At 41.2% G+C, this 144179-nt stretch overlaps 3 protein-coding genes and 3 non-coding genes across 8 annotated transcripts in view; 1 reads left to right on the top strand and 5 right to left on the bottom strand.

Annotated features, from left to right (window-relative positions):
- WDR43 (WD repeat domain 43) overlaps positions 1-50370 on the bottom strand; it is a 55816-nt gene extending 5446 nt beyond the window's left edge. Inside the window, exons 1-16 of the mRNA XM_003908458.3 lie at positions 50095-50370; positions 42721-42858; positions 37359-37480; positions 31570-31690; positions 30388-30527; positions 26579-26681; positions 21654-21718; positions 19493-19664; positions 18110-18196; positions 16734-16865; positions 14114-14245; positions 7174-7260; positions 5835-5866; positions 4163-4226; positions 1161-1274; positions 355-424 (exon numbers count right to left, since the gene is read on the bottom strand). Coding sequence (XP_003908507.1) covers positions 355-424; positions 1161-1274; positions 4163-4226; positions 5835-5866; positions 7174-7260; positions 14114-14245; positions 16734-16865; positions 18110-18196; positions 19493-19664; positions 21654-21718; positions 26579-26681; positions 30388-30527; positions 31570-31690; positions 37359-37480; positions 42721-42858; positions 50095-50319 — 1804 coding nt within the window. The 5' untranslated portion in view covers positions 50320-50370. The remainder of the gene's footprint in view (positions 1-354; positions 425-1160; positions 1275-4162; positions 4227-5834; positions 5867-7173; positions 7261-14113; positions 14246-16733; positions 16866-18109; positions 18197-19492; positions 19665-21653; positions 21719-26578; positions 26682-30387; positions 30528-31569; positions 31691-37358; positions 37481-42720; positions 42859-50094) is intronic.
- Positions 16034-16111, bottom strand: LOC116270421. Its single transcript, XR_004178458.1, has one exon. It is a non-coding gene; the product is annotated as a small nucleolar RNA SNORD53/SNORD92 (small nucleolar RNA).
- On the bottom strand, positions 17295-17372 carry LOC116270420. Its single transcript, XR_004178457.1, has one exon. It is a non-coding gene; the product is annotated as a small nucleolar RNA SNORD53/SNORD92 (small nucleolar RNA).
- Positions 30851-30935, bottom strand: LOC116270422. Its single transcript, XR_004178459.1, has one exon. It is a non-coding gene; the product is annotated as a small nucleolar RNA SNORD53/SNORD92 (small nucleolar RNA).
- Positions 50371-75524: 25154 nt separating the features above from the next.
- Positions 75525-97624, top strand: TRMT61B (tRNA methyltransferase 61B). 2 transcript variants are annotated; one of them, XM_021924704.2, is made up of 7 exons: positions 75534-76463; positions 81281-81383; positions 85552-85742; positions 94639-94730; positions 96143-96369; positions 97042-97119; positions 97205-97624. In XM_021924704.2, the coding sequence occupies exons 1-7, from the start codon at positions 75690-75692 to the stop codon at positions 97264-97266; spliced, it is 1527 nt and encodes a 508-aa protein (XP_021780396.1). In that variant the 5' UTR covers positions 75534-75689; the 3' UTR covers positions 97267-97624. The 2 variants fall into 2 exon arrangements, with proteins under 2 accessions (XP_003908511.3, XP_021780396.1); XM_003908462.5 differs by lacking the exons at positions 81281-81383; positions 85552-85742 and having other exon boundaries at positions 75525-76463.
- On the bottom strand, positions 96849-136063 carry SPDYA (speedy/RINGO cell cycle regulator family member A). 2 transcript variants are annotated; one of them, XM_003908456.3, is made up of 7 exons: positions 135950-136063; positions 130663-130915; positions 127789-127847; positions 124221-124306; positions 117169-117340; positions 107094-107391; positions 96849-97596 (listed from the first exon to the last, which is right to left on the bottom strand). In XM_003908456.3, exons 2-7 carry the CDS (start codon positions 130895-130897, stop codon positions 97505-97507), a joined length of 942 nt encoding a protein of 313 aa, XP_003908505.1. In that variant the 5' UTR covers positions 130898-130915; positions 135950-136063; the 3' UTR covers positions 96849-97504. The 2 variants fall into 2 exon arrangements, with proteins under 2 accessions (XP_003908505.1, XP_017802893.1); XM_017947404.3 differs by having other exon boundaries at positions 96849-97593.
- Positions 136064-144179: the final 8116 nt, after the last annotated feature.

Below are 144179 nucleotides of genomic sequence, written 5' to 3'. Positions count from 1 at the left end.
GGAGGCTGAGGCAGGAAGACTGCACTGAGCCCAGGAGATCGAGGCTGCAGCGAGCTGTGAGCACGCCATTGCACTACAACCTGGGCAACAGCCTGAGACCCTGTCTTAAAAAAAAAAAAAAAAAGAAAAAATCTCTTCCATACCTAATGCCCTTTTTGTCATTGTATTATACTTGTGCCTTTTCTTTTCTTATCTGATCAACCACAGACTTTTGCCATGGACTTGCCTATTTTAATTAGAGGAGGCTTGCCAAAGGAAGATCTTACACTGATGTTTCCACAAAGATAACAGAACTCAGTCACTGAAAACTGAATGTTGTAATTCTAGACTCCATCCCATACCCCCCATCTTTACCTTCTTCATACACCAACTTTGCCTTCTGTCCAGGGGAAGGTGCTCCCTTTGTTTTCTCTGATGCTGTTACCTGGAAGAAGATGAAGTACTGTTCTGAAGTAGAGTGTAAGCATATCCCAAGTATCACAACCACCAGCATTCCCAACCTTCCCACTGCTGCTAACTCACCCTCCACCACCGTAATGGAGGACTTTCACACAATACAGAGCAAAAAAAAAATCCTTCAGATACAAGAGAGAAAGAATTACTCTGTAAAGCTGAAAAACTCTGAGGTGATTAGAATATCTTTCTGTGCCAGAATTTTAACTGTATAAATACCCTGTAACTTACTAACTGTATAACAATTGAAACACAACAGTGAGAAAAAAATTTGAGTAAAAGTTGAAATAGGCACAACTAAGCTTTCTTACTGTCAAATTGATAAGCTTTCCAAGTTAAAGACTAGATCCTGATTTACCAATTTCTTATTGAAACAGGGAGCTCTCAGCCAGGCGTGGTGGGTCACGCCTGTAATTCCAGCAATTTGGGACGTCAAGGTGGGAGGATCCCTTGAGCCTAGGAGTTCAAAACCAGCCTGGGCAACGCCATCTCTACAAAAAATTTAAAAATTAGCCAGGCATAGTGGTGCATCCCTGTAGTCCCAGCTACTTGGGAGGCACCTGAGCAAGGCTGCAGTGAGCTATGATCACGCTACTGCAGTGCAGCCTGAGCAACAGAGCAAGACCCTGTCTCAAAATGATCCCTATTCCTCTCTCCATTCCTACCATATCCAAAAGTTTTAGCCCAGAACAATACAATTTACTCACTTGTGTAATCAGAAGAATAAGCTTTCCATGAAGGTGTGAAAGTTTCTGAAAAGTTTTGACTCTGCTTTCCATTAACTGGTAGAGCGTCCCCAGCTGGGGTACCAGGTCAGGCAACTAGAGAAAAAAATGATCATTTGGCCCTATTAACATATTAGAGATGACAAACATGCAAATCATGCTCAGCTATGCCTCAGTATTTAGCCACTGCACCACACACATCTGCTTACAAGTACTTCCAGTGGCAGTGGCTACTTGCAACACAGCCTAACAACATCACGAATTTTCACAGAAGACCCTCAATGTCCTAAGAGGAAAAAATAATAGTCTTATAAAAAAACAATGATACAAGTGCAAGAGAGTGAAACTGCAAGGTGAGACTTTTCTGTATTGATCGAATTATTTCAGATAAGGCCAATATCCAGTATAAAGTAGACAGGAAATTAAAAATGCCTCTACCACATACCTCCAGGCTAAAGAGGCTTTCCTCTGAATCTTATCCTCTGATGCTAACATATTATCTACCCTTACCATAAGGCCCAAAGAGGTAGAGAAACCTTTTCCCAGCTCCCAGAGACCAGCAGAACACAGTACAAAGCAGACCTTTTGCATTTTAAATATACTTCCTGTTAATGAGTCCTCTGAAGCATGCTTACAAAATGAAAGTAGGACACTCTTTTTTGCTCCCATGTTGCTCTCGTCGGAGTCTTTTGTATTGAGAATATTGCTGTTACATTTGGAACACAACACGACTGATAAAGGCCTGGCTCCTCCAGGTTCGTTGAGGAATAAAACAATGGTAATTTGCCTTTCTCATAAAATCTTAAAGGCCCCTTGCTCTCTCTGCTTTCACACAGATGATCATTTTTAACATTATGAAAGGAAACCATCATGGCCATAATTTTTCTATCCTAGATCAACTATAAAAAGCAACTGGAAAAATATAAATGCCTCTTTTTAAAGGAAGCCATTTGGAAGTCCAGAACAAAGGTCTTCCTGTCCCACTGCCTTCAAACACCTGCATCTGGTTAATTTTCCTCCCATCTCTGGGCTCTAAGAACAATGCTGGCGGCTGGGTGCAGTGGCTCACCCGTAATCCCAGCACTTTGGGAGGCTGAGGCAGGAAGATCACCTGAGGTCAGGAGTTCGAGACCAGCCTGACCAACATGGAGAAACCCCATCTCTACTAAAAATACAAAAATTAGCCGGGCGTGGTGGTACATGCCTGTAATCCCAGCTACTTGGGAGGCTGGGGCAGGAGAATCATTTGAACCCAGGAGGCAGAGGTTGCGGTAAACCAAGATCGTGCCATTGCATTCCAGCCTGGGCAAAAAGAGCGAAACTCCGTCTCAAGAAAAAAACAAAAAAAGAACAATGCTGGCTTCCCCAACTCACCCCCTACCCCCAGGACATGCTTTCATCTGTCCCTGTAGCACTACAGAAAAAGGGACCCCACTCTTTACCCCTGATTAGCCTTTCCCTGCACTGCTGTTTCTGATGCTTTAGTAAATAAGTGTTTCATTCAAATGTTAACTTTAAACAGCAGACAGACATGAAAATTAGTAAAGCAAGGTTTAAGGTGACTGCATTCCAATTTATCACCTCCCTTTTGTGTCCCTGGTCAGACTATGAGCTCCAAGAAGATGGGGACCAGAGTGTTTTGTACAGTGCTGAATTCCCATGCCTGGCATAGCCCTTGGCTTAGAGAAAGCACTTAAAAATATCTGCAAAGGAAGGAAGAAATGAAGGAAAAGAGCGAGGAAAAACATGGTTTCCTCGATAACTGCTACGGGCTGAGGGGCCCTCCCTACACCATTCTTTGGTCTGTTCTGCCATGACCTTGAATGTTACACCACGACTATTCTGATAGTTATACCTCAGGAGTTGATTCCAGAAAAGATTTCACTACAAGGCCTCCTGGTCTCTCCTCACTTCTAAGCAAGTAACTGAGGCCACATTAGTGTTGCCCCATTTGCCATCCAGATTCCTAAGATCCGACATCTGCTGGGATCGTTCATGCAACTGTAATACCCCTCGGCCACCCTCTTACCAGAGCTCCCAGGTCACCTCCTAAGAATCCTACAGGTTGGGAGACCCAGTATCAATCCTTACTGTTGTCTCCACGCCATTCCAGCATCTTACCGAGTTCTCCCCAGACACACAAAGAACAAACTACTGACCTCAAAGCAGATTAACCAAGTTTTCCCTAATTCAAGCCACTGAAGGCAAACGAGCCAGTGACAGAGAACAAGGGACTGCGACAAGGCAAGAGCTGGGTGCGACTGTGTTAAGAAGAGCTACAGTTTAAAGAACAATTCAGGATTTTTTTACAACTATCCACTAAAAACTTAAAACTTAATGTAAAACACTAGATAAAGAAAAAGAATTGAATACTTTCATTTCCAGCTTAAAATATAACAGATGTAATGATGTGGCAAAGAACCCAACTTATATTATGAATACAAATTTTTTTTTTCTGATGTTGCTTTCCCTCTTCTATTTGCATAGGCAATCAAGAGCTGACAGAAGCACCAGCAAATTGTCAGGTAGTAAATATTTATTTATGTTACTGTTACCATTAACTACAGTTTATCCTCCTGGGGCAAGGCAGGACAGACATGTTAGCATGTATAAAAACATTTAAAACTTGCCGTGTGTGTGTGTGTGTGTGTGTGTGTGTGTATAGAAAAACATCTAAATCCTAGTACGCCATTATAAAACTTTTCTCCTTTCTGTATTTGTAAAGATCTCTATAGAATACATGCTAATTTTTAAATCGGGCGGGGGAGCAGGGAGAGGCCAATTTATAAAAGGCCACAGCAGTGACATCATGAAAGGGCTCATGTCATTGCACCTGGAGTAAAACAAAATCTCTAAAGGAAGCATCTAACGGCTGAAGGACAGATGGGGAAAGGATGGTTTTGTTCAGCCATACTTGTCAAAGTTTACTATCCTTATCAAAGCCAAACTATTCATACTCGGCAACTGAAGCTGAAAAGACTCACCGTGGACAGGTATGATGCATGAACTGTTAACACACATTTTAGCCACTGAACCATTAGCACAGCACTGGGGAAAAACAAAACAAAACCCAAGTAAACTGATGTTCACAAATTCAAAAGTAAATTCAACTGAGCTATTACAAAAACCCAGACAGACAAGTGAAGATCTATAAATGTTGCTCTGTGAAGATGACTATAATAAATATTATCACTGTGTATATATCACTTTCCGTTTTCTCTTGCAGATTATCTGAGATCTGTGTCATAGATCTTGGGCAGGGATTGGGGGCCACATCAGAGAACAGGACAAAAACCCCTTCCTCTATAACAGTTCAAGAATAAGGTCGGGCGCGGTGGCTCATGCCTGTAATCCCAGCACTTTGGGAAGCCAAGGTGGGCGGATCACAAGGTCAGGAGATCAAGACCATCCTGGCTAACATGATGAAACCCGTCTCTACTAAAAACACAAAAAAATTAGCCGGGCATGGTGGCAGGTGCCTGTAGTCCCAGCTACTCGGGAGGCTGAGGCAGGAGAATGGCGTGAACCTAGCAGGCAGAGCTTGCAGTGAGCCGAGATCGCGCCACTGCACTCTAGGCTAGGTGACAGAGTGAGACTCTGTCTCAAAAAATAAACAAATAAATAAATAAATAAATAAAACCCATGCTTTGCTTCATAATTAACTGATATGAGGGCAGTAATCTTCATCCAAATTGAGTTCAACTGGTTTTGCATTTTATGTTAACGATAAACATAAAAACCTATTCTGTCAAGAACAGCAGTCCTCTATTAACATTAAAAGGCAAATACAGACCAAAAGTGTGCAAAAAACAGTCACAATTAATGAATTATTTAGTTTTCCTCCTTTGTGAGCTCGGAAGGGTTATGCAGCCCATGAGAAAAAAATTTTTTATAAGAAAACCTACATATTTTACTATCTAGATACTGATAATAATATACTATAAGCTTAGGATCTTTAAGATGTCATCTTATTTAAATGTTTGATCAGATTATCAAGAAAAAAGACACAGTATTTAGTCTTTTAGCTAAAATATATTTTTACAGAGTCTTAAGCAGCTATCAGAGGTTCGGCAGGTACTATAAGCAGCTATTTTGTGACATCAACACTAAGTTATTAAATAAAATAAGACTAATCATTTAAATGACCTGCTAATAAAGCTAAAATATCTATTTAGGCATTCTCCAAAAGAAAACTATAATAAAACGCTAAGAATAAGAATCATTCAACTTAAAATAAGGGAGGTGATAAGGGGTTAATATGTGACATTTAAAGAGTTTTACTGGCCAGGCGCGGTGGCTCACACCTGTAATCCCAGCACTTGTGAGGCCGAGGCGGGCGGATCACGAGGTCAGGAGATCGAGACCATCCTGGCTAACACAGTGAAACCCTGTCTCTACTAAAAATACAAAAAATTAGCCGGGAGCCTCCCAGCTACTCGGGAGGCTGAGGCAGAAGAACTGCATGAACCCGGGAGGCAGAGCTTGCAGTGAGCCGAGATCACACCACTGCACTCCAGCCTGGGCGACAGAGCGAGACTCCATCTCAAAAAAAAAAAAGAAAAAAAAAATGTTTTATTAGTTAGAAATCAGAACCACCTAATATTTAATTTCATGCTGTCAGACAACACTGTTTTTAAGTCACCTGTTTAATCTTACCTATTAGGATGTCCTTGTAACCTCTTTGTAAGCTAAGGGAGAAAAAAACACTATTAACAACAGCACTTCAGACGCAACCAATGCTGTCAATTCCTATGACACAATGACAATACTGTGAAATTATTATTCTAATAAGTAATCTATTTTAAACCAGCATAATATAGTCTACGAAGACATTCCCAAAATCAGAGTAATTAGCTGATAAAAGTCTAGGATAGGACTTATATGAAGGAATGTCCAGAACTGGCAAATCCACAGGCAGAAAATAGCTTAGTGATTGCCAGGAACTGGGAGAAGGAAGAATGGAGAGTGACTGCTAATAGATACAGGATTTCTTTTTGGGGTGACAATTGCATAACTTGCAAACATACTGAAAAACACTAAAATGTATACTTTAAAAGAGTTAAATTTTATGCTATGTGAATTATATCTCAATTTTTAAAATACAAAGAAAAAAATCAAGGTTAGGCAAATTTTTATAGTAGGTAGTATTACAAAAACATATGATCACCCTTTTCTATACGAGACACTGCTTTTTTAGGTACACAGTTTTCCCCACCAATAACAGTACACCAGTCCACATGTTAATACTATAACTATACTTGCAAAATACTTCAGCAGCATGTTAGACAAATGGAATCCAAGTATAATTTCTAATTACAAAGAATACACTCTATTTTTAGGCCTAATTTTTAAAAATTTATACCCACTCTTGTAGGGCAAGTTTCAGTGAAATTATGCATACTTTAAAAAAAAAAAAAAAGTGAGGGGGTCTTGCTATGTTGCCCAGGCTAGAGTGTAGTGGCTATTCAGAGGTACAATTATAGCGCATTACAGTCTTAAACTCCTGGGCTCAAGCAGTCCTCCCACCTCCAATTCCATATTGCCAGTCACAGAGATTAACAACCCATCTGTGATTAAGAAAATCAACACATATAAAAACGGTTTCGGTGTTAGGTTAAGGTACCTCACAGGACATAATGGGAAAAACCAAAATGAGAATTTGGGAGCTTTATGTTGGGGTGTTTACAACAATTATTCCCATGTAGATAATATCCCGTACAAACAGCATTCTGTGCCACAAGTTCCAAGTGCCTCCAGGTAAACAGACACACAACAGCCATTAGCAGAATAAAGGTAAAACTGCCAATGACATTTCCTTTCACTGCCCCAGGAATTAATCATTTCACTTTTTTTTTGTCTAAAGTACTTTATTTCATCCATTATTCACTCTAAATGCCATCTGTCCTGACGTATTACAAATCCATTTCTCTAACTACTGAATTTTCCATTTAACTCATGGCATTAGGATGCTAAAATGAAAAAAGCAGTCAGTTACCTCTTGTAACAATGGAATAACAGTATGCAGGGGCATCCTTAATACAGTCTTCTTTATAAGGTTTACATTCCTAGTTTGAAGTACTTTCTGTGAGAAAATAAAAGGATTATTAAGATGAGCATACTCACAAACCAAGGACACTACAGGAAAAAAAAAAAAAAATCTGTAAAAATGAATTCTTTACATCATTTAAGACCAAGGCAATAAACTACAAACAGAATTCAGCAAAAATAAAGGTTGGAGGGACTGAATGGAGTATGTTATATTATGTCCTGTGGTTAACAGACAAGCACGGTCTTTGGGTATCAGTAAATTTACTTCATTACTGAAGTAATTTTACTTCTTTGTGTTTTATTAAAACATCTCTAGACATTTGAATACAGACATACGCCACTTTAGAGATGTTCCCAAACCTCCATTTTATGAAATTTGAGCTGTAACCCCCCTAGAGTGAGCAAAACAGTAAAATTACTCAGAAAGCAAGAAATCCTTTTAAATTAGGTGTCAAATTTTTGGTAAAATTTTACGCCAATCAAAAGATGACATAATGAGAGCTTGAATCAAAATCCTTTAAGGGTACGTCTATGGTAGAGACCCAGTCTCCACACTGGGTTACAGCAAAGGACACAGAGCAGATCAGTTCTGGTCCTGCCCCTTAGAAGCACATCTTCTGGGGCAGGTTGTTCACCTTCTTCAAGCCCCACATGCTTTATAGAAGTAGAAGGTGAAAATTAGGGTCCTTTTGAAAGAGTTTAGTCCCAGAGAGTCTTTCTAATGGTGTATGTATTTTTTGGTGATGGTTGTTGCTATAAATGTGCTCAGAATACAAACAGCAGTGGCACCGAAAGGCAAAAATAGAGAAAGTTAGTTTCCAACCTATTAATGTATTTATTTGAAACAGGGTCCTCATTCTGCTGTCTGGGCTGGAGTGCACTGACATGATCACAGCTCACTGCAGCTTCGACCTCCCAGGCTCAAGGGATCCTCCTGCCTCGGCCTCTTGAGTAGCTAGGCACACCACTATGCCTAGCTAGTTTTTAAATTTTTATTTTGTAGGGCTGGGGTTTCATTATGTTGCCCAGGCTGGTCTCAAACTCCTGGGCTCAAGCAAAGCTCCTGCCTCAGACTCCCAAAATATAAGGATTACAGGCATGAGCCACCATGCCTGGTTTCCAACCTACTTTAACAGTTCCTAAAATATTTTTTCAGAATTCCCTATGGATTTAATTTGCTTGTAAAGCTATCTTTACACTAAGCCCTTCTAAAACCATCAAGTACTATTTAAAAACTATCACTGACACAATTATATAGTTTGTTTCTTATGCAAAAGAAATAAAACATTTTATACATCATTACTGAAGAACTGAGGGATAGACTATACTGATTTAATCATCTTAACCTAAATTTTCATTTTCAAATAACCAGAATTACAAGATTCAAAACAAACTATGCTGATATTAACTTTAACAATTCAAGAGGTGCTTGATGACACTAAATACTCCTCAAACCATCTCTTCATTATAAATAACAGCACAAAGTTCCAATGATCTAGAGGCTATAGGAAACATTCTGCATGAACTAGTCTACAAATTATCTTTTGATATACAACATGCTCTTGTAAAGGTCTCCAATTTTCACAAGATGGTTACCCAGACCACCAGGCTTCATTGTCTTAAATGGCCAAATAGAGTGGCAGCGCATCAGGTCAATGAATACAACCCTAAAGAACCCTGAACTTGTTCTCCATTATGTATACCGAGAAACCAGAAAGGACTGAAACATAATGGAAGGTTCAAAGACAGGAGGTTTGTGAAAACCACAAGTGCTCTAAATAGAGAATGATCATATAATTTCTTGTCCAAACTGGGACACTTCTGTGAATGGAAGGAGTCACTATTAATTATACCAAGATGAGAGGTATAAACCAGAATGGTGCAGACAAAAAAGTATGGCCTAGCTATTTAGAAGTTATCCCAAACTGTAGGGCACAAGAATTTTTAACAAGCTCTTAGATACTTCCATGCCCACTAAAGACAAAGGCTCTACAGTAATGATTTTCTAATTTAAAATAAGCAAATAAAAATACGTTATCCCAAACTAAGTGAAATGATAATAAACAGAGAAGTCAGCCTCATTCATTTCTGCAAGGATATATGTAAAGAAACAAACCTACAAGCCATAGTTACAACTACTAAAAAGGTGGTGTTGAAGACAAGATTTTTCTTTTACAACTTTACTGCAGTACACATGAAGCATAATAAACACCACATATTTAAAGTGTACTACTTGATCAGTTTGACATACTCTTTACCCATGAAACAAATACTATGATAAAAATAAACACTGTTATCACCCTCAGGTCTCCTTGGGTCCCTTTAAATGTATCCCTCCTTCCACGCCCATTCCAGGTAGCTAATGAACTATATATTGGTCTGCTTTTCCAGAATTTTTATATAAATAGGAATTCATATTACTTTTTGCCTGGCTTCTTTCTCACAGCCTTAGTTTGAGATTCATGCATACTACTGGTCTATTAATAACACAGTACTTATATTGCTAGATAAACAATTTGTTTCTCCATTCACCTGTTAAAGGACATATGTGTTCTTTCCAGTTTGGGGCCATTACAAAGAACATTCACGAGCAAGTCTTTGTATGAACGTATGTGTGTTACTCTCTTGGTAAATATCTAGCAGCAGAATGGCTGCATCATATGGTGGATATATCCTCAATTTTTAATAAACTAATTGTTTTCCAAAGTAGTTATACCATTTACATTTCCACCAGCAACGCAACATATTTGAACTTCAGCTGCTCTACATCCTCACCAACAGATGGTATTATTATCTGTCTGTCTCATTTTTATCAACCTACAAGGGGTGTATGCAAGCTTTATTTCATTGTGGTTTTAATTGCCTTTCTGTGATAATTAATAATGCATAATACCTTTACACGTGCTTATTGGCCATTTGAATTCTATTGTGAAGTGTCTGTTCAAACCCTTACCAATTGCTTTTGAGTTCAGATTCAAATCCTTTGTCTAACTTGAGTTGCTAATATTTTGTTACCAGCCCTCAGCTTGTTTTGTTATACTCCTAACGCTGTTTTTCCAAGAACAGAAGTTTCTAATTTTGATAAGGTTCAAATGACCAATTTTTTTTCTTTAACATTTCATGCACTTTGTGCTGTATCTAAGAAATCTTTCTCCACTCCTGTTCACAAAGATGTTCTCCTGTTTTTTCCTAGAAGTTTTGTAGTTTTAGGTTTTATAGTCAAGTCTATGGTCTATTTTGCATTGATTTTGTGAAGGTGAGATAAAACTGAGATCCATTTTTTCCAATTGTATGTGGTCTATTTCTGGACTCTGTTTTGGCCCCTTAATCTATATTTATTTTTTCACCAATATTAAACTATCTTGACTACTATAGCTTTATTTTGAAATCAACTGGGTGATTCCTCCAACTTGTTCTTTATTTTACCATTTCTTTGGTTATTCCATGTCCTTTGCATTTCCACATAAATTTTAGGATAGGTTTGTCAATTTCTATGAAGGTGGCTGACAAGGACTGCTGGAATTTTAATTGAGAATGGATTAAATATATAGACAAATTTGGGGAGAATTCTTGACCCTTAAAATACAGAATATTCTAACCCATGAACAGGGCTTAGACCTCTATTTACTTAAGTCTTCATTAACTTCTCTCAACTGTTATAATTTTCAGTGTAGAGACAGTTATCTGTTTTAGATATACCCTAGGTATTTTTTGGTACTACTATAAATGAAACTTTTAAAAAATATTTAACTTAAATGCTTTTTAAAATATTTAAAAATATCTCCTACGGGTGCCATGAATTACATAAATACGCTTCTCTTTTTGCATAAGCTACAGACTAATTCATTGAGTTACAATTCCACTTTCCAAATGCCATTAATGTTAATGCCAGGTTTTCTATGACAGACAGTATTAACCTCTTGGAAGCACCCATGTTGTACCCCTATCACTGCTCACATTCTTCTTTTGTTCTTATTTTTAATATCCTCATAACTATGTATCCTCATAAGGCAGCTTTTGAGAAGGGGGAAAACTTTTTTAGAAGGAAAAATGTTACTTCCCTCTTTCTTTATTAGAGTACAGAATGTACAAATGCATAATCTCCTAGGTAATACATTATAAGAACATCCATTCTTTTCTTTTTTAAAATAGGGTTTACTTGGCTGGGAGCGGTGGCTCACGCCTGTAATCCCAGCATTCTGGGAGGCCAAGAGGGGCAGGTGACCTGAGATCAGGAGTTTGAGACCATCCTGGCAAATGTGGTGAAGCCTCGTCTCTACTAAAAATACAAAATTAGCCGGGTGTGGTGGCGCACACCCATAATCTCAGCTACTTAGGAGGCTGAGGCAGGAGAATCACTTGAACCTGGGAGGTAGAGGTTGCAGTGAGCTAAAATTGCACCACTGCACTCCAGCCTGGGTGACAATCCATCAATCAATCAACAGAATAAAAATTTTCTGAAAGGGTTATTTTATGCCAGCACTTTGTGAGGCTAAGGCAGGAGGATTACTTGAGAACAAGACTTTGAAACCAACCTAAGCAACACAGCAGACCCTGTCTCTATCAAAAAAATGTTAAAAATTAACTAGCTATGGTAGTGCGTGCCTGCAGTCCCAGATACTCGGGAGGCTGAGGTGGGAGGATCACTTGAGCCCAGGATTTCATGTAGTGAGCTACAATTGCACCACTGCCCTTCCAGCCTAGGTGACAGAGTGAGACCCTTGTCTCATTAAAAAAAAAAAAAGCAGAGGGGCATGTGTATTTTATGCTCTATACTTTTCAAGCACACAATTTTTCATCATTCAACCACTTCTCTATTATTTCTACCTAAGTAACCTATACAATTTAAGAAGTGTTTTCATAAACAGCATTTTACTTTTCCTTTCAACAACCTATAACACTTAATGAAAGTTACACATTAACATCTTTGAAATGTTCTTGCCAAAAATGATTTTAAACTGAATCTCTTCTAGCTTCTAGATCTAACCAGATCTAGATCTAGATCGCCAAGCTTCTAGATCTAACCTATATAGAGAATAAGATAGACAAAGCAATGTGTTAAATGATACCACAATGATGCAGTATGCAAAATACTGAACATGGAACTCTCTACTGCGCAAATAACCTAACTTCTCCAAAAAAATAAATTGCAAGACACAGAAGGGGCATACCAACTAAACACTGTGTAGACTCTGTTGAAATCTTGTTTTACAGAAAGCAAAAATAGGCTGGCACAGTGGCTCATGCCTGTAACCCCAGCACTTTGAGAGGCCAAGGCGGGTGGATCACGAGGTCAGGAGTTCAAGACCAGCCTGGCCAACATGGTAAAACCCCGTCTCTACTAAAAATACAAAAATTAGCTGGGCATGGTGTCATGCACCTATAATCCTAGCAACTTGGGAAGCTGAGGCAGGAGAATTGCTCGAACCAGGACCCGGGATGCAGAGATAGCAGTGAGCTGAGATCGTGCCATTGCACTCCAGCCTGGGCTACAGAGCAAGACTGTCTCAAAAATAAATAAATAAAGCAAAACTTAAAAAAAAAACTTTGAGACAATCAGGAAAATATAAACACTAATATTTGACAATTTTTAAAGAATTACTTTTTTGAGGTGCAACAATGGATTATGGTTATTTTTTAAAAGGATGTTTTAAGTTGAATGGGGCATATTTATGGATAAAATGTATGTAATCATTTGAGACTTGCTTCACCATAACTTGGGGAGACAAGTGAGACTATCAACAAATCAACAGTTGATTGGCTAGTATTGATAATTTTTGAAACTAGGTAATGAGTTCGTGATGGTCCACTGTACTATTCTAAATGTTTTGAACTGTTTCTTAATAAGAAAAAGCAAAAATTTGTACTCGATTCATTTGCACCTACTGAGGAAGGTTTCAAAGCATAATTAGTAGGCAATGAGGGCAGTTAAGTTATATTCCGTTTCAAAAACACTGTCAATTGTTTTCTACAGATTTTTCACCAAATCTTCACCCAGGTTTCTATGCCATGGTAAACTAAAGTCTACCTCCACAATACATTCACAAACTATTTTAAAAGTAATTTTAGGATCAATGTACCCTAAAAAAACAGATCAAGTAAAATCAGACACACTACTCATAGGTTATGGATTAAAGTCACATTGACATTCAGTGAAATCATAACACTGCTCTGAGTCATTAAGAATAAACGCATTAGCAAATGTAAACTGCTTTAATCTGATCAGGCAGTACTTGAATCCAACCAGTTTTCACTTAAATGTTCTAGATAGAATGCTGTCAAACTGTAGAATTTACGAGAATCAAACTGAGTAACTTCATACAAGCAGTCACCAACTTACACAGAAATCAAAAATGCCTCCCTTTATACAAAGTTTCTAGTAATTTTACCTCTACATATTTTACAACATAACCCCCAACCCTCTTGAATTTTCCCCCAAACCTCCTACCCATTGCCAAGGTTCCACCTCACTGCCCCCTCTCACGGCCAGGGGGAAATAAGTTTCTGGAATCCAGAGTAAAAACTCAGGAACGCATTTTCCTACAGAAAAAAATATAAATTGTGATCTAGAATGCTGAGTATTATCATTCAGCTACACTATGTTTATAAAGGCTTTTATGAACTAAAGCCTAATAACCTAATAATTCAGAACAGTATTTCTATGAGAAAATGCATTCCAAGTTCAAAATAACTCAATGCAATCCCTTTGTAGGTTGGTGACTGTCTGTATAATGCCACCAAGTGATACATGTTTGACTAAACTCATAAAACATTACATTCCAAATGGCTCTGTAATATGATGGCTCACAGCTGTGAATGTGCTATGTCAATCATTTTCTAAGAAATATTAACCACGTTAATTTAGTTAAAAATTGCTACATACTTACATTTAGCATTTCAAAATCGTTACTTTCTAAGCCCTGGGTAAGAAGAACTGGAAAGCTATTCGTCTGGAGGTCATCCTTTCCTTTTTTGGGTGTGTCTATATCCATTGCTCCCAGGCGTTCTTCAATGCTAACCTACAGAACAGAAAGGATTGTTAATGTGTTACCAGAGGAGACTTAAAGAAGTTTGGAGACAAAAAAGAAAACAGGATTTACACCTCAACCCTGGAAAACACTAATATGCTCATTCTTATTCCAAGAGAACCTCACTACCATAATGCCAATGTTGGAGACAGGTGAAACATCTGCAATCCAAGCTTCCAGATTCTAGTGAAAAAAACAACGGCCCAAGAAGCACATGGTTTGAAAATGTTCATTCATAAAAATCCTTCAGAAGAGGCAAGGACCTGGCATCTGATTCTAAAACCCAAGACTTAAGACCTATTCTCAGAGAAGCTTGCCCCACTACAACTACCCCTTGGTGTCACCCTCAGATCTGCAGGAGGAAACAAAATATTATTACAAGGGCATAAAGACCGTTATGTTTCCAAAACAATTTGTAAAAAATGTCTTCCTATTTTTTTTTTTTTTTTTTGAGACGGAGTCTCGCTCTGTCGCCCAGGCTGGAGTGCAGTGGCCAAATCTCAGCTCACTGCAAGCTCCGCCTCCCAGGTTCACGCCATTCTCCTGCCTCAGCCTCCAGAGTAGCTGGGACTACAGGCGCCCGCCACCTCGCCCGGCTAGTTTTTTGTATTTTTTAGTGGAGACGGGGTTTCACCATGTTAGCCCATGTTGGGATGGTCTCGATCTCCTGACCTCGTGATCCGCCCGTCTCGGCCTCCCAAAGTGCTGGGATTACAGGCTTGAGCCACCGCGCCCGGCCAATGTCTTCCTATTTTTAACGGTGAGCTACAAATGATTTATTAGCTAGAATATGCTATACTACAACTAAGTGTCCTTGATAAATACTTAACAGTTATGTGTAAATAAACATGATGCAATTTGCTATACAAAAACTCAACTGTGGTCTCGGTGTGGTGGCTCTCACCTATAATCCCAGCACTCTGGGAGACTGAGGCAGGCGGAACACTTGAGCCCAGGTGTTCAAGACCAGCCTGGGCAACATGGCAAAACCCTGTCTCTACAAAACAATAAGCCATGCACCTATGGTCCCAGCCACTTGAGAGGCTGAGGTGGGAGGATTACTTGAGCCCAGGAGGCAGAGGTTGCAGTGAGCTGAGATCAAACCACTGCACCCCAGTCTGGGTGACAGAACGAGACCCCATCTCCAAAAAACAAACAAAAACAACAACAAACACCCTCAATTGTATAGAACTGATTCCTGACCAAATCAAGTCTTACATGTTCTGTCAGCCTCTTGGTAACTAAGTCAAAAAGAAATGTGTTCTATGACTAACAGAGCAAAACAGATGTGCTTGGTTTATCCTAACACAAAAAATATTAAAAAGGACATGGGGAAATTAAGAAGTTGAAACTAGGCCAGGCCAAAGAAAGTTGGTACTTTATTTTTAAAGTCAGCTATCACGTAACTGAGGAATAACTTTTATGAACACATTATGAACATGTTTTATGAAGCTATGTTATCCCCACCGCACCACCCAATAAACACATTTAAAATCAGTTAAATTATCCTTCGAAGTGGACAAAGAAAAACAAAAGAATAAAAATTAAAGTAAAATCAGCTAAACAAACACAGTATTTCTGTAAGAATAAAAGTTAGAATTCCAGATTCCTTATGTAAGAGGGAAGAATGTGAATGGAAGATAAAAAACAACTCTGCACAGACATGTACAGTAACCACAAAGGATTTTGGGAACTGAGAAAAAAATGAAAATCATACACACTTACGTAGTTATAATGACTATTACTTTTAGAGACCAACTGGTACTAAGTTAGCCAGGATTGCTCAGACAGCCAAGAGAAAAGAGGCATCACTGAAACTCAGCAACATGCGAAACCCAATGATAGTCATCACAGCAAGTCCTGGCTTGACTTATTCCATTTATGTTACCTAGCTAAATACTAACTAATGGTCAAAACAGCACCCTCTCTAGTTACTAAAGGTTCCATCTTCTCTGTTAAACAAAGATGACAATCTAGAATTTTGAAACCTATGATGGTGAAGATAAAAGAGAGCATAAAGAGCATAACAGCAGAAATCTCAGTAAATTTCTACAGATTTAACTTTGGCTCTATCCAACACACTTATTAGAATTTGCCAGTAATTTTTTTTCCTTTTTTTTTTTTTTTTTTTTTTTTTGAGGCGGAGTCTCGCTCTGTCCCCCAGGCTGGAGTGCAGTGGCGCCATCTCAGCTCACTGCAAGCTCCACCTCCCGGGTTGACGCCATTCTCCTGCCTCAGCCTCCTGAGTAGCTGGGACTGCAGGCACCAGTCACCATGCTCGGCTAATTTTTTGTATTTTTTAGTAGAGACAGGGTTTCGCCGTGTCAGCCAGGATGGTCTTGATCTCCTGACCTCGTGATCCGCCCGCCTCGGCCTCCCAAAGTGCTGGGATTACAGGCGTAAGCCACCACGCCCGGCCATAATTTCCCAGTAATTTTAAATCACAAACTCAAATATATGGTCAAAGTGGTTGCATTACCTCATTTCCCCCTGATTTCCTCTTGCTCTCTACTTGCTCCGTTTGTGGAGGAGCGGGCTTGATAGCTGCATGATGACCAGGAATCCCAGGCACCAGAACTTTTGCTTCAGAATTCATCACTGGTGTCCTCACCTGTTCAACAGGAATAGCCAAAATGTGAAAAAGGAAATCATACCTTAGTCCTTACGTATCCTCAATGAGAAAACAGCTTTTAAAAGGGCTCCTCTCTTGGAAAAATGCAATATAATTAATTTAATATGATATTAATTTAAGATATATTTTAAATTGAATGTTGACAAACTTTTTAGGTGACAATCTGAAAGACTGTGAATTTAAAGCTTACAATACCACATAAGAGTAAAATCCGACTGGCCCAATGGTAGTAGGTTATCAGAACTTATTAATATTTAGTGTCACTAACATTGGTATACAAGCCCCCACTACTAAATTCGACTGGCTTTAAAAAACTACAGATTACGTAAGGACACAATGACTTTTTAAAATTTAAAAAGTGAAGTTACACATTTTACAACTACCTCCGGAATTCAATCTCTGCCAGAAATGCTCAGACAGCCAAGAGAAAGGTGTCATCTCTGAAACTCAGCCAGCAGCGAAACCATATGGATGTCATCATAGCATGTCTTGGCTTTCCCTTTCTCATTAAACCATGAAACACGACCCCTACATGTAGACACCAAGTTATATGCAAAATAGAGCACCATGATGATGTTCACATGCTTTTGTAGTGTTAAATTCTAACCCCATGATGGTTTTACTACACCCTGAAATACAGCATTCCTCTCAGCAAAGTAATGTTTTTTTGTTTTGTTTTGTTTTGTTTTTGAGATGCGGTCTTGCTCTGTCGCCCAGGCTGGAGTGCAATGGCATGGTCTCGGTTCACTGCAACCTCCAGCTCCCAGGTTCAAGTGATTCTCCCACCTCAGCCTCCCCAGAAGGTGGGACTACAGGCGCCCGCCACCACGCCCAGCTAATTTTTTGTATTTTTAGCAGAGATGGGGAGTAATGCTCTTTTAGGCACTCAGACTGATAAAAACCATCTTTGGTAAATCTGATATTGATATTTATCCCTACATTCTTCCTGGCCCAGACGATTATGCATGGTGGGCAGGGAAGAACCACATCCAAGGTCTTCAACTGCTAGTCTTCTATTCACTCATTCACTCAACAAATCAGGAGTACAATCTTGACATCTAAAAGCATAATCCCACAAAATTTATAAGACAAGAGAATAAAGATATTAAAGAATAAAAAGATAAACTCAGTTTAATCATAATACTAAGTAACAGTTCCATTCACCCAAATTCACCCAAAGAAATATCCTTTTTCTTAAAACTTCGAATTTGTAATGTGCTCACCTTTGTTATAGCTGTTTCTACTTTGGGGGCCCAGCAGTTTGAAATATCTCTTACTAAACACATATGAGGTTCTCTGGAGTTTAAAGCCTGAAAACGTATTTTTTTTAAAGGGGGAGATGAGAGGAAAGAAAAAAAAAGACAGTGTCAAACAAAGCAAATGGAAACAAGAACAAAATGAAAAATAAATGACTACTTGTGCGTTTTCATAAAATATTAAAAAGTATAGAAGGCTTCCATACTCAATTGTTAACCATGATCACCACTCAGACTGATGGCAGTTAAGACAAATGGTGGGTACCAAGGTTTACTTTCCTCAGCCATGAACTGCTTGAATTTTTCACATTTATTGTTTTTAAAGGTCAACAGAATTTTGAAATGTAACAGGTTTTAAAGAAAACATATCAGTTCATCATCCTTTTAAGAATAGTCTGTGCTCAAAATAGTAAATGGTTCTACTCTTAACTCTCCTATTGTCCTTTCCATAAGCAAGTCAGAGATAGCACTGATGATTAACAAAATGCATCTGTATGTTCTGACATATTAAATAGGATTGGGGGAGTCAGATGCAGCAAACCAATAAAGATTTAAAGTAATACATAATTCTATACGCCCACGTAATTTATCAATATCGGGAAAGACACAAAACAAATAGTCAACAATGGCTGCAACCAGAGAGGGATGGAATTCACATACAGAAAGGAGCCATGTTTACAGCTTAACACTTTTCTCCCTTTTTTTTTTTTTTTAAATTAAACCGTATGTATGTATGCTTGTGTGGGCATATAATATTCCACTCATAGTCTTGCTAAGGACCATACTAAGTAAAAGTATTTTAAATGCAAGCTTAAGAAATAACGTACTGTACATGCTTAGGATAACTCACAAGTCTTCACAGAAATGTCTGCAGTAAACAATGTTAAATCATTGCACTGCCCATTACATTTCCACTTAAAAAATGAGTGTTAACACTAAGAGACCCTATTATTAAGATTTATATCTTCGTAACTAGGCAAAATTCAACATAAGTCATACCTGTACTGCCCAACTAGTAAGACACTAGGAACATGTGGCACTGAGCACTTGAAATGTGGCTAGTCCAAACTGAGATATGCCAGAAGTGCAAAATACACACCAGATTTTTAAAACATAGTACCAAGGGAGAGGGCTGATACAAATAACTCAAACAATGGATTATATTGACCAGGTGTTAAAATATGTTGGATATAGAGCTCTCAAAATTAAAATAAACCATTCCATGAAGAAATCCTTTAATTAAAAAAGAATATATTATTTATCTTAAAGACCAATGTTATTTTTAAAATCACTCTCTTCCATGGACATAGGGATGCTATATTGCTTTACTCCAGAGTAGCAGCTACGTACCACTCGCTCAATAGTAGGCTGAAACCAACTGCCATATACAAGCAACAATGACATTTTGTCTGAGCAAAAACCAGCAGCTAGAATAGGGATGGGTTTTGGTGTTGATTTCTTGCCTTTCCCAGGTGTTGCTATCTGAATTGTGCAGTTTGAAGTCAAAGGCTTTTTGCAGTACCTGGAAATGGAGGGGGAAATGAGATTAGAGAATCTGAAAAAACGTCTCACACTAACTCTCTGGAACTGACATCAAGTCATGAAATGTGACCCTCCTCTAGCCTCTATACTGCCATCAGGAATCACCTGGGTCTCTGGAACATGAGTGCTCCTTTCAAGATCTCACCTACCTCTACCCATGCTCAAAACCTCACCACCAAAATCAGCCTGGAGACCTACTTCCCCTTCTCTCTCATTTTCTCAGGCCCCACCAAGAACTCCAAACTGCCAAACATTCTCTCGCCACCCTGTACTTCAGGTTCTGTATGGTTCTGTCCATGCCCTGTTCCAGTCAGTCCCGTCTCCAGTTTCTCCCAACCCCCAAAAGCCTCAGCAAGCCTCTGGAATGTAGTTCCAGCAGCAAAATTATGTCCTCAATGGCTTCTCTAGGGGTTCTCTTCACATTCTTCCTCTACCGTGGCTTGTCCCTGCAGCACTCCCAACTTGTACCTGTTTTCTCTCCCATACCCTTTGTGCCAGTGGCCTTGGACATGATGCAAGTGAGTTCCTTGTTCTTCACTAACACTTTAAAACAAAAGTCTATCCCTTTTTTGCCCCTAAAATCTTTTCAATTCTTGTCACCAGATACCAGCTACCGCTCCCTCTTGCCATCATCCAATGATCTCTGCCGCCATCCACATTTCTTAAAGATTTCAATGGCTTGAGGTCATTACTTCTAATATTACTCTAAATGAATTCCTTTCTTAGTGGTTTCCACACCCAGAGTCCAGGTTGACGGACACTTCTGACACTCATATCTGTCAACTCCTTTCTCAAACGAACATGCTCCTCACTATTTCAGCCACAAACTCCTCACACCCTACATATCTTATTACCACTTATTCTCCACAAGTGTATATCCTGCATAATATTCCAGGTGTAAGAATCTCATGATCCCTATCTTTCCAACTTACTCCTCCTATCATCCTGCCTCCACAATTATCTCTAGACCCAGGATTTGGGATCTCTGCTTTAGCCTTTCGCCCTCTATAGTCTATTCTCAACGAACGACTGTCTTAAAACTTAGGTCAAAGCTCATCGAATCCTCTGCTTGTAATCCTTCACTGGCTTGCCACTGCCCAGGGAATCCTCACTGTGGCCAGCCACCAAAGGCCCCACTTCTTCTGAGTCTCAAGTACACATTCCAGGTACACACATCCTTCTATAAATAAAAGCTTCAAGAGTTACACACTAAAAGGTTAACAGTCACTGAGAGGAACAGAACTCAATGGAGGGAGACTCAGGTTTTAAAATCAAGTGTTTGGGCATCCTGGGTGTTTTGAAATGAGTATACACTTTTTTCATAATGTTTATATTTAAATAAATTCCTATACTGGTATTTTAAAAGAAGGGTGCCAACTGACAAGAGGTTAAAACCATTTTAAAGCTTAACAAACTGTGTGCAAAACTGAGTCTCAGACCATGTTTACAGTATAATGACAAGGTTTGGCAAGTTTTCTGAAAAGGGCAAAATAATAAAAATTTCAGGTTCTCCAGACCCCAAATGGTCTCCATTGAATGTGGCCTGCAAGCCAGTTTGCTCACTCCTGGTCTATGATTGCTACACAACCTAACAACAATCCTCCCCTCTGTCCATGAAAACAGCAGCACTGGCAAGGGGAAGTAAAGCACGCTCAAAGATCAAGAAAACATCATCAAGGCTCACAAGTGAATCTCTCCAACTGAGCCACTTTCTTCTGAAATGTATCATTAGAATTATCCAACATTTACTAAGGATGCATCATAAAAAGCCACTCTCCTCATCACAAATATATAAATTTGACACCCAGCTTTAACTGGCAATGTATATAGTCATGTGGACAAAGAAAATTGTTTTCAAAATAATCTAGCTGAATAGTAATATGATGCAAAGAATAACCTGGTGAGAGTATGACCAAGTAACAAGTCAGGGAAAGAAACAAATTTCTTACTTGGAAAATTTCTTACTTACCCATTTAATATGTGTTCAAAAAGATGGACTTGACCATCTCTGCAAACAACAGCCAACTTGACAGGCTGAAAGAAAAATGTAACCAGCATATTATAATGGATAACATACTCCAGTCCCCAATCTAACTTATGAAAACTCAGCTCGCCTTCCCACCCCATTACATAACCAGAAAAAAATAAAATAAAATAAAAACAGCAAGAATCCATTTAAAAATAATTACCTCTGTCAAAATAACCACTAGTGGTGGTGGTGTCAAGATTCTAGATAAATATTTAAGCCAAGAAGGTAACAATCAAGGAGAATGGGCCCTCGAAGTTAGATGAACAAAGTTACCACCAAGTGCAAAGGCTGACAACGTGGAGCTGACATGCCCTCATGCCGGGAATACAGAAAAAGCCATTTTGCATGTATGGCTAGGAAGGGGTGTTGTAAGCCCTCATCACCTCTCTTCCTCCATCCCGTCAACGTAAGTGGCCTAAGCTGTCTGGAGACGCCCCTATCCACCTAGAAAGGGGTGTTATAAGCCCTCACTGCCTCTCTCCCTCCGTCCACTATCAGTGAGTGGCCTAGGCTCCCTGCATGCTTCCACCTAACAGACTCTTGCTGTCAGCCTCTCTAAAGCTCATTTTTTAAAATTCTGGAACTTTCTTAAGGAAAGCTTAAATGAAAGTACTTTCAAAACACTGCTATCCCTACTCTAGTTACAAAGGTAAGGAGAGAATTCAGGGAGTAGCCAATATATTGAGAGAAAATGAAATATATAAAACATTTTAAGACTAACTTTGCACAACTGTAATGTATCAATTAAAAACTAGAAAAAAGAGACTAACTTCCATTGTGAAAACAACTTTGACAATGTTTAAAATTCTTTACTGGTGTATTTAAAAATAAGAAATTTCAGAAAGGAGACATTTTATTAGAGAAAATTTCAGTCTTTCTGAGGTTTAGTGCTACATGGCAGTTGTCAGGGAGGGCCAGACATGGTGGCTCAGGCCTGTAATCCCAGCACTTTGGGAGGCCAAGGCGGGAAGATAGCTAGAGCCTAGAAGTTCGAGACCAGACTAGGAAATACAGTGAAACCCCATTTGCACAAAAAATACAACAAAAATTAGCAGGGTATGGTAGGCACACGCCTGTAGTCCCAGCATGAGACTGGGGTGGGATCACTTGAGCCCGGGGAGGTCAAGGCTACAGTAAGCCTTGATGGCACCACTGCACTCCAGCCTGGGCAACAGGGTGAAACCCCATCTCGGAAAAAAAAAAAGAAAAACAAAGTTTAGGGGAAGAGATCATTTCCCCGTCATCAAATTTTCTAGTTCTCCGTTCTGCAACTTCAACTGACAGGCATCCAAATCTAATCTCCAACTGTCTATAGAGAGGCTGGCAATTTTTGAAGATAAAATAAGCAGATTATTCTGCAATACCATAATCAGTTTTGTTTCGGAATGTTAATTCTAACTTATTGCTGTTAACTACAATCTTATATGAAGTGCCGGAACTAGATCTTGGCTTCCTGATCCATCACTCCTAGTTTAATATGTTAAAAAATTATTTAAAAGGCTGGGCACAGAGGCTTACGCCTGTAAACCCGGCACTCTGGGAGGCCGAGGCAGGCCGATCACAAGGTCAAGAGATCAAGACCATCCTGGCCAACATGGTGAAACCCCCGTCTCTACTAAAAATACAAAAATTAGCTGGACATGGTGGCATGTGCCTGTAGTTCCAGCTACTCATGAGGCTGAGGCAGGAGAACCACTTGAACCCGGGAGGCAGAGGTTACAGTGGGCTGAGATTGTGCCACTGCACTCCAGCCTGGTGACAAAGCAAGACTCCATCTCAAAAACAAAGCAAAATAAACAAAAAAAACCCAGTTGTGCTCCCTCTTTTATTATTGATCATTTTAAATATAATGCCAACAGTATTCCAAGATAAACTCTGAATCAAACCTAAAATTAAATCTAAAAGTAGCAACAGAATTCACTCAGAAAAAGAGAAAGTAAAAACTCAGTCTTGCCCAGGCGCAATGGCTTACGCCTATAATCCCAGCACTTTGGGAGGCCAATGTGGGCAGAACACCTGAGGTCAGGAGTTCGAGACCAGCCTGGCCAACATGGTGAAACCCCATCTCTGCTAAAAATACAAAGATTAGCTGGGTGTGATGGTGTGTGCCTGTAGTACCAGCTACCCAGGAGGCTGAGGCAGGAGAATTGCTCGAACCTAGGAGGCACAGGTTGCCGTGAGCTGAGATCGCACCACTGCACTCCAGCCTGACCAACAGAGGGAGACTCTGTCTCAAAAACAAAAAAACAAACCAAAAACACCCCTCAGTCTATTCTCTACATAGACTAGTAGCAAGTTTTGCTACTCCAAGGAAAGTGATTTTTCTTCCATAAATTACTTGTATTTACACTTAAAGAACCTACCTCTAAAAATCACACACACACAAATAAAGGTTTAAAACTTTTGGCCAGGCAGGGTGGCTTATGCCTGTAATCCTAGCACTTTGGGAGGCCAGGGGGGCAGATCACTTGAGGTCAGGAGTTAAGACCAGTCTGCCGAACATGGCAAAACCCCATCTCTACTAGAAAAATACAAAAATTAGCCAGGCGTGGTGGTATGCACCTATAGTCCCAGCTACTTGGGATACTGAGGCAGAAGGATCACTTGAACCTGAGAAGCAGAGGCTGCAGTGAGCTGAGATCGTACCAGTACACTCCAGCCTGGGTGACAGAGCAAGATTTTGTCCAAAAAAAATTACAGGTTATACCTGTAATTCCAGCACTTTGGGGGGCCGAGACAGGCAGATCACTCAAGGCCAGGAATTCGAAACCAGCCTGGCCAACATGGCAAAACCCTGTCTCTACTAAAGTACACAAATTAGCCAGGCGTGGTAGTGCAGGCTGTAATTTCAGCTACTAGGGAGGCTGAGGCAAGAGAACTGCTTGAACCCGGGGGCGGAGATTGCAGTGAGCCAAGATCATGCCACTGCACTCCAGCCTGGGCGACAAAGAGAGACTCTGTCTCAAAAAAAAAAAAAAAAGTTATAGGGGAAAATACCAAAATGTTTCTCATGAGTTCCCTATGACCAGAACGCCCAATCATCAGAATAGTGAGTGCACTGATCACACTGAATATGCACAAGTGTGTCCAACAACTTTATAATAACATTAAATCATTATTGTAATTAAGTGTAGGATTCCTACTAGTTTTCTTTTTTTTTTTTTGAGATGGAGTCTTGCTCTGTTGCCCAGGTTGGAGTGCAGGGGTGCTATCTTGGCTCACTGCAAACGCCGCCTCCCGGGTTCACAGCATTCTCCTGCCTCAGCCTCCCAAGTAGCTGGGACTACAGGCATCTGCCACCATGTCCGGCTAATTTTTTGTATTTTTAGTAGAGACGGGGTTTCACCGTGTTAGCCAGGAAGGTCTCAATCGCCTGACCTCATGATTCGCCCACCTCGGCCTCCCAAAGTGCTGAGATTACAGGTGTGAGCCACTGCGCCTGGCCCCTACTAGTTTTCTTAAAGACAAAAATCTTTATAGGGAATCACTGATCTGATCATCAATGGCCCCCACTTCATATTAGAAAGCCAAGTTTATTAGCAACAGAAGCTGTATATATTTATTTATTTACTTATTTACTGAGACGGGGTCTCACTGTCACCTAGGCTGGAATGCAGTGGCAGGATCACAGCTCACTACAGCTTCAACCTCCCAGGCTCAAGCAATCTTCCCACCACAGCCTCCCAAGTATCTCGGACCACCGGTGCATGCCACCATGCCCAGGTAATTTTTTTATTTTTTGTAGAGACAGGGTCTCGCTATGTTGCCCAGGCTGGTCATGAACTCCTGGGCTCAAGTTATCCACCACACCCAGCCAGAAACAACATTAAACCAAATTTTTTTTAGTTTTAAACCAATGCTTTTTCCCCAAAACACTTTTTCAAAGTATTAAAACATGATGAAAAATGTCTAAATCATCTCTAAATCCTAGAGGTTAATGCAAAATATGCATTTCAAAACTAAACTGAGTTAAAAGTGAAATATCCTTAACTTGCATTAAAAACATGAGATTCTGCGCAGATCAAAATCCTGCAAAGCTTTAGTCAAACAGAAACATCAAGTACTTGAGTGACAACAGGTTTAATCCTTTAATCATTGAATCCCTAATTTTTACATGAAAAATTCTTTTTTTATAGGCAGCAAACAAGAGGACATCATTCTTATAAAATATATACATATATAGGCTGAGTGCAGTGGCTCACACCTGTAATCCCAGCTCTTTGGGAGGCTGAGGCGGGTGGATCACCTGAGATAGGGAGTTCGAGACCAGCCTGACCAACATGGAGAAACCCCATCTCTACTAAAAAATACAAAATTAGCCGGGCATGGTGGCGCATGCCTGTAATCCCAGCTACTCGGGAGGCTGAGGCAGGAGAATCGCTTGAACCCAGGAGGTAGAGGTCGTGGTAAGCCATTGCACTCCAGCCTAGGCAACAAGAGCGAAACTCCATCTCAAAAAAATGTTTTAAAAAAGAGATTATTTATATGTATATATACATAAATACACACACACACACACACACACACACACACACACACCCCTTAGTTAGGACCTATCACCAACAATTTCATCTGATTAAAGAATAGTATATACATACTCCTAGCAACAAAATCCATCTCAACAACTTTTCTTAATTCACATAACGAGTTCCTGAATTTACTACCGTCCTGTACAAAATTTTCCCTTCCCCCATAAGAGATTATCACAGTGATTTAAGTTCCTTTGAACAGTCTAAATTTTGTTAGTTTGTTGTTACTCCCTCAGGTCCTCTCTATTTTTCAAGTCATTAAATCATTAAAACCTTGACTGTAAAAATAACATCTGTGAAACCCAAAAACAAATTCTCAAAAATCGAGCCATTTACCTCTTCTTTGTTTTCTGACAAAGTTAAGTCAATATAGACAGGTTCATCGGTAACTGTAAATGACATCACTGCACTCTTTTCTTTGTTTTCTGATCGGACCTGCCTAGATAACAAAACCAGCAATTAGATCGCAAGACAGATTTAATTTTTTTTTTTCTAAAAAGGCATACACCTAAGGGGGCAGGGAGATCGGCACATGAGATTCCCAATAGCTTTGTCATCTTTTGAAAACTGGTAAAGTGACTAAAGATCAAAACAAGGGAAACATCCATGTCACTACCATATAACATGGTTGCTTGAGAAAAGAGAAAGCAATAATGCATTTGTAGCAGATTTAAACAAGAGTAACATTCTGTTCTTTTCTATTGATCTGTTTGTCTACCTTGATACTAACACCACACTGTCATGATTAATGCCACTTGATAACAGGTCTTGAAATCAATCTTAGTCCTCCAATGTTTTTCTTCTTTTTCAAAATGATTTTGCCTATTGTCATTTGTATTTCCATTTGAATTTTAGAATCAGTTTGTCAATTTCTCAAACAAAAAAGCCTGCTAAGATTTTGAATGGGTCTGCATTGAATCTGTAGGTCAATTTGGGGAGAATTAACATGATAATGGTATTAAGTAAAGAGCACAGAAACAGACCTATATATACACACGTATACAATTGATTGTCACTATTCATGGATTCCTTATTTGCAAACTCATCTTTTGCAAAATTTTATTTGTAACCTCAAAATCACTGTGACAATTTTATGCTCCTTCAGTCATGTAGACTAGTGAAAATCTGAGTTGCCTAACACATTCAACGTCTTCAGCTAAGGTAGCTACCTTCTGCCTTCCCATTGCCGTTTTCATACTATCAACAAGTAGTTCAGCTAGTACCATGTTTTTTGCATTTCTGTGCTTTCTTGGAGATTTCACTATTTAAAATGGCCCCCAAGCATACTTCTGAAGTGTTCTATGGTGTTCCTAAGCACAAGAAGGCTGTGATGTGCCTTACAGTGAAAATATGTGTTACATAAGCTTCACTCAGACATGAGTTGTAGTGCTCTGAATTCCAAGTTAATCAATCAAAAACATATGCATTAAATATCTTTAAATAGAAACAAACATAAAACAAGGTTTTATATATTAATGACAAAAATGTTACAAGTTGGCTATCTTTACAATATAAATAATATAAACAAAAAATAAATAGATGACAAAAATGTTATAACTGGAGGCTCACGGGAACCTAATCTTCTATTTCCCAAAGGAGTAATGTTATTGCCTAAATCAGTGTTCATGGGGACTTTATAGGACTTAACAACTATAAATGAGAACTGATATAGGGATAAGAGTGTGGGTGCAGGGATGTGTGGGTGTGTGTAGATGTTCGGGGTTACAGGGGGAGGGGTATATGCAAAACCAAGTCAGCAGAGATAATCTTTTCAACAAATGATACTGGGATTCCTGGATATCCATAACGCAAAAACATGACTCTTAACATCATAAGCCATTAGAGAGAGCCAATTTAACAGCACAAAATACCACTACCCACCTATTAGAATGGCTAAAAGTAAATGCTATACCAAGTGTTGATGAGGATGTGAAGGAATTCCCATTTTCATACACTGCTGGTAAAAATGCAAAATGATACAACCATTTTGAAAAAAAATCTGGTGATGCCTTGAAAAGCTAAATGTACACCTATCATATGATCCAGCCACTGCACTCCTAGGTATTTACCCAAAAGAAATGAAATCACATGTCCATATAAAGACTTGTACACAAAAAAATGTCCATAGCAACTTTATTTGTAATGGCCCAAAACCTGTCAACAAGTCTGGAAACTGAGAGGTTACAAGAAGACATGAAGACACGCATTCAACATCTTGTTTGTGGTGAGAGTTTCACAATGTATATGTATGTTACAATTCATCAGTTTGTACATTCTGGTATGTACAGTTCATTACATGTCAACTATACTTCAATATAGCTGTTTTTAAAATTTAGGTACACATTTTAAAAAATAATATATAACAAACATGATTTACAAACATGACTCAAATCAGCTTCTTTGGAGTCCAGAAGAAAATTAAGAGTTGATTTGATGAATTCTAAATGTTTTCATGCAAAAATTCTGAGTAAGATGCACTCTACCATGAAGTCATTCATGTATGTTCAAAATCTCTGCCATCAGACCACTATACACAGTATCTTAACTAATCAATAGAAGATAGTACTGGGGTTGATCTTTTAATCTTCGCTCAGCAAGAAGCCTTTGCATGTTATGTCCTCACAGAAATGTGTCTTTCAAAGGAAATTATCAGGGAACTTTAGGCCTGCTCTACCTATCCCCACGCAAATTTACAGAGCTCGTTGGGCAGCTTTTCAATATGGTTTTTAATATTTTTCTTTTGTGTGTATGGTTAATTTTAAGTTTATTTCCTTTATACCAAGATACTATTCAGGTTCTTAAGATTAACATAAAGCAACTTTTATTTTATATTATGAAATTTTGTAGCTGGAGACTCCTACGTATGAGGCAGCCTAAGTGGTAAAACATTTGAGATTGAAGCAACTCAGTAATGCCAGGGAATGCTGGTAGTAGATTTTAATTTTTTAGTACTACTAATTTCTTATGTAATTGTCAGACCCTCTAAAACTAAAAGAATTTATCTCCATTGGCTCTTCTCAAAAATCAAACACGAAACAGAAAACCAAATCTGTTTAATTGTAAGAGTCATAATTAGGAATTATGGCTTTGCTGGTGGTTTTGAAGGTAAACAGAGGCCCACATTTTGACTCATGACCCCCACACAACTACCTTTTTAAGGAATACATATTGGATGAGTCCCACTTCTAATGAGTATTATCTTGTATAAATTCATAGTAATTCTACATGGTGAAGAGCATGCTCAATTAATTATTACTAAGATGAGAAAAGTAGAGATCTAAAAAGATCTCTAATCTCTACTTATTTTGTCTATGAACAGCAGGATGGTTTTTTTTCAAGCCAACTTCACCATCAGATGCTGTAATAAAATCCAGGAAATTTCTAAAAAATTTTTTTGATGACTTTGTATCACCGATTTTTTTTTTTTTTTTTTGAGACCGAGTCTCTTTCTGTCGCTAGAGTGCAGTGGCGCGATCTCGGCTCACTGCAACCTCTACCTCCTGAGTTAAGCAATTCTCCTGCCTCAGCCTTCCGAGTAGCTGGGACTACAGGTGCGTGCCACCACGCCCAGCTAATTTTTGTATTTTTAGTACAGACAGGGTTTCGCCATGTTGGCCAGGATGGTCTTGATCTCTTGACCTCGTGATCTGCCCGCCTCATCCTCCCAATGTGCTGGGATGACAGGCGTGAGCCATGGCGCCCGGCCTGATTTTAACTTTTAAAAGTGGTTTCAAAGGGAACTAGTTAATAGCAGCTACTGCAAAAAGGGGTTACTGGAAATTCTCAGACAGCCAAGGAATTTGTATGCCCTCCATAAACAGACATTACTGCATTAACCCAGTGGTGCCACATATTTCAAAATTAAAGGTCTTTCTAAATTTTTTAAAAGTTATTTCTAAATTGCCCAACCACAAAACTATTCAGTCCACTGTATCACTAAGCAAGCACAGGAGGCTTTATTACATAATGCACTTAATTTTTTTCTCAGAAAGATCTGTTTTGTAGACAGGCTCAATTCTTTATTATGACTCAATGTAAATCCAATATTAGATACAACAAAGTCCCACAGTCATAATTTACATTAACTACATAAGCTCTGACAGATTCTTTCAATGCTACCTCCCAAATCCAAAAGAACTACATACCAGACATTAAGCAACCGGTCATGTACTGCTCCAGATAAGAAATAAAGACCTGTAATTCCATCAAAGGGCTGGCTCTCATTAGGAGGTCTGATGGTAGTGAACATCAGTGACGAAACTGGCGTTGCATGTCCTGTGAAATGCTAGAGAAAGTTAAATCCCAGTTAGGAGAGCAGATTCAAAGCAGGGACAAAAATTAATAGTATATATGTATCATAAACAAGCCATATGTGATACATATCTGAAAGGAGAGCTTCACAATGAAGTAACTATTAAATTCAATTCTAAGCAAATAAGGTTATTTGTGCTACAATACTCCCACTTCTTAAAAAAATGCATCTGAAAATACTGAAAATTTAGATGTTCCTTCTAACTCCCATGACCCTACCACTCTGCACCTTTATTTCTTACATTCTTGAATTAAAGATTCACTTAATTCTATCCATTTTAAAAGGCGTACACTTGGGTGCTCAGACACAGCCAAGGAATTGTAGGTCCTCATTTTACTCTCAGTGAGTCGAAACCACAATATTAAGGCATCATCACAGCACCAAATGTTCAGTAAGCCCTGAGTGAAAGCTTTTTCCTCCTCCAAAAATGTAATACTAAATCTCCGCAGTCAAATACAGTAAGTGGACTAAATGCTGAATGTAGGCTAGAAATCAAAATTACCATAATCATCACATAGTAAAAATTTTTTTATTAAGAAAATCTTTTTTGACCTAGGCATGGTGGCAAGCGCCTATATTCCCAGCTGCTCAGGAGGCTGAGGTGGGATGATCGCTTGAGCCTGGGAGGTCAAGGCTGCAGTGAGCTGTGATGGCGTTACTGCACTCCAGCCTGGGCGACAGAGAGAGATCCTGTCTCAAAATCTATTTTGTTTTTTATAAGGTAACTTTTTCTTTTTTGTGGATACACAGTTGGTATATATATTTAAATTTCTTTTAAAATCTTGTTTCTTGAATATTGGTTCTATTCATTCTTCCAATACATTTGAAGTAGACATGTGTAGTCTTTTTAACATCAACAAATCAGATTAGGAGGCTAACTTTTGTCCACTAAACTATTTGATGTACCTGACAATGAAGAATTTGTATTCTTAAAATAATATTTTATGGCTCAAACTTCTGCCTTTCTCTATGTTTACTGTAATTTTTATGCTTACAAATAATTTGATTCACTCACTCTGTAGACTTCTTTGGTCTCCAAAACCCATAGTTTGATTGTTCGACCAGCTGAAAGCAACATCTTTCCATCTGGGCTGATACATAGGGAACTGACACTGCTATTGTCGCCTTTCCATTTGCTATATTGTGAAGAGAAACAAAAGCATCTCAATACATAAGAGAAAACTTTACTCAGAGCAGAAAATAACAAAAAAACAAACTGAGCAATCATTAAAAATATCACCTCAGGTCCTATGACAATTACATTCCCTAAAAGCTTGTGTCAGGTAACTAACCCTGGATATACCACTGTGATAAAACCTCACTGATTGGGTTCCTTAACACGGCACAATCTCCCTTTGTCAGGCATGCGATAAAGATTCTCAACATATCAGAAAATGGGTGAGTGAGAGTGGCAAGAATGTAAAATGGGTAGTTATACACTCTGTGACCCAGGAGATGAACTTTGTGAATGTCCAGGAAAGTTCCATACTGGCTAGACCTCCCCAAGCCCATCCTAACCCTATCTCAACTCTCGCTTTCTCTGGAAGGCTGGCCTTCAATTAATTCCCTTAATAACACAAATGATTTCTCAAAAGCTGCAACCCAAAAAGGTTATTTCTACCCCAGATTCACACGAATACACCCCAGTCTGACAGGTAAAAATTAATTAGATACAAATGATTCCTTTTCATTACCTCAAATATGATTAGAAGCTCAAGTCTTTGCTGTTCGTTACTCATATTAATGCTGTCATAGGCAACAGGGAACTTGGCTATTCACTTATACAATCAAAAAGTAACAGCAGGGGCTGGGCATGGCGGCTCATGCCTGTAATCCCAGCACTTTGGGAGATCAAGGTGGGCAGATGGCCTGAGTCCAGGAGTTCGAGACCTCCAGCCTGGACAATATAGCGAGACCCTGACTCTACAAAAACTACAAAAATTAGCCAGGCATGCTGTAGTAGTCCCAGCTACCCAGGAAGCTGAGATGGTAGGATCGCTTGAGTCCGGGAGGCAGAGACTGCAATGAGCCGAGATCGCAACACTGCACTCCAGCCTGGGTGACAGACCAAGACTCTGTCTCCAAGAAAAAACAAGGAAGTAACAGTAGGAACCTTAATAATAAAAGAGGTTATTAAGTGGAAGAAAATGTATGGTTCTGCCAGTCAATACTGGAGTAAGTCAAATTAGTCATTGGAAAAACAAAATTAGGTACCTACATTATGCCACACATGCAAAAAAAATTAATTTATTAAATTTAAGAGTATTTAAACAGGGTATGAAAATGTTTTTATAATCCTGGGGTTAGGAAAGGTATTCCACAACAATTATAAACCAGAAATTATAAAGAAAAAAAGGCCTGATTTAATTACATAAAACTTCTGTTCCACAAATAAGTCATAAAATTAAAACGTAATTTTATGTGACCAGACACAGTGGCTCACATCTGTAAACCCAGCCCTTTGGGAGCCGAAGGCAGGTGTATTACCTGAGGCCAGGAGTTCAAGACCAGCCTGGACAACATGGTGAAACCCTGTCTCTACTAAAAATACAAAAATTAGACAGGGCTGGTGGCAAACACTTGCAATCCCAGGTACGCAGGAGGCTGAGACAGGAGGATCGCTTGAACCCCGGAGGCAGAGTTTACAGTGAGCTGAGATACCACCGCTGCACTCCACCTGGGTGACGGAGTGAGACCTTGTCTCAAAAATAATAATAATAATAATAATAATATATGTAAAAAGCTAGAAAAAAGTATCAAAAATATATATTACAAAGGAGTAACATAATACACAAATAGCTTCTTCATATCAATAAGAAAAAGAACTCAAAATAAAAATAGACAAAGGATATAAACAGGCAAACAGGCAACTCATAGGAAAAATACAAATTGTTGATAAACACAAAACATTCGACCTCACTGATAATCAAAGAAATGCAGCTATAATGTACGAGAGAACTCTTCCTTTACCTTTACCAGCTTCTAAAATTTTTGCCAATTTATCATCGATTCCTACAGCTTCAATTCTCATTTACATTCAATATTCAACATATATTCACTATGTTGATACATACATAAGACACAATCGCCATCCTGCCTAGAGGAGGCTGATAAGCTTCCTGAAACTTCCCCACTCAGTATTGAAAATGCTAGTTAGGCTAATAATACCTTCTGTCTATCCTCCCCACACCCCAATCCCTCAGGAGCTTTGCAACTCAAAGCATAAATCAGCATCATCTGGGAACTTGTGAGAATTATGCCTTCTCAAGCTCTAACCTAGATACACCTACTAAATCAGATCTGTATGCACAAGTAAGATGTATGTACATTTAAGGCTTAAGAAGCACTAGATGAAAAAATTCCTCTCTGGGAAATGTAACTGGTTCCAGTGGAATGACCTACACATATTGATATTTGAAGCCTTCCCAATCACTCTATAAATGAAGCGCAACAATTGAAAAGTCACACACTCATAACTAAGCCTTCCAATCAGTATTTTTCCCCCCAAACAGGGTCTCACTCTGTTGCCCAGGCAGAGTGCAGTAGCAAGGTTAACAGCTCACTACAGCCTTGATCTCCTGAGCTAAAGCGACCCTCTTAGGTGGTTGGGACTACAGGTACACACCACCACGCCTGGCTAATTTTTTTCATTTTTGTAGAGAGGGGGTTCTCACTATGTTGCCCAGGACGGTCTCGAAACTCCTAAGCTCAAGCAATCCTTCCACCTCAGCCTTCCAAAGTCCTGAGATTTTAGGCATAAGCCACCACACCCAGCTACCAATCAGTTTTTTAATGCTTTATTTCCAAATAGCAACAGGCAGCCCAGGATCTCCAGTGATTTGAAAGATGCCTTAAACATAAGAGGCCAAATCAAACAAATCAAAAGACACCCACAATAGAGAGGATGTAAGGAACAAAAGAAAATAATTCATGGTCAGGCATGGTAGCTCACACCTGTAATCTCAGCACTTTGGGAGGCCAAGGCAGGTGGATCACCTGAGGTCAGGAGTTCAAGACCAGCCTGACCAACATGCTGAAACCTCATCTCTACTAAAAATAAAAAATGAGCCAGGCATGGTGGCAGGTGCCTATAATCCCAGCTACTCGGGAGGCTGAGGCAGAATAATCACTTGAATCCGGGAGGCAGAGGTTGCAGTGAGCTGAGATCGCGCCATTGCACTCCAGCCTGGGCAACAAGAGCGAAACTCCATCTAAAGAAAAAAAAGAGAGAGAGAAAGGAAAACCTGAGGATAATCATCATTCAGCAGAACTTACAAGACAAAGAAGTCTTCCAAGAAATGAATAAAACTGACTGAGTGATGTGTCTAGAAACAACTGAGAAGATTTATACCACTAATAGAAAATGACCTAGTAACTAATAAAATGAAATTAAACCAATTATAAACCCCAAGAAAAGCAAAATTTTGTACAAAAAATATTAAACATAGGAAAGTCTAAGGCTCAGCTGTAACAATATTTAACTAGTCCATAACGTAAACAAATACTGCTTATCAAACACTATGATACGACAATATTGAGAGAATTGAGAGGGGGAAAAGAAGGTAAGAGCTAAATCCTCATCTTCTACAACAGAAAATCAATACATAGCGTCTAGAACAGAAAACAAAATCAAGTAACAGCAGCATAAGAATGCTAAGGATGAAGCTGGAAACATAATGAAATTATGAGACAACACAGTTTAGTGTATGAGAGGCCAGGCTCTTGTTTAACCTACTTCAAAACAGCAAAGTGGGGCTAGAGTCCACCTCACAGGCTTATGATTACGTACAATAAAGCACACAATGTGTTGAACGGCTCCTTGAACATTACTAGTCCCTATGTGAAGGACCTATCTTTGTGACCTCTCATCCAGAATACAGTAACACAGGCCCTATCCCAGACCTACTGGATCAGAATCTCTGCAGGCATTTCTAACAGGTTACTAACATAGAAATTACTATGTCTGCTACAAGTAAATGAAAATGAAGCACAAATACTCACTGAGCCATCAGGGAGATGATTTACTCACCTGCATCTCCAATCCCAAACTCCCACTTAAATTCTAAGCCTCTATCACCACCCTGTCTGCTGGGTCTTATCTTTCACAAAGTGTTATTTCAAAGCCAACTTGTCTAAAAACCCCCAAACCATTTATCTCTTCTAACCATAATTTCTATCCTCTACCATGCATTACCCCCCAGTACGTCCTCCCTCTAAACTGGTTTACTTGCCTAGTTAGCAAAGTTGAAAACTAAACTCAGTATCCCTCCTCCACATCAACTCAATGATTGCGATCATTCCCATTTTAACTTCCCACACTTACCATCCTATAACCGGATTACAGTAACAATCTATCCGCCTTCTCTGACTTTAACTAGCTCCTTTCCCTAAATTGTACACATTGCTGACAGATTACTTTTTCCTAAAGCATTACTCTGAATACTATCCCACAGACACTGACCAGCAGTGGCTTTTTTTTTTTTTTTTTGAGATGGAGTCTAGCTGTGTCGCCCAGGCTGGAGTGCAGTGGCGCGATCTCGGCTCACTGCAACCTCCGCCTCCCGGGTTCACGCCATTCTCCTGCCTCAGGCTCCTGAGTAGCTGGGACTGCAGATGCCCGCCACCATGCCCAGCTAATTTTGTCTTTTTAGTAGAGACGGGGTTTCACTGTGTTAGCCAGGATGGTCTTGATTTCCTGACCTCGTGATCTGCCCGCCTCGGTCCCCCAAAGTGCTGGGATCACAGGCGTGAGCCACCAAGCCCACCCTTTTTTTTTTTGAGACAGCGTCTTGCTCTGTTACCCAGGCTGGAGTGCAGTGGCACAATCATGGCTCACTACAGACTCAACCTCCCAGGCTCAAGCAATCCTCCCACCTCAGACTCCATCGTATCTGGGGTCACAGGCCATGTATACCGCCACACCCAACTGGTTTGTTGTTGTTTTTTTTTTTGTAAAGAGGTGGTTCTATGTTGTTCAGTCTTGTCTCAAGAAATCCTCCCACTTTGGCCTCCCAAAGTGCTGGGATTACAGGTGTGAGCCACTGCACTCGGCCAGTGGCTCTCTCTTGCATACCAGACAGAATCTAAAACCCCAACTATACCAGAACTCAAAAGAGCAGGATCTTCTCTGGCAGCTGCAGGACCATGGGCATCATTTTCCTCATGAGGGTCCTCAACTACACAGTAGGTGGAACTGTATTCAACAGCCCACATTTACTAAGCATCTCCTACGCAGCCAACCTCAGGATCAGGTGGTTGAACTATAATCAATTGTCTATGACCTTTATCTACGACACAAAGCCAGGCTCTTAGGATACTTTCACCCATACCATCTACCATCCATTATCCCCTAGTATGTCCCTCCTCTGAATTACTTTGCTCTGTGCCAATTCAATCTTTTACATTCCTGTCTCCCTGCATTTGCTCTTGCCATCTCCTCAACTTCCGTTCTCCACCCTTGAAAGGATTATCCCATCCTCCTCTATCTAAATCTTACCTATCCTAGAAGGTTCAACTGAAATCCCTTCTCCTCCTCCAGGCCTTCCCATCACTACTGTACTCATCTGACAAACAGTCACATGCTACCTTGTGACATCTCTCATACAGTTGCTTTACTTTTGTACCATTTTTAGCTTTTACGTATTTTATGTATTTTAGTATTTTATGTATTAAAATCTTGCATGCTCGATTTGATTAAAGGTTCTTTGAAAATGGAACCTATAACCTTATTAATGTCTGCATTCCCCATAAGTCCAGCATTTATCCACCTCTACTGCATCTCCTGATACCATGAATGTTACTCACCACTTTACTTTGCATGCCTGTACGTTCCATTCCACAATATGCTTATCATCTGAACAACTATATAAACAGCCACTGTCTTGATGCCACTGTATGCAGTTGACTCTGTTGTCATGTCCACCACTCTGTAGATTAAAAACAAAAATTTAAGGCTGGTCTCAAACTCCTGGACTCAAGTGATCCTCCTTCCTCACCCTCCCAAGATGCTGGGATTACAGGCATAAGCCAGTGCTCCTGGCCCATACGTGGATATTTTAGATCAGTAGAACTAGATAGAGCCAATCGTGTATTTTTTTAAAAGGTTCCACTGGTGATCTGAGGCCAGTCACTGGCAGAGGATGTGAAAGGCAAATAGAGGCAACCATGTTAGAGATGCAGTTAATAATCTGTAGAGGTAGGAGTCAACTCTTTTTTTTTTTTTTTGAGACGGAGTCTCGCTCTGTCCCCCAGGCTGGAGTGCAGTGGCGCGATCTCCACTCACTGCAAGCTCCGCCTCCCAGGTTCACGCCATTCTCCTGCCTCAGCCTCCTGAGTAGCTGGGACTACAGGCGCCCGCCACCGCACCCTGCTAATTTTTTGTATTTTTAGTAGAGACGGGGTTTCACCATGGTCTCGATCTCCTGACCTTGTGATCCGCCTGCCTCAGCCTCCCAAAGTGCTGGGATTACAGGCGTGAGCCACTGCGCCCGGCTCTTTTTTTTAACTGACAAATAAAAATGAAGATATTTATGGTATACAAAAAAAAAAAAATTCAAGAAGAAAATAAAACTTGTCTTATATGTTATGATAATATGAACCCTAGAGTCATTACCAAATAATTAACTAAAATGTTAGGCCTTAACTAAAAGCTTTAACCTTTATCCATTTTAGTTTTCCAATATCAAAAATGAGATAAACAGTTCGGGTGTGGTGGGGCTCACACTTGTAATCCCAGCACTTTGGGAGGCTGAAGCAGGTGGATCACCTGAGGTCAGGAGTTCAAGACCAGCCTGACCAACATGGTGAAACTCCCGTCTCTACTAAAAAAAAAAAAAAAAAAAAAAAATAGCTGGGTGTGGTAGCGCATGCCTGTAATCCCAGCTACTTGAGAGGCTGAGGCAGGAGAATCACTTGAACCCGGGAGGCAGAGGTTGCAGTGAGCCAAGATCGCGCCATTGCCTCCAGCCTGGGTGACAACAGCGAAACTCCATATCCAAAAAAAAAAAGAAGATACACAGCTAGAACTCCAAAATGTTAACTTTCCTTCTCCTCTGTTTAAAAATAAATAAACTGGCCGGGCGTGGTGGCTCAAGCCTGTAATCCCAGCACTTTGGGAGGCGGATCATGAGGCAGATTTGGGAGGCGGGCAGATCATGAGGTCAGGAGATCGAGACCATCCTGGCTAACATGGTGAAACCCCGTCTCTACTAAAAAATACAAAAAACTAGCCGGGCGAGGTGGCGGGCGCCTGTAGTCCCAGCTACTCGGGAGGCTGAGGCAGGAGAATGGCGTGAACCCGGGAGGCGGAGCTTGCAGTGAGCTGAGATCCGGCCACTGCACTCCAGCCTGGGTGACAGAGCGAGACTCCGTCTCAAAAAATAAATAAATAAATAAATAAATAAACAAACAAACAAACAAACTACTTTCACACCCCAAGTCCACATTTAAGGTAAAAATCAAGGGTACTCAAAAATATTCTTTAAAAATCTCCTATAAAAAATGTACCAAAGCTATGTCTCAAAACAAAAGTCACTGTTACTTCAGGTAAACACTAAATGCTTACTTGTACTATGGGGCCATAGCATAGAAACAATACTTACACATTTACAGCACAGCAAGATGCCCACTCACTAAGAGGCACGTAGGAATAGAAACTAACTGAGAAGAGCTCATTCATGTTTCTCATCTCACAAACATTCCAGGACTAACTCGCTTAGCAGAATGAGGTACTATATCACCCACACTGCAAGCATTTCATTCTTTCTACCTAAAGTCACATTTATCCATTATCCATTACCCCCTAGTATGCCTCTCCTCTAAATTAGTTTACTCTGTGCCAAGTCAATCTTTTACATTCCGGTCTCCCTGCATTCGCTCTTGCCATCTCCCCAACTTCCTTTCTCCACCCTTCTCTATCCAAATCTTACCTATCCCAGAAGGTCCAAATGAAAACCCTTCTCCTCCAGGCCTTCCCAAGACTGCTGTAACTCATCTGACAAATAGTCACATGCTACCTTGTGACATCTCTCCTACAGTTACTTTACTTTTTTTTTTTTTTTTTTTGAGACGGAGTCTCGCTCTGTCTCCCGGGCTGGAGTGCAGTGGCCGGATCTCAGCTCACTGCAAGCTCCGCCTCCCAGGTTCCCGCCATTCTCCTGCCTCAGCCTCCCGAGTAGCTGGGACTACAGGCGCCCGCCACCTCGCCCGGCTAGTTTTTTGTAGTTTTTAGTAGAGACGGGGTTTCACCGTGTTAGCCGGGATGGTCTCGATCTCCTGACCTCGTGATCCGCCCGTCTCGGCCTCCCAAAGTGCTGGGATTACAGGTGTGAGCCACCGCGCCCGGCCTACTTTACTTTTATACCATTTTTAGCTTTATGTATTAAAATCTTGCAGGAATAAAGTAAATACATATACAATGAAACATCACTATGTACATAGCTAAGAATAAAAGTGATTACTCAAAATTACTAAAGCTACTTCCAAATAACATTGTTACCACTTCAAAAGAAAAACATTTTAAAATGTTACATTCAGTTACTTTCCTTCCTATCAGCTGTGTACTCAAAGAACTAATTCTTATACACACGCAAATAACTAAAAGACATGAACAGATACGTTCCATAGAAAGAATTCAGTTAGAAAATATACCAAAGTATTCAACCTTGTTAGTAATCAAAGAAATACAAACCAAAACAAAGTGGCATTTTTAGTCTGTTCCTGTAGCAATGTGTTTAGCCTTATGATGCCCATGCTGGTGAGGTTACATAATACTATTGCCAGCGGCAGTGTCAACTAGCATACCCTTTTGGAAAGCAATTTAGCAATGTGTTCACTCACTTGTTCACTTACTCATTCAACAAATATTTACTAAATACCACTTACAAGCCAGACACTTTCAATATATTATTACATCTAAGTCTTCATAAAATCATGCAAGGTAGGTTGTTAATACCCACTTAAGGAATGGGTATTAAGTGGAATGAGAAGTTAAATTATTCACACATGAACACACAACGAGTAGGATTCAACCTCAGGACAGGCTAGCTCCAAAGCCTGGTCCCTTTCCACTTTACCATACCATCCCAGCACCCCTCACCCTGACCCTCTTGACTCCTTTTTGATAAATTCATCCCTGTCAAAGATGTATGTACAATCTTGTAAAGTACTGAAATGATATAAAAAGGAGTTCTAGGCTGGGTACAGAGGCTCATGCCTGTAACCCCAGCACTTTGGGAGGCCAAGGCAGGCAGATCACATGAGGCCAGGAGTTCGAGACCAGCACGGCCAACATGACAAAACCCCATCTCTACTAAAAACACAAAAATTAGCCAGCAGTGGTGGTACACATCTGTAATCCCACCTACTCAGGAGGCTGAGGCATGAAAATCGCTTGAACCCAGGAGGCAGAGGTTGCAGTGAGCTGAGATCGCACCACTGTACTCTAGCCTGGGCGACAGAGTAAGACTCTGTCTTTAACAAATAAGTCTTCTAAGCTCCAGCAGCCACAGCAGCTGAGCGGCTACCACACTGCACAAGATGCTAGGTACCTGCTGACCACAAAAAACCTATCAAATTAAAGGACAGCCTCCTACCTATAGTAGATGTACGAGCTCACCTGAGGACTACACTCAACTTGGAGTGGGGAAGAATATAGGGAAGGATGCCTTCTTGAGATGGATCTCTGAATGCTTTAAAATTCATTTATAGTTGAGTATTATTTTTGTAATATTCAATAAAAAAACAATACATTCCTAAATGCAAACTTAAAATCAGATTAAAATGTTCATCTACCAAATTATCTGTTTCTTTGTTGTCATGGTTGCTGTTTTAATGGGCTATTCAGTATGAATAATGATACTGCTGAGATAAAGTACTTATCTCCTATCACTGATATTGAGCATAAATTAGTAAAAATTATTCCAGAAAGTATTTTTATACTACATATATAGCATCCCTTTGGCTCACTAATTTTCGGTTAGTAATTCTGTGAATCCATGTAAGAAAAAAAAAATTCATTGTTTTACAACAATTTAAAAATTTGGAAACCCCTAAATGGTCAACAAGTTAAGTAACATAATGGACTATTCCACTTAATGGGATTTTAGGCTGGCATTAAAAATCTCTACAACCAGTTCTTGACAAATATAAAAGATAGTTATGTTGTAACCTAATGAAAAAAATCAGGATACAAACTAGATGAACAGATGGCCAACCATATTTTTTTTAATGTATGTATAAAGCAAAGAAATACACAAATTATTAAGAAGATCTCTCAGTGAGAGACTTAGGTATAAATTTTTTCCTTTTCAACTTTATGTAGTTAAAAATTTTCTATAGATAAATGTTACTTAAAACAAAAAACTTAAAACACTCCTATATACAGAAGTCCAGCGAACAAAAACACACTGCAATAGATATTGTCTGAACCAACTAGACCAGTTCAGTTACTGTCTTCCAATGCCAAACCCGCCCTTTATATTCTGCTGTGATGCTGGGACTCAGCAAACCTGATTTCTGATTTCCCAGCTGGATCCATAGGCTCTGCCAATAGGAACTGCTAGAGGGAGACAAGGATGGAGACAAAAGGGACTTGTCCTTCCTGTCTCTTTATTTGCATCACCCCAACAGTGGTAATGCCCAACAGCAGCAGCTGAACCCAATATGCAATTTTTCCAACCCTAGGAGAACCAGTCTCATCACCTCCGTCAGAGACACTAGCACCAGGCACCTGGAGCCTCCTTCTCAGTTTGAGGTCTGGATCCCATGCCCGTGGGGCCACTCCTCAAGAGACAGCAACAGCAGCACAACACCTGCCCCTAAAAGATCTCAGTGTCAGCAGTAACTCCAACTGCCTCCTTTATTCCCCTAGGTCAAGAGTTGGGGAGCTGCTTCCCACAGTTGCTATCTATGATTCCTTAGAGTTCCTATAACCCTTCCTTATTTTAAACCTAGTCAAGAAGTCTTCATCCTCTGACCCATAATTAAGGACTGCTGTTAACTATTACAGCTTTTATCAAATATTACTATTCAGCTACTTAAACGTAGATGAGACTGAAAACTGTCCCTACAGCACAGATCCATCACATACCTTGAAGTGTTTTTTAATAATCTCTAGTAATCAGCTTCCCTGTCACATCACTTTTAAATAAAATATATACACACTTACTATTAATTTACTGTGTAATTCTCCTTTTACTGTGCTGTATAATAAAATGCTACCAACTGCTGTGCCAAGAGCCAATAAGTCAGTCTGGTTACTCGTTCCTACAGCTTCTGATTTCCTTTTTTTCCTCTGGGGACTTTCCTGGAAAACAAGAAAAACAATGTTTTTATTTAGTATTTCAAACACTAAAACATCATTAATGAACAAATACAAATGCCCACCAGCCAACAAAAGACATTTTAAAAAGCAGGAAGAGAGAAGCTATTGGGTGATTTACTTCTCACTACTTTAAAAAGAAATCCCTCCAATGGGAAGAGAAATCCATCATTCTCTGTCCCCTGTCTCCCACCCCTACAGAAAAAAGACAGCAAATAGGAAAACCTGGTGTGTTCTGGGTACTCTCCTAACAGGTCCAAGAAGCCTCAATGGTGCTTCCACGTCTCAGAAACAGACCCCTCCTGACAGGTCCAATCTAAGCGAAGCCTTCACTCCCCAACCAAAGAGATTCATACCCAAAACTCTCTGAATCTGTAAGTCCATACCTCAGCAGCCAACTCTCCTTTTCCCCTCCTAATTTTTCCACAAATTCTAGCTTAGTTGTCGAGAAAAGGGACTCAAAAGTTTTTACCTTTATAAACATGCATTAACTTCAATTTGAGTCAACAAATAGCTTTAACTAGCAGGGCAGCTCAGAGCACACACAAAAGAGGCTGCCCCAGTGACTGGTCAAGGGCTGGCTCGGTGATTCAATGACTTCAGAGACATAAGTCTCACTCAAGTGGCAAATGCCACAAGACTTCTTTTATTTCAAAAGTGATGCTAACAGCTCATGTCTACCCAACAAAAAGACAATGACTCTAACTTAAAAGCACTACATCAGTTTATAATGCTGAATATTTATTATGATTTCAGAAGTTCTCTTCCGTGTTTTTTTTAATTACAGCTCACCAGCCTATATGTTTTTAGCATAAAGTTCTGAGAAATTCATTCTTTCACTGTAAAACAAGCCAATGCCATAGAAAAGAGAACATCTTCTTCTTAATAGTGTAGGATCTTAGCTCTACAGCACGCATGGGCACGCACACAGCCCAAGACACGTAAAAATCTGTCTTAATTCAAAAACAACCAATGACAACCACAACGTTACTAGTGCATAAAGAGCATCAGGGAACAGAGTTAAAAAGCACTTCCCAGCCGGGAACGGTGGCTCATGTCTGTAATCCCAGCACTTTGGAAGGCCGAGGCGAGCAGATCATGAGGTCAGGAGATGGAGACCATCCTGGCTAACACAGTGAAACCCTGTCTCTACTAAAAATACAAAAAATTAGCTGGGCGTGGTGGCGGGCGCCTGTAGTCCCAGCTACTCGGGAGGCTGAGGCAGGAGAATGGCATGAACCCAGGAGGCGGAGCTTGCAGTGAGCCAAGATTGCACCACTGCACTCCAGCCTGGGAGACAGAGCAAGACTCGGTCTCAAAAAAAAATAAAAATAAAAATAAAAAAAAAAAGCACTTCCCATTTTTTTCTTTTAGTTATCCTAGGGGGATGTTACATTTAAAGAATTTGACTCATTGGACACACTTAGATTAACAAAACGCAGTCTAACAAAAAAAGATAACCTTCTACTTACAGGAAAAATAATATACATCTTGCAAGTCCTTAGAAATGTATTAATAAACACAAAAGAGAAGTTACAATTAAAAGCCAAAGAACAAGAAGTCTGATGGTCTCATTTAATTTGTTGAAACATTGAAACCTCAGCTTTAGCAGTGTTCTAGGTACCCGCTTCAGTTACATGAATTTCTAAAACTACCTTTCAATGATTTCAGGGGCAAATATAATTTCTGTATAAGGTTATAAATACAAACACCTATTTCAGGCAAGGAAAGTGGGTGGAAGTACATCAACCTAGTACCATCTCAGCAGGAAAAGATTCATCTTTTTTAAAAGACTTCAAGAAGGCTGAGCGCGGTGGCTCACTCCTTTGGGAGGCTGAGGCAAGTGGATCACGAAGTCAGGAGTTCAAGACCAGCCTGGCCAAAATGGTGAAACCCCGTCTCCACTAAAAATACTAAAAAAATTAGCTGGGAGTGGTGGTGGGCGCCAGTAATCCCAGCTACTTGGGAGGCAGAGAATTGCTTGAACCCGGGAGGCAGAGGTTGCAGTGAGCCAAGATCCTGCCACTGCACTCCAGCCTGAGCAACAAGAGACTCTATCTCAAACAAAACAAAACAAAAAAAGATTCCAGGAAATCTTTCTTCTACTCTTGGTTTTTCCAAATCAAAACTATCTAAATGGAAGTTTCTCAATGTGTGAAACAAAGATAATCCCAAATATGCATATGCTTTATAGACAATTTGAATTTCCATTAAAAAGCACAAAAAAATTTTAGAAATTTACATAGCCTATGTCAAACATAACATAGTCAAAGCCTTAATTTCTGCATCTGCAAATCTCTGTATTTTTTGGTACAAGCAAGCAGGGGCAGGCAGAAAGAATATCTACAAGATTTATGACCAACTTTGAGGATCACTGGTCTCAACCTAAATAATACTCCAGTTTATTAAACTCAAAGAACTCATGACTCATTTATTTTTCAGGTTGGATAGTCTTTATTCAGCAGGATGAGCATACCTAAAAAGGTAACACATCAATCAGACCAGAAGTGTATATAACCAATGTACATTTTAATGAAAACTAATACTCCAAGTATTACCCATACTAAACATTTTTGAAACCAAGAGTTTAGTGCTGATTATAGATCACAAACTTCTGTTCGCATTTACTATCTAAACATGTTATTCCTGTAATCAAAAAACTTCAATGACTCTCCAGAGAATAAATCAATATGAACAGTTCTATGGCATTCAAAAGCATCCACAATTTGCCTTCAACCCACCTTCTCCAGTCTTATCTCCAATTCCGCCCTTACATTAACACTCCCTATACACACATTTTCCCATTTTGCTTTTGCTTTTCCCTTCACTTGGGAGGAGACCTTTCCTACTCACGTCAATTTTCATTAGTTAAAAATCCTATCCATGTTTTAAGGTGCACCTCAAATACCACCTCCTCCATGGAAATTTCTTTCCCTTAAGACACACGTCATATCCTGCATTAGACAAGGCAAATATGAAACGTATTTCTTCTTTTACACCTTAGTCAGTCAGTTGTGCTTCCTCTTAAGTGCCCAGCACAGATTATACAGATAAATATGTAAAGTAATAAAAAGGTAAGATAAAAAATTTAGTTCATATATTTGTAACTGGAAAATCTCAATTCCTGAAGGCACCAGGAGTGAATATCCCAAGGATGTGATTTCTCAGACTAAGGCGTCTTTTCCACCATGAAGAGACTGAGTTAAGCAATGAATAATACTGAAACCTGTCTTACAAGAAAAGCTTATCAGCATTTGATCCATTATCAGCATTTGATCCAGAAACAATAAGGCTGAGGGAGAATCTGAATGGCACATGTGCATGATTTATAAAAGCAAGGAGTTGTACAGATGGGATGAAGACAGAAAAAAAGCACATTCAGGTTATGAGAAGTCTGAATTTGTACAGTAATTAAAGTAATGACTTTTTAGACTGAGATCCCAGAGAAAGGAGTTTTACATGCAGAGTCACTACACTCTCATAAAAATACATGTATAGAAACAAGTTTCACAGAGAAGTTTCCCATGGCTAGCAGTACTGATACTTTCAATTCTTTTTTTTTTTTAATGTTACAATCCACTAAATGTATTACACACTTCACTAATGGATCAAAATCTGCTCTGAAAAATACTGAACTCTAGACACCAAAAAGTATGCCAAGTTTCAAGTTTCATTCTGCAATTAGTCTCCTAATCCATTTCTTCGTCTACCTCACTGCCACTGCATGTGAGTTTCTTGATCTACCTCACTGCCACTGTATGTGTGTAAGTTTTTACATAAAATCACATACAGCATTTATAACAAATCAATTAAGTCCTAATACATAGAAACTTCTATTTCTGCCAATCAGATCTATCTGCAACCCTTACTTCTTAGGAAGTTTAACTGTTAGCAAGACCTCAAGACAGACATGTGAACTGTCTTACATCTCTAAGGGATGGTAATGCAGACACCCAGCTCAGCTATCCTGTCCAATGTCTGAAATGCCATGTGCTTCATTCAACAAGTACTAAGCTGTACAGGCTCATCCTAATTGCAGTGACAGCAAAGCAGTATAAACACATTTACTACGATAGCCAATAGCAGACAGGTCTGTTAGAGAAGGAAAAGCAGAAAAGTTGGAAGACTTTCAAAAGTTTGAAGACAAACAGCAGCATCGGTTCCTAGGTGGCCGAGCCACTGTACTGTGTGGCTTTGGTAGAGAATATAATTAACATTTCTGCCTCAGTTTACACACATAAACTTGAGGAACTCTTAAAAATAGTATCCATCTAGATAGAGTCCATCCACTTGTATTTTTGCACTTTCCTATTTTCTTGTCCTCATTAAAGGTCCTCTTACCCCTGGCTCCAAAGACCAAATGGAGTGCTCAGCTACATAACATATGAAAACCCTCTAAAAACTATTGTGGCATGAATGTAAAGTACTGTAATCATTCTGTGACCAACAAGAGGTGAGAATCTAATTGTTCTAAACACTCGTGAAGCACAAACTTAACCCGTTACCCAAGAAACCCAACACTATCTATCTTTCTCCATTGATGAGTTATCATCACCACACTTTGTCTTTGGGTAGCAAACTGACAATTACTAAACCAAAGGTAGACTACTTTTCTTACAAACTGATTTACCATATTAAATGCCATATTAAATGGTAAAATGAGTCCAGATTCATTCAACAATAACATTAAGCCACTTATTACATGCTAGGCCATGCTACACCAGTCACATACACTGCCTAATTTGATCCTGAGGATCCTAAAAGGTGGATGATGTTACTTCTATTTCAAATTTGAGAGTACTATATGCCATCATATACCAGGACCTTAACAAAATGCTGGAAAGTGGGTTCAGAGTATACCCTTTTCATGCCTCATACACTAAGCCTCAAAGATGTAAAATAAAAGAAAGGGTTTAGTAAGATGAGAGCACCTTAACATGTGCCTTTTTTTCTAAGATAAGACATACGACTTTTTAATTTTATACCATAATATATGTGCAAGTTTATTTTAATACAAGAAAACTGCCTCTCCTTGGTTTTTAAGTCAAACTGATGCTCCAAGAGGACACACCCTCAAAGTAGGGAATGTCTCTACATTCCTTCCAGCTCTCTCAGTTCTGTGACTCAAGACCGAAGAGTAACAAAATTAGGGCACTGGACCAGGAGTTCGGGGCACCTTGACTCTAGAGGCCACACTCCTTTATTGGTTATTAAGGCTTGGGTCAAGTCATTCGACGCTGAAATCTAAAAAAAAAAATTTCTTTAATGTAGCTCAACTCTCATTTGTCAATGAGGTCCTCAAAATTAAAACAACTTGCTCAAAACGACAAAACAAGTTTTGAGTCTTGGTTATGAACTCAAATCCAGTTATTTTTCTAATTTACCACAGTGTTGCACATATTCCAAAATTATGACTTTTAATATGAGGTTAGGAAACTTCTCTTGGGCATACAATGCAACTGAAAGTCAAGAAAAAAGCAAAGTGGGTGACATTTTTTCCAACCTAATATTAACTATTTTTTGCAGATAACCAAGAACTGGGCTCTCAAGGACCTGAGTTTTAATCCTGGTTCCATTTTTTACTTTATTCAAGTTGCTTAGTTTCCCAGAGTTTGTTTCTTCCCCCCAAACAAGGCAGAAAGTTCCTTCCTTATCAACATTTCAGGACTAACCATACAAATATCAGACATTAATAATACTTAACACTTAAAGCACTTACCTGTCAAGAACTATTCTAAGTGTTCTCTGCATTATTAAATATATTAATCTTCACAACCACTCTATAAAGTAGGTATTATTATCCTCATTTTATAAATGAGGAACCAGAGGCGCAATTACCACTATGAAGCAGAGGCTGGAATCAAATGTAGACAGTATAGCTAGCTCGGGTCCATGCACCTACCTAACCACTGCTCCGTATTTCTCTCAGCGTTAGTATTACTATCATTTTGCAGGACTGTTAAAATTCAAACACAGAAAACTTTGAAAATAAAAGATAAGCAGAGCACTGTAATTTTAACAATAAAAACTGATTTTTTTAAGTTTTGTGTTTGACTTATAAGCCCTAATAGGTTTACTTTATGAATCAACAGAATAAACTATGAAAACGTAGTGTAAAATTTGAAAAATATCTGAACATATCCAAAGTATAGCAACTTACATGTATCCCTTCTCCCAACCCAAAAATTTAGCAGGTTTCCCAGGTCGTCAAAGAGAGTAAGATCTATCCTAAATACGAGCTTTTGCAGTTCTCCATACTGAAACAGCTCACACCACACACCTCAGGATACCTGATGCTTCCAAATCAATTTGCAGTGATTCGGTTTGGCTACTCTATGAATGCAATAACCACGTGCGTGCTGAGTTAGAGAGATGGAGCTGAGTGACTCAACTGTGAATGGCATTTACCTGACACGGGTCCCTAACAATGAAAAGCTTTGCCTAACTCGGCAGTTTTCCATCTAAGGGTAACCTCATCTGGCCTCATGAAACATTCACTAAATCAAGCTACTACTTCACTTTACCTCCACATCCTAACACAGACTTCAGATTGGGGTGGGTGGGGAGTGGTGTGATGGGCTTGAAAGCGGGGCGGGAGGGGCGAGCAGATGTTAAAATAAAAAAGCAGCGAGTTCAAAAGGCTGAGAATCCAGAGGTGCCTGGGAAAGGCAAAAGTTAAGAGTTGAGAGTCCCACGACCTGGATGTGGACAAGAACACGTGGTGAGCCGGCACCCAAAGGGGGGGGGCAGGAGGGGGAAGGTCCGGAAGCAAGTACAGACTAGTCCACACCAACTGCCCAGAGCAAAACCGATGAGCTGGATCAGAGAAAGAGGAAAGTTAGATAGTCCCAAGATGGGGCTCTATCAAAAACCAGGACTCTGATGAGCAAGGTCCGGCAGAAGAAAACCGCCCCAGCGGGACCAGGGGACTCGGCGAACATGGCTGCCCGTCAAGAGTGGGGCCCAGGCCGCATAGAGCCAGCCGGCAGGGCTCGGATACGCGACTGGCCGAGTCGAGCTGCGCCCTCCCTCACTGCCCTCACGGCAGGCCGCACGCGGGGCTGGCGGCTTGGGCCCACTGCGCGCCGACGCCGCGCTCCGTGCCTTCTCGCCCCGGGCCGCCGAGAGCCACGCGCGATGCCCGGCCACGCGCCACCCGGCCCGGAGGCCCGAAGCCGAGCCCGGGGAGGCGCCCGCCCCGCGCTGTCCCGCTCGCTTTACCTTGGCCTGCAGCCGCGCTGGCGCCCAGGCCAGACAGGTGCAGGTACCACTGAGGTGCGCGGAAGGCACGTACTCCTGGTGCAGCCGGTTGTTGGCCGTCTCCCATACTCGTAGGTGACCGTCGGTAGAGGCCAAAGCGAAGTAGGCCTGGCTGTGCGGGGAGAAGGCGCAAGGGACCCCAGCCGGGGCCAGGGGGTCGCCGCTACCGCCGCCGCCCGCCGCCATTGCTGCTCTGGCCCCACTGCAGCCACGTGTTCGTCCGTGCGCAGGCGCACCGGCGCGGGGCGGGGCCTGGAGGAGGAAGTGAGGCGGAGGGAGCGCCGGGGGCTGAGGGAGCGCGGGGGGCTGAGGGGGTGGCTTTTCGCGTCGCAGGAGAGCTTTGGACGGATCCACCCTGTGGACGGTGGCCCGTTAGGGCCTGCTGCTAACTTGTTCTGGGGCGGGCGTGGGAGTATGGGAGAAAGTAATTGTAGAATCAAGATCAAGTCCCGTTCCTTTTAAAAAAAAAAAAAAGAAAGAAAGAAAGACGGTCGGGCGCGGTGGCTCACGCCTGTAATCACAACACTTTGGGAGGCCGAGGCGGGCGGAGCCCCTGAGATCGGGAGTTCGAGACCAGCCTGACCAACATGGAGAAACCCCCGTCTCTACTAAAACTTAAAAAATTAGCCGGGCGTGGTGGCGCATGTCTGTAATCCCAGCTACTCGGGAGGCTGAGGCAGGAGAATCGCTTGAACTCGGGAGGTGGAGGTTGCAGTGAGCCGAGATCGCGCCGTTGCACTCCAGCTCTGGGCAACAAGAAGGAAACTCCGTCTCAAAAATAAATAAATAATAATTTTAAAAACTTTTTTAAAAATGATAAGGTAGAACGAAAGGTTTAAAGGAAATCTTCAGCCGAGCGCGGTGGCTTACGCCTGTTACCGCAGCACTCTGGGAGGCCCAAGGCGGGCAGATCGTCCAAGGTGAGACCAACCTAGGCAAAATGGCGAAACCTCATCTCTACTTAAAATACAAAAATTAACCGGGAGTGGTGGCGCGCTCCTGTAGTCCCAGCTACTCGGGAGACTGAGGCAGGAGAATCCTTGAACCCGGGAGGTGGAGGTTGCAGTGAGCTGAGATCGTCACGCCACTGCACTCCAGTCTAGGTAACAGAGCGAGACTCTGTCCCAAAATAAATAAATAAATAAATAAAAAAGAAGAAATCTTCACTTTCCAATTCATGATGATTGTAACAACTGCTTCCGTTTTCCCCTATTCAATTCCAGGCTGTAATCATTTACAACACAACAATTTATTCAATTATAATAATGTAAAAGTAATGATTGAAACGGCTATTCACTCCTGTTTCTCCAGATTTATTTCATGTTGCTATATCAAATAGACATTTTTAGGCACGCGCCCATAGTCTGGAGGCTGAGGGAGGAGGATGGCTTGAGCCCACGAGGTCGAGGCCACAGTGAGGTATGACTGCTCCACTGCACTCTAGCCTGGGTGACAGAGTGAGATCCTGTATCCAAAAAAAAAAGGGGGGGCGGGGTAGATTTTTATGTTTCTCTTAAATATTTCACCAAATCAATGCATTCTAATTAAAGGAATGCCAGGTACTGTTCTGCCCACACAGAGCTTATTGCCTGCCAGGAAAGATAAAAACCACTCTCAGGGCCATTGAAAGGCTCAAGCTTTTACAGCTATGGAATGGCATGGTGAGATTTGCATTTTATTGTATTGTTTTGTTTTGTTTTCTTGTTTGTTTTTATTTTTTGAGGCAGAGTCTCACTGTGCCCAGGCTGGAGTGCAATGGCACAATCTCAGCTCACTGCAACCTCCACCTTCTGGTTCAAGCCATTCTCCTGCCTCAGCCTCACGAGTAGCTGGGATTACAGGCGTGCGCCACCACACTCAGCTAATTTTTGTATTTTTGTAGAGACAGGGTTTCACCGTGTTGGCCAGGCTGGTCTCGAACTCCTGACCTCAAGTAATCCACCCGCCTCAGCTTCCCAAAGTTCTGGGATTATAGGCACCAGCCACTGCGCCTGGCCAAGATTTGCATTTTAGAAAGATTACATGGAGACAGTGTAATGAATGTGTTAGGAGGAAGCTAGGTTGGAGGCTTGAAAACCCAGGTGGAGATGATGGTGAGTGGCTTCGAGAAATGGCGATGCAAGGAAGTTTCAAGAGATGTTTATTATGTACAATGAGCCAGATTTCAAGTGGCCAAGGGAGAGAGAGAGAAAGGGCCAAGGATTACTTACTGACCTTTTACTGGGAGAGACTGGTTGGTGACCCAATTCACTTAGGACAGTGAATCCTGGAAGATTTTTGTGCAAGAAGATGATAGTGTCTTTAGTCTGGGAATGCTAAATTTGAGACATCTAATTTGGCACTTGGATTCATTCAGTCACTCAAACAAACTGAATGCCTGCTATGTGCCAGGCACTGTTTTAGGGTACCAGGAATCCACCAGTGATCATGAGAGACAAGATTCCTGCTTTCATGAAGCTTACATTCTAGTCAGGGAAGCACATAATAAACAAACAAATAAAACTGTATTTCAGCTAGTGCAAGCTGCTATAAAGAGAAATAAAGAGGGAAAATAGAGTTTAAGTATTGGAAGGAATTAGGGACAGCCTCACTCAGACCATGCAAGATCAGAAGGAAGAGCAGTCAATGTGGAAAGAATAGCAAGTGCAAAGACTGAGGCAACAAAGACCTTGACTAATTGAAAGAAAAAGCTTTGGAGAAACTTAGGGTAGATAGTGACAACTAGAAAAATCAAAGGTAGTAGCTGAGTTCAGAGGGAGCCAGATTATTTAGTACCTTGTTAATTAAAGTATTTGGATTTTATTCTAAGTATGATAGAAATAAGCCACTGGAGAGTTGTTTTTTTTTTTTAATTTTTTTTTTAAGAGATGGGGGTCTTTCTGTGTTGCCCAGGCTAGTCTCGAACTCCTGCGCTCAAGGGATCCTCCTGCCTTGACCTCCCAAAGTGCTGGAATTACAGGTGTGAGCCACCGCATCCCGCCCCACTGCAGTTTTGAGCAATGAAATAACATGATCTGATTTATATTATTGAAAGACCTCCTGGCTGCTAGATGAAGTCTGTAGGCAAGAATGAAAGCAGAAAGACAAGGTAGAAGGCTGTGGAGTAGTAGTCGGAACAAGGGCAATGATTGGTAGGACTCTGATGAAAGCAATGAAGGTAGCGAAAAATGATCGGATTCCAAGTATAATCTGAAGTTAGAGCCAACAGGAATTGCTACATGAATTGATTGTGAAGGGTGAGGAAAACAGATGGATGAAGAGTGACTCTGATGCCTGGGCAAATAAGTGAATAGTGATACCATTAGCTCAATTGGGGAAAGAGTTTTGAGTGGAATGGAGATCAATGTTCACACTTGCTGTTCTCTGCACACTGACTGCCGTTCCTTCTGACCTGGCAGGGCCTGAGTGAGGCTTTTCCTAATTCCTTCGAATACTTAAGCTCTCATTTCCTTTCTCTGCTTTATTTCTCCTTGTAGCACTTTGCACTAGCTGAAATAAAGATTCTTTTTTTTTTGAAATGGAGTCTTGCTCAGCCACCCAGACTGGAGTGCAGTGGCGCAATCTCCACTCACTGAAACCACCATCTCCTGGGTTCAAGTGATTCTCCCATTTCAGCCTCCCGAGTAGCTGGGATTACAGGCATCCGCCATCATGCCCAGCTAATTTTTGTATTTTAGTAGAGACAGGATTTCATGGTGTTGGCCAGGCTGGTCTCGAACTCCTGACCTCAGGTGATCTGCCGACCTCAGCCTCCCAAAGTGCTAGGATTACAGGTGTGAGCCACTGCACCTAGCCTAGAGATTCATTTTTAAATGTGTTTATTATCTGCTTCCCTGACTAGAATGTAATCAGTTTTGGATAGTTAAGTTTGCGATACCTACTATACATTCAAGTAGGGTTGTTCAATAAGAAGTTAAGATATAGGCCGGACGCGGTCGCTCAAGCCTGTAATCCCAGCACTTTGGGAGGCCGAGACAGACGTATCACGAGGTCAGGAGATCGAGACTATCCTGGCTAACATGGTGAAACCCCGTCTCTACTACAAAAACCCAAAAAAACTAGCCGGGCGAGGTGGCGGGCGCCTGTAGTCCCAGCTACTCGGGAGGCTGAGGCAGGAGAATGGCGTGAACCCGGGAGGCGGAGCTTGCAGTGAGCCGAGATCCAGCCACTGCACTCCAGCCTGGGTGACAGAGCGGGACTCTGTCTCAAGAAAAAAAAAAACAAACAAAAAGTTAAGATATATGAGTTGGGACTTGGAGAAAATATCACAGTTAGAGATATGAGTTTGGGAAGCATTAGCATACAGATGCTGTATGAAACCGTGGGACTGGAATGATCATGTTGAGTGTTAGTATAGATAGAAAAGAATTTAGCCCCAGGCTGTGCCAATCTTTAGAGGTCAGGGAGAGGAAGAGGATCTTGCAGAGGAGATTGCGAAGAGAAAACAGCAAGGCAGGATGAAAACCCAGGAGAAGGAGGTGACCCAGAAACCAAATTTTTATAATTTCAGAAGCAAAACACGATAAAGCCATGTCAAATGCAGCAAAGATGAAAACTAAGAATTAACTAGTAGACTTGGGAAGATCAGGGTCATTGATGCCTTCAAAAGCATTTTTAGGCCAGGTGCAGCAGCTCACTCCTGTAATCCTAGCACTCTGGGAGGCCAAGGCAAGAGGATCACTTAAGCCCAGGAGTTCGAGACCAGCCCAAGCAACATGGAGAAACCCCATCTCTACAAAAAAATTGAAAATTAGCCAGGTGTGGTGGAGTTTGCCTGTGGTCCCAGCTACTTGGGAGGCTGAGGTGGGAGGATCACCTGAGCCGGGGAGGTAACGGCTGCAGTGAGCGGTGATCTTGCTACTGCACTCCAGCCTGGGCAACCGAGTGAGGTCTTGTCTCAAAACAACAACAACAAAACATTCTTAGTAGAGAGGTAGGGGGAAATTTTTATTGTGAAGGGTAGAGGAGAAAAAGGGAGGTGAAAAACTGAAGATAAGTATAGACAACTACTTCAAGGATTTTTGTTATAAAAGAGCAGATATGAGTTTGCATGAAGAAAGTTCTGAGCTAAAATTATCAGATTTGTTAGTCATAAATATGCAAATAAAAATAAAAGCTTATTGTGCACTTACTATATGTCACTCTCTATTCTAAGTGTTTTATGTGTATTAATTCATTTAGTCCTCACAATAGCCCTGCAATGTAGAAACTATTAATATCTTCATTTTTCACATAAGAAAACTAAGAAGAGCTAGGAAGTAGAAAAGGAGCTAGATTTCTAACCCAAGTTATCTTTGGGTTCTGACAATCTTACCCAATGAGTACATGTAGGGTTCACATGTATGACCCTCCCATATCCAAGCATATCAATTCCTTAACTTGCTCCTCTTCAATAATCTTGGCCTCTACCCTACATCAGCCAATCCCTCCCATGGTCATGTCCCATACCTTGTCATTGCAATAATGGCACCAACTCCATAATCTCAATTTCCACACCCCTCTCTTACCACCAACTCCTATCTTTCCAGTTTGCTCCCTCTAGTTCTCAGTCTCCAGCCCATCTTTCTACCATTGAGTCCACATTCTTTTCACCATCTTTCATTTCTTCTCTCTGATGGCTGCACTTCCCTCTCTATGTAACTTAAACTATATAATTATAACCCTCAATTCCCCTGCCTCTTTCTCATATCATGTTCCTGCCTTGGTAAAACCACAAGCCTGAGAAAGACTAACTATCCAACTGCAAACACCTGAAGGTCACTAAAGAGAAGCCGTAGCCACTCTATTACGACTTGTTTTCTTTTCTGGTTTTGTTTTTTTGTTTGTTTTTTTTTTTTTTTTTTTTTTTTTTTTTTTTGAGACGGAGTCTCTCTCTGTCGCCCAGGCTGGAGTTCAGTGGCACAATCTCGGCTCACTGCAACCTCCACCTCCTGGGTTCAAGCAATTCTCCTGCCTCAGCCTCCTGAGTAACTGGGACTACAGGTGCGTGCCACCATGCCTGGCTAAGTTTTTTTTTGTATTTTTAGTAGAGACGGGGTTTCACCGTGTTAGCCAGGATGGTCTCGATCTCCTGATCTCAGGTGATCCACCCGCCTCGGCCTCCCAAAGTGCTGAGATTACAGGCGTGAGCCACCGCATCTGGCCTGTTTCTGTTTTGATACAGGGTCTCGCTCTGTCACCCATGCTGGAGTGCAATGGTGTGACCTTGGCTCACTGCAACCTCTGCCTCCCAGGCTCAAGCTGTTCTCCCGCCTCGGCCTCCCAGGTAGCTGAGACTACAGGCACGCACCACCGCACCCGGCTCCATTTTTTGTTTTTTTTTGTTTTTTTTGTTTTTTTTGTTTTTTTTTTGTTTTTTTTTTGTTTTTTTTGTTTTTCAGAGACAGGGTTTTGCCATGTTGCCTGAACTGGTTTCAAACTCCTGAGCTCAAGCGGTCCACCCATCTCAGCCTCCCAAAGTGCTGGGATTCTGACTCTTATCCACTTGAAATTCACGTGGGAAGTAAATGTTGCCCAGTTATCAAACAACTGTTACTCTAGTCCATTCATTTCCACTAGTTCGTATCATCTGTCGCCTCAAACCTACTCCTCCATCCTCACTCCCAGCAAATGACTTTGCTTCTTATTTCCTGAGAAAATAGAGGCAATCACAAGAGGACTTCCACAAGCTTCCAGTCCCACAGAATCCACCCACCTGTGCCCCATCTCTCTTGCTACTCTGAGTGAACAGCCTATGCTCCTGGCAAAGGCTGCCCCGCACTTCAGGTCTAGGTTCCATTCCCTCTTGCCTAGTCAAGAATATGACTCTAAAAAGCCTTCCCTCTCTGCCAGCATCCATTTTTACCTCTCAACTTCATCCTTCTCATCAAGATATCAACATGCTATTATTTATCCTTTCTAAAAAAAAAAAAAAAAAATTCCTTTGACTCCACTTCCCCCCCAGTTACTGTCCCAATCTTTCCTTTAAAATGAAACTCAGGTCAGGCACGGTGGCTCATGCCTGTTATCCCAGCACTTTGGGACACCAAGGCGGGAATATCACCTGAGGTCAAGAGTTCAAGACCAGCCTGACCAACATGGTGAAACCCCCGCCTCTACTAAAAATACAAACATTAGCCAGGCGTGGTGGTAGGCACCTACAATCCCAGCTATTTGGGAGGCTGAGGCAGGAGAATTGCTTGAACCCAGGAGGCGGAGGTTGCAGTGAGCCAGGTGCCACTGCACTCCAACCTGGGCAACAGAGCGAGACTCCATCTCAAAAAATAAAGAGTACTTGTGGTAAGTGCTAACAAAGGAAAGTACAGGGCATAAGAGAAAGTAGGCTGGCATGGAGGGACGGGGTCAGGGAAGAGCTCTCTAAGGAAACACATCGAAGACATTTAGAAAGGCAGTATTTCACCCTTGTCCAAAGCACATTGTTTCCTCACATAGAAAATCTCGTGTAGATCTTTCAGCCACTTTGAGGGACAAATAACAAAGCCAAAGGCAATGCAATTCACCAATGTTTGCTGAGTGCTTTTTTTTTTCTTTTTGAGACAGAGTCTCACTCTATCGCATAGACTGGAGTGCAGTGGCGCGATCTCGGCTTACTCCAACCTCCACCTCCCGGGTTCAAGCAGTTCTCCTGCCTCAGCCTCCTGAATCACTGGGACTACAAGATGTGCACCACCACGCCCGGCTAATTTTTAGGATAGACGGGGTTTTTCACCACGTTGATCAGGCTGGTCTTGAATTCCTGACCTCAGGTGATCCACCTGCCTCAGCCTCCCAAAGCACTAGGATTACAGGTGTAAGCCACTGCACCAGGCCCTGTTGAGTGCTTTTTAGGTACAAAGCAGAAGATGATAAGCACAGAAGTGTAGGCAAATTTTTAGAGGAATTTAGAAGATGGTAACATCTGATTCAGTTTTTGAGGATCCAATGAGGTAGACTTATTAGGTGTGAACAAGAGTTCTCGAAAGGGCATTCCAGGCAGAAGGTACTAGATGAGCAAAGGCATGCAAACAAAAAAGGATGGGGCACATTCAAAGAATAGGGGGTGGTTTTGTCAGCTAGTGCCTTGAAAGGAAGTGTAGCCTGGTGCTGAATGCCAGCATAAGGAGTAAAAAGTCATTGAAAGTTTGGGGCAGACAAGTGAATTTATGAGAATCGCACTTTAGGAAAAGGAGTCACGTATCCAACTGTCTGCAAGGCATTTGCACATGGACAATTCACCATGAGTGGCTTAAGCTCAATGAGTCCTAATGGAAGTCCCCGTAATTCCCTCTAAAACATCTTGTTGCAGAGGCTACTAATTGTACCCTAAATTCCATTTATCCCTAAATTTCTCTACTACATTAAGGAACCTTCCATTTTCACCTGGGCATAAACCTTTCCATAACAAAGACTACATTGTCCAGCATTTTTTTTTTTTTTTTTTTTTTGAGACAGTTTTGCTCTCTTGCCTAGGCTGGAGTGCAATGGCACGATCTCGGCTCACTGCAACCTCCTCCTCCTGGGTTCAAGCAATTCTCCTGCCTCAGCCTCCTGAGTAGCTGGAATTACAGGTACATGCCACCATGCCCGGCTAATGTTTGTATTTTTTGTAGAGATGGGGTCTCACCATGTTGGCCAGGCTGGTCTCGAACTCCTGACCTCAAGTCATCCGCCCTCCTCGGCCTCCCAATGTGCTGGGATTGCAGGTGTGAGCCACCGCACCCAGCCTGTCCAGCCTTCTTTGAAATAAGGTGAGCCCATGTGAGATGGGACTATAGAACAATATTCTTAAAATGAGACTGTATGCTTTTCTTCACTGTTTTTTCATTATTAATCCCTGGAACTAAATGTGATAGCCAGGACTGGAACATCCACATGGGCTTTGAAGAGAAAATAACATGCTGAGAATGGCAGAGCCACAAGACTGAAGGATCTAGAAATCCAGAAGCATTACACGTGCCCTGGACCAAGTCCTTTGGACTTTTTTTGGTTTTGTTTTTTGTTTTTGAGATAGGATCCCACTCTATTGCCCAGGTTGTAGTGTAGTGGCATGGTCATGGCTCACTTAGTCTCAACCTCCCGGACTCAAGCAATCCACCTTCCTCAGCCTCCTGAGTAGCTGAAACTACAGGTGTGCACCACCACACCTGGCTAATTGTTTATTTTTTTAGGGATGGTGTGTGTGGGGAGAGGGGGTCTCACTATTATGCCCAGAATGGTCTCAAAATCCCGGGCTTAAGCAATCCTCTGCTTTGGCCTCCCAAAATGCTGGAATTACAGGTATGAGCCACCGTGGCTGCACTTCATTTAGATGAGAGAAAATGAACTTTCTTCTCCAAGTACTATATGTTAGGTTGTGCAGCTAGACCTAATTCTACTCATTCTTTTGTATTCTTTGAGTCAGTTGGTGCTACCACCAGCTGTCCAGTTAGCACTGTAGAAAGCCAGGAGTCAGACCTCTTTATTCCCCAGCCCCACATCTCACTTCTACCCAAACACATACACACATCAGGTAAATCATCAGATTCTATTTTATCTTTTAAATAACTCCTCATTCAATCCCCTTACCTCCATCCAATTCTATCACCTCTGTTCTTATTTGAGCCTTTACATCTCTCACCTAAGCTGCCACTACTGCTTTTAATTGGACTCTCTTCCTCCAGGCTGGTACCTAAGTATGATCTTTGCAAATCGTAAGTGTAACCATGCCATCTCTCTCTACTTTAAGCCCTTCCTTCCCAATCTTGCTGGCATGTACAGGAAAAAATCTACACCGCTTAATACATATGGATTATAAAACTATTTATAACCTGGTCCCTGCCAACCTCCCCAGCATCACTCCCTACGGATTGCCTCAAACATCATATTCCAGATCCTGACCTGACCTGCTGCTGCTGCTGCTGCTTTTTTTTTTTTTTTTTTTTTTTTTTTTTTTTGAAACAGAGTCTTACTCTGCTACCCAGGCTGGAGTGCAATGGTACAATCTCAGCTCACTGCAATCTTTGCCTCCTGGGTTTAAGCGATTCTCCTGCCTCAGCTTCTCAAGCAGCTGGGGTTACAGGCATGCCCCACCACACCCAGCTAAATTTTTGTATTTTTAGTAGAGACGGGGTTTCACCATGTTGGCCAGGCTGGTCTCGAACTCCTGACTTCAGGTGATTCACCCACCTCGGCCCCCCAAAGTGCTGGGATTACAGGCATGAGCCACCACGCCCAGCCAAGAATAGTCTTTTTAATAAATGGTACTGGGCCAACTGATATCCGCATGCAAAAGATATATAAATAAACAAGAAAGTAAACAACCAGTTTAAAAATCAGCAAAAAACTCGAATAGACATTTCACCACAGACATATGAATAGTTAATAAGCACATGAAAAATGCTCAACATAGTTAGCCGTTGAGGAAATGCAAGTGAAAACATTAATGAGATGCAATTCCATGCCCACTAATATGGCTACAATAAAAAAGATGATGACAACAACAAGTGTTGGTGAGGATGTAAAGAAACCGGAACCGTTGTTCATTGCTTGGGGAAATGTGAAAAGGTACAGCCTCTTTGGAGAATACTTTGGTAGTTTCTTTTTAAAAATTAAACATGAACTTCCCATACAACCCAGCAATTCTGCTTCTAAGTATCTACCCAAGAAAAATGAAAACATATGTCCATACAAAAACTTGTACATAAATGTTCACAGGAGTATTATTTCTGTAGTAAAAAGCCATCAACAATCCAAATGTCTATCAACTAGTGAATGAATAAACAAAATATGATATATCCAAACAATAAAATATCATTCAGCAATAAGCTGGGCATGGTGGCTCAAGCCTGTAATCCCAGCACTTTGGGAGGCCAAGGCGTGCAGATCACCTGAGGTCAGGAGTTCGAGACCAGACTGGCCAACATGGTGAAACCCATTTCTACTAAAAATACAAAAATTAGCTGGGTGTGGTGGTGCATGCCTGTAATCCCAGCTGCTAGGGAGACTGAGGCATGAAAATAGCTTGAACCCAAGAGGCAGAGGCTGCACTAACTGAGATGGTGCCACTGCACTCCAGCCTAGGCAACAGAGCAAGACTCTGTCTCAAAAAAAAAATATATATATATATATATATATTATTCAGCAATAAAAATGAAGTATTGATATATGCTACAACATGAATATAGCTCAAGAATCTTATGCTAAGTAAAAGAAGTCAGATACAAAACAACTACATATTGTACAATGCTATTTATATGAAATGTTCAGAAAGGGCATATTTCTAGAGGTAGAAAACAGGTGAATAATTGCCTTAGGCTGGGTGGGAATGGAGATGAAGTGTAAACAGGCATGAGGGCGCTTTTTACGATGATAGAAATGTTCTTTTTTTTTTTTTTTGAGACGGAGTCTTGCTCTGTCTCTCAGGCTGGAGTGCAATGGCGCGATCTCAGCTCACTGCAACCTCCACCTCCCAGGTTCAAGCAATTCTCCTGCCTCAGCCTCCTGAGTAGCTGGGATTACAGGCGCCCACCGCCATACCCAGCTAATTTTTGTATTTTTGGTAGAGATGGGGTTTCACCACGTTGGCCAGGCTGGTCTCAAACTCCTGACCTCAGGTGATCTGCCTGCCTCGGCCTCCCAAAGTGCTGGGATTACAGGCGTTAGCCACCACGCACGGCCAATAGAAATGTTCTAAAACTGGACTGTGGCCAGCTGGGGTGGCTCAGGCCTGTAATCCCAATACTTTAAGAGGCCAAGGCAGGAGGATCACTTGAGTCCAAGAATTTGAGATCAGCCTGGGGAATGTAGTGAGACCCTATCTCTACAAAAAATAAAAAATTAGCCATGTGTGGTGGCACACTCCTGTAGTCTGAGCTGCTCAAGAGGCTGAGGCAGAAGGATCCCTTGAGCCCAGGAGCTCGAGGCTGCAGCGAGTTACAATCATGCCATGCACTGCAGCCTGGGGGACAGAGGGAGACTCTGTCTCAAAAAAAATTAAGAATAATAACATAAAGTTGGTTTGTGGTAATGACTGCACAATTTTATTAAATTACTAAAAATCACTGGATTGTTTGCTTACTAAATATTTCTAAATTTTATTAAAATTTAGCTTACAATTGTTAAATTTTATTGTATATAAATTAACCTCAATGAAGTTTAACAAAAAAAGGAAAACTTTTCCTAAAATGTTTTTTTTTTATAGTAGAGTGCTAATAATAAATACAGAAAAAGTCATCAGTGACTGTAAAACTAATCTCAATGTAGCTTCCCATAAATTACTTACTAATTTACAAAGTCAAAATAGTAACTTTACAGTGGAGATATTATAATTAATCTGACTTAACTAAGCAATCAAAGTTAACATCACCAATATAGGTACAAAGCAGCAACATATGACTCCTGATATGATGTCTTATGAAGGAAAACTTCAATTCAGTAGTAACTTTTTGTTTATTTATTTATTTATTAAGACAGGGTCTCACTCTGTCATCCAGGCTGGAGCATAGCCTCAAACTCCCCGGCTCAAGTGGTCCTCCCACCTCAGCTTCCCAAATAGCTGGAGCTACAGGCACACACCACCAAACCTGGCTAATTTTTGTATTTCTAGTAGAGATAGGGTTTCACTATGTTGCTCAGGCTGGTCTCAAACTCCTGAGCTCAAGTGATCCACCCACCTTAGCCTCCCAAAGTCCTGGGATTACAGGCGTGAGTCACCACACTGAGGCTTCAGTGGTATTTCTACTAAAAATGCATAATCCAAATCTAATCAGGAAGAAACGTCAGTCAACCCAAAGCAAGGAGAATCATATGGAACAACTGACCTGTGCTCTTCAAAACTGTCAAGGTCAAGAAAATAAAGCAAGGCTGAGGAGCTGTTTTTTTTTCCAGATAAAAGAAGACTAAAGAGACATGACAACTAAATGAAATGTGTGAATCTGGATTGGATTCTGGGCTGGAAAAAACTGTGGAAGATATTATTGGGCAAAATGACAAAATTTGAATGTGGTCTATATCAGATAATAGTATGATAACAACGTTAAACGTCCTTAATGTGATAATCTGTACTGTGGTTAGGTGGGAACATGTTCTTGTTCTTAGGATGTACCTGCTGAAGTATTTAGGGATAAAGGGATGCCATATCTCTAATCTACTTTCAAATGGTTCAGTAAGAAAAGTGTTCATGTGTGTGTTATGTGCATAGAGAAAGACGGGGAGGAAAGGAAGACAGAGTGGGAGAGGGAGAGGGAGAAGGAAAGCGAGAGAGAAAGAATGAAAAAGCAAACAGGGCCGGGCGCAGTGGCTTACGCCTGTAATCCCAGCACTTTGGGAGGCCGAGGCAGGTGGGTCACCTGAGGTCAGGAGTTCGAGATCAGCCTGATCAACTTAGAGAAACCCTGTCTCTACTAAAAATACAAAAAGTTATCTGGGTGTGGTGCCACATTCCTGTAATCCCAGCTACTCGGGAGGCTGAGGCAGGAGAATCACTTGAACCCAGGAGGTGGAGGTTGCGGTGACCTGAGACCATGCCATTGCACTCCAGCCTGGGCAACAAGAGCGAAACTCTGTAAAAAAATAATAATAATAATTTAAAAAAAAAGAAAAGAAAAAAGAAAAGAAAAGAAAGAGCAAAGGGATGAAAAAAATGTAAAAGTTGGGGAATGTGGAGAACAGGTATGGGAGACCTTTGTGCACCTTTTTAAATTATATCAACATAAAAATTACAAGAAAGTCTTTCTTGATCCCCCACCTCAAGCCCCACCTGCTTAGGGAATCCTTGTCTGAGTCCGCACTTTGTAGGATTGCTATCATTTCATTCCCCACACTGCATTAAAAGAGCCTGTTCCAGAGCCAATCATTCCAGTGGTAGCTAGCACACCCAACACCTGAGTGGATCATCTTTTTAAAATCATCCTCCTCTACAAAACAAAAATATGTTTAGTAATAATCATAACATGAAACAAATAATAATAAAGATCATGAAAGAAACACGCTGGTAATTTTCTTTTATTGAATTTTACATAGGAAGCCCTGCCAGTTAAAAAAGATAAATAAATTAATAATAGATACCATAGCACAAAAAAAGGGGGAAAAAAAGTGAGTTAATATTGTTAATTACATTAACTAAATTAAAACATTTTTACAACATAGACCTTGTCTCTACAAGAAAAATAAATAAATAAAAGTTAGCCAGGGCTAGTTGCGATGGCTTATGCGTGCAATCCCAGCACTTTGGGAGACTGAGGTGAGAGAATCACTTGATCCCAGGAGTTCAAGACCAGTCTGAGTGACATAGTGAGATGCCATCTCTAAAAAAACTTTTTTTGAGGCCAGGCTTGGTGGCTCATGCCTGTAATCCCAGCACTTTGGGAGGCAGAGGCGGGAAGATCACTTGAGGTCAGGAGTTTGAGACTAGCCTGGCCAACATAGTGAAATCCCGTCTCCACTGAAAATACAAAAAGTAACTGGGTGTGATGGTGGGTGCCTGCAATCCCAGCAATTCAGGTGGCTGAGGCTGGAGAATCACTTGAACCCGAGAGGCAGAGGTTGCAGTGAAACGAGATCGTGCCATTGCACTCCAGCCTGGGTGACACAGTGAGATTACGTGTTAATGTTTTTAATTTGCCAGGCATAGTGTTGTGTACCTGTAGTCCCAGCTACCGGTGAGGCCGAGGTTGGAGAATTGCCAAGAGTTCGAGGCTACCGTGAGCTAGGATCACCTCTCTACAATTCAGCCTGGGCAACAGAGGGGAACACAGAGTCTAAATCATAAAATTAAGAACAAATTTTTTTTTTTTTTTTTTTTTTCCGAGACGAAGTCTGGCTCTGTTGCCCAGGCGGAGCACAGTGGCCGGATCTCAGCTCACTGCAAGCTCCGCCTCTCGGGTTTACGCCATTCTCCTGCCTCAGCCTCCCCAGTAGCTGGGACTACAGGCGCCCACCACCTTGCCCGGCTAGTTTTTTGTATTTTTTAGTAGAGACGGGGTTTCACCGTGTTAGCCAGGCTGGTCTTGATCTCCTGACCTCGTGATCCGCCCGTCTTGGCCTCCCAAAGTGCTGGGATTACAGGCTTGAGCCACCGCGCCCGGCCTAAAAACAAATTTTTTTTAAAGAGGGAGAGATTATATCTACATATTTGGTCTGTTGCAGTGATGAATAATAACATTAGTTTTGTTTTCAAGCCTCTAACTTTTGCAGATTTGTGATTTCAACAAAATTGATCTTCACATATTCCCATTCCATAGTCAGTGCCGCTAGATTTCTTAATCTGTATTTTCTCACAGTTGATAGACAGCACTTTGTATTCTTTCTATTCACTTTAATTTTGTTTTGTTTTGTTTTATTTGTTGAGACAGAGTCTCGCTCTGTCACCCAGGCTGGAGTGCAGTGGTCCGATCTCAGCTCACTGCAACTTCTGCCTTCTGGGTTCAAGTGATTATCCTGCCTTGGCCTCCCAAATAACTGGGATTAGAGACACCCACTACCATGCCAGCTATTTTTGTATTTTTTTTAGTAGAGATGGGGTTTTACCATATTGGGTAGGCTGGCCATGAACTCCTGACCTCAAGTGATCCGCACGCCTTGGCCTCCCAAAGTGCTGTGATTATAGGCGTGAGCCATCGCACCTGGCATTTTTGAACAATTTCTTTTTCTTTTTTTTTTTTCTTTTTTTTGAGACGGAGTTTCACTCTTGTTGCCCAGGCTGGAGGGCAATGGTGTGATCTTGGCTCACTGCAACCTCCGCCTCCCGAATTCAAGAAATTCTCCTGCCTCAACCTCCTGAGTAGCTGGATTACAGGCATGCACCACCACACCTGGCTAATTTAGGTTTCTCCATGTTGGTGAGGCTGATCTTGAACTCTCAACCTCACATAATTCGCCCGCCTCAGCCTCCCAAAGTGCTGGGATTACAGGCATGAACCACCACGCCCGGCCAACAATTTCTTTTACATTAAACAACATATATACAAATAGTTAAGAAAAGTTTTAAAGATAAATTTGTTAGATTCATACAAATCCTGTTTCTCAATAAATTTTAGTAATTGTTATACTCTCCATGCCTTTGTGTCTTTCAGTAACTTTCAGATGTCTAGTAACTTTCAGATGTCTCTATGGTTAAAATATTTTAAACACAAAAACATCAGTCACAGTATGACAGGATGAAAGCACTTCAAATTCTGCTGCTTCTTCTTTATAATTGATGCGTTATTATTGCTTATTTGGAATCTCCTGTTGTAACACAGGCATATATAGTACCATGGGGGTACTATGAAGTGTGCCCATAGCAAGCTCAAATGATTCTGAAACTTTAAGAACCTAAAAAGAACTCTTGGAACTGCATCCACAGTGTCAGGGCCAATTATATAATTACAAATTCTTGGAATTAACTTTCTTTTCTTTTCTTTTTTTTTTTTTTGAGATGGAGTCTTGCTCTGTCACTAGGCTGGAATGCAGTGGCACGATCTCAGCTCACTGCAACCTCTGCCTCCTGGGTTCAAGTGATTCCCCTTCCTCAGCCTCCCAAGTAGCTGGGACTACAGGCGTGTGCCACCATGCCCGGCTAATTTTTTGTGTTTTAGTTTGACTATGTTGGCCTGGATGGTCTCGATCTCCTGACCTCGTAATTCACCTGCCTTGGCCTCCCAAAGTGCTGGGATTACAGGTGTGAGCCACCGCGCCCAGCCAGAATTAACTTTCTTATAGAATACAGTATTTACCAAAGGATAATTAAGATATGCTCATTTGAAGCATAAGTTACATATGCATATACATACATATGTACTTCAAACTCTATAGTAGTAAGCAAAGTGCAGTGTTTAAAACTTAAGCCAATACTAAAAGTTTTGGAGGAGAGTATTTTACCACTGACATTGTTTATAATTGGTGGCACACCGTGATTATAAGAAGCAGACTAACTTGTAGTTGGCTCTAGTGTTGTTTTCTAATTCTTCACAGACAGTGTACCTCTTTATGGCCTGAATGCTGGGCAGGCAGCTCCCACCACTCTGACCATGGTATACCATTGTATCTTCCCTAATGGATTGTGAGTTCTTTGGGGGAAAGACCTATTCCCTGCCCCTCACTCCAATCTCTGTATCCCCAGCCTAGCACAATGCATAGGACACAGTAGATTCTCAGCACATGTGCCAAAGTACTCAAACTTTGTGACTATGGAATAGTCTATGAGGAAGATGATTGTGCTTATAGAGGATCTGGGAAGGAAATCCATAGGAGCTGGTCACTGATCACAGGGTATGACAGTATGTCTATCTGTCTAGGTTGGAAGAGAGGTGGAAAGAAAAGAATCACAGGTGATTTGAAACTTTTTAGCCTGAAAATGATAGAAAATCATATGATTTTAACTGATATAGGGGCTATCCGGGGATAAGGGTTCCAGATAACTGGAAGAAGGGGAAAATGAAGGAGAGGTAAAAATGATGAGTTAGTCCAGTTTGATCCATGCTGAATGATGGTGGTGGTGTCCAGCAGACAGTTGAAAAAAATGGAATTTTTTTACTTCTTATAGAGATGAGGTCTTGCTATGTTGCCTAGGCTGGTCTTGGATGCCTGGCCTCAAGTAATCCTCCCATCTAGGCCTCCCAAAGTTCTGGAATTACAAGTGTGAGCCATTGTGCCCAGACTCGAAAATATGGATTTTATATTTAATTTTTGCTTAAAAGATTCAAGTGTCTTTTTAATAGTTTTCTATTGGCTTTTTCAAAAATGAACACTGTTTCAGCTACTTTATCCCTAAATAGGTTTTTGAACAGACCTGGGAATGTACCCACTATTTACACCAGATTGCAAAGATCCTATTTATAACTAAGTTTTAGGAATACAACATATTTGTTCAATGGAGATTACCTAAACTAGCTAGCATGCACCCATAAGATAAAATGCTAATTGCCCCAAATCCATTCCCCGCTTCTTCAATAATAATAGAAGTTCAGTTCTAGCTGGTTTATATCCAGCTGTAATAAAATTTTGCAGCTTCACTTGCGGCTGGATGTGGCCATGCGATTAAGTTCTGGTCAGTGAAATGTAAGCAGAAGTAACATGAGCATTTTTAGAGACAATTTCAAAGACGGTATGACTTTATTCCTTTTCTCCTTCTTACTGACTGGGATGTAGTATAGCATGAGTACAGGATCACTACAGAATGACCATAGCATAGGATGAAGTGTAGAATGATACTTTAGAGTGTCGCTTTAGCCCAGAATGTCCTACTTCACTTACAGCTAAACTGTATCTTAACTAATACACAATCTTACCAAACTGCTTGACTTTACAGAACACAAACAAGAGCCACTTAATTAGGCAAGACTTCTTGTAGTAGGAGAGCTCACCATGGTGATACTTGTATGTGGTCTTGCTAAGGTGTGAGCCAAAGCATTTACTGTTGTTTATGCTCAATCATAATCTATAATACAAAGAATGAGAACGAGAAAAGAGTAAAGAATGAGAAGAAGAGAAAAAGGGCGTGACTACAATTTTGCAAAAACTAAACAAAACAAAAAACAGCAATGCACAGAAGAAAGATTAGAACAGAATTTTCCTGGCTATCCAGATAAATCCTCTGGTTGTAAGATATGTAGGATTAGGAGCCAATTATGCAAAGTGAGTGAATGAATGACGAATGAATCTGCCAAGGTTTTAAGACTTAAAGTTTAGAGGAGCTGACTTTTTTGTTTGTTTGTTTTTTCAGATGGAGTCTCACTCTGTCGCTGGGCTGGAGTGCAGTGGCGCAATCTCGGCTCACTGCAACATGCACCTCCCAGGTTCAAGCGATTCTCCTGCCTCAGCCTCCCAAGTAGCTGGGTCTACAGGTGCATGCCACCATGCCCAGCTAATTTTTGTATTTTCAATAGAGATAGGGTTTCATCATGTTGGCCAGGATGGTCTTGATCTCTTGACCTCGTGATTCACCCGCTTTGGCCTCCCAAAGTGCTGGGATGACAGGCGTGAGCCACCGCAACTGGCAGTGGAGTTGATTATTTTGTGTGCATTCATTATAAGCTTGGTGAACAAAGAGAGTGAACATAAACACAAAGCTTAAATGTCTCACAACTAACTTTAAAATCCAGAGGACTTATTGACGGTGAGTTGGTGCACCTGAGAAAGAGATGGAGGGTGGAAAGGAGAAACTCAGTGTGGAGGTTCTCTGAAGCCTAGACAGGAGCAGGACCCTGACTAGGTAGGGGTGGGGCAGATGGAGGTGAGGAGTCAGTCCATTCTCCAAAAGAAGGACCCTGATGAGAAGGAAAGAGGATCTAAGATCTTCCCCGGGAGGAGGAAGGATTGATCAATTCTTGAAACTCTAAAATGATGGCTTACAATGTGCTAACAAACTGGTTTTCATTCATCCTGTATAATATCCTCTAATTTAGGAACAAAAAAGGGGTTTAGTGAGTGCTGGTAGTGGGTGGTGATAAGAAGACCCTCCAGTTCTCAATATCATCAATTTTTCCTGGATGCCTGTACACATGTTTGAGAAGGTTTTAAAGTTCTCTGAATTTGGATTTGCAGTTTCTAGTAACACAATAGTAAATCCTAGAGGAGAAGTTCTACAGAATCCAGATTCAAGTTTAGCAGCAACTGGGGAGAAAGTGAAAAAGCAGGAGAAAAGCAGGTATAGTCTTAGATGTAGATATTTTCTATTTTGCTAAAATACAGTAAGAAAAAATATGTGAACTTCAACAGTTCTAATAAAAACTAAATGAATGTACAGACACAGAACAAAATACATGATAACTATTAAATATAATTGCACCATGTTTATACATTGAGTTATTTAGTACAGGGGTCTAGGTATCAGTGCTGTTAATTTTCTTATTTTCCACTTTCTTCATTCATTTATTCAACAAATGTTTATTGAGGGATGTTGTGTGCCAGGCACTGGAATTATAATGATGAACAAGACATAGTCTTCTCCCCAACAATTCTATCCTCTATCCTGGGAAATGATAAATAGCGATTTCCATATAGTATGACATGTGCCGTGATAGATTTAAAGACAGGACCCTGGCTGGATGTGGTGACTCTCGCCTATAATTCCAGCACTTTGGTAGGCTGACAAGGGAGGATTGCTTGAGGCTAGGAATTGAGACTGCCCTGGTCAACATAGTAAGACCCTGCGTCTATAAAATTTTTTTTTTAAATTATGGCCAACCGAGGTGGCTCACACCTGTAATCCCAGCACTTTGGGAGGCCAAGGCAGGTGGATCACTTGAGGTCAGGAGTTTGAGACCAGCCTGGCCAACACAGTGAAACCCGTCTCTACTAAAAATACAAAAATCAGATGGGCATGGTGGCGTGTGCCTGTAATCCCAGTTACTCGGGAGGCTGAGGCAGGAGGATCACTTGAGCCCAGGAGGCAGACCTTGTAGTGAGTCAAGAAAATGCTACTACACTCCAGCCTGGGTGATGGGAGCTAAACCCTGTCTCAAACAAACAAATGGAAAACATTGGCCGAGCGCGGTGGCTTACGCATGTATTCCCAGTACTTTGGGAGGCCAAGGCGGGTGGATCACCTGAGGTCAGGAGTTTGAGACCTGCCTGGCCAACGTGGTGAAACCCCATCTCTACTAAAAATACAAAAATTAGCTGGGCATGGTGGTGCATGCCTGTAATCCCAGCTACTCGGGAGGCTGAGGCAGGAGAATCGCTTGAATCCAGGATCGGGAGGTTGTAGGGAGATGAGATTGCGCCATTGCACTCCTGCCTGGGCAACAAGAGCAAGACCCTGTCTTAAAAAAAAAAAAAAAAAATTAGTCAGGTGTCGGTGACACACGCTTGTAGACCCAGCTACGCAGCAAGCTGAAGCAGGACAATTGCTTGAGCTCAGGAGTTTGAGGTTGCAGTAAGCTATGATGGCACCACTGCACTCCACCCTGGGTGACAAAGCAAGACCCTATTTCTAAAAGAAAAACAAAAACAGGCAGAAGCCACTGGGAGCACAAGTGAAAGGAACTACTCTAGGTCTTTTGGGATCAGTACAAAGCCACCATTCCAGTGGCAATGTGAGGTTGATAGCTGGAGGACAAGGGAAAGCTATACAAAATAGAGGGAAGAAGCATGTGCAAAAAGCTAGAGGAGATCACCTATGGAACTCGAACTGGTGGCCTGTTTGGAGATTTTAAAACGCCAGCCATCAGCCATGATATTTATTGAGAGCTATTCAGATTTTAAAGTAATTGCTTGACTAAATGTCACTAGGCAACAGTATCTTTCTTAGCCTTATAATGTAAACATGGGCCAGGTGGAGTAACTCACTCCTGTAATTCCAGCACTTTGGGAGGCTGAGGCAGGCAGATCACCTGAGGTCAAGAGTTCAAGACCATTCTGGCCAACAAGGAACACCATCTCTACTAAAAATACAAAAAATTAGCCGGGCATGCTGGCACAGGCCTGTAGCACAGGCCTGTAATCCTAGCTACTCAGAAGCTGAGGCAGGAGAATCGCCTGAACCCAGGAGGCAGAGGTTGCAGTGAGCTGGGATCACGCTATTGCACTCCAGACTGGGCGACAAGAGCAAAGCTCCATTTCAATTAATTAATTAATTAAGTAAGTAAGTAAACATGATAAGTTGATGATGTATCACAAATTCACCATCAAGATAATAGTTTCAGGCCGGGCGCGGTGGCTCAAGCCTGTAATCCCAGCACTTTGGGAGGCCGACACGGGCGGATCACGAGGTCAGGAGATCGAGACCATCCTGGCTAAGCCGGTGAAACCCCGTCTCTACTAAAAAATAAAAAAAAATTAGCCGGGCGAGGTGGCGGGCGCCTGTAGTCCCAGCTACTCGGGAGGCTGAGGCAGGAGAATGGCGGGAACCCGGGAGGCGGAGCTTGCAGTGAGCTGAGATCCGGCCACTGCACTCCAGCCCGGGCGACAGAGCGAGACTCCGTCTCAAAAAAAAAAAAAAAAAAAAAAAAAGATAATAGTTTCAGAGTGCAGGTTGACAATTTCATAGGGAAAACAGAAGTAAAGAAGAATAGCCAGAAATAGAAAGGCACACGTAGTGACTTCTTTTTCGAGAGTTTTAATGCTGTGAAAGATCATGAATAAATAATATTACTTTCCAAACTGTACTAATGTATTTCATTAGATGTATATAAAACAAAATACTTATAACATTGTGGCTGTTATTCAAACAATGGAAAGAAAGTGATGCCATTTTCCATTTAGTTTGTTTTAAAAATCAAAGATATGTAAATTTACTTCCCATATCTTGTTAGTGTACCTTCTTTTTTTCCAATTCCTGCTTCTTCTGAAATAACAGCCAAGTATCATTTGATAATACTTAAGAAATAATAAAGTAGGTATGATACTTTTTTTTGAGACAGTCTCGCTCGTCGCCCAGGCTGGAGTGCAGTGGTGCCATCTCGGCTCACTGCAAACTCTGCCTCCTGGGTTCACGCCATTCTCCTGCCTCAGCCTCCCGAGTAGCTGGGACTACAGACGCCCGCCACCATGCCTGGCTAATTTTTTGTATTTTTATAGAGACGGGGTTTCACCATGTTAGCCAGTATGGTCTCTATTTCCTGATCTGGTGATCAGCCCGCCTCGGCCTCCCAAAGTGCTGAGATTACAGGCGTAAGCCACCACGCCTGGCCGGTATGATAAATTTTAAAACCACCACAGGGCTTAGAGTTTGGGAGGTTCCGGCTCAGACCCATGTTAATCTCCTTAATTTCAAGAATTCTGTAATCAAAAATGAGTTTCTGTCTTAGAAAGCCTATCACAAGAAACAGTAGTGAGAAAAGCCTACAATTCCAGAAAATATTGGTCATAAGAACTTTTCCTAAAAAAACTACACAAAGTGAGACATGCAGTTGGGGTGTGGAGAGAGCAGTTTCTTTATTCATTTTTAGAATTGGAAGGGAGAAATCTGGCCAGGTGTGGTGGCTCATGGCTGTTAATTCCAGCACTTTGGGAGGCTGAGGTGGGTGGATCACCTGAGGTCAAGAGTTCGAGACCAGCCTGGCCAACATGGTGAAACCCTGTCTACTAAAAATACAAAAATTAGCTGGGTATGATGGTGCATGCCTGTAATCCCAGCTATTTGGGAGGCTGAGGCAGCAGAATTGCTTGAACCTGGGAGGGTGACATTGCAGTGAGCCGAAATCATGCCACTGCACTCCAGCCTGGGCAAGAATGAGACTCTGTCTGAAAAAGAAAAAAAAGGAAAAAAAGAAGGGAGAAATCCTGTTAATAGAGTTTATGATGGCTGATGTCCTAGAAAGTACCGATTAGAAAGTATTAATGTATGTCTTAGAAAGTAATAACGGCCTGGCGCGGTGGCTCACGCCTGTAATCCCAGCACATTGGGAGGCTGAGGTGGGGGGATCACAAGGTCAGGAGTTCAAGACCAGCCTGGCAACATGGTGAAACCCTATCTCTACTAAAAACACAAAAATGAGGCCAGCCTGGTGGCAGGTACCTGTAATCCCAGCTACTCAGGAGGCTGAGGCAGGAGAATCACTTGAACCCGGGAGGCAGAGGTTGCAGTGAGCCAAGATGGTGTCATTGCACTCCAGCCTGGGCAACAAGAGCAAGACTCCGTCTCCAAAAAAAAAGAAATAACAAGACTCCATCTCCAAAAAAAAAGGAATAACAAGATTTATTTCACCAAATTTAAACAGAATTCACATTGACTTCACAGCCCTTTGAATATACTTGAACTTTAAGTTCAACTGTACTGTTAACCAGTCTTTCCAAACAGTGTTACAGTACAAAGAGCGTGGGCTGCTGAACCGGACTGACCAAATGGGAAACTCTGCCATGCCACATGTCAGCTATGCTTCTTGACCAACTTATTATGTTGCACAGGTGGGTCTTGAACTCCTGTGCTCAAGCAATCCTCCAGCCTGGGCCTCTCAAAGTGTTGGGGTTACAGGTGTGAGCCAACATGCCTGGTTTCCCTAAATTACTTAATCTCCCTGGGCCAGTTCTTTTACTCATAAAATGGATTTGTTTCTAACACAGAATTGTTGTAAACTTAAATGAGTGTCTAACGTGCCTCTTATTGCCAGACTCTCAGTAAACTTTTGCCCAGTCAACTAATGTCCAGCAACGAGGCTAGTGACTTTTCCTTTTTTTTTCTTTTTTTTTTTTGAGACAGTTTTGCTGTGTCGTGTGGGCTGGAATGCAGTGGTAGTTCGATCTTGGCTCACTATAACCTCCACTTCCCGGGTTCAAGCTATTCTCGTGTCTCCGCCTCCTGAGTAGCTGGGATTACAGGTACCTGCCACCAGGCCGGCCTAATTTTTGTGTTTTTAGTAGAGATGGGGTTTCGCCATGTTGCTAGGCTGGTTTTGAACTCCTGACCTTGTGATCCCCCCGCCTCAGCCTCCCAATGTGCTGGTATTACAGGCGTGCACCATCGCGCCCGACTAATTTTTTTTTCCGAGAGGAGTTTTGCTCTGTCGCCCAGGCTGGAGTGCATTGCAGGGATCTAAGCTCACCGCAACCTCTGCCTCCCGAGTTCAAGAGATTCTCCTGCCTCAGCCTCCCGAGTAGCTGGGATTACAGGTGCGTGCCACCACGCCCAGCCAATTTTTGTATTTTTAGTAGAGACGGGGTTTCACCGTGTTGACCAGGCTGGTCCCGAACTCCTGACTTCAAATGAGCCGCTTGCCTCGGCTTCCCAAAATGCAGAGAGGCTAGTGATATTTAACGTTAAATAACTTTGGCCTCCAAAGATACCTGTTTCCATTTTAAGACACTTCTATTTAGTTTTGGGAGGGTAAACTAGTTATATTTTAATAATGAAAACATCTGTTACATAAGCACATAGTGAGTACTCTAATGGACCTTCTCGGACTCTCCGGGTGTGAGGGGTGGGTGAGGGGACCGGCAGGCTGTCACAGCCCCTTCAAAAGGGACTTGGGGCTGGGAGATGTCGCAGTCAACTGGGAAAGGAGAGCCAATCAGCAAGTGGAGCGTCCCACGCCGTTTGTCAAATGCATCTCCGGATTAGCTCTACTCATACGTATATCTTGGGGGTGACTAGGTGATGTCCGTGTTCAAGACACTAGCGTGCTAAGCCTGGCATTTCAGTTTGCACAGCGCTGTAAGTTTTGTCTCAATCTTCCTGTCCGCCAGCGAACCTGGAGGACGTCTGTTAGCGGTAAATTTATTTATTTATTTATTTATTTGAGACGGAGTTTCCCTCTTGTTGCCCGGGCTGGAGTCCAACTGCGCGATCTCGGCTCACCGCAACCTCCGCCTCCCAGGTTCACGCGATTCTCCTGCCTCGGCCTCTCTAGTAGCTGGGATTACAGGCATGTGCCACCACGCCTGCCTAATTTTGTATTTTTAGTAGAGACGTGGTTTCTCCAGTTGGTCAGACTGGTCTCGAACTCCCGACCTCAGGTGATCCGCCCGCCTTGGCCTCCCAAAGTGCTGGGATTACAGGCTTGAGCCACCGCGCCCGGCCAGCGGTAAATTATTTACCCACATTCCGAAAAGGAAAACGGCCGCCCGCGCGCAAGGACATACTCCTTGATGGTCACTCAACCAGAACGCCGCTGCTCCGGCGCTACTGCTTGACCTAGCGCACCGCCCCCTCCCCTACGCGGGCGCCGTCGGGCTGCTGCGCCATGCGCGCGACAGGGAAAGGAGGGGGTCGCGCTAGGTTGCGTCACTCGTCTGCGACGGCGCCTGCGCGAAACACCATGCTGTTGGCAAGGTGCAGCGGTCCTGTCTTGCTCTGCCTGCGGCAGGGACTCGGAACCAATTCATTCCTGCGCGGCCTAGGGCAAGAGCCCTTCGAAGGAGCTCGGTCACTGTGTTGCAGGTCCTCGCCTAGAGACCTGCGAGACGGAGAAAGAGAGCACGAGGCGGCACAAAGGAAAGCCCCAGGAGCAGAGTCTTGCCCATCTCTCCCTCTGAGCATCTCGGACATTGGGCCTGGATGTCTTTCGTCACTGGAAAACCTCAGACTGCCTACTCCGAGGGAAGAGTCATCCCCTCGAGAGCGCGAGGACTCAAGTGGAGACCAGGGCCAGTGCGGTCCGGCACACCAGATATCCGAGGACCCTTCGATGCTCTCGCAGGCCCAGTCTGCTACCGAGATCGAAGAGCCTCACGTCTCCCCTTCTTGTTCAACTTCAAGACAGAGACCCTTTCAGGTTGGGGAACTGATTTTAGCTGAGACTGAGAAGAGAGAAACACAATTTAAGAAATTATTTAGATTGAACAAAGTTGGATTCTTAAATAGTAGCTGGGGGGCAGTCCCGTTCAGCAAGATCGTGGGCAAGTTCCCCGGCCAGATACTGAGGAGTTCCTTGGGTAAGCAGTTCACGCTGAGGAGGCCAGCACTGGAAGACTATGTATTATTGATGAAAAGAGGGACTGCCATAACAGTCCCAAAGGTAATGTGATGGAGATAAGGTGTATATTGTTTCCAGGAGGAGCAAAGACAGATGCAGTACTCAGTCCTGATTAATGTACTCAAAGCATATCTCAGAGCGTTTGGATTTTTTATTGTACTCAGGCTTTTAAGATAAAACAATGGATATAACTTTTACATATCATGATGAAAATTAGCATTAGGAAACGCCCAGATTTTAATTTTAACTTGAGAGTCTCGATTCCCTTATTTGTAAAATGTGGATAATATTTCAACTTTCTGTTAGGGTGATGTGAACTCATTAGGTACATAGTAAGTACTAATTTTGTTCCCCATTACTCTTAAGTTTACAACTTCAGGACTCAAGAGAATGTTGAACTCTTAGGGAACAATTTTTTAGTACTACTATGATGATATTTTAATAATATTTAATAATCATGTTACAAGAGTATATTTTATCAACAGTAGATACATTACGGTGCTTTTTCCTTTAGGGAAGAAATAGAGTTTTATCTTAAAATAGCTAACATTCAACACCAAACATAAAATGACGTCTTTATTAAAAAGTTAACTGCTTAAAGCCTAGTTTCAGTTTTTTTTTTTTTTTTTTTTTTTTGAGACAGGTTCTCACCATGTCATCCAGGCTGGAGTGAAATGTTGCGATCTTGGCTCACTGCAACCTCTGCCTCCCAGGTTCCAGCGATTCTCCCACCACAGCCCCCTGAGTACCTGGGACTACAGGCATGCGCCACCACCCCGGGCTAATTTTTGTAGAGACGGGGGCGAGGCGGGGGGCGGCGGGGGTTTCGCCTTTTTGCCCAGGCTGGTCTTCAACTCCTGGCCTCAAGTGATCCGCCCACTTCTGCCTCCCAGTGCTGGGATTACAGGCGGGAGCCACCGCGCCCAGCCCTAGTTTGAAGTTTATGCTAATCATCTATTGCTAGCAGATTATTTCAATCCTTAGTCACAGTCACAGTCCTTGAGTAGAATGTTCCTGTGTAACACAACTCCTCCTTTCTCCAGATCAGGATTCATTCATTATTTATTCAGCAAATGATTGACTGCCTTACATACTCAAGGCACTATTTAGGGAAGTATAGTGTTGAACTGCAGTCCTCACTCTCAACATAGACCTTACATTCTAGAAGGGGTGACAAAGAACAAACAAGTAAATGAAAGAATAAGGTCATTTCCAGTAGTATTAAGTGTCATGAAGACAAATACATTAACAATGACATTGGGGTGACCTGGGGTACGAGCATACTTTATGTCAAGTGAGTAGAGATGGTCTCCAAGGAGGTACACTTAATAGGAAACCTAAATAAGGAAGAGCTTGCCTTGTAAAGATCTAGGATAAGAATTGTTCTTGCAAAGGGAGGAATACTGCAGAGTTTCTGTTGTGGCCTCTGGGTCAGATGAGGGTCCCTCTATGAGGTGTGGTTTGAGTATTTTATTCCATTTGTAGTGAAGGACCATTAGAAGTTTCTGAGTAGGAATCCAGTCTGTATTTTAAACGGTCTACCCAGGGACTAAGAAAACTTTCCTCAGAAGCTTAGGCTACTGAGGTATAATAAGCTTTTTTTTTAAAGACAGGGTCTTGCTATATCACCCAGGCTAGAGTGCAGTGGCTCAATCACCTCTTACTGTAGCCTCAACCTCCTGGGCTCCAACAATTCTCACACCTCAACCTCCTGAGTAGCTGGGACCACAGGTGTACGCCACTATAGCTAATCAAAAAAAAATTTTTTTTTAGAATTGGGGTCACCCTAACTTGCCCAGACTGGTCTCAAACTTCTCTAGGCTCAAGGGATCCTCCCTTGAGGGTGCCGGGATTACAGGTGAGAATGACCGCTCCTGGCCATGGTATCGTAAGCTCTTGAAGAAAACTAAAGACTTTTGTAATTTTATCTTGCTTCCCCATGTCTCCTTTCTCCCCATTAGACAAAATGAAGAAAGATTAGTTACATTTCATGAAGTTATAAATAGGCATCCTTAGTGTACTTTCTGCTTTTCCATTTGTTACAGATATAAGTCACATTGTTCTACTCTAAGGAGGAATTTAAGTACTAAATTTGTTAGGTGTTGACTTCTCTGTATAGCTTCCAAGTAGTAGCTGGAGATAGTTTAACTTCAACTTTTACAACTTCGAAATGCTTGAGGGAATACCTCCACTGTTGTTTAAAAACTGATCTCCCTGCCGGGCGCGGTGGCTCAAGCCTGTAATCCCAGCACTTTGGGAGGCCGAGACGGGCGGATCACGAGGTCAGGAGATCGAGACCATCCTGGCTAACACGGTGAAACCCCATCTCTACTAAGAAATACAAAAAACTAGCCGGGCGAGGTGGCGGGCGCCTGTAGTCCCAGCTACTCGGGAGGCTGAGGCCGGAGAATGGCGTGAACCCGGGAGGCGGAGCTTGCAGTGAGCTGAGATCCGGCCACTGCACTCCAGCCTGGGCTACAGAGCGAGACTCTGTCTCAAAAAAAAAAAAAAAAAAAAAAAAAAAAAAAAACAAACTGATCTCCCTGTAAGAATTACATAATTCCATCTTAGTATTAAAAAGTATGACTGGAGGCCGAATGCGGTGGCTCACGCTTGTAATCTCGGTATTTTGGGAGGCTGAGGCAGGAGGATCATTTGAGCCCGGAAGTTTGAGACCAGTTAGGGCAACACAGGGAGACCTTGTCTCCACAAAAAATAAAAAATTAGCCAGGTATGATGGCACACACTTGTGATCCCAGCTACACAGGAGGCTGAAATGGGAGGATGGCTTGAGCCCAGGAGTTTGAGGCTGCAGTGAGCCATGATCTTGCCACTGCACTCCAGCCTAGGGAACAGTGTAAGACCCTGTCTCAAAAAAAAGGTGAGGGGGCAGGTGCAGTCACTCGCACCTGTAATCTCAGTGCTTTATGAGGCCAAGGCAGTAGGACTCCTGGAGGCTAGGGTCAAGGCTAACCTGGCCAACATAGCAAGACCCCATCTTTATAAAAAATAGAAAAAAATTAGTTGGGCATGGTGGTACATGCCTGTGGTCCCAGCTACTTTGGAGGCTGAGGTGGGAGGATGGCTTGAGCCCAGAAGTTCGAGGCTACTGTTGCACTACTACACTCCAGTCTGAGCGACAGGGTGAGACCCTTTCACCAAAAAAATTTGTTTAATAAATTTAAAAAAAAAACAGTTTTTATTAATGTCATCCATAACATTCGTGTTGTGTTAACAAAAACAATTCCAATTATATGTTTGGCAAATGGGTCCTCCAATCTATTTCTAGCATAGTCCCTTTTTTTCCTTATATAGCAGAGCTCCCCTACCCCCAGGCTGAGGACTGGTACCAGTGCATGGCCTGTAACAGGGAACCAGACCACACAGCAGGTTAGCGGTGGTAGTGAGCATTACTGCCTGAGCTCCATCTCTTGTCAGCTCAGCCATGGCATTAGATTCTCATAGGAGTGCCAACTCCTGTGAACTGCGCATGCGCCGGATGTAGGTTGCATGCCCCTTATAAGAGACTGACTAATGCCTGATAATCTGAGGTGGAACAGTTTCATCCCAAAACCATCACCCTCTCCCCAATCTGTAGAAAAATTGTCTTCCACGAAATGGATCCCTGGTGCCCAAAAGGTTGGGGACCACTGTTATACAGTATCTTAATTCTAAATTAGAAGCTCATCATTTGGTCGGGCACGTTGGCTCACGACTGTAATCCCAGCACTTTGGGAGGCTGAGGCCGGCAGATCACCTGAAATCAGGAGTTTGAGACCAGCCTGGCCAACATGGTGAAACCCCATCTCTCCCAAAAATACAAAAAATTAGCTGGGCGTGGTGGCAGGTGCCTGTAATCCTAGCTATTTGGAAGGCTGAGGCAGGAGAATCGCTTGAACCCAGGAGGCGGAGGTTACTGTGAGCCGAGATTGCACCACTGCACTCCAGCCTGGGTGACAGAGCGAGACTCTGTCCCAAAAAAAATAAATAAGTTCATCATTTTGGGCTGGGCAGGGTGGTTTACGCCAGTAATCCCAGCACTTTGGGAGGCCAAGGCGAGCGGATCACCTGAGATCAGGAGTTCGAGACCAGCCTGGCCAACATGGGGAAACCCCGTCTCTACTAAAAATACAAAAATTAGCCGGGCATGGTGGCAGGCACCTGTAATCCCAGCTGTTCGGGAGGCTGAGGCAGGAGAATCGCTTGAACCCGGGAGGTTGCAGTGAGCCAAGATCACGCCATCGTACTCCAGCCTGGGGTACAAGAGCGAGACTTCGTCTCCAAAAAAAAAGAAGTTCATCATTTTATGCAGAGATTATATAGTAAATTCCTAACTGGTCTTCCTGCCTCTTGATTTTTCTCCAGTAGATCCTGTATTCTTCTGCCAGATTAATCCTCATAAAATGCCATTTATATCACCTCGGTGACCCACCCTGGTTGCTTATCAGGCCGAGTTCTAATGCCTCATACTGGCATTTAGTTCTCTGCGTATCTCTCCTGAGATAACAAACTGTATTTATTCTACCTCTGCTTTGTTTAAAGCTGTTTTTACCTTGTGATTGTTCCCATAAATTGTCTACTCTTTGTCTTTAAACTAGGCCATCCTGCTGCTCTAAGAACTTATATTGTCTGTAATTTTGATATTATTCTGAAGTGTTGCCTTATTTGTTAACTGATTCTTGGATCTCTCTTATTTCATCAAGTGAAATATAAACTCTGTAGGCAGAGTGCCTGTAGGCAGGTCCAGAGTCTGATTCGTTTTTTCACTCCCTTCTCCATACTCGACAGTGTAAGATAAGACTAGACGCTTAGTACATGTTTATTGGTCGCTGAGTCACCCATACTGTTTTCAATCATAGGATGTTAGTATGATTCTCTTGATGATGGATATCAGCCCGGGTGATACTGTTTTGGAAGCTGGCTCAGGCTCTGGTGGAATGAGCTTATTTTTATCCAAAGCAGGTAAGAGATTGGATTGAGCTGGATCTCGGTAACAAAGAAAACGTTCAATTTGTTCATAATAACAGGAAGTTATGAGGATATTTGGGAAAATACCTAACATTGAGGTAGCATTCTCCTAGAATCTGAATGTGAGCACCTATTTTTCTTTCCATTTTGTACATTTATTCCAGTCAGTCTCTTTCTGATCCTCCCTCCATTTTCTTTGCTTTGTCTTGTTTCCTTCATGCTCTCTAATGCTGCTGCTTTTTTCTTAAGTATACGTTTTATTGGAATATAACATAGCTACAGACAAGTGTGCAGATCGCAAGTGTATACCTCAGCGAATCTTTGTATAGTGACCACTCGTACTTATTACCCAGATCAAGGTAAGGAGTGTCTCTGCCCCACAGATGCCTCCTCGTGTCCCCTCCCAGTCCTTATCATCACCAAAGGAAACCACTATTGTGACTTTTATCACCACTGATTAGTTTTGCCTCCTTTGAACTTATATAAATGGAATCATACAGTATGTATTCCTTTGTATCTGGCTACTCTTGTTCATCATTATGTTTGTGAGATTCACTCATTGCATACAGCAGTAGTTCTTTCATTTTAGTTGCGGTATAGTACTCTCTTCACAATTTACCCATTTACTGTTGATAGACATTTGAGTTGGATATTATAAATAGTGCTGCTCGGAACCTCCTTGTGTACTTGTCATGTTATTGTTGAATAATAGTGCCAGATGAATACTTAGCCTGAGGGAATATGGAAGGAGGTTGTCAGCTGCTGGGGGGAGAGTTAGACATCGTTAGGACCAAAGAATTATAGTAGGTGTTCATAAAGAAATTAATCATAGTACAGAGCTGTTAAGTAAAAAGCTACATTATGAAGAATTATCTCTTTTTTTTCCAGAAAGTCTCTAAAAATTGTCAGTTGGTAAAAGTACTGCTTGAAGGTGGGTGTCTGATCAAAAATCAAGAGGTGTATATTAAACATATATTTTTTCATGTTCCTACCACTTAATTTCTGGTTACTTTTATGCTAGTTGATTAGTACCCCTTTGCCTACCTAATTTCTCTGAGTGTCAGGGTTGTTTTGGGTGGTCTGACTCTCTGTACAGTGTTCTCTTCCCTACATAATGAGAGACTGTTGAATAGTCACAGTACTTTCTTTGAGTAGATTTTATAAAGATTACAGATAGAAATATGCTGAAATTAAACTCACACCTTTTGCTCTTTGACCTAATGTCTTCACATATGAATATTATCTAGATTATATTAACCCAGTAAATTCATTCTGGGCTCCTCAATCTTTTGTTTGACTTTTCTGTACATAGTTAAAGGCAGTCATTTTCTCATAATCTATGACAAATTCCTAACTGCATGGTTTCATTTGACAAAGTGGATTCATAAAAACTGGTGAGAACGGATAAATGCCTTTATTTCTAAAATATATAGTATCAGAGGAGTGTCATGGCTTGAATAATCCTAAACTATAAATGTGCAAGAAATTATTGCTATTTACCTATGTTATGGGTATTTTTCTCCATAATTTCTTTTCCAGTTGTTTAGTTTATATTACTTTTTTTTTTTTTTTTTTTTTTTGAGGCTGTTCCCCAGGCTGGAATGCAGTGGTATGATCGTGGTTCACTCCAGCATTGACCCTCGGAGCTCAAGTGATCTTCCTGTCCCAGGCTCCCAAGTAGCTGGGACAATAGACACATACCACCAAAGCTGGCTAATTTTTTAAATTTTTTGTAGAGACTGGGTCTCACTGTTGCCCAGGCTGGTCTTAAACTCCTGGCCTCAAGCAATCTTGCCTAAGCCTCCCAAAGTGCTGGGATTACAGGCATGGGGCACCACACCCAGCTTATATTACTATTAACATTAATTTTTATCTCCTGAGAACCTCATAACTTGCAGTTGGAGTTACATTTCAAAAGATACTTTGGAATTTAAACTTCTTTAGTAAACTGTAAACTGATTGATCTGGGATAATCTCCAAATGGTATCAAATCGCTTCAGATAGAGATGGGTGGAAAGTTAATTGCCTTAAGTTAAAATGTAGTACTCCTCTCTGGAATTGCAGTATTACCGTGCTAATTAGTTTAAAAGTTCTTCACACACACACATACACAAATATATATACCTTTTGTTTGTTTGTTTGTTTGTTTTTTTGGTAGAGACAGGGTTTCACCATGTTGGCCAGGCTGGTCTCAAACTCCTGACCTCAAGTGATCTGCCTGCCTTGCCCTCCCAAAGTGCTGGAATTACCTTGGCGAGCCACTGTTTCAGGCCACAAATACCTTTTAAATATGTGAAAGACTCAACCTCATCCATAGTAAAAGAAATGCAAGTTAAAACTACATTAAAAGGCTGAACATCATGGCTCACATCTGTAATCCCAGCACTTTGGGAGGCCGAGGCAGGCAGATTGCTTGAGCTCATGAGTTTGAGACCAGCTCGGGCAAAATGGCAAAGCCTCGTCTCTACCAAAAATACAAAAAATTAGCTGGGTGTGGTGGCACACATCTGTCATCCCAGCTGTTCAGGAGGCTGAGGTGGGAGGATTGCTTGGGCCTGGGAGGTGGGGGGTGCAGTAAGCCATGATTGCACCACTGCACTCCAACCTAGGTGACAGAGTGAGACCCTGTCTCAAAAAAAAAAAAAGAAAAAAAAAAGAAACTCAAAAATCTACATTAAAAATGATAAACTCTATTCATTTTTTAGATTGACACAGATAAAAAGTTCAAAAACTTTCAGGGAGAGTATGGAGATACAGGTTTTGCTTTTTTTGAGATGCAGTCATGCACTGTTGCCCAGGCTGGAGTGCAGTGTCGCATCTGGGCTCACTGCAACCTCCGCCTCCCAGGTTCATGCCGTCCTTCTGCCTCCTGAGTAGCTGGGACTACAGGCATGTGCCACCATGCAGGCTAATTTTTTTTTTTTTTTTTTTTTTTTGAGACGGAGTCTCACTCTGTCGCTTGGGCTGGAGTGCAGTGGCCGGATCTCAGCTCACTGCAAGCTCCGCCTCCCGGGTTTACGCCATTCTCCTGCCTCAGCCTCCTGTGTAGCTGGGACTACAGGCGCCCGCCACCTCGCCCGGCTAGTTTTTTGTATTTTTTAGTACAGATGGGGTTTCACCGTTTTAGCCAGGGTGGTCTTGATCACCTGACCTCGTGATCCACCTGCCTTGGCCTCCCAAAGTGCTGGGATTACAGGCGTGAGCCACTGTGCCCGGCCTGAGATATAGGTATTCTAATACATTGCTGGTTGGCATATAAGTTGACACCACTTATGTGAAGGACAATGTAATATTATGTGAATAAATTCATATGACCCTTGAGCCAGCAATTCCATTTTTAGGACTTTATCCTATAGAGATATACTGGCTTGGTACAAAGACGTAGGTGTAAGAATTTTCATTGCCATATTGTTTGTATTAGCATATGACTAGAAACAAGCTAAATGTTCATCATAGCCATACACTGGAATATAATGGCTGTTACAGCAATTTTTTAAAAAAGAATGCAGTACATCTGGCCGGGTGCGGTGGCTCAAGCCTGTAATCCCAGCACTTTGGGAGGCCGAGGCGGGTGGATCACGAGGTCAGGAGATCGAGACTATCCTGGCTAACATGGTGAAACCCCGTCTCTACTAAAAATACAAAAAACTAGCCGGGCGTGGTGGCGGGCGCCTGTAGTCTCAGCTACTTGGGAGGCTGAGGCGGGAGAATGGCGTGAACCCGGGAGGCGGAGCTTGCAGTGAGCCGAGATCACGCCACTGCACTCCAGCCTGGGAGCACAGCGAGACTCCGTCTCAAAAAAAAAAAAAAAAAAAAAAAAGAATGCAGTACATCTAGAATCACTGAAATGACATTGTCGGTAAGTAAGAAGGAAGGTACAGGACAGTGTGTATAATACACCACATTGTGTGTTAAAAACAGATAGATACTTGCATGCTTGTATAGGCAGTGACTATCATGGGAAAGGTAAATAGCTGGTGATGTGGTTGCCTCTGAAGAGGGAGGGAGATTAATTGGGGATCAGGGATGAGAGGAAGACTTGTAACATTGAACTATTTGAATTTTTTTTTTCACATACATGTAGTACCTTTGCAAATACGTTTTTGACACTTTTTAATAAACTGATTAACATTGTGAAATATCAAATTATTTTTTACTTAAGTTGGATCACAAGGACGAGTCATAAGTTTTGAGGTACGAAAAGACCACCATGATCTGGCTAAGAAGAATTACGAACACTGGCGTGATTCATGGAAATTAAGTCATGTAGAAGAGTGGCCAGACAATGTGGATTTTATTCATAAGGATATTTCAGGAGCAACCGAAGACATAAAAGCTTTAACATTTGATGCAGTAAGTTTTCTAACATGGGTCCTGTGTTACTCCTTTGACTACAGAGAAGATAGGGGTCAGCCTTCTTTTGCATGGGCAAGGGTCTTCCTTCATTTGCTTCATGTCTATCTCTAGGGATGGAAAGAATATTTTCGTTTCATGCCTTTTAATCTCATGGTGGGATTTTGGGCAGAGACATACTGAGTTACCGAGTTGGGTGCTGAAGTTGTCATTGAATGTGGAATGATGACTGAAAACTAGGACCAAAGACTATTCAAGTATCATGAACCTCAGCATTTCCAGGATAAATCGTACTTTGGAAGCAGCATAGGAAGCATATTGAACCCAGCACCTAACCTGAATTTTGACATTTGGGGGAATAAGCAGCTTCCATTTGACAAGGAATAGACAGAAGGCATCTTCAACTAGACAGTTAAAGTCAGGATATCAAGAGGAGTGTGTTCATTGGAGATGTCGAGGACGGAGGTGTTCATCATGAACAAAGCTCCAGAAAGTGGAGCAGAGAGATTGTGAGGAAGAGAAACACTGGGAGGTTGACTTAGGGAAAAGAAGCAGAGAAGATGAAGGTAAAAAGATAGATGACAAGAGAGGATACATTAAGCTGTGATCAAACATGGTGGAGATCTGGGACATGGAAGTATTTGCTGGCTTAAGAGTTTCAGAATTCCAGAGTAAGTTGCCCTATCCTTGGTGATGCCACTTCACAGTTCATAGCTTCACAGTATGAACCGAGGCCTGGTTAGGAGTCTTCCTTCCTTTCCTTAACTGGCTGCTGGAAGGATAGACTATTTTGGTGAGAAATGAAGCAAAGTTCAAAGAGGAGAGAAAATCTTTTTTTTTTTTTTTTTTTTTGAGACAGAGTCTCATTCTGTTGCTCAGGGTGGAGTGCTGTGGTACAGTTTCAGCTCACTGCAACCTCCATCTCCCAGGTTCAAGCAATTCTCCTGCCTCGGCCTCCCAAATAGCTGGGATTACAGGCACATGCCACCATGCCCAGCTAATTTTTGTATTTTTAGTAGAGATGGGGTTTCACCATGTTGGCCAGGCTGGTCTCGAACTCTTAACCTTAGATGATCTGCCTGCCTCAGTCTCCCAAAGTGCTGGGATTACAGGCATGAGCCACTGTGCCCGGCCGTGAAAATGATTTTTATCAGCACTGGCTTCTAGCTCTGATATAACTAAAGCCTATAGTTTTAGTGGCACAGCTTCCTGTACAGAAAGACCTCAGTTCATTTTTCTCATCTATGACTTGCTTGTTACAGCTAAATAAGGGGGAAAGGGCTCTGTTTAGGTCATCCATAGGAATGTCAAAAATACCTGGGAGATTAAATAGGTCATCAGAATTTCGTTTGATGAGCATGAAACACAACAAAGGATTTTAACGATATCATTGAAGCTTTGTAGAAACCTGCTGAACCATTCCTGATCTAAAAATAATACTCCTTTTTAGATTTATTCAGCTGACTCTCTCTTGAATAATAGTGCCAGATGATTACTCAATATGAGGGAATAGAGAAGGACGGTGGGAGGGTGTCAGCTGCTGGGGAAGAGTTATATACTGTTAGGACCAAAGAATTATAGTTGGTGTTCATGAATAATTGTAATACAGAACTTTTTGTGTGTGTGTGTGTGTGTGTGTTGCCCAGGCTGGAGTGCAGTGGCCGGACCTCAGCTCACTGCAAGCTCCGCCTCCCAGGTTTATGCCATTCTCCTGCCTCAGCCTCCCGAGTAGCTGGGACTACAGGCGCCCGCCACCTCGCCCGGCTAGTTTTTTGTATTTTTTAGTAGAGACGGGGTTTCACCGTGTTAGCCAGGATGGTCTCAATCTCCTGACCTCGTGATCCACCCGTCTTGGCCTCCCAAAGTACAGAACTATTAAATAGAAGCTAGATCATGAATAATTTCCTTTTCTTAAGAATGTTTCTAAAAATTGTACATTGGTAAGAGTACTGCTTGAGGGTTGATGTTTGATCAAAGATCAAAAGGCGTATGTTAAACGTAAATTTCTGGCTGGGTGCGGTGGCTCACACCTGTAATCCCAGCACTTTGGGAGGCCGAGGCAGGCGGATCTCCTGAGGTCAGGAATTCGAGACCAGCCTGGCCAGGATGGTGAAACCCCATCTCTACTAAAAATACAAAAATTAGCCAGGCGTGATGGCGGTTGCCTGTAATCCCAGCTACTCAGGAGGCTGAGACAAGAGAATTGGTTGAACCCAGGAGGCGGAGGTTGCAGTGAGCTGAGGTTGCACCACTGCACTCAAGCCTGGGCGACACAGCAAGAGTCTGTCTCAAAATAAGCAAACAAACAAACAAATTTCTTTTCACATTCCCACTTTTTTTTTTTTTTTAATTGTTGCTCCCTTTGTCTACTTAATTCTTCTCCTAGCTGCCATCTCACCTTCTGGGCCTTCCCTCTTCTAATCCATTCCCCTCATCTCTAGAATAATTTTCCTAAAATATACTTCTGGGCTGGGTGCAGTGGCTCACGCCTATAACTCCAGCACTCTGGGAGACCTGAGGTCAGGAGTTCGAGACCAGCCTGGCCAACATGGCAAAACCCCGTCTCGACTAAAAATACAAAATGTAGGCTGGGAGCAGTGGCTCACGCCTGTAATCCCAGCACTTTGGAAGGCCGAGGCGGGCAGATCACCTGAGGTCGGAAGTTTGAGACCAGCCCGATCAATGTGGGAGGTCAGGAATTCGAGACCAGCCTGGCCAATATGGTGAAACCCCATCTCTACTAAAAATACAAATAAAATTAGCTGGGCGTGGTGACTTGTGCCTGTAATCCCAGCTACTCGGAAGGCTTAGGCTGGAGAAGCGCTTGAACTCGGGAGTTGGAGGTTGCGGTGAGCTGAGATTGTGTCATTGCACTCCAGCCTGGGCAACAAGAGTGAAACTCCATTCTAAAACAAACAAACAAACAAAACAAAACAAAGAAAAATACAAAAATTAGCCAGGCATGGTGGTGGGTGCCTACAATCCCAGCTACTTGGGAGGCTGAGTCAGGAGAATCGCTTGAACCTGGGAGGTGGAGGTTCCAGTGAGCCAAGATTGCGCCACTGCACTCCAGCCTGGGCAACAGAGCAAGACTCTATCTCAAAAAAGAAAAAAAGAAAAAAAATATGTATATGTGTATATATATGTATTTCTGATACTGTCATTCTCCTGCTGAAAAAACAATCCAGAGCTTTTCATTCAAAGATTTCTGGTGTCCAGACTCTGATCTGAACTTTCCTTTCTCTAGTCCTTTATGTAACCTGACTCCATATATGCCAACCAAAATGATGCTAAATGAATAAAAAAGGTGTTAAACCATAAAGAAAAACAGAAAAAAGAGCATGACTAATAAAAGAATTTAACACATTTTGGAAACAGCTTAACCATCAAAAGGGAGTGGACACAATGGAATACTAACAATAAATGTACTCTAGCTACATCAATAAATCTGAAAGACTTGGTGTTTGGTAGAAAAAGCATTATAAGAGAGTATGTGAAATGACTACCTACATGGAAAATTTAAAACTACACAACATATATTGTTTGTAGCTATTTACATATGTTGTAGAAGTATAAAATTTGGGAATGTTGCCAACTTCTGGACACTGACTGTTTCTGAGGAGAGAAAAGGAAGGGAAAAGAATAGAGGGAGATAAGTTTGGGGTCCATTCAGGTTGGTCCACCGCCAGGCTCCATAATCGCCAGTGTAACCTTGGGTAAGTCACTGAATCTTTCCATGCCTCAGTCACCTCATGTATTAAACAGTAATGATAATAGTACCTATTTCATAGAGTTGTTGAGGATTAAATAAGAAAATTCATGTGAAGTACCTGGTACATAGTAAGCAATGAATAAATGTTAGTTATGATTTTCATCATTTTGATTTTCTTCCTTTCCCCTTTTCTCTGCCTGTTTAAACTCTGTTCTCCCTTCAAAGCTTAAAGGTCATCTCTTGTGTGAAATATCCTGCCTCATCTAGCCAGAGGATTATTACCTTCCTCTGAATTTCTGAACCACTTTGTTTCTGGAGTCAATAAGCATTTATTAAGAACCTGCCATGTACCATGTGCTGTGCTAAGACAAAAATTATACATTCAAAAGAGCTTTCAAAAACAAAAAATGAGTAAGAAATATTTAAAAATTAAAAAAATAATAGCTGTCGGCCAGGCATGATGGCTCATGGCGGTAATCCCAGCACTTTGGGAGGCTGAGACGGGTGGATCACTTGAGGTCAGGCATTTGAGACCAGCCTGACCAATATAGTGAAACCTCATCTCTACTAAAAGTATGAAAATTAGCTGGGTGTGGTGGTGGTGCATGCCAGTAATCCCAGCTGCTTGGGAGGCTGAGATAGGAGGATCGCTGGAACCCAGGAGGCAGAGGCTGCAGTGAGCTGAGATTGCACCACTGCACTCTAGCCTAGGTGACAGAGCAAGACTCTGTCTCAAAAATTAAATTAAATTGGCCGGGTGCAGTGACTTACGCCTGTAATCCCAGCACTTTGGAAGGCTGAGGCGAGTGGATCATGAGCTCAGGATTTGGAGACCAGCCTGGCCAACATGGTGAAACCCTGTCTCTACTAAAGATAAAAAAAAAAAAATTAGTTTTGCGTGGTGGTACACACCTGTAATCCCAGCTACTCGGGAGGCTGAGGCAGGAGAATCTCTGGAACCTGGGAGGCGGAGGTTGCAGTGAGCTAAGATCGCACCATTGCACCCCAACCTGGCCAACAGGGCAAGACTCCATCTCAAAAAAAAAAAAAAAAAAAAAAAAATTAAATAAGATGAAATGAAATGGACACATAAACAGTTACTAAAAAGACTCAGAAGTATAAAACACCATGGCTGTAGAACTTGGTATGAGGAGATGAGGCTGTAAATGCAGTCATGAGGGGCTAGATAATAAAGAAAGTTGTATGTTTATCAAGCTGGATAGTATGGACATTATCTTGTAAGTAGGAGAGCAGACTGTCTAGATTTCTGTTTTAGAATAATTCTGGAGAAAGAATGGAGGTTGGGAGTCTATGCAGAAAGGTATTATAATATTTCAACAAGATATGATGAGGTCTTGACCTAAGTCAATGTCGGTGGGATTAATTTGAGAAACACTGGAGGTAGATTTGTGAGACTTTAATTCAAACAGAAGCACCAAAACCCCAGAGTCTCAAAAGAGAATTCCAGGTGAAGAAAATGATGGCTTCTTGATTAGGCTTTGAAAAAAAGAAAATGATGACTCTAAGTTTCTGGTTTGAGTAACTGGATAAATGCTGTTAACTGAGAATTGAGCATTCAAGAGGATTTGCAGTTTTTTTGGTTATCTGACTTTGGTCCTTGTCAATAACATAGTAAAACTACAGTCTAAGAGCCCATGTATGTCATCATGTTGACCCTTGATTGTCATCTTCACTTGGGTATTTATTTATTTATTTATTTGAGATGGAGTCTCACTCTGTTGCCCAGGCTGGAGTGCAATGGCGCGATCTCGGCTCACTGCAGTCTCTGCCTCCTGGGTTCAAGCATTTCTGCTGTCTCGGCCCTCTGTGTAGCTGGGACTACAGGCACCCACCACCATGCCCAGCTATTTTTTTTGTATTTTCAGTAGAGACAGGGTTTTGTCATGTTGGCCAGGTTGGTCTCGAATTCCTGACCTCAGGTGATCCAACTGCCTCGGTCTCCCAAACTGCTTGGATTGCAGGCATGAGCCACCATGCCTGGCCTCGACTTGGATATTTAATAGGCATGTTAAATACATATCCAAACCTGAATTCTTACTTCCCCCAAGCTTGCTCTCCCATAATCTTCATCATTTTCCTCATTAGTAAATGACATCTCCATTCTTTCAGTGGCTTAGGCTGAAAACTTTGAATTCAGTCTTCTTTTTCTCACATCCTACTGCCAATCCTAATCCTAATTCCAATTGGCTCTGTCTTCAAAATATATACCACTTCTTACCACACCAACTGCTCTTTGCTATTACAAGCCACCGTCATCTTTCCTTGCATTCTCAGTGTTTTCTGCATGTAGATTTTAAAGTGAGTCAGAGTATACTTAATTACAGTGAATTGTACACTTAAAATGGCAATGTTGATTTTACCACACACACAAAAAGTTTTTTTAAAAAGTTCAGATCGTGTCATTCTTTAAAATTCTTCAGTGGCTTCTCAATTGAGAAGTAAAGCTAAAGACTGCGTGATTCTATGTAATCTGTGTCCACCACCTTCGATGTCATCTCTTACCACTTCCCCCCTTTTATCTCCACTGCAGTGACAGTAGCCTCAACAGACTTTCCAAGTAGCCTACTACCTCAGAGTGTTTGTATTAAATATTTGCTCTTCCCTCCACCAGGAGCTCACTTCTTCCCTACATTTCCATGGGTTAAACTTAATTTTTATTTTCTTCAGATCTCTTCACTGAGCAGCCTGTGTATAAAATGACACCTCCTTTCCCTAACCTGTCACTTTCTTTCCCTCTTACTCTGCTTGTTTTATTTGTTTGTTTTGAGATAGGGTCTCACCCTGTCACCCAGGCTGGAGTGCAGTGACACAATCACAGCTCACTGCAGCCTTGATTTCTCAAGCCCAAGTGATCCTCCCTCCTCAGCCTCCCAAGTAGCTGGAACCACAGGTGCACGCCACCACGCCTGGCAGTTTTTTTTTCTTGAGACGAGTCTCACTCTGTCGCCCAGGCTGGAGTGCAGTGGCGTGATCTCTGCTCACTTGAACCTCCCGGGCTCAAGCTATTCTCCTGCCTCAGCCTCCTAAGTAGCTGGGATTACAGGTGTGCGCCACTGCACCCGGCTAATTTTTGTATTTTTAGTAGAGATGGGGTTTCGCCATGTTGGCCTGGCTGGTCTTGAACTCCTGACCTCAGGTGATCCACCTGCCTCGGCCTCCCAAAGTGCTGGAATTCCACGCGTGAGCCACCGCACCCAGCCAATTTTTTTATTTTTATAAATGTGGGGTCTCACTGTATTGCCCACGCTGGTCTGGAACTCCTGGGCTCAAGCAGTCCTCCTGCCTTGGCTTCCCAAAGTGCTGGGATTACAGGCGTGAGTTACCACGCCTATTCTGCTTTATAACTGTTTTTCTTCATGTCACTCACCACCCTCTGTCCTGTTTATTTATATATTTTTAATTTTTGTTTAATGTCTACCCCTTCATTAGATCCCATGAAACAGACTATAAGTTCCAACTATATCCTTACCACTTAGAGAAAAATGTTTGTCATGTAGAGAGTGCTTAATAAATATTTGGTGAATTAATAAGATGTCCCTTGACCGATTAGTACTGTTTTTAAAAAACACATAAACTAATATTTTCTCATTTAGTAAATAGATATGCCAGCATAACTCCAAGCTTTCTGGAGTTCATACGACAGTAAATGTTACTTTATTTTCTATTTTGACCAGATTGATTTTTTGTTTTTAATTAATTTTTTATTTGAAAAATTTTCACTTATCTTTTGTACTTATTGGCATCTTCTGTGACTACAGCTATGTACACTGCAATTGAAATTGAAAGAAGAGTAAAGAGGAAATAAGGGATATGATTCTTTTTTTTTTTTTTTTTTGAGACAATCTCACTCTGTCACCCAGGCTAGAATGCAGTGGTTTAATCTTGGCTCACTGCAACCTCCACCTCCCAGGTTCAAGCAGTTCTCCTGCCTCAGCTTTCCTAGTAGCTGGGACTATAGATGTGCACCACCACACCTGGCTAATTTTTGTATTTTTAGTAGAGACAGGGTTTCGCCATGTTAGCCAGGCTGGTCTCAAACTCCTGACCTCAGGTGATCCACCCACGTCAGTCTCCCAAAAGTGCTGGGATTATAGGCGTGAGCCACTGCCTCTGGTCAACAGTGTGAATTTCTGTTGCCAAAGCTGAAATAAAGCATTTAGATTTATAAGTTTTGGCAATAGAAATTTACAATGTCAGCCAAGTGCAGTGGTTCACATCTATAATCCCAGCATTTTGGAAGGCCGAGGCGGGCAGATCGCTTGAATCCAGAGTTCAAAACCAGCCTGGGCAAAATGGCAAAACCCTGTATCTACATAAGATACAAAAAATTAACTGAGAATGGTGGTGCCTGCCTGTCATCTCAGCCACTTGGGAGGCTGAGGTGGGAGGGTTGCTTGAGCTCAGGAGGTGGAAGTTGCAGTGAGGTGACATCGTGCCACTGTACTCCAGCCTGGTCAACAGAGCGAGACCCTGTCTCAAAAAAAAAAAAAAGAAATTCACATTGTCTCAAATGTTTAAATGTTTTATGTTGTAATGGCGTGTTTTACACTTGGCAATATTGATAATACAGGCATACAGGAATCTTTGGTTATATTCATATATACATACATAGCCAAATCAGTATTTCCATATTAATGTGCCAAGTACAAGACATATCATTATGATTTTTCAGTATCATCAAGTACTATGACAAATTATTTTTTCTTCCCTGAGACAGGATCTCACTCTTGCCCAGGGTGGAGTATGATGGCAAAGTCATAGGTCACTACAGCCTCGAACTCCTAAGCTCCAGTGACCCTCCCATCTCAGCTTCCTGAGTAGCTGGGACTACGGGCTTGGGCCTCTGCATCCAGCCACTCTTTTTTTTTTTCTCAATAGAGTCAGAGTCTCGCTGTGTTGTCTGGGCTGGTCTCAAACTCGGCCTCAAATGGATCCTCTTGACTCAGCTTCCCAAAGTGTTGGGATTACAGGCAGGAGCCACCTTGCCCAACTGTATAATAATTAACATACCCTTTTGGGAGAAGTAAAATGATAGTTAATAATACTACCTTCTAAAAAATGAAATACCTTGAGTGATTGCTGTATCATTTCACCACAATAAGAAAACTTATGCTTTATTTAAACGGAATCAGACTGATGCAGTTCTCTTTTCCCCCTACACAGGTAGCTTTGGATATGTTAAACCCTCATATTACTTTGCCTGTTTTTTACCCACGTCTTAAGCATGGTGGTGTATGTGCTGTATATCTAGCAAAGTGAGTAATAGAACTGTTTTTCTTTGTAATGTGACTTTTAAGTGCACTTTTGCTTAAGTTCCAAACTAAAAAAAATTTTTTTTTTTTTTTACACAGTCTCATTCTGTCACCCAGGCTGGAGTGCAGTGGTATGATCTTGGCTCACTGCAACCTCCACCTCCCTGGTTCAAGCAATTATCCTGCCTCAGCCTCCCAAGTAGCTGGGATTACAGGCACCCACCACCACGCCCAGCTAATTTTTTCTATTTTTAGTAGAGAAGGGGTTTCACCATGTTGGCCAGGCTGGTCTTGAACTCCTGACCTCAGGTGATGTGCTCGTCTGGTCTCCCAAAGTGCTGGGATTACAGGCATGAGCCACCACGCACAGCCAAAATATTCATTTTGTAACTGAACAAAGTGTACATGACATTTTATACAACTGTTTTAAAATGACAAGTCCCAAGTTCATTTATATTGTATATTTATTTAGTATTTATTTATTTATTTATTTATTTATTTATTTATTTATTATTTTTTGAGACGGAGTCTGCTCTGTTGCCCAGGCTGGAGTGCAGTGGTGCAATCTCGGCTTATTGCAAGCTCCGCCTCCCGGGTTCACTCTATTCTCCTGCCTCAGCCACCCAAGTAGCTGGGACTACAGGCGCCCACCACCACGCCCGGCTAATTTTTTCTTTTTTAGTAGAGATGGGGTTTCACCATGTTAGCCAGGATGGTCTCAATCTCTTGACCTTGTGATCCACCTGCCTCGGCCTCCCAAAGTGCTGGGATTACAGGCGTGAGCCACCGCGCCTGGCCAGTTTTTTTTTTTAACCTTTTTTTGTTTTGTTTTGTTTTTTTGAGACAGAGTCTCGCTTTGTCACCCAGGCTGGAGTGCAGTGTTGTGATCTCAGCTCGCTGCAACCTCCACCTCCCAGGTTCAAGTGATTCTCCTGCCTCAGCCTCCCAAGTAGCTGGGATTATGGGTGTGTGCCACCACACCCGGCTAATTTTTGCGTTTTTAGTAGAGACAGGGTTTCACCATGTTGGCCAGGCTGGTCTGGAACGCTTGACCTCAAGCGATCGTCCGCTTCAGCCTCCCAAAGTGCTGGGATTACAGGCATGACCCATGCCCAACCCTATATTACTGTTTAAATCATTTTTTACATAAATAGTAATATAAGATGCGCATTTTCTTCTGACAATCTGGAAGAAACTTTTTAAAAGTATAATGTGAACAGTAATGTTAAATTATGGTCTCTGTGTTTGTTTACTTAGAATTTTGTGAAAGTACTTTTTATGCTTCCTAACTTGAATATTTAAACCCTCTCCTGCCTTAACTATAGTATTCAAATGTGGGCAAGAGGTATAGGGAACTTAAATAAATAGAATGTTATTATTTTAGTAGAAATGTACATTTTTCACTTTTCTGAAAGCATCACACAGGTTATCGAACTTTTAGATGGAATTCGCATCTGTGAACTTGCTCTTTCATGTGAAAAGATAAGCGAGGTCACTGTCAAAGATTGGTTGGTTTGCCTTGCAAAACGGAAAACTGGAATTTTAGCTCAAAAAGTAGAACCTAAAATCAACATAGATGTACAACTAGATTCTCAAAAGAAAACTGGAGTTGAAGATGAGCTGTTTCAAGAGGATGACCGTGGTGAGCTTCAGTTTTACTTTATGCATGTAGTAATAAATGGAGAATGAGTTCCTGAGTATACTGACCAAAAGATTATAAAAATATTCCTCAGCAATTTTCTATAGAAATTGAAGTGTGATATTTTGCTAAGATGTATAAGGCACAGAATAATTACTTTTCCTGCCTTTTACATAAAACTCTGATATCTTTGAAGAATTGAGCTTTTTATAATCTTCATATTTTACTTGTCACAAGGAGCTTGGTTTGTGAAATAATTTAAGTATATTACGGTTGTTTTATATTTAGATCACTGATTATTACTGAACGGAATGAATTTAATGGAACCTGATAGGCAAATAGCTAATATTCCAAAAAGCAACTTCTAAGATGCTGCTGGAATTCTTGAAAGAACTGAGTTTAGATCTTTGTCATATATGCACATTATTTAGGCCATGAACAAGTTTTCAAATATCCATTGATTTATGATATGGGCTTATCCATTTGGTTATAAAATCATATGTTTATTATATAATCATTGACAAATCATTTCTGTATAACAACTGGCAGAGTAGCTCTAAAACAAATACAAGGAAAAAAAGAGAAAAAACTTAGAGTAACTCATATTTTAACAGTTTTGTGAAAAAATTAGAAAATATTTTATGTAGCTTATAGTACATATATTTTTTACAACAGAAGAATCACATTCTGATTTTCCATATGGATCATTTCCCTACGTTGCTAGACCAGTACACTGGCAACATGGTCATACAGGTGAGTAATGTTTTCAGAACATATTAAATGGTGTTTTTTCTTCTAATTAATATAATGACTTTATGTTTTTCTTCTCTTAAATTAGCTTTTCTTGTCAAGTTGAGGAAGGTCAAACCACAACTGAGTACTCCAGATGACAGCAACTGACTTGAAGATGGAAAAATATCAAAATAGAACTTTATATTGAAAATCACTACTTTCATAGATTGGCATTTTTAGCTATTACTGTGACTTATATAACTTTTACATATAATTTTGAAAATAACAAATAAAATAAAGATGTATAACATGGCAAAACTGCTTAAACGTCCCATTTTGACACTTGTCTTGCAGTTAGTTTGACATTTTGTAGTTAATGATTCCAAATTGGTTTAGTTGGACCATCTCATTCTTCGCTTCCTGTGAACCACTCCATAGATTTGTCTTTCTTCAAGAAATTAGTTTTCTTTCCTTTATTTGATTGATGGTCATTGACTACTGAAATAAAATTGCATTTTAAGATAAACTTTATGTATCTGTCCATTTTAAATACATCTTATCATGACTTGTATATGTCTTAAAAAATAATAGTCTGGGTTACAGTAAATAATGGGGGGAAACTTAAGAATGATATAATCACCTTAAAAATTGTAACAAAATATGTAACAGCTCTTGAATCTCTTTTATCCCCCTCAGAATCTTTTTAACCAGCTTGAAAGAACATCAGAATTGTTCAGTGTTACTATGTAAATTAAATGTTTAGGGGCCGGGCACAGTGGCTCACACCTTTGGGAGGCCAAGGCAGGCAGATCACCTGAGGTCAGGAGTTCGAGACTAGCCTGGCCAACATGGCGAAACCCTGTCTCTACTAAAATACTAAAAATACAAAAATTAGCCAGTTGTGGTGGCAGGCAACTGTAATCCCAGCTACTTGGGAAGCTGAGGCAGGAGAATCGCTTGAACCTGGGAGGCGAAGGTTGCAGTGAGCTGAGATTGTGCCACTGCACTCCAGCCTGGGTGACAGGGCGAGACTCCGTCTCAAAAAAAAAAAAAAAGTTTGGGCAATACATTTTAGAAACATGAATTAATTACAAATGGGACTTATATTCATAGGCATCAGTTATTTAGCATTTACCACATATCATACATTGTTTTGAAAACTTTATATATGTTTTTCACTTACTATGGACAACTTACCTTTCAGGTTATCCATATTTTACAGATAAACAGTGACTTAGAGTGATTAGGTCGCTGTTTAAATATAGATGTTTTATGGGTTTTTGGTTGTGTGTGTGTGTGTGGTTTTTTTTGTTTGTTTGTTTTTTTGTTTTTTTTGAGACAGGTTCTCATTCTGTCACCCAGGCTGCAGTACAGTGGCATGATCATGGCTCATTGCAGCCTCAATCTCCCAGGATCAAGCAAGCCTCCCACCTCAGCTTCCCATGTAGTTGGACTACAGGCACATGCCACCACACCCAGCTAATTTTTGTGGGTTTTTTGGTAGAGACGGGGTTTTGTCATGTTTCCCAGGCTGGTCTCAAACTCCTCGGCTCAAGCAATCCTTCTGCCTTGACCTCCCAAAGTGCTGGGATTATAGGTGTAGAGCCACCATGCCCGGCCTCTTTTATGGGCTGTAAAATAGTAATGCCTTGGAGGGTAAATGCTACCATTCCTAGATTTATCTCTTAGGCTAGAAGTATTTAAAATTATACATGTGTGTAAATTTTTTATTAAATAATGTATTACAGAACATAGAACATTTTAAAATCTCTGCCTTTTTAGAGTTTACAGTCTATGATAGAGCTTGACATTAAATAGTCACACAGATATAAAACTAAAACTGTTATAAATTCCCCCCAAAGAAGTACAAGGTACTATGAGTAACCATAATGAGGGACTTTGCTCTAGCAAGTGACAATTGAGCTGAGACCTGAATGGTAAGTAGGAATTAACTACAGCAGGGGAAATGGGAATAAAAAGTGATGCTGGGGTCGAGTGGAAAAGATGGATAGATAGATAGGGATGAGGCCATGCAAGTTCTTATATGCCTGTGAAGGAATTGGTCTATCCTAAGAAAAATGGGATGCCGTTGAAGAATTTAAGTAAGGGGTGACATGTTCAGATCTGTGTTTTGAAAATCACTCTGGCTGCATTTAGACAAGTGATTGAATCAGGAGCAGAGTATTCTGGTGTTATATTTCTGTATGATAACTAGCTGAACATTTATACAATAATGATGCCTTTATAGCTTTTATAACATTTCCAGATACAGTTACACATTGCTTAACAGCGGCAATACATTCTGATAAATGCATAGTTAGGCAGTTTCATCATTGTGTGAACATTATAGAGTGTACTTACACAAACTGAGGTGGTATAGCCTACTACACACCTAAGTTATATGGTATAGCCTACTGCTCCTAGACTGCAAACCTGGATAGAATATTACTGTACTAACTACCATAGGCATTTATAAGACAATGGTAAGTATGTGTGTATCTAAACACAAAAAAGGTAATGTGTTGCACTACAGGGCTATGATATCAGTAGGTGATGGGAATTTTTCAGATCCATTATAATCTTTTCTTTCTCTCTTTTCTCTTTCTTTTCTTTTTTTTTCTTTTCTTTTCTTTTTTTTTTTTTTTTTTGACAGAGTCTTGCTCTGTTGCCCAGGCTGGAGTGCAGTGGCACGATCTTGGCTCACTGCAACCTCCATCTCCTGGGTTCAAGCAATTCTCCTGTCTCAGCCTCCTGAGTATCTGGGACTACAGGCATGTGCCATCATGCCCGGCTAATTTTTGTATTTTTTTAGGAGACAGGGTTTCACCACGTTAGCCAGGCTGGTCTCAAACTCCTGACCTTAAGTGATCCGTCCACCTGCCTCAGCCTCCCAAAGTTCTAGGATTACAGGTGTGAGCCACCGTGCCCGGCCATTATAATCTTAGGGGAAAACCATCCTGTATGCAGTCCCACCTTGAGTGAAATGTCATTATGTAGCGCATGACTATATAGAAGCTCTGAAGTGCTTCTTTTTTTGAGACAGAGTCTCGCCCTGTCGCCCAAGCTGGAGTGCAATGGCACGGTCTTGGCTCACTGCAACCTCTGCCTCCTAGGTTCAAGCAATTCTCCTGCCTTAGCCTCCCAAGTAGCTGGGATTACAGGCACACGCTACCATGCCTGGCTAATTTTTGTATTTTTAGTAGAGAGAGGGTTTCACCATGTTGGCCAGGCTGATCTCAAACTCCTGACCTCAAGTGATCCACCTGGCTCAGCCACCCAAACTGCTGGGACTACAGGCATGAGCCACTACGCCTGGCCTGACGTCCATTTTTTAATTCCATCATGGAATACTCCCTTTTCTTCTACCCTTCTATTTAGCTAGTAATGAAATTATGTCATTCATTTAATGCTTTGAATGCCTATTATGTGTCAGTCCCCAATTGTCTACTTTGAGAAGGGGCTGGCTTAAAGAGCCAAGAAAAGTTCTGCCCTTCACTCCTGTTTCTTGGAGAATACTTAGTTTCTGTTTGGCACATGGTGCTCAGCAGATGTTGAATTGAACAAGACCTTTTTAACAGTATCCATTCATTTTCCCTCAGTTCCCCCCCCCCCCCCCCTTTTTTTTTTTTTTTTGTAGTTTTCTTCTATTTCTCTTCTTTTTCTTTGGTAGTTGTCCATTCTAGTCAATCAAGGCCCAGCTTAAGCCCTTTCTTCAGCCCTCCTCCAAACAAGTGTGTTTACAGTCTGGTTTATGGGACAGATACCTTCTTTTTTTTTTTTTTTTTTTTTTTTTGAGACGGAGTCTCGCTCTGTCACCCAGGCTGGAGTGCAGTGGCCGGATCTCAGCTCACTGCAAGTTCCGCCTCTCGGGTTTACGCCATTCTCCTGCCTCAGCCTCCCAAGTAGCTGGGACTACAGGCGCCCACCACCTCGCCCGGCTAGTTTTTTGTATTTTTTTTTAGTAGAGACGGCGTTTCACTGTGTTAGCCAGGATGGTCTCGATCTCCTGACCTCATGATCCGCCCGTCTCAGCCTCCCAAAGTGCTGGGATTACAGGCTTGAGCCACTGTGCCCGGCCGGGACAAATACCTTCTAATGTTAGTTTTCTACGTCCACGTCTGGCTGTCCTGTAAACTAAATATTTGAGACTGACTGAAAACTGTCATCCCAATGCCTTCCAGGGGCTCTACCTTTTATGCCCAGTAAATAGTCACTAGAAGTTTCCTGATATCTTTAAGCCTACACTGGATCATGTTTTTGTTTTTTGAGACAGCATCTCGCTCTGTCACCCAGGCTGGAGTGCAGTGGTGCAGTCTCAGCTCACTGCAACCTCCACCTCTCAGGTTCAAGCGATTCTCCTGCCTCAGCCTCTGGAGTAGCTGGAATTACAGGCATGCACCACCACCACGCCTGGCTAATTTTTCTATTTTTAGTAGAGACAGGGTTTCACCATGTTGGCCAGGCTGGTCTCGAGCTCCTGACCTCAAGTGATCTGCCTGCTTCAGCCTCCCGAAGTGCTGGGATTACAGGCGTGAGCCATCATGCCCAGCCAAGGATCATGTATTGTTTTGTCTGTTGACTTGGTTGTTCTAGAGGGAAATTTAGGTATACATAGTATATAGTTCTGGGATTGTGGGAGGCTTTCATTTTGAACTTCATATTTTCAGAGGCAGTAGGAACTTCTGAAGTTTCTATAGTCATGTAAAAGATATTTTAAGTTAATCTGTTAGTGGTGTCTATGAGAATTTAACTGGAGGAAAAAAACTTAAATCAGAGCTTTCATAGTAATACATATATAAGGTGATTAATAGTAGAAAATGAGCAGACAGTTCGGGCAGGGTGGCTCACGCCTGTAAGCCCAGCACTTTGGAAGGCTGAGACAGGTGGGTCACCTGAGGTCAGGAGTTCGAGACCAGCCTGGCCAACATAGTGAAACCCTGTCTCTACTAAAAATATAAAAATTAGCTGGGTGTGGTGGAGCTTGCCTGTCATCCCAGCTACTGGGGAGGCTGAGGCACAAGAATTGCCTGAACCTGGGAGACGGAGGTTGCGGTGAGCTGAGATCGCACCATTGCACTCCAGCCTGGGCAACAAGAGCAAAACTCCATCTCAAACAAACAAAGAAACAAACAAAATATTATGAAAGAAGAACCAGATAAGCTAGTAATTCATTGGATGCAGAGAGAAAATGTATATATCGAGACTTTTTGACTTACAATGGGGTTATGTCCCAACAAACACTTGTGACTTGAAGATATCATTAAGTAAAAAATGCATTTGGGCCAGGTGCAGTGATTTACATCTGTAACCCCAGCACTTTGAGAGGCCAAGGTGGGAGGATTGCTTGAGGTCAGGAGTCCGAGACCAGCACCAGTCTGGGCAACATAGGAAGTTTCTACCAAAAAAAAAAAAAAAAAAAAAAAAAGCTGGGCATGGTGGCACATGCCTGTAGTGCCAGCTACTCAGGAGGCTGAGGTAGGAGGATCACTTGAATCAGAGGAGGTTGAGGCTACAGTGAGCCATGATCACATTACTACACTCTAGCCCAGGTGACAGAGCAAGATCCTGTCTGGTGGGGAAAAAAAGCATTTGGCTGGGCACAGTAGCTCACACTTGTAATCCCAGCACTTTGGGAGGTAGAGGTGGAGGATTGTTTAAGGCCAGGCGCCCGCCACCACGCCCAGCTAAATTTTGTATTTTTAGTAGATTTTACCATATTGGTCAGTTTGGTCTCGAACTCCTGACCTCAGGTGATCCGTCTGCCTCGGCCTCCCAAAGTGTTGGGATTACACAGGTGAGCCACTGCACCCGGCAAAAAATATTTTTAAAAAGATGCATGTAATACAGCTAACCACCAAACATCACAGCTTAGCCTAGCCTACCTTAATGTGCTCAGAACACTTACATTAGGCTACAGTTGGGCAGCATCATCTGGCAATACAGTACACTGTCAAAAATTAGTTGTTTACTCTCATGATTTCATGGCTGCCTGGAAGCTGCAGCTAGCTCACTGCCTCTGCCCAGCATCAAGAGAGACCATGATACAGCTTTCCACTGAATGCGTATAGCAACCATAGGTAAGTCAAGGACCAGCTGTATTTTCAAACTTCTGTCTGCTATTCAGAAGACCCTTCCCTTAATTCTCTGGGCAAAACAGGACTCAGTCAATGCCCAGCTAATATCTTACTTTGAAAAACCTTCACCAAACCTCTCACCCCACAGAATTCTGAAATCTTTTGTGTTCCTCAATGTTGATCATATACTTTGCATAGCCCTTATCACATTATTAACTTATATGCCCTAATTATGCCTTCATTAAGTGTAAGAATTTTAAACCTGGATGACTAGAACAGTGGTAATGACAAAAATAAGAAAATTCAAAGAATGGTTTATTTCTGAGGAAAAATTATTTGGTTTTTAGATTATTTAACAGTTGGAATGTTACATGCCTCCCTATATGATCCAGGGCTAAAGCTTGGTATATATTTTTTCCCTTGACTTCGCTTTAAAATCTCATGGGTCCTCAGATAATACATAATATATATCTATGTTTCACATGGACCAGCCCAGGCATCATAAAGCTTACAACAGCATATGGTCAGGAGAAACAATTGTAGTTTAGTTATTATAAAAATATGTTATATATTCAGATAGAACTGGGTTCCCATCTTGTTTCTGTTATTGTTTTACCTGGTAATGGTGTGACTTTTCTGAGTTTATTTTTTCATCAGTAAAATGAATATAATAAGGCCACTTCAAGATTTCTTAGGGGGTTGGGTGTTAAATGAGATTAAGTATCTAGTATGTGATTGGTGATTGTCATGTATATAAATATGTAAAGAATGTTTCACCTAAAAAAAAAGAATGCTTCCTCTATCCTTCCCAAAAGTCATTTTTAAAAATTATTATTATTTTTGAGACAAAGTTTTGCTCTTTTCACACAGGCTGGAGTACAGTGGCAGCATCTCAGCTCACTGCAACCTCCACCTCCCAGGTTCAAGTGATTCTCCTGCCTCAGCCTCCCGAGTAGCTGGGATTACAGGCATGCACCACCACGCCCAGCTAATTTTTGTATTTTTAGTAGAGACAGGGTTTTACCATGTTGGCCAGGCTAGTCTAGAACTCCTGACCTCAGGTGATCTGCCCCCTCTTGGCCTCCCAAAGTGCTGGGATTACAGGCACGAGCCACCGTGTCCAGCCCCAAAAGTCAAATTTTTGACAGTATTTTTACCCCACCTTTTCAAATTGAAAAACAGTTTGTTCTTAATAAATGTCATAAACATGTTTATCTAAAACTTTTATTTAAATGTATTGTTTTAACAAAAAATATTTTAAGGTGGGAAAATATGTCTTTACCTGCAAATTGAGGAGTTGCTTGCTTGTGTTTGAAAGAAAGATGGAAGCACTGATCACCATCTATGCTAAGTTTAGCACAGAAGTCTAAAGCAGAGCATAAACTTTTTGTGTCTTTCTTGGAGAATGCTGAATTCAGTTTTTTGCAACCACATACTATCAGATGATTCCAACCTTAGGTGGACTGGAGGAAGAAAAGTTTGCTAGTAGAGGTCACCAGCTCAGCAGCGGTTTAGGCGGTGAGAGACTCATCCCACTCCTGTAGCATCGTGTGTCCCTATTATCCTGCACTCTCCCCTCTACTTCCAATGAGCTCACTCTCCATTAAAACTATAGGAGGAAAATGAATGTATATTTTTACCGGTAAAATATGTATACAATCAATTTTCCTTTGTATTGCTTACCCTCTGACATCCTGAAACAAAGAGTTTTACAGTTAACCATGGGTTAATACTCAGAATAAAATGGCTTTGGGTAAATATTTGTTCCTTCCTGTATAGGACCTATAAATCCTAAATCATGGCTTTCACCCAGTTAAAGGATGAAAGCACACAGTTCCTTCTACAACTCCCCTAAGTTAATACCCCACTTTTCATCCACAATCCCTCAAAGACCTTTATTTTTTCTCCAAAGTATACTGACTGGCAGAGCCCCCTCTTCCCTGGGTGCACTCAAATTTCCTGTTGAGATGTCAAGGCCTATACTATGGAGGGTTATTACCGTTGATATCTACAGTGGTTGGTCGGAATAAAATACGTATAACTGCTTCTCTTTTGCTTTCTGTAAATATCTGTTCAAATTCTTGGAACTCTCTCCCAGCTCACTTCATGTAGCCTTTCAGCAGGGACTTGGTTCTTAATGCTTTCGCCACTTCCTTAGTAGTCGGCTAGAAGGCTTCTGTGGCAGCTTATTTTCACTACCAATGGCAGGATTGCATCAAAAGGGCAGTAGACCATAATATTTAGGAATTCAGGCTCTAGTTTTGAGTCAGAGACCTGGGTTCACATGTCACTCCAGCTCTTTGGGCAAATTATTTAACTTCTCTAAGCTTTAGTTTCCTTATCTGCTGAGTGGAGGTATAGTATTCACCCTAAAGTTGGCTGTGAATATTAAATGATATTATGAATACAAAATGCATTATATATTGCCTTGGACATTGTAAACATTCAGTAAAGCTTACCTATTATAAGGATCAAAGAGTAAAGGAAGCTGGGAGAGGAAGGATGCTAAAAGACAATTTTTTTAAATAGATGGGGTCTTGCTGTGTTTCCCAGGATGGTCTCAAACTCCTGGCCTCAAGTGATCCTCTTGCCTCAGCATAATAAAAAATATGCCTGAAGATGTTGAAAAGGAAGAGACTATATACTGCAGTGCAAATTTGTTGAGTGATTACTATGGTCAAGAAATAGAACAATGACTGAGGCATAACCCCTATCTTCAAGAATCTTATGGTCTAGTTTCTCCCTTAGTAAAGCTTCAGTAGCCACTATTAATCTCTTTGTGGTAAAAACAAATAGGTAAAATTCTGAAATAATGCAGGTGTGTTAATTTCTCATGATAGAATTAGAAAGGACCATGAAAAATCTGTCTGCCCTGTCTTGAGATGGGTGAAAATCTGGAAGGCTTTGTAAGTAGAAAGGATCACTGATAGTAGTAGAATATTATTCTAGTGCTATTTCTAGACATTTCTAGAAAATAAATGTCAGATAATACTATATATAAAATAATTTGAACGAAATTATGGTGCAGTTGTATTTTTTCCAGCTAATAAGATTCTTTTCTAATTAATACACTATTGCTGAAAGCCACTTAAATCCCAACAAAATGAAATATATAAAGAAATTATGGTACTTATACCACATCAGAATTTAAAATCAGGTTTTGGGCTGGGTGCGGTAGCTCACGCCCGTAATCCCAGCATTTTAGGAGGCTGAGAAAGACAGATCACTTGAGGCCAGGAGTTCGAGACCAGCCTGGCCAACATGGTGAAACCCTTCACTACTAAAAACACAAAAACTATCTGGGCATGGTGGCACATGTCTATAATCCGAGATACTTAGGAGGCTGAGGCATGAGAATCAGCCAAATCCGGGAGGTGGAGGCTGCAGTGAGCAGAGATTGTCCCACTGCACTCCAGCCTGGGCAACAGAGTCAGACTCTGTTTCAAAAAAAAAAAAAAGAAACTGGTTTTGGAGGACTCAGTAATGACATAGGAAAATACTTTGTGATAAATGAAAAAAGCAAGCCTAGATATAGTATGGTTCTAATTTTGTTAGAAAAGTATACAGAAGGAAACCAATAGTTGGAAGGTGAGATTACAAGTAAATTTATTTTCTTCTTGAAACCCTTTTGAACAAAATAAACATTTCAAAAAAATGATTCAGGCTCTTAAAATACTGAGGCTTATGGTGCATTAGTTTTCAACTTAACATAGGTCACATTAAAAATCTGTTTAGTTGGGTCACTACAAAACAGATATGGACACAAGACAAAAAGTAACTGAAAGGGGAGAAAGTTTCAAGATTAATTTAACTCATATTGTTGAAGTATATAAATTATTATGTATCCCTGCCAGCAAGGACTGACTAGAGCTCAGTAAACAACATGCATAAATCTAATTCTGGCATATTACTAAATCATACCTTGAGAACTGGTATAAGCTTGAGAAGGATCATCTATTATGTCCATTGACAGTGAGTTGTATGATTCCTGAGAATGTTTTTCTGTCACCCCTGCTGTATGACTGGATAAAGATGATGATGAAGACAATCCCAGTCTAACATATCTTCTTTTTTTACCACAGAGTGAACAATCTACTGGTGTGGCACTAGGTCCCCGGGGCAGCTGAACTTCATCTCTGTTGTAGTTTCTGACAGCTCCACTGTGATGAACAGAGCGTTCTCTTTGCCAGATATAATGGGTTGGTGCAATGGCCATAACCTATAATGGAAAGCTTACTTTTAGAATTTTAGTAATATTTCAAAATTTACTAAAATTGAGTTCAAAAATTATAACTCAAGAACAACTGTCTCTAAAGTGAAGATAAAAATCCAAATTGCTGATTTATAAAACAAAACACTTCCAGATAAGGCTGGGAGGATCATCACTAAAAAGTGACTCATTGCTTGGATCTTTAAGACAATAATCGACAAAGTAAATTATTTTAAACAGGAAATAGGACTGAAGCAACCTTCCAGGTTATTGGGGTATTTATTTTTCAATTCTGAATATTCTAAGTTTGGGAAAGATAATACAGTTACTCCAAAACAATATGTAATTCTTAACTTTGGAATGTATTGGGTTAAAAAACAATTAATTGGCCAGGCACGGTGGCTCACACCTGTAATCCCAGCATTTTGGGAGGCCAAGGCAGGCAGATCATGAGGTCAGGCGATCAAGACCATCCTGGCTAACACGGTGAAACCCCATCTCTACTAAAAATACAAAAAAAATTAGCCGGGCGTGGTTGCGAGTGCCTGTAGTCCCAGCTACTTGGGAGGCTGAGGCAGGAGAGTGGCATGAACCTGGGAGGTGGAGCTTGCAGTGGGCAGAGATCACCCCACTGCACTCTAGCCTGGGCGACAGAGCGAGACTCCATCTCAAAAAAAAAAAAAAAAAAAAAAGGAAAAATAAAATAGCAAAGATGGGAATGGGTGCGGTGGCTCACGCCTGTAATCCCAACACTTTAGAAGGCTGAGGCAGGTGGATTGCTTGAGCTGAGGAGTTCGAAACCCAGCCTGGGCAACAGTGTTCCTAAAATTTGATACTTGGCCCTCTGTTTTTCTGTGTATATACTCTCCCTCTCTGTGATCTCAAGAGGTAGTAAAGTATAGGTGTTAAAAGCACTGACTTTCAAAACCAACCCAGTCAGCTTCTCCTCTCCCTGTCAGGGAGGAGAATGGGGAGGAATGGGGAGGAGACAGATATAGGCATAAAAAATTTAAAAACAAAACAAAACAAAAAAAAAAGCACTGACTCTGGAGTCAGACTGCCTTGGTTTGAATACTGGAGTGCTGCTTTAATTATTGTGTGTCCTTGGAGAAGTCACTTAACCTCTCTGTTCCTTAAGTTTCTTATCTGGGATTACCTAGCTAGATTTAAGAATTGTGAGAGTTAATACATGGGCAATACTTAGAACAGTGCCTGGAAAGTTCTTTAAAAGTATTAATATTACTTTCACCTTGAATCTCTTAAATACTCTAAGCATCATTTATATGTAATGACTTTTACCATACCTGTTGACCATTCATTTAATTACATCCAGTTACTGCCTTAAATTCATGTCTATATACCAAATTCCTTTATCTCCCCAAAGAATCCAGTTTGCTTCTGTAGCCTTCCTTATTTCCATTATGGAACCCATTACTCTTCCTGTTATATAGATTTGAAACTGACAGTTCCCTCTCCAATGTACCCTATATCCAACTGGTCACTAGGTAATGATAATTATAATTTTTTAACATTTCTAACATGTGTTTCATTTTCTTCAGCACTGCTATCAATTTTCGTCACACCCTTGTTTCCCGCTATAGCAAGTTTAGCAGTTTCCAATACATTCCCTATATTGGATCTCTTCTGCATACTGTCATTGGATTATTCTATCAAAACATACTACTTATCTCATTGCTTTCTAAATTCCTAATCTGGAATCAAGTAATAGATAGTGAAGAACTCAGCTATGATGATATTGTGGCATCTTGGCCAGAATATTAACTGGAATAGAGAAAAACTTCTTAATTAAATTGCTACCCTCCATGATGCATGAAAGGGGCTGGAAGTGTAGTCTAACTCTCTCATTAGATAGGCATCCTCCCTAATGTGTGAACCAGTTTAGAAATTAAGCCATCACCAATGTAATAAAATCCCACCTCAAAGGAGTTGTTGATAAGATCATCAGGTAAGAAGATAAAAATCAGAATAAACAAAGAAATAGTCCACTCTTTTCTGGAGAAGCCCTACATATATTTTCCAATTTAATCACACCTCATCTCTTTCCAAAAAAGAATGAGGCAGCTGACAAAAAAGGGGGAAAAATTTCATTGAATTTAGACCCAAAAGGGAAATTTCGACTAAAAGGGGAAAGCAGACATGCCAGTAATAAAATGTAATAGAGTCGATGTGGTCAAGGATAATACCTGGCTATTAGCTTCTTTGCAGCCAAGATTAAAAAAATAAAAGAGACAAATTACAAAACTCATTATTTGAAAAGACAGCACTTGTTCTTTCTTATGTCAGTGGTGTATAATGCAAAGAGCACTAAGTTTAAGTACGTTGGGTCTGCTACTTATTAACTTCATGGCCATGGACAAATCACAATCTTACTAAGCCACAGTTTTTGCATCTGTGAAACGGAGAGAATACCGAGGCTATTTAATTCCCAAGACAAGATATAAATGCATTTTCTAAACTAACCAATATGAGAAGCTTATATGGAGGCTAGATGTCACAGAAAAAAGAGAACACTAGGAAGTCATTAGATGTTCTGCATCTGCCACTTCTGTGATTTTGAGTAAATCCCAGCCTCTTTGGTCCTCAGTTTCATTAGCTGTGAAATGGGGATGCCACCACCCTCACAGCTATTTGTGTGATAATTTCTGGGAAAAGTCATAATTTGTAAAGCACTATGCAAATGTAAAGTATTATTATTGTAAGCTAGTTTGTAGCTACTATCCTAACGAGGTTATTTTAGGATATGAGACTAAAGAAATGTTTCATTTGGCAGTATGCTAGGCTTTCAGTAACAAATGTATAGAATAGTTAAATTTTCAACAGTATGTCTTGCTACTTCAGGAATGGGAATGGGGTGAAATAATACTTCTTTACAATAAACTCCCAGGGCACTGAACTTGGTGTGTTATTGATAAAGTAGTTGTCCAGTGAACACTTAACAGAACAGGATAAAATCTACTAGGCAGTTACCTTTTCTATACTCCAACATGATTCAAATGTACCTTGTTGGAACAGCCAAAAAACAGCTTCTCTATCTGCCACTGGAGTAAGAGGCAGTGCAAAGTGAGCTCAGTGAATAATTATAGTTTATTGTTTCCCTATTTCATGGATAAGAAGGTATGAAACAGAATTGGAAGTTCTATTCATTTGATCAGTCAACAAATATTTATTGACTACCCACTATGTGCCAGGCACTGTTCTAGGCTCTGGAGATAGGATAAGAACAAAATACGGCTGGGTATTCACACCTGTAATCCAGCACTTTGGGAGGCTGAGGCAGGTGGATCACTTGAGATCAGGAGTTTGAGACCAGCCTGGCCACCATGGTGAAAACCCTGTCTCTACTAAAAATACAAAATAGCTGGGCGTAGTGGTGCATGCCTGTAATCCCAGCTATAATCCTAGCTACTTGGGAGACTGAGGCAGGAGAATTGCTTGAACCCAGGAGGTGGAGGTTGCAGTGAGCCGAGATTGCGCCACTGCACTCCGGCCTGCGTGACAGAATGTAACTCTGTCTAAAAATTAAAAAAAAAAATAAAAAAAAATAAAAAAAACCAAAATAGGGTCAGGCACTGTGGCTCACGTCTGTAATCCCAGAACTTTGGGAGGCCAAGGTGGGAGGATTGCTTGAGCCCAAGAGTTCAAGGTTGCAGTGAGCTATGATTGCACACTGTAGCCTGCAGCCTGGGTAACAGAATGAGACCCTGTCTCAAAAACAAAAACAAAACAAAACAAACAAACAAAAGCAAAACAAAGATCCTGCTCTCTTGGAATCTGTATTTTAGTGGGAGGAAGTTTGTTAGCAAGATAAATAAGTAAAAAGGAGTCTGTTATATGATGGTTGAGTGCTATGAGGAAAATTGGAACTGAGAAAGGGAATACAGAGTAATAGTAGGAGGAACTACTTTTAATTTTAACAGCTTTGAAATGTAATTAAAATACCTTACAATTCACCCAATTGAAATGTACAATTCAATGATATTCAATATATTCAGAGTTGAGCAACCATAACCACACTCAATTTTGAAATATTTTCATCACTCTATAAATAAAGCAATCACACTCCATTTTCTCCTTTCTGTCGCCCATAGTAACTACTAATCTACTTTGTGTCTCTGAATTTGTCTATTCTGGACCTTTCATATAAATTGAATCATACAATATGTTGTCCTTTGTGACAGGCTTCTTTTATGTAGCATAATCTTTTCAAGGTTACCTGCATTGTAGTTTGTACCAGGTACTTCATTCCTTTTAATTGCCAAGTAATATTTCATTGTAGGGATATACCTTATTTTGTTTATCCATTCTGTCAGCCGATGGACATTTATGTTGTTTCTACTTTGGCTATTATGAATAATGCTATGAACATTCATGTTAAAGTTTTTTATGTGGACATAGTTTTGTTTTTATCCTTTGGCATATATAGCTAGGACTAGACTTTCTGGGTCATATGGTAACTTTATGTTAGCCTTGTGAGGAATTGTCAGACTGTATGCAAAGCAACTTCCCCATTTTACATTTCCATAAGAAATGTATGAGTGTTCCAGTATCTCCACATCCTCTCCAATACTTTTATTTTTGTTTATAGCCATCATAGTGGGTGTGAAGTAATATCTCATGGTGCTTTTGATTTGCAATTCCTGATAGCTAATGATGTTGAACATCTTTTCAAGTGTGTGTGTGTGTGTGTGTGTGTGTGTGTGTGTTAGCAATTTGCATACTTTGGAGAAATGTCTATTTGGATTCTTTGCCCATTTTTTAAATTGATTGTCTTTTTATTGTTAAGTTGTAAAGCTCTTTATATTTCTAGATACAAGACACTTATCAAATAGATGACTTGCAAAAACATTTTTTTCATTTTGTAGGTCATCTCTTCACTTGGTATCCTTTGAAGGACAAAAAGTTTTAATTTTGATGATGTCTATTTTATATCTTCTTTTGTTACTTGTTACTTTTGGTATCATATCTAAGAAACCTAATTCAAGGTCATGAAGACTTATCTCTATGTTTTCTTCTAAGAGTTTTATGGTTTTAGGTTTTACATTTAGGTCTTTGATCCATTTTGAGTTAATTTTTATATATGGTATGAACCAGAGGTTCGGCTTCATTATTTTGCATGTAGATATCCAGTCGTCCCAGCACCATTTGTTGAAAAGACTACACTTTCCCCATTGAATTTTCTTGGTACCCTTGTCAAAATTCAATTGAACATAATTGTGAGGGCACTTCTATTCCATGGAGGGAGATACTACTCTATATAAGGTGATAAGGAGAGGTCTCTCTGAGGTGACATTTAAGCAGAATCCTGAATGTAGTTAGGAAGTGAAGCATACTGACATCTGGGGAACAACATTCTAGGTTATGGGAATAGTAAGTGCAAAGACCATGAGATGGGAGTGTAACTGGTATCTTTGAGGTAAGGAGGCTGGTGTAGCTTGAATGGAAGAGCAAAGATTTGAGATGAAATCAAAGAGATAAGAGAGGAGGGCTGATAGACCATGTTGGACCATGACAGGGACTTTGTCTTTTACCCTATGTATGACTGGAAGATACTGGAGGCTTTTGAATAGAGAAGTCATTATTTGACTTACCTAAAAAAAAAAAAAAAAAAAAAATTACTCTGGCAGCTGTATGAAGAATAGATTATAGCTGCGTATGGTGGCTCACACCTGCAATCCCAGCACTTTGGGAGGCCAAGGTGGGAGGATTGCTTGGGCACAGGAGTTTGAGACCAGCCTGGGCAACATAGCGAGATCCCATCTCTACAAAAAATAAATTGGCTGGGCATGGTGGCACATGCCTGTAGTCTCAGCTACTTGGGAGGCTAAGGCAGGAGATCACTTGAGTCTAGGAGGTTAAGGCTGCAGTGAGCCATGATCACACCACTGCACTCCTGCCTGGGTAACAGAGTAAGACCCTGTCTTTTTTTTAAAAAAAAAAGGTGGGGGGTGGGAGAGACTATTTGGAAACTTATGCCAGTAATTGAGGCAAGAGGTGACAATTTAAAAGTACACTATTAGTGGTGGAGGTGGTGAGAAATGGTAGGATGCTGGATATTTTTTCAACGTACAAATATAAGAAAAAGAAGGGTAAATGGAAATAATTGTTTTGGCCCGAGCAACTAAAATGATAGAGTTGCTACTTATGAATATGTGGAAGACTGCAGGAGGAGCAGATCTGGAGGTCTGTGTCAAGGAGTCAGGAGTTCAATTTTAGGCATGTTAAGTTTGAGGTATCAATTACACAAAAAATATCAACAGGCGATTTGGTATGCAGATCTGGAATTGGAAGAAATTATTAGTTGTTAGTGTTAAAGCCTTGAGAGTGAATGGGGTCACCTAATAAGTTAATACCAATAGAAAGGAGAAGAGATCCTAAGTCAGCCCTGGGGCACTCTAATGAAGTTGGTGAGGTAAAAAGGAACTGGCAAAAGTGACTGAAAAAAACCTGGTATCCTCAAGACCAAGTGAAAACAGTGTTTCAGGAAGAAATGAGGGATAGTGTCAAATGCTGCTATATTGAGTAGATTGAGGACTACAAATTAACCTTGGGATTTGGCCATATAGAGATATTTGGTGGCCTGACAAGTTTCTACAGAATGAGGGAAAAAAGACTTTATATAACAGGTTCAAAGAGAATGGAAAGAACAGAAGTAGAGACAGAATACAAGCAATTCTTCAAGGAGTTTGGTTATAAGGAAGGCAAAGCAGAGAAATGTAGTGGTAGCTGGGGGATAAAGTTTTCGTTTTTATTTTTATTGATGGATATCTTAGAGCAATTCTATATTCTGAATTCTATATTCTGAATAAAATAAAAAATGTGAAATGCTGGAAAGGGGACAATTACTGGAATGTGATGTCCTTGAGAAAGCAAGAGAAGATGAGATCTAGTGCACAAGTAGAGGGAATGGACTGGGATAGGAGCAAAGATCATTCTTTCACAATAACAAAGGGAAGGCAGAATATAGGGGTATGCATGTAGGTAGGATGGACGATAAGATGTGAGCATGTGGACAGTCTGTTCTGCTTCTGTCTTCTCAGTAAAAGAGAATAATGCGTGATTGTTGTAATTGAAGTGTGAGGACAGAGATGGGAGATATTAGAAGTGTACTAGATTTTTCACTTCATTACATTTACAGTTTATTGTTTAGACAATAGATAAGCAAATAAATAATTACAAATTTTATTCAGTGCTACAGAAAGAAACAAAGTATTGTGATAAGGATAACGGAATTAAATTCATTTAAATAAGGTGACCTTTTTGAAGAGGAAAAACAAGTTCCATTAATATCTTTTTAAATGTTGCTAAATTTTAAAATTATGAAAAAGCATTAGGAATAATATAACAAACATTCATATCCCTACTGCCTGTAATTAATAGATGTAATACTGCTATTATTGTTCAAGCCTTTTTTATTTTTATTTTTTGGGACAGGGTCTTGCTCTGTTGCTGAGGCTGGAGTGCAGTGGCATAATCATGGCTCACTGCAGCCTGAATCTCCTGGGCTCAGGTGATTCTCACACCACAGCCTCTCAAGTAGCTAGAACTACAGGTGTGCACCACCACACCTACCTAATTTTTTGTATTTTTTGTGGAGACGGTGTTTTGCCATGTTACCCAGGCTGGTCTTGAACTCCTGGACTCAAGCGATCCAGGCCACCTTAGCCTCCAAAAGTGCTGGGATTACAGATGTGAGCTACCATGCCTGGCTGCCATTTTTAAATTAAAAGAAATAATATAGTTTCTGGTAGATACTTACTAAGTGCTCACTAAGTCAATGTATATTAATAAATAAGTTAATTCTATCAAATCTTAAGATTTGCAAGTATATAAACTAGCCCACATTTATCATATTTTTCTGAACTAATACTACAGCTTACAGTGACCACTGCTTTCCATTTAATTTTCTACTCTAGAATTTTTCTGTAGTTTGAAATACTGACTTTATTAAAAATCAGAACATTTGGCCGGGCGTGGTGGCTCAAGCCTGTAATCCCAGCACTTTGGGAGGCTGAGACGGGTGGATCACGAGGTCAGGAGATCGAGACCATCCTGGCTAACACGGTGAAACCCCGTCTCTACTAAAAAATACAAAAAACTAGCCGGGCGAGGTGGCAGGCGCCTGTAATCCCAGCTACTCAGGAGGCTGAGGCAGGAGAATGGCGTAAACCTGGGAGGCGGAGCTTGCAGTGAGCTGAGATCCGGCCACTGCACTCCAGCCTGGGCGACAGAGCGAGACTTCGTCTCAAAAAAAAAAAAAAATCAGAACATCTGATAAAATAACTTGATTATTAAATTTTTAGTGTCCTGCTGATTTATCCTAATAAGATTTAGCATCAAGGAAACAATATATTCTATGTGAAAAGAGTTATGATTTTAAAAAAATTTAAATTGTATACCATTTAATACACATGTTAAATAGTGTTTCAATTTTGGGAACCTGAAATTTCACATACTTTATTGAGCAGAAATTATTATTCAACTCCAGTGTTATTCTAATCCTAAGTAAGATATTTTGGTCTGTTCATATCACCCTTTTTCAATATATTGATGATCCTTTAGACAGAAGTACACTAAAATAAAAGCACTTACTATAAGCCGGGCGTGGTGGCTCACGCCTGTAATCCCAGCACTTTGGGAGGCTGAGGCGGGTGGATCACGAGGTCAGGAGATCGAGACCATCCTGGCTAACATGGTGAAACCCTGTCTCTACTAAAAATACAAAACATTAGCCGGGCATGGTGGCGGGTGCCTGTAGTCCCAGCTACTCGGGAGGCTGAGGCAGGAGAATGGTGTGAACCCGAGAGACGGAGGTTGCAGTGAGCCGAGATTGCAGCACTGCACTCCAGCCTGGGCGACAGAGCGAGACTCTGTCTCAAAAAAAAAAAAAAAAAAGTACGTACTATAGAAGTAGGCTGCTCTGAAAAATAGAAATAACAATTTTTTGTTTGTTTGTTTTTGAGATGGAGTCTTGCTCTGTTGCCCAGGCTGAAGTACAGTGGACCATCTCAGCTTACCGCAACCTCCGCCTCCTGGGTTTAAGTGATTCTCCTGCCTCAGCCTCCCAAGTAGCTGGGATTACAGGCATCGGCCACCCCATTTGGCTAATTTTTGTATTTTTCTTTTTCTTTTCCTTTTTTGAGACGGAGTCTCACTCTGTCGCCCAGGCTGGAGTGCAGTGGTGCAATCTATGCTCACTGTAAGCTCCGCCTCCTGGGTTTACACCATTCTCCTGCCTCAGCCTCCCGAGTAGGTGGGACTACAGGTGTCCGCCACCACGCTCGGCTAATTTTTTTGCATTTTTAGTAGAGACGGGGTTTCACTATGTTAGTCAAGATGGTCTCAATCTCCTGACCTCGTTATCTGCCCGCCTCGGCCTCCCAAAGTGCTGGGATTACAGGCATGAGCCACTGCACCCAGCCTAATTTTTGTATTTTTAGTAGAGATGGGGTTTCACCATATTGGCCAGGCTGGTCTCAAACTCCTGACCTCAGGAGATCCACCTGCCTCAGCCTCCCAAAGTGCGGGGACTACAGCCGTGAGCACGGCTTGCCTGGATGACAGTTTTTAGTTATGGTGATAACAAGACAGCAACATTGTAATACACAAGTTGTATTCATGGCAATGATCAATGGTCTACTCTACATATTAAAAAAAAAAAAAAAAAACCCAGAATACCAAAACATTAGAAGCACATTTAAAAAACAAGGATAATTAGATAAACAGAAAACAAAAATTACATATGTAAAGTTTTTTTAAAATTCTTACCTCCTCACAACATCGCCTGCTTACAATAGCCCTATAGTCAATTCTATCCCAGAGCTGGTCCCTTAACTTTAAGAAATTAGGGAACAATTTTCTCCAGTTTTTCCCTAAAGCCCATGGAAAAATTTCATACTTGGTTTCTTCTTCATCTTCTTCAACTGTATTAGCCAGATACCTAACAAAGAAGATCACAACCCAAAAAAGAAATGGGTAAAGGACAGAAACAGGTAGTTCACACACACCAAAAGATATAAAAGTGGCTTATAAACACATGAAAGGTGTTTAATGTTACTTAAAGAAATGCAGTTCAAAAATCGAGATTCAGTTAATTTTACCTTGTTGGGTTCTAGGTATTTCTTATTCCTACAAATCTTGAGCTTTGTTCTGGGATGCAGTTAAAATTACTTTGAAATAGTTTGATTCTTTCAGATGTTGCTTTTATGATTTTTTAGGTGGATCTGGAACAATGTTCAGTCTGGGGCTAGTTATTCCTCACTACTGAAGCAAGACCTTCCTGAATACTCTTCTCAAAGATCCATGAATTATGAATCTTTTCAGCCTGGCTGGTAGGAACAGCCACTATTTGCAGCCCTATGTGAATGTTAGGCAGTATTCTTCCTAATCTTTTCTTAACATCTTTCCCCAGATTCAGGTAATTTTCTTATACACATATGAAACTCAGTATTCTGCTAAATACTTGATGGGGACCAGGTAGGCACAGAAGCAGGAAAACATGACTCATCATAAGGAGAATAATCAATCAAAATCAACCCCAAACTGATACCCATGGTTGACAAGGTTGACATAAAAGATAAGGACATTGAAACAGTTATAACTATTCTGTATGTTCAAAAAGTTAAGTAGACATATTGAAAATGTACTTCTAGAGATGAAAACTACAATGTCTACAATGAAAAATATACTGATTGGGATTAATGGCAGATTAAATACCACAAAGAAAACATCTGTGAATTGAAGACACAATAGAAACTATTCAAGATGAAATATACAGAGAAAAAAGAAACAAAAATCATAAACACAGGATGAGGGCTGGGCATGGTGGCTCACGCCTGTAATCTCAGAACTTTGGGAGGCCAAGGTGGGCGGATTGCTTGAGGCCAGGAGTTGGAGACCTACCTGGTCAACACAGTAAAACCCCATCTCTACTAAAAATAGAAAAATTATCTGGGCGTGGTGGCCCGCGCCTGTAATCCCAGCTACTTGGGAGGCTGAGGCAGGAGAATCACTTGAACCCGGAAGGCAGAGGTTACAGTGAGCCACTGAGATCGAAACACTGCACTCCAGCGTGGGCGACGGGGAGATTGTCTCAAAAAAAAAAGAAAGAAAGGAAGGAAGGAAGGAAGGAAGGAAGGAAGGAAGGAAGGAAGGAAGGAAGGAAGGAAGGAAGGAAGGAAGGAAAGAAAAAAAATTTAAAAAAATTAAACAGAGCATCAGTTTGATGTGGGACTTCAAGGAATAGGTGGAATTGGAGACTCTGAAGGCCGGTATCAATAACAATGCAGGATTCTTTCAATGCTTTGTAATCTGAATAGGGCAGACAGAAAATCAGGTGGACAGAAGACATTTGAAGGAATAACAGCTGAAACTTTTTGAAATTTAGTAAAAACTATAAACCTACAGAGAAGTTCAATGAACCTCAAAGCACATGAAACATGAAGAAAATTAAACCAACGAACAGCATAACCAAATTGCTCAAAACCAGTGATAAAGAGTAAATCTTAAAAGTAGAGAAAAAATAACATATTAGATAACACAGGCACCACGATTAGGATGGGGTAGATTTCTCATTGGAAATAATACAAGTCTCACAGATGACTTTCCAAGAAAAACAGGCAACTTACAATAAAAATACTACAAAACACATAAGGGAACAAGGTACCAAGAGCAGAAACAGACCGTGAAATCTGAAAGTAATGGAATAGACACAAAATGTAAGAATAACTATTTCTAGTACATGTAAAAAAATTAAAAGTACCTTGATAATATGATAAATGGAAAAGTATATTTGAAAAATAAGAAAATAGAACTTTTATAAATGCAAAATTTTATAATGAAATTAATTGGCATATTAGACATAAGCTGAAGATAAAATTAGTGAACTGAGAGATAAATCTAAATAAATGATCTAAAATGCAGCCCAAAGAAACATAGATAGAAAATAGCAAAGATTGGCCAGGCTCGGCGGCTCACGCCTGTAATCCCAGCACTTTGGTAGGCCGAGGCGGGTGGATCACGAGGTCAGGAGATCGAGACCACCCTGGCTAACATGGTGAAACTCCGTCTCTACTAAAAATACAAAAAAAAATTAGCCAGGCATGGTGGCAGGCGCCAGTAGTCCCAGCTACTCGGGAGGCTGAGGCAGGAGAATGGCATGAACCCGGAGGCAGAGCTTGCAGTGAGCTGAGATGGCACCACTGCGCTCCAGCCTGGGCGACAAGAGCGAGACTCCATCTCAAAAAAAAAAAAAAAAAAAAAAAAAAAAAAAGAAGAAGAGAAAAAGAAAATAGCAAAGATGGGAATGGGTGCGGTGGCTCACTCCTATAATCCCAACACTTTAGAAGGCTGAGGCAGGTGAATTGCTTGAGCTGAGGAGTTCGAAACCCAGCCTGGGCAACATGGAGAAACCTCGTCTCTACAAAAAAATACAAAAAATTAGCTGGGTGTCGTGGTGAATGTCTGTGGTCCTGGCTATTTGGGAGATTGAGGTGGGTGGATCACTTGATCCTGGGAGGTGGAGATCACAGTGACCTGAGATTGCACCACTGCACTCCAACCTGGGCAACAGAGTGAGACTGTCTAAAAAAAAAAAAGAGAGAGAGAGAGAGAGAGAAAGAAAGAAAAAGAAAATTTCAAAAATAAGTGATGTAGAAGACTAAGTGAGGCATAACAAGTTTAACTGGTTTCAAAAGGAGAAAAAGGACATAGCAGAGGAAGAGGAATATTTGAAGAGACAGTGGATAGAATTTTCTGAGTTGTCTGTTGAAAGGCATCAATCTTCACGTTGGGCTGATTGGCTCACGTCTGTAATCCCAGTACTTTTGGAGGCTGAGGCGGGTGGATTACCTGAGGTCAGGAGTTCGAGGCCAGCCAGGCCAATATGGTGAAACTCTGTCTCTACTAAAAATACAAAAGTTAACCAGGCATGGTGGGACCTGTAGTCCCAGCTACTTGGGAGATTGAGGTGGGAGGATCACTTAAACCTGGGAGGCGGAGGTTGCAGTGAGCCAAGATTGTGCCAATGCATTCCAGCCTGGGTGACAGAGCAAGACTCCATCTCAAAAAACAAAAAAACAAAAACAAAAAACATCAATCCTTAATCTTCAAATCCAGAAAGCTTACCATATCCCAAGTAGGTTATTAAAAAGAAACCAATGCCAAACACCAAAGAGGTCTTAAAAGCAGCCAGAAGGCCAGGTGCGTGGCCCACGCTTGTAATTCCAGCACTTTGGGAAGGATGGCTTGAACTCTGGAGTTTGAGACCAGCCTGGGCAACATGGCAAAACTCCATCTCTACAAAAAAAAAAAAAAAAATTAGCCGGGTGTCACGGTGGTATGTGCCTGTGGTCTCAGCTACTCAGGAGGCTGAGGCAAGAAGATCACTTTAACCCTAGAGGTAGAGGTTGCAGTGAGCCAACATCATGCTGCTGCACTCCAGCCTGGGTGACAGAGTGAAACTCTGTCTCAAAAAAAAAAAAAAAAAAAAAAAAAAAAAATTAAGAATCTCCTATATGTTAGTAATTGGAAGATGAAATAAAAAGTAACATGTTCCTTGACCATAAGGATAAGGAGCCTACAATTAAGTAGAGAAGGCAAGTGAGTATGAAACAAATAATTGTGAAAGGTAATGTGGAAGAATGATAATAGAAGTTCAGAGTTTTATAAGAATAAACAGAAAGGAAACATTATAAGACTGTATAAAAACGAAAAGAACTTGAGCTTTAGAACTATGGCTGAGAAAATATTTAATGAGAACTATTGAGGCCACACAAAAAGTATGATTATACTTAAAATGGAAATTATAATTCATGTTATTTTTAATATGGAGCTTACATAATACAACATGCAATACAACCTTACAGATAATTGTATTGCATAAACTCAATAGTGCTCTACTGGTAATAACTTTATAAAACAAGTGAAACAAATTCAATTTCAGGCATCTAGTAAGATTTAAACTAAAGCTTCTTTTGGTTTCTTTTTAATTCTCAGGTGAAAAAACCCACAAAATAAATATTGCATCAAGTTACAAATACAATACAATACTGAGATATATAAACAGCAATTTAACTTAGTGGTCGATGGCTGAATTTGGTCATTGATAACCATGCCTGAGTTTGTGCCCCTGCTTTGCTGCTTACTAACTTGTTTGCTCTTAGCAAGTACTTAATCTTCCTCTGTTTCCTCATCTGTAAAATGGGGATAATAAAAAATTTATTTCATAGGGAAAATTAAATGAGTTAATACTACATTAAAATTTTTTGTGGTGCCTTGCACATAGTACTCAGTATTACCTAATACTATTATATTTTTCCAGTTTAGCAATCATCCCAAATTTTGAGTTCATTTTTCCCTGTGTACTGGAAAATGTATCTCCTGAATACATGTAGAAATCAGTTTCTTCGGCCAGGAGCAGTGGCTCATGCCTGTAATCCCAGCACTTTGGGAGGCCGAGGCAGGCAGATCATGAGGTCAGGAGATCGAGACCATCCTGGCTAACACAGTGAAACCCCGTCTCTACTAAAAATACAAAAAAATTAGCTGGGCATGATGGCAGGTGCCTGTAGTCCTAGCTACTTAGGAAGCCGAGACAGGAGAATTGCTTGAACCTGGGAGGTGGAGGTTGCAGCGAGCCAAGATAACACCACTGCACTCCAGCCTGGGTGACAGAGAGAGACTCCGTCTCAAAAAAAAAAAAAAAAAAAAAATTTTTATTTAATATTTTTTTCTTCTAATTTTTTTTTTTTTTTTTTTTTTTTTTTTTTTCCTGACAGCATCTTGCTCTGTTGTCCAGGCTGGAGTACAGTGGTGATCATAGCTCACTACAGCCTTGAACTCCTGGGCTCAAGTGATCCTCTTCATCTCAGCCTCCCAAGTAGTTGGCACTACAGGCACACGCCACCATGCCTGGTTAATTTTTTTATTTTTATTTTTGTAGAGACTTGCTATGTTGTCCAGGCTGGTCTTGGACTTCCAGCCTGAAGCAATCCTTCCACCCCGCCTCCCAAAGTGCTGGGATTACAGGCATAAGCCACTATACCCAGTCTAGTCCTATTTCTTTAATCACTCTTTGATTCTGAATTAAATACACTTTGAGTAAAAACTTAATCTTCAGTGCTGACAGCTATTGTGATATTCAACTTAAATATTTTTTATATGTGTTTTCTAGTTAAACACTTGAAATTATATTCATGTGGCCGGGCGTGGTGGCTCACGCCTGTAATCCTAGCACTTTGGGAGGCTGAGACAGGCGGATCACTCGAGGTCAGGAGTTCGAGACCAGCCTGGCCAACATGGTAAAACCTCGTCTCTACTAAAAATACAAAAAATTAGTTGGGCGTGGTGGCAGGTGCCTGTAATCCCAGCTACTTGGGAAGCTAAGGCAGGAGAATCTCTTGAATCCGGGAGGCGGAGGTTGCAGCAAGCCAAGATTGCACCACTGCACTCCAGCCTGGGTGACAGAGTGAGACTCCGTCTCAAAAAAAAACCCATATATATATATATTCATGCATTCCCAACTGCAGCATTATATCCAGCTATAGGGTAGAAAAGGATATGTGTGTGTGTGTGTGTGTGTGTGTGTATATATATATATTTTTTTTTTTTTCCCTGAGACGGAGTCTCGCTCTGTCTCCCAGGCTGGAGTGCAGTGGTGTGATTTCAGCTCACTGCAACCTCCACCTCCAGGGTTCAAGCAATTCTCCTGCCTCAGCCTCCCGAATAGCTGGGATTATAGGTGCCCGCCACCATGCCCAGCTAACTTTTGTATTTTTAGTAGAGATGGGGTTTTAACCATGTTGGCCAGGTTGGTATCGAACTCCTGACCTCAGATGATCCACCCGCCTCAGCCTCCCAAAGTGCTGGGATTACAGGCGTGAGCCACCGCACCTGGCTGGAAATATATTCTTAAATAATACAAAGTCTAAATGAATTCTGACCTATAGATTGGAAAATCATTTCACAGATTACAATGATAATATAAACTAATATAAAGTCAATGGAAGAATTGGAAAACAAACTGTATTCCTTTGTCACAGCTCAGTGTGTTTAGTAAAAGAGCCAGTGAATACCAGTGGTATCAAATATGAATAATGCCTATGTTATATATATAGGTCCACAAATATTATGTTTAGAGCATTTCTACAAGTTGTTCAATGTAAAAGGGCAATGACGATGGTGATTTTTACTATATATTAATGGAAAATTTCAGAGAATATTCTGGTTTGAAAAAATATTTAAGTCACAAAGAGGAGAATTTGGGATAATTTACATGGAAGCATTCTGAAAAATGTAAAACATGCAATACAAACTGAAGTGGAATACTCCAAGAAATCTTGGCCAGGCGCAGTGGCTCACACCTGTAATCCCAGCACTTTGGAAGGCCAAGGCGGGTGGATCACGAGGTCAGGAGATCAAGACCATCCTGGCCAACATGGTGAAACCCCGTTTCTACTAAAAATACAAAAATTAGCTGAGCGTGGTGGCACGTGCCTGTAATCCCAGCTACTTGGGAGGCCGAGGCAGCATAATCTCTTGAACCAGGGAGTCAGAGGTTGCAGTGAGCCAGGATCATGCCACTGCACTTCAGCCTGGCAATAGAGTGAGATTCCGTCTCAAAAAAAAAAAAAGGAAATCTTAGGCATATAGCATAAGTGAAAAAAACATAAAAATATCCTATTAAAGTAAAAAATGTATAGCATTTATACAGGAAGGCCTATTCAAAGATATACATAAGGTTTTAAACAGCCTCTGTTTTAAATAAGGTGTAATATATATAACAGATAACACAAAAACCACTTAGTAGAAAGTATACTTACAGAGCAATAAAGAAATTTATCCTGGTATGCTCACTTATAGTAAATTTAGCCCTCTTGAAATAAACAAAGGTCATAGCCAAAAGATACTATAACGAAAAAAGTTAAAAAATAATATTAATATTTTGCTTTCACAAAGAAAACTGCTTTAAAATAGTTAACATTAAAATTTTCTGATGAATAAGTTAAAACAATAAAGTGTTACTTATTATAGAATTGTGTACTTACTTTTTGACTTTCTGTAATCCACCATGTGAACAGTGAAAAGTAATTCTTGACTATTTATTATATCATTATTTACTAGAACGGACTCCTAAATTTTATTTTATTTTATTTTATTTTATTTTTTTTTTTGAGGCGGAGTCTCGCTCTGTCGCCCAGACTGGAGTGCAGTGGCCGGATCTCAGCTCACTGCAAGCTCCGCCTCCCGGGTTTACGCCATTCTCCTGCCTCAGCCTCCCGAGTAGCTGGGACTACAGGCGCCCGCCACCTCGCCCGGCTAGTTTTTTGTATTTTTTAGTAGAGACGGGGTTTCACCGTATTAGCCAGGATGGTCTCGATCTCCTGACCTCGTGATCCGCCCGCCTCGGCCTCCCAAAGTGCTGGGATTACAGGCTTGAGCCACCGCGCCCGGCCAATTTTATTATTGTTAATAGTTTGAGCTAAAATCCCACTTTTATCTAATTTAAACTTCAAATCTATACAGAAATTGAAGTAACAGCAAAATGAACAGCCATGCATCCTCACTTAGATGCACCAAATTTGCCATGTTAGCTATCTCTATTCATGTGTATGTATGTGTATATATAATTTTTCTAAGCCCTTTGAGTTAGTTGCAGACATCCATACTAACTTTTTAAAATAACTTGTTAAAATGATTTCCAAATGACTTCAGAAATTAGAATAACATGGTTCTATTTTCATGGGGAGAATGTGTTTTAAAGATATTATTAGAAAGATACATCTCTAGCCTGATTATTAGCACATAGGCCATGTTCTGTCTGTTCAAATTAAAAACAAGTTACAATAATGTATCAGATTATCTCTCATAAGACATTTATTCATCCTATTGTAACAGGATTTGCCACAAAGGTGATACCAAGTTTTCACAGTAACTTCCAGTAAAGTACTCTTGAGATAGTGTTAAGATACAGTAGTTACTTTTCAAACACTGCCCCCTTCTGTGCAACAACTTTAATGCACCTTAAAACCGTAAAGTTTAAAACTTCCTGACGGGCGCGGTGGCTCAAGCCTGTAATCCCAGCACTTTGGGAGGTCGAGGCTGGTGGATCACAAGGTCAGGAGTTCGAGACCAGCCTGGCCAATATAGTGAAACCCCATCTCTACTAAAAATACAGAAAAAGTAGCCAGGCGTGGTGACACATGCCTGTAATCCCAGCTATTTGGAAGGCTGAGGCAGGATAATTGCCTGAACCCGGGAGGCAGAGGTTGCAGTAAGCTGAGATCATGCTACTGCACTCCAGCCTGGATGACAGAGTGAGACTCCATCTCAAAAGAAAAAGAAAAAAAAAAAAACCCATCATAACTCCACATGAATTGTATATTTGATATTACAGCATTACTGTTAATTTTTTAAAGTATTATGACATTGTAATTGTTTTAAAATAGCCCTTAACTTTTAGTGATATATTGTGAAATATTTATGGAAAAATGTTAGGATGTCTGGGATCAGCTTCAAAATAATCCAGTTTTTGGTGAGAAGCATTAGAAGAAACAAGAATGGCCACAGTTGATCTACTGTAGCTAGATGAGAGGCATATGGAGGCTGTTTGTTCTATTTACTTCAAATTGTGTATGTTTTAAATTTTCCAAAATGAAATTTTAAAAATTTTATAAACCTTCTTCTAGTGTATCCCTGTCATCTTAAGCTTAAATAAAAATGTTCACCCCAGTACTTTGTATTTAATCACAAGCTAACCTTCCATTCATTCCCTTTACTGTTGGCTAGTAGTGATGTAAAGTCACGCTTAATTTTCAAATATGACTGCTTGATACAAAATGGCATTTACAAAGCTGAAAATTCTTAGCACAAGAAATTTTTTTCTAAAATAAAAAGCTGAAAATTTTATTTTATTATTATTATTTTTGAGACAGAGTCTTGCTCTGTCACCCAGGCTGAAGTGCAGTGGCTCCATCTCTGCTCACTGCAACCTCTGCCTCCTGGGATCAAGCAATTCTCCTGTCTCAGCCTCCTGAGTAGCTGGGACTATGGGTGCACGCCACCACACCCGGCTAATTTTTGTATTTTTTAGTAGAGACGGGGTTTCTCCATGTTGGCCAGGCTAGTCTTGAACTCTTGATCTCAGGTGATCTGCCTGCCTCAGCATCCCAAAGTGCTAGAATCACAGGCATGAGTCACAAAGCTGAAATTTTAACCATTCAACAAAATCTAAAGAACATAGAAACATCGCTGCTCCCAGTGTGTAAGTTAGACATTCTTTTATGAAACACTGATTCCTAAAGAACATGTTAAACTAATTTTACCTACAAAATTACTGAGATTTGTTTTCTCTGAGTTACTTACAAAATACTAAAATGCAGACTACCTCAGTAAAGTAAATCTCAGAATATTTTTTCTCCACAACCTGATAAAAGGTAATAACTGATTAAAATGCATTAAGTCTATACTGATTTTTTGTTTGTTTGTTTTTGTTTTTGTTTTGTTTTGTTTTTAAGACAGGGTCTTGTCCAGGCTTGAGTGCAGTGGTGGTATCACAGCTCACTGCAGCCTTGATCTCCCTGGCTCAAGCAATCCTCCTGCCTCAGCCTTCTAGGTAGCTGTGACTACAGGTATGAGTCACCATGTCCAGATAATTTTTTTTTTTTTAAATTAGAGACCAGGTCTCCCTGTGTTGCCAAGACTGGTCTTGGAACTCGTGGGCTTAAGTGACCCTCTGATGCCTTGGCCTTCCAAAGTGTTTGGGATTACAGGCATGAGCTGCCACACCTGTTCTGCTTTCTGTTTTCAATACAAATATAAATTTAAGGTCATTTAAATGTAATCAATAATATTCTACAATTCTTCAAGTATAGACTCAATCTATGCTATATGCTAATTCCAAAAATTAATGTGTAAAGATTCTGCTTCGAAGGAGCAGCACAGGCTAGCTCTTATTTTTTTTAATTTTTAAATTTAATTAATTTATTTAGAGACAGAGTCTTGCTCTATTGTCCAGGCTAGAATGCAGTGGCACAATTGATCGTAGCTCACTGTATCCTCCAACTTCTGGGTTCAAGTGATCCTCCCACCTCAGCTGGGTGGCTGGGACTACAGGTGCATGCCACCACACCTGGCTAATTTTTAAATTTTTTAGAGATGGGGGTCTCACTATGTTGCCCAGGCTGGTCTCCAACTCCTGGCTTCAAGTGATTCGCCCACCTCAGCCTCTCAAAGTTTTGGGATTACAGGTGTGAGCCACTGCACCTGGCCGCTAGCTCTTTTCTTAATCATAACTAATAAGATAGAAAATTCTTATAAGGTCTCATTAAAGCTCTAATGGTTCAGTTACATTATAATGCTGGTTAATGGTTATACTGTTACCAAATTTACCTTGTCTGCAATTTTACAGCAGCAGTCCATCCACAAGAAATCTTGAATTAAATCGTCATCTACAACAAAAGATAGCTATAACTTGTCTTTTAAAAACAGAATGTTTCCTTTTGAAGAATTTCTATGTCAAGAGATTACACATAGTGCTTAGAAATAAAACAAAAATGAATGAACCAGTGTTGCCTAAGGTGGAATTTTCAGTTCTTTGGTGTATTTACCATTGCAAGGACTGTACAAAAAACTACTGCTTTATCTTTCATCAACCCATCTGATTTGCCTTAATATATGGCTCAGACTGGAGAATGGCAGAAGTGTTTGGTTTACTGAATATCCAATAGTATTTTTAGTTTTGCATTCTTCTCTCCTACTTATCTCTATTCCACTTTCTATTATTCAAATACATACGAAAATGTCTATATAAAGGATTCATAATTCATTAGTTATTTATAATTAACATTTGAAAAAATTATTATGATAAAAAGATCAACAAACACATTGTTAAAATAATAACATCTAGAAAGTAGGTAAAATATTTATTTCAATTCTAAAGGGCTAAAATATATAGTCTCAAAATATATTAATAGTTGTCAGGATGTAATCTAGAAAAATCTGCTTTTTTCCATTCCCTCTTTCTCTTTCTTTTCTTTCTTTTTTTTTAAGAGACAGGGTCTCACTATGTTGCCCAGGTGGGCCTTGAACTCCTGGGCTCAAGTGATCCTCTGGCTTCAGAATCCTGAGTACCTGGAACTACAGGTACATGCCACCATGCCAGTCTCCTCTCTTTCATTTTAAGTAAAAAGGCATAACTTCTTTATATCCATTTGTGTACACTAAAATATCATCAATGTAGTCACATGGAAAGTTCCAAGAATAACTACTGATTTCCTGAGAATAGTAATTTCTGACTTGCTAATTTTTTTTCCTTTTTTAAATAGGGTCTCACTTTGTCATCCAGGCTGGAGTGCAGTGGCGTGATCTCGGCTCAACTGTAGCCTTAACCTCCTGGGTTCGAGATCCTCCCACCTCAGCCCCCCAGATAGCTGGGACTACAGGTGTGTACCACCATGCCCAGATAACTTTTTTTTTTTTTGTACTGTAGAGAGGGGATTTCACCACGTTGTCCCAGGCTGGTCTTGAACTCTTAAGCTCAAGCGATCCACTTGCCTTGGCCTCCCAAAGTGCTAGGATTACAGGTATGAGCCACCATATCTGGCTTTTTTTTTTTTTTTAAGACAGAGTCTTGCTCCATCGTCCAGGCTGGAGTGCAGTGGCATGATCTCAGCTCAGCTGTAGCCTCCACCTCCCAGGTTCAAGCGATTCTCCTGCCTTAGCCTCCCAAGTAGCTGGGATTACAGGCATGTGCCACCATGCCCGATGGGGTTTCACCATGTTGGCCAGGCTGGTCTCAAACTCCTGGCCTCAAGTGATCTGCTCCCTCAGCCTCCTAAAGTGCTGGGATTACAGGCATGAGCCACTGCGCCTGGCCCATTAATTCTATTTATATTTCTTTCTTTCTTTTTTTTTTTTTTTTTGAGACAGAGTTTCACTCTTGTTGCCCAGGCTGGAGTGCAATGGTACAATCTTGGCTCACCGCAACCTCCGCCTCCCGGGTTCAAGCGATTCTCCTGCCTCAGCCTCCTGAGTAGCTGGGATTACAGGCATGTGCCACCACACCCGGCTGATTTTGTATTTTTAGTAGAGACAGGGTTTCTCCACGTTGGTCAGGCTGATCTTGAACTCCTAACCTCAGCTGATCTGCCCGCCTCGGCCTCTCAAAGTGCTGGGAATACAGGCATGCGCCACCGCACCCAGCCTCTATTTATAGTTCTTAAGTTACCTAAAATGGTACAGCCAGGTATTTTCCCTTGTTTCTCATGATGAGTTTTGGTACTAAAAAAGTTTGCAGGTAATAATTTTGTTCTGCTCTTAATGAAAAGAAGGGGAACTTTTATTAACATTCTAAATCCTGATGGGGAAGCATCTTTATATCTTTTTCTACTTATATTCCTTACATTTTTTTCCTTTTTCATCTTTTCATTTTGCTTTTCTTTAAATCGTAACTAGCTTGCTTTAATGCACCTGACCTTCCTCTAGAAACAAGGAAGCTTGTTACCTAGATCTACCGGACTGTAGCATCTACTTGACTTGATTCATTACTCCAGATATTTTTCAGAACTCATCTATTCTACCCTTTTTTCTAATCTGTTTACCTTATTACCCTACCTCCAAAAAAAAAAAAAAAAAAGAATCCCTCTCTTTCCTAGTTAGGAGTACAGTACTATGAAGAAGTTTCTTTTTGCCAGTGTTAAGAAATGTATCAGCAAAGTAGCACTGTCTCATAACCTAAACAAATTCAAACTCAGTTTCATTATATGGGCATGATAAAACATAGTTAATTTTTAACAATGTTCCCAAACTGTTATCCTGAAACTTCTCTAGTGTGACCAAGCTTCCTATTTTTCTTGGGTTTAGAAGAGAAAGTCCTGGGAAACCCCTTAGGCCCAGTCAAACTGGGTCAGTTAGCTCACCTGATTCTTTATGTAGTATTTAACTTTAGGTCAAACAAAACTCATGCCATGGGCTATGAAGTTGAATTGCCCAGAATTTACATTTGACATTTGGATTTAAGTAGTCTAGAAGCTAGATGAGTATGAATTTTTAATCCGTAAGGAAACAAAACAAACAAAAACCCAACATTGAAAAAAAAAAAAAAAAAAAAAAGACTAAGTAAAACAAAAACAAATTTGGTTGGAGATGGGAAATTTAATACAAAAATAATGATATCGTCTTTGATTAGCATGAAAACAATTAGATGTTTACATTCTAGGTTTTTAGTACTTTATAATTACCACTATTACAATATTTTAAACCTACCAAATAATTTAAAGAAAGCAGTCATATCCTGACGCTGTATAACCAGACAAGGTCCTTTGGGGCGTTTAGATTTGTTGTTATTATGTGTATTTTTTTCAAATGCTTGCCAATTATCTTTAAAAATAGGACGCTTCATAGTAATGGGCTTTTTAGGCTGATGTGATCTATTTGACCCTGATTTTACATAAACAGTGACAGTAGGTGGTGTCTCACAACACATCTGATTGTGCCTCATTTTGGTTTCCCAATATTCCTGTAAAAATAAAACATACAATTATTCATCACACACATTCATTTCATATAAAAACAACTGGATGATACTACCATATGCAGTCATATAAAATGTTACTGAACTTGTCATTAAAATGTTATTTGTGACAGTGACTCCCATTAAAAATTGCTTTTGAAATTCAGTGCTAGGAAACGCTATGCTTCCTTTGGGTAACAAATAGACATCCTCTTCCCAAATAATAAGATACTGTACGCCATTTTGCTTTGGCTACAGAACTCGACCAAATTTGAAAGTTAATTATAGAAATGATGCTGACTTCATAATTTATTTGTGGTCTTCTTTTTTCCTGCTAATTTTTTCTATTCTGCTTGAATTGACATAATTTTATTATATGGTTGTTATATGCCACCTCAAAATTTTTATAAACAAGGAAAACTATTTCCAGAACTTATTATCAATATCAATTCAATTATATTACAAAGCACCCCCCCGACACCTACACACACACAAAACCCCATATCTCTTTATTGGTAAATTCCTTGATATATTATAAAATTCACTTATTCAATAAGCATTTATTGGTATTTATTGAAAAGCTGAAAGCAATTCTAGCAAAATGCAGATGAGCTTTGAAGGCCTTTCATAAATTGGTCTAATTTTTATTTTACTTACTTTTCTGTTTTCCTTTTTTTCTCGTGTATGTGTGTGTGTTTGAGACAGGGTCTTGCTCGGTCACCCAGACTGGAGTATGCTGGCATGATTACAGCTCACTGCAGCCTCGACCTCCTGGGCTCAAGTGATCGTCCCACCTTAGCCTCCATTGTAGCTGGGACCACAGGTTTATGACACCACACCTGGCAAATTTTTTAAATTTTTGTAGAGATGCGGTCTTACTATGTTGCCCAGGCTGGTCTCAAACTGCTGAGCTCAAGCCATCCTCTTGCCTCAGCCTCCCAAAGTGCAGGAATTACAGGCTTGAGCCACCATGACTGACTGGCCTGTTCTAATTTTTAAAGTTGTAAGTGTATGACAAAGCTATTTGAGTGACTGATTATAAGTGTATATGAATGTATGTTGTTATAATCTAATAAAATCTGAGACAAAGTTAATCTATCAATATTTAATAATATATGTAATCATCACCTTCTTTGGTGGTGAATAGTTCACATAATTACTACACTTAGTATTATTTTTGTGGTCAAATATTTCTAGGGTAATGGGAAATGGAGGTATGAATAGGCAACACAGGAAACTACTCTAGGACCCTACTGAGAACCTCTGAATGCAACCTCACAGTGACTCAGGCAGCCATGCCTCCCTTGGTGTTCAAGGAGTGAGGTATAGATTCCCCTTCCTGACCCTCAGAAATTTCCCTGCTGACGGAAGGACTGGAAAATATAGTAAGGTTAGAGCAGCACTGTCCAAAATATAATGTAAGCCGCATATGTAATTTTGTATTTTTAGAGCCACCTTACAAAACAAAACAGATAAAATAACTTTCAATAATAAAGTTTATGTAACCCAATATGTCCAAAATACTATTTTAACATGTAATCAATATAAAAACCAATGAGATAGTTCACATTCGGTCTTTGAAATCTGCTGCATGTTTTCCTCTTAAAGCATATCTCAATTCTTTTTTGTTGTTGTTACTTTAGATGAATATGCTTACATACAAATCCCAGTTCTGATACTAATTTTTCAACAGTAAAAGTGAAATGGAGTCCTATTTTAAAAAATGAAGCAATTTGTAAGAGAAAAATATGCTCCTTCAGTTTTTAAAGTAAAAATTAAATTATTCAGTTTCAAGTGTTTAATAGCCACAAGTGGCCAGTGGCTACCACATTAGATAGTACAGGGCTACATTTTGAAGAACTAGGCAGAGGAAATTATGTTTATCAAATTGCTCCTCTCATCCCATCTTTCTTCCTAGATCCTAAAGTCCTGCCAAATTGAAGGCAATTATGTACTTGGGGTACGGGTTATAAACTCCATAGAAAGAGGAATAGGTGATAAATTGAGTCTTGAGACTTGAGTAAGAACTTTCTGCTCTTTCCTGCCCACCTCATCTGGGAGACAGCTGGAGGCTTCATCTGCAAATTTTTTTTTAAAGTAAGAGCAGCCTTAAATCCAGATAGAAGAAACTAAACAGTAGTCAGGCTTCTCAAATTCTAGTGTGGACTTATCAGTGGTATAGTACCGTGGCTAAGAATTCTGCTTCAAATTTGAGTGTTGGGGCTAGACTTGGGTGGAATGTACCAGAACACAAAATAACTGTGGCACATATTCCAGAAGATAAGTTTTACTCAATGCTAAGTAACCTAAAATAGTGCTTTTATATTAAAACAACCATGGATATGTCATAAAATGTAATCCAAATTTTCTATCAATCAAAAAGGTAAAATATGTCTGCAGTAGGTGTCTTTACACTATTCCCTTATGTATGTTATGTATGTTGGGATATTTCATATACAGTTTCAGAAAACTGAATGAGAAGAAAATGTCTGAAATTCCCCAAGAGGAGCTTCATTGACATTAATAAGCAAACACTGGCAGGAAAGTTGCATAGAACAAGCTGAAGGAGAGAAGCTATCAATGCTAGTCTTGGTCAGTTTCTACCTAGGGGTATCTTTTAATTTTGCTCTTCGTTTAGATATACTAAGAGAATGAGAGTTCTGATAGAGCAAGCAAGAAGAAAAGAACAAAAAACAAATTAGCGCGGTGGCTCACGCCTGTAATCCCAGCACTTTGGAAGGCCGAGACGGGCGGATCACGAGGTCAGGAGATCGAGACCATCCTGGCTAACATGATGAAACTCCGTCTCTACTAAAAAATACAAAAAAACTAGCTGGGCGAGGTGGCGGGTGCCTGTAGTCCCAGCTACTCGGGAGGCTGAGGCAGGAGAATGGCATAAACCCGGGAGGCGGAGCTTGCAGTGAGCCGAGATCCGGCCACTGCACTCCAGCCTGGGCGACAGAGCGAGACTCCCGTCTCAAAAAAAAAAAAAAAAAAAAAAAAAAGAGCCATGAGCCATTTTACGAAGGGCAAGAGATGAGGAAAGAAGGAGAAGTAGGAGAAACTATACTCATCAGGTAAAATCCTTTAATGATTTTAATTTTACTATTATGATTATTATTATTTTCAGACAGAGTTTCACTCTTGTCGCCCAGGCTGGAGTGCAGTAACTCGATCTCGGCTCACTGCCACCTCTGCTCCCTGGGTTCAAGTGATTCTCCAGCCTCAGCCTCCTAAGTAGTTGGGATTACAGGCGCCCGCCACCATGCCCCGCTAATTTCTGTATATTTAGTAGAGACGGGGTTTCACCATGTTGGCCAGGCTGGTCTCCAACTCCTGACCTGAGGTGATCGGCCCGCCTCGGCCTCCCAAAGCGCTGGGATTACAGGCGTGAGCCACCACACTTGGCCTCCTTCGATTAATTTTTATATGGGCTCCATGGACATTAAAAAAATCATACCAGAATTCATACTTGAATAGGATGTCTGGGATTTTTTTCTTCGTTTTTCTTTTTTTTTTTTTTTGGTAAGTATATCACAAAAATTCGAGAGGCATCTGAAATAACCTCTTCTTGGGGGGGGGGCGGTAATATAAAGGGTGGTGGTTCACAGCCATAAAATGAAACAAGCAGAAGTTGTTTGGGTATTCATTTGCCTATATGGAAAACCTAATAGCAATATCCATTGGCAACTCAGTTGGGACAGGCAAGTAAGCCTTAACTTCCTTATGAGTGCAGTCACACACACAGAATATGTGCCAGACACTGATGAATGTGTTATATGCATTATCTCATTTAACTCTCAAAACATCTCTATGTGGTAGGTATTATTTTATCCTTATTTTCTAGATAAGAAATTTGAGGCTTAGAGAAGTTAAATTTCCCAAAGGCTTATAATTAGTAAGTGATAAAGCTAGAATTTGAACGCAGAACTGACATCAAAGTCCCATATTCTTTAACCAGTAAATCACTGTTTTAAATATTAAATACAATCATGTATAAAACACTTGACACATAGCACTCCAGTATTACTTACCGTCACCTTGCCAAGAAAACAAAACCAGCTAACCCCAGCTATAAGGAGATCTCGGCTCACTGCCACCTCTGCCTCCCGGGTTCAAGCGATTCTCCCACCTCAGCCTCCGGAGTAGCTGGGATTACAGGCGCCCACCACCACGCCTGGCTAATTGTTTAAAAAATTATTTTTTGTAGAAACGGGTTTTATCTCAGCTCACTGCAACCTCTGCCTCCCGGGTTCATGCAGTTCTCCCGCCTCAGCCTGCCAAGTAGCTGGGACTACAGGTGCCGCCACCTCGCCCGACTAATTTTTTTTTTTTTTTTTTTGTAGAGACGGGGTTTTCGCTGCGGGCTGCTCTCGAATCCTGGCCTCAAGGATCCGCCCAACTTGGCATAAGGCTTTTTAAAAGGTTGAGACTAGGGGGCCTCCAGTCCTACTGGATGTCATGTAAGAGAATCTTCGTGAATTCTGAGACATGGGCTAAGGGCCTGGTACTGAGGCACAGCACCTCAGATCTCAAGATTCTGGGGCAGACGATCTTGGGGGCAAAAAGAGGTGTTTAATGGGACATAAAGAGGCAGAATTTATTAAAAAGACCCCCAAATCTCCATTCCCCTCACAATAAAGGCGGCGGGCACACGTGGAGACGGGAGCTCCTGCCCAGGGCCCTCCCTCTGAGCAGGCGGCCGAGCTTCAGGAGCAGCCTCCGGTCTCCCTGCCCGTCCTCCCCCTGGAACCTCCACCCGCTACGCCGCCGGGCGGAGGGCGGCCAACGCCCCAACCTGCGCGGCCACTGCTTCCCTCGACAGGCCCCGCAGCCCAGGACCCTCTGTGGGGAGCGCGTGTGTCGTCGCCGCGAAGGCAGCTGAGGGCGCCCACGGGAGGCGGCGTGAGGACCAGGCTGGAGCACCGCCTTCTCATCTAAGGCGGGCGGTGGGGTCGCCGGCGAGAGAACCCAGGGACCAGGCATACTCGAAACTGGAGATTCGCCTGCGAGGCCCTTCCCGGGGGCGAGCACAGGTACCTGCGGAAGCCCGGGGCTGCGCGGGAGAGGGCAGGGCAGCGGCGGTCAAGCCTCGGCCGCAGCGCTCCGGGCCTCAGACGGTTACTCGCCGGTAGCTCGCCAGCAGCGGTACCCGCTCGAAGGTCTCCCGCCAACCCCGAGCGAGGGAGCGCGAGGCCGGCAGGGGCCAATCAACGCGCAGAGCTGGCCGAGGGGGCGGGGCCTGCCTGGGAGTGCGCGTCGGCGAACCCCGCCCCTACCCGCCCCCCGCCCGCCGGAGCCTCGGCCGCGGGCCTCCCTCCTCCGTTATCCCGCTCCCGCTCGCCCGCGCAACTCACACAACCCTCCTCATTCGACCTACCCCCGTTGGGCACGTCTCGCAGGCAGGCTTGCGTTGGGGCCGTTTACTTCCCTTCGACTAGACAACCAGGCCCTGCGGGGCTGGGGCTGCGGGCTCTCCTCCCCACCCGGCACACGCGGGCACAGCGCGGTTACCCGGGTTACTCAAAAGGAAGAGGCCGCTTGAACTGAGAAAAGCACAACGTGTGAATGCGGTGGCTTCTGGGGAGAAGGGGCCATTGTATTGTAACTGTGAATCTGCAGCAGTAATCTTCTTGGCTTTGTCCTAGCCTTTGGCCAGCTGGGTGCTTAATACATGCATGTCGAATAAACAAATAAAAAGAAGTCTTCACAGCTGTTTGATCCCCGTATCCTTATGTCTCTAAGGTAAAACCGGCTTTTTTTTCTTTTGAGACGGAGTCTCGCTCTGTCGCCCAGGCTGGAGCAGTGGCACGATCTCGGCTCACTGCAACATCTGCCTCCCGGGTTCAAGCGATTCTCCCGCCTCAGCCTCCTGAGTAGCTGGGACCACAGGTGCCGCCACGCCCGCCTAATTTTTAAACATTCCTTGTAGAGCGGAGTCCTTCTATGTGGCCCGGTCTGGCCTTGAACTCCTGGACTCAGGCGATCCTCCCACTGGGATTACAGTCCTAAGTCACCACACCCAGTGTAACCTTTTTATTTTTGTCTCCATACCACGGCTTTTTTCTTTTTTTTTTTTTTTTTTTTGGTGACGGAGGCTCGCTCTGCCGCCCAGGCTGGAGTGCAGTGGCCGGATCTCAGCTCACTGCAAGCTCCGCCTCCCGGGTTCACGCCATTCTCCTGCCTCAGCCTCCCGAGTAGCTGGGACTACAGGCGCCCGCCACCTCGCCCGGCTAGTTTTTTTGTATATTTTAGTAGAGACGGGGTTTCACCGTGTTAGCCAGGATGGTCTCGATCTCCTGACCTCGTGATCCGCCCGTCTCGGCCTCCCAAAGTGCTGGGATTACAGGCTTGAGCCACCGCGCCCGGCCACCACGGCTTTTTTCATGTTGCTAGTCTTTCTAAACATTTTCAATGACTGCATAATATTCCAGAGTGGACGGACCATTTAAGTCATTTCAATATTTGGATTGCTTCCAGATTTTTTGGCTAATACAATGATTACTCTTAAAAGGCAACCTGGCTCTGCCTACTTGTGGTACTTCCAGCAAATAGCTCCTCAATCAGCAGTTCTGAAGAACGAGAACGAGTTAATTCCTTCCTTCTTGTGCTTCCACACACAGCACAATAATGGCAAATTCACCTACAAATACGAGGAGGGGGCCAACTGGGAACTTACTTTTCCTTACATATGCCTTTGACTATTTCTCCCTGGCCTATAAATGGGAGAATGGGCCAAGAAGCATCAACTGGTTGTGAAAATCTTGAGGAAAATGGGTGCTTCCAGCTTCATTCCTCTGGCTTTTCCCTAAGGATCCTTCCTGACTTCTCCCTGTTCCTACCCTTGTTTTTGCAAGGTATGGGTGCTGTGATGATTAATTTCCAGCCTCGAGTATAAAATATCTACTGAACAATGAATGTCCACTCCATGAGAAACACAGAGGCATGGTGAGTACCACAATGATGAAGACAACACGGCCTTACCTTTCTAGAGCTTCCAAGCTAGACAGATATGGACACGACTAAAATACAAGGCACAGTGAGTTGTGCCATGAGGGAAATGCATGTGGCTGTATAATGCACAAAGTACAGTTATGAGAAGGTTCTTTAGGATCCTAAAATCTTCACAAAGGAAACATGTAAAATTTGCATATAAAAGCCAGCAAATACACATAAATGTTCATTGAGCTATCAGGGAAGCAGCTTATTAAGTTTTGACATCAAGTAAAGGGTGACTACCAACTAAGCCTTCTTCAGTGTTCTCATTCCTGAGTTTTTGTTTTTTAAACTATGTTGGTGTGTGGAGAAAAGTGAATATACTTTAGAATCATATACACTTGGTTTGAATTCAGGTACTACCATTTTACTAGCTGTGTGAACATGGTCAAATCATTGAACCCCAGCACCTCTCATTAAATGTAAAAGTAGGGTGATGCCACCTACTCTGTAAAAGCGTCTGGGACAAATTTGATAGTGAGCAAACTAGCAGTGCACTGGTCCACAGTAGGTGTTGTTAGCTAGCTTCCTTCTTGCCTCTTCTCATTTGACCTGGGATTGGATGAGGAGAACTCAAACATTTAACTGAACTACTTATTCCTTTGTCTCTAAGCATGGCTTTTCCCCACTAAAAAAGCATTGATTGTCCATAACTTGATCATCTCCTGCACTGTGTCCTGCAGTGCCTCCAGGCTGTCCTCATTCTACTTTCCTAACTCTCCTTTCCTAAATGTATCTCCTCACTATTATCCAATAAGAATGAAACACTCATACTTGTGTTTCTCTGAATGTTTTGAACTTTCCCACTTCTTTGACCTTGCATATACTGTGGTGTGCTCTCTTCACTTTCATTTAAAATTTCTGTCTGGTATCCATCCTTTGAGACCCAGCTTAAATTAAACAGCTCATCATCACTAGTAAGTGCAGGCGTGTGCCGCTCTTGAATTCCTGTAGCATTTCCTGAAATTCTCATTTATGTAATCTTATTAACCAGCTTTTTAAAATAAAAATGTTTGTGTATACAGATACAATTATATATAAATCGGATCATATACATACTTAAAAAATGTACAAAACAATACATGTAGCCTATGTGGAGGCTGAGACATAATAAAAACTTGTGAAACCACCACCTACCAAAACACATGAACCTAACATGCAAGAGACAGGACATCAACAATACTGTTGAGATTCTGTATGCTCCTCCTTCTCCCATTAGGATTCCCAGGAGGCGACTGTTTCCCATTCTCTTTTCTTTGCGTATCCTAAAACACAAGTTTTATTTGTGAACTCTTCAACCTCAGTATTCCTCATAGGTTTAGCCATGCTAATCTATAATACTGTGAATCATTTTCATTGTTGCCTTCTGTTCTAGAAATACACCATAATATTCCAATGCTCCTGTCAATGGGCATTTGGGTCATTTTTTGGGGGGCATTTGGATCCCTTTGCTACTGTGAATGCCATGAGCAATGCCTCTGTAAGGCCGTATTGTTTAAGTTCTGATTAACTGCTGGTCTGATTGGTGAATGTCTCTGACTTAAAATCAAATATTTTGACTACTTTGCTTGTTTATGCACCATGGTGCACTTTTTCTATAAATGCTTTAAAGTGAAGTTGATGGGTTGTAGGGCATGCACATGTTCAACTTTAAAAGGTTATAGAGGCCGGGCGCGGTGGCTCAAGCACGGTGAAACCCCGTCTCTACTAAAAAATACAAAAAACTAGCCGGGCGACGTGGCGGGCGCCTGTAATCCCAACTACTCGGGAGGCTGAGGCAGGAGAATGGCGTAGACCCGGGAGGCGGAGCTTGCAGTGAGCTGAGATCCAGCCACTGCACTCCAGCCTGGGCGACAGAGTGAGACTCCGTCTCAAAAATAAAAAAAAAATAAATAAAAGGTTATAAATGCTAAATTCGGCCGGGCGCGGTGGCTCAAGCCTGTAATCCCAGCACTTTGGGAGGCCGAGACGGGCGGATCACGAGGTCAGGAGATCGAGACCATCCTGGCTAACACGGTGAAACCCCGTCTCTACTAAGAAATACAAAAAATAGCCGGGCGAGGTGGCGGGCGCCTGTAGTCCCAGCTACTCGGGAGGCTGAGGCCGGAGAATGGCGTGAACCCGGGAGGCGGAGCTTGCAGTGAGCTGAGATCCGGCCACCGCACTCCAGCCTGGGCGACAGAGTGAGACTCCGTCTCAAAAATAAAAAAAATAAATAAATAAAAGGATATAAATGCTAAATTCATTTTCCAAGCAGTGTTACCAATTTTAAGAGTTCCCATTAGTTTACATCTTGCCAACTTATTTTCAGGCTTTCTGTGACTAGATGATCTTTTAAAGTGTAACAGAGAAGACAACTCCAGATTTTCTCTTCAGCACCCTTTTCTAGTAAATGGTTCTACCCAACCTCCTAAACCACTTGAATGCAGGGATAGTTGCTATGTTCGTGCAATATCCCTTCCCTCTCTTACTTGATGGAGTTGTAAGGGCCTTTGAGATAAATTGGGCCAAATTTCTTTCATGTAATTCTGCACTGACACCACGTATTCAGCCTGGGTGACTGTTCTTCTAAGTTAAAGAAATTAAAAACTCTGAGAAGTACTAAAAATAGAACAATTGGCAGGGCACGGTGGCTCACGCCTGTAATCTCAGCACACTTTGGGAGGCCGAGGTGGGTGGATCACCTGACGTCAAGTGAAACCCCATCTCTACTAAAAATGCAAAAATTAGCCGGGCGCGCTGGCGCGCTTGTTATCCCAGCTACTCGGGAGACTGAGGTGGGAGAATTGCTTGGACCCAGGAGGCGGAGGCTGCAGTGAGCAGAGATGGCGCCACTGCACTCCAGCCTGGGTGACAGAGCGAGACCCTCTCTCAAAAAACAAACAAAAGCAACAATAACAAAAAAGAACAATCATTCTAACAAGAAAACTGTATTCAATTTCTGTCTAGAATAGTTTTCTCCACTGTATCCGACTTTTTTGTTCCTTACAGAAAAGATAGTTGATCTTTCTCCATACTGCGTATGACATAACACTTGTGCTAGATGAGGCAACAGCCTCTCCAAGTTTGATTCCTAGTTTTAAGTGCTCATACTTACTGGATGAATTCTGAAAGACAAAATATTACACAAATTATACAACTTTCCTAAAATATGTGAGGTGGCTCACTACAAAGGTGACATTAAGATCAATAAAAAAGGAGACTACAGAAAAGGGGAGGCAAGAAAGTAATCATAAGGATCTTGCAATGTTTGTTCTCAGTAACAGGCAACTTCTCCACTATGCCTGTCAGGTGCTAGCTGCAAAATGCTCCTTCAAGTATCTGAATACTTAGGGCTTTTTTTTTTTTTTTTTTGAGATACAGTCTCACTGTCACCCACGCTGGAGGGCAGTGGCGTGATCTTGATTCACTGCAACCTCCACCTCCCAGGTTCAAGCAATTCTCCTGCCTCAGCCTCCCGAGTAGCTGGGATTACAGGTGTGTGCCACCACGCCTGGATAATTTTTGTATTTTTAGTAGAGACAGAGTTTCACCATGTTGGCCAAGCTGATCTCGAACTCCTGATCTCTAGTGATCTGCCAGCCAAGGCCTTCCAAAGTGTCGGAATTACAGGCGTGAGCCACTGCGTCTGGCCGAGTTCTTGTATTTACCAATATTTTACAAAGTAGGGGCCAGAGTTTTGATAAACCATTTATTTTGGCCAAACAGACTCAAATCAATTTTCTCCTTGAGACTTCAGCATTCTTGTCGTAAGAGACAAGAGACGTGAGGATAAAGAAAAACTGGAATTCTATTATTTGTGGTTAATTTCTTCAGGTCAAGGTGTCAACATAGTAATACGAGTAGAGATTTTTGACACCCACTTGCCATTCATTAAGCAAATATCTGCAGGCCTTCTATGTGGCAGGCACCACTCTACGATGAGGAGATACGAATCACTGAACAAAAGAGGAAACAAATACCTGCCTGGGTGCAATGGCTCATGCCTGTAATCCCAACACTTTGGGAGGCTGAGGTGGGAGGATCACTTGAGCTCAGGAGTTGGAGACTAGCCTAGGCAACATGGTAAAACACCCCACTCTACAAAAATTTGCAGGTGTGGGGGCACATGCCTATAGTCCCAGCTATTAGGCAGGCTAAGGTGGAAGGATGGCTTGAGCCCAGGAGGTTGCAGTGAGCTGAGATTGTGCCACTGTGCTCCAGCCTGGGCACCATAGCAAGACCCTGTCTCAAACAAACAAACAAAAAACAACAACAACAAACTCTGCCCATAGGAGCTACATTCTAGTCACATACAAGACTGATCTAGGCCTTACGGCTTTTAAAGACAAATATAACAAAGTTTTGCTTTTTTTTTTTTTTGAGATGGAGTTTCCCTCTTGTTGCCCAGGCTGGAGTGCAATGGTGCCATCTTGGATCACTGCAATCTCCAGGTTCAAGTGATTCTCCTGCCTCAGCCTCCCAAGTAGCTGGGACTACAGGTGTGCGCCACCATATCCAGTTAATTTTTGTATTTTTTTTTAGTAGAGACGGGGTTTCACCATGTTGGCCAGGATGGTCTCGATCTCTTAACCTTGTGATCGGCCCACCTTGGCCTCCCAAAGCGCTGGGATTCCAGGCGTGAGCCACCGCGCCCAGCCGACAAATACAACAAAGTTTTAAAGGAGCATTCAACATCCTAATGGATCTGTATAACAAATAATTGGTATGTTAAAATTAAAATGGGCTGGGCATGGTGGCTCATGCCTGTAATTCTCCCAGCACTTTGGAAGGCCAAGGGGGCAGGATCACTTGAGCCTGGGAGGCTGAGGCTTCAGTGAGCTGTGATTGGGCTACTGCACTCCAGCCTGGGTGACAGAGTGAGACCCTGTCTCAAAAAAGGATTACAACTTGTGTTGTCAGTGAGCATACCCAGAGTTTGGGGAATTCGCTAAAAGCAGATCAGGGTCTTCCACGCAAAACAGGCTTTACAGTACAGCAATAAAGACTTTTTAACCTAGTTCTTTAATATGACCAATAGAATTAATTTCAGGGGAATTATCAAGCTCCAGTTAAGAGATGTGCTACAAAATCTGAGGCAATTACACTGGGAGGCAGACTTGTGTTTCTAAAATTTCTTATTGAAGTCAGGTAACAGTAATATATGCTGGGCCCAGTTATATGTTGGATCCTGAGCCTCACACAAGACTTCCTGATAATCTCAGTTCCTTATTAAATGTGACAAGCTACATTTCCTAATGTGTAGCTAATTTTTAAGTTGGTAAATTGAGTAGTTATGAGTTTCTACAAGACCTAAGTTTTCTCCAGCAACTCCACCCTGCACATCCTCCTTCTCAGGGACTTTTATTAAAGAGCTAGAGAGACAAAGTTTGTATTTATTCAAGAATGGAACAAGTGTCAGTCTGTCAATAATCTGCTGGCAAGCAGCAGCACTGTCAGAAACTATGCCAATTGTCAGTTTGAGTTATATATATATATTTGAGGTAGCTTTTCAACACTCTGGTTTTGTTCCCTTGGCTTTTTCTTTTTTTTCCAAAAAACATACTAGGAGATATAAGACTTACTTCAGATTAAACTTGTTACATTAATAAAACACTCCTGGCCAGGTGAGGTGGCTCATGGCTGTAATCCCAGCACTTTGGGAGGCCAAGGCAGGTAGATCATGAGGTCAGGAGTTGGAGACCAGCCTGACCAACATGGTGAAACCCCGTCTCTACTAAAAATACAAAATTTAGCTGGACGTGGTAGTGGATGCCTGTAATCCCAGCTACTCGGGAGGCTGAGGCAGGAAAATCACTTGAACCCAGGAGGTGGAGGTTGCAGTGAGCCAAGATCGTGCCACTGCACCCCAGCCTGGGTGACAAGAGCAAGACTCTGTCTCAAAAAAAACAGAAAGAAGAAAGAAAGAAAAGAAAGAAAAGAGGGAAAGAAAGAAAAAGAAAAAGAAAGAAAGAAAGAAAGAAGGAAAGAAAGAAAGAAAAGAAAAGGAAAAGAAAAGAAAGAAGAGAAGAGAAGAGAAAAAAGAAAAGAAAAGAAAAGAAAAAAAGAAAGAAAGACACTCCTCTGGACTGCTTTTTTCTGTTGCACTGTATTACTTGCCTTTGTGGCTTTGTCGAGAATCAGTGTTTACATGATAGACCATAAATTAGTGTGCCTTTTAATAAATTTGTACAATAATCTATGAAAGTTCTAGATATTTACCTGTGATGTCACTGCTTTTGGAGGAAAAATTTGTCCTGTAAATCTGCTGAATCATTCTGATTAGGCAGCTGTA

This window comes from Papio anubis, chromosome 14 (genome assembly GCF_008728515.1).
Source record: "Papio anubis isolate 15944 chromosome 14, Panubis1.0, whole genome shotgun sequence".
NCBI lineage: Eukaryota > Metazoa > Chordata > Mammalia > Primates > Cercopithecidae > Papio > Papio anubis.
This window is presented reverse-complemented; position numbering and strand designations above follow the sequence as displayed.

What these genes read in the sequence shown, in the direction of transcription:
- TRMT61B (XM_021924704.2), top strand. Translation starts at nt 75,690, where the DNA reads ATGCGCGCGACAGGGAAAGGAGGGGGTCGCGCTAGGTTGCGTCACTCG. An exon ending in CTTATTTTTATCCAAAGCAG is followed by an intron (nt 81,384 to 85,551) that starts GTAAGAGATTGG and finishes TTTTTACTTAAG; the next exon opens with TTGGATCACAAGGACGAGTC. An exon ending in GTTTCAAGAGGATGACCGTG is followed by an intron (nt 96,370 to 97,041) that starts GTGAGCTTCAGT and finishes TTTTTACAACAG; the next exon opens with AAGAATCACATTCTGATTTT.
- SPDYA (XM_003908456.3), bottom strand. Translation starts at nt 130,897, where the DNA reads ATGAGGCACAATCAGATGTGTTGTGAGACACCACCTACTGTCACTGTT. An exon ending in TGCTTTCTTTAAATTATTTG is followed by an intron (nt 127,848 to 130,662) that starts GTAGGTTTAAAA and finishes CTTTTGTTGTAG; the next exon opens with ATGACGATTTAATTCAAGAT. An exon ending in GCAGGCGATGTTGTGAGGAG is followed by an intron (nt 107,392 to 117,168) that starts GTAAGAATTTTA and finishes TTTCCATTATAG; the next exon opens with GTTATGGCCATTGCACCAAC.